This window comes from Neltuma alba, unplaced genomic scaffold (assembly GCF_004799145.2).
Source record: "Neltuma alba isolate B1F8T4 unplaced genomic scaffold, ASM479914v2 tig00012836_pilon, whole genome shotgun sequence".
Taxonomy (NCBI): domain Eukaryota; kingdom Viridiplantae; phylum Streptophyta; class Magnoliopsida; order Fabales; family Fabaceae; genus Neltuma; species Neltuma alba.
The window spans coordinates 108,934-221,387 of record NW_021637225.1 but is presented as its reverse complement, the minus strand read 5'-3'; the positions used below and the strand labels follow the sequence as shown (position 1 = coordinate 221,387).

At 36.4% G+C, this 112,454-nt stretch overlaps 17 protein-coding genes and 1 non-coding gene across 25 annotated transcripts; 7 read left to right on the top strand and 11 right to left on the bottom strand.

Moving 5' to 3' along the window:
• Positions 1-472: 472 nt before the first annotated feature.
• TRNAE-UUC (transfer RNA glutamic acid (anticodon UUC)) lies at positions 473-544 on the bottom strand. Its single transcript has one exon. It is a non-coding gene; the product is annotated as a tRNA-Glu (tRNA).
• A 2,340-nt stretch (positions 545-2,884) lies between these two features.
• Positions 2,885-3,382, bottom strand: LOC114731493 (protein FD-like). Its single transcript, XM_028918675.1, has one exon. The coding sequence runs from the start codon at positions 3,380-3,382 to the stop codon at positions 2,885-2,887; it is 498 nt and encodes a 165-aa protein (XP_028774508.1).
• Positions 3,383-8,796: 5,414 nt separating this feature from the next.
• LOC114731492 (la-related protein 1B-like) lies at positions 8,797-10,618 on the bottom strand. Its single transcript, XM_028918674.1, has 6 exons — positions 10,436-10,618; positions 9,796-10,264; positions 9,580-9,715; positions 9,406-9,496; positions 9,003-9,074; positions 8,797-8,907 (listed from the first exon to the last, which is right to left on the bottom strand). The coding sequence occupies exons 1-6, from the start codon at positions 10,616-10,618 to the stop codon at positions 8,797-8,799; spliced, it is 1,062 nt and encodes a 353-aa protein (XP_028774507.1).
• A 2,552-nt stretch (positions 10,619-13,170) lies between these two features.
• On the bottom strand, positions 13,171-14,989 carry LOC114731543 (peroxidase 64). Its single transcript, XM_028918745.1, has 4 exons — positions 14,529-14,989; positions 14,259-14,447; positions 13,809-13,971; positions 13,171-13,722 (listed from the first exon to the last, which is right to left on the bottom strand). Exons 1-4 carry the CDS (start codon positions 14,730-14,732, stop codon positions 13,328-13,330), a joined length of 951 nt encoding a protein of 316 aa, XP_028774578.1. The 5' UTR covers positions 14,733-14,989; the 3' UTR covers positions 13,171-13,327.
• A 2,483-nt stretch (positions 14,990-17,472) lies between these two features.
• LOC114731539 (pre-rRNA-processing protein ESF1) lies at positions 17,473-21,969 on the top strand. Its single transcript, XM_028918738.1, has 7 exons — positions 17,473-18,183; positions 18,570-18,641; positions 18,938-19,161; positions 19,828-19,990; positions 20,120-20,248; positions 20,358-21,064; positions 21,362-21,969. The coding sequence occupies exons 1-7, from the start codon at positions 17,599-17,601 to the stop codon at positions 21,660-21,662; spliced, it is 2,181 nt and encodes a 726-aa protein (XP_028774571.1). The 5' UTR covers positions 17,473-17,598; the 3' UTR covers positions 21,663-21,969.
• A 98-nt stretch (positions 21,970-22,067) lies between these two features.
• LOC114731540 (aspartyl protease family protein 1) lies at positions 22,068-26,303 on the bottom strand. Its single transcript, XM_028918739.1, has 10 exons — positions 25,791-26,303; positions 25,085-25,220; positions 24,104-24,339; positions 23,658-23,882; positions 23,388-23,523; positions 23,231-23,304; positions 23,051-23,150; positions 22,907-22,967; positions 22,535-22,606; positions 22,068-22,422 (listed from the first exon to the last, which is right to left on the bottom strand). The coding sequence occupies exons 1-10, from the start codon at positions 26,087-26,089 to the stop codon at positions 22,259-22,261; spliced, it is 1,503 nt and encodes a 500-aa protein (XP_028774572.1). The 5' UTR covers positions 26,090-26,303; the 3' UTR covers positions 22,068-22,258.
• Positions 26,304-32,743: 6,440 nt separating this feature from the next.
• On the bottom strand, positions 32,744-35,545 carry LOC114731538 (CSC1-like protein At4g35870). The gene has a single exon (XM_028918737.1). The coding sequence runs from the start codon at positions 35,358-35,360 to the stop codon at positions 32,949-32,951; it is 2,412 nt and encodes an 803-aa protein (XP_028774570.1). The 5' UTR covers positions 35,361-35,545; the 3' UTR covers positions 32,744-32,948.
• A 5,973-nt stretch (positions 35,546-41,518) lies between these two features.
• LOC114731541 (probable protein phosphatase 2C 60) lies at positions 41,519-46,241 on the top strand. 5 transcript variants are annotated; one of them, XM_028918742.1, is made up of 5 exons: positions 41,519-41,774; positions 42,232-42,663; positions 42,745-43,112; positions 45,023-45,259; positions 45,720-46,241. In XM_028918742.1, exons 2-5 carry the CDS (start codon positions 42,345-42,347, stop codon positions 45,981-45,983), a joined length of 1,188 nt encoding a protein of 395 aa, XP_028774575.1. In that variant the 5' UTR covers positions 41,519-41,774; positions 42,232-42,344; the 3' UTR covers positions 45,984-46,241. The 5 variants fall into 5 exon arrangements, with proteins under 5 accessions (XP_028774575.1, XP_028774576.1, XP_028774573.1 ...); XM_028918743.1 differs by having other exon boundaries at positions 41,519-41,857; XM_028918740.1 differs by having other exon boundaries at positions 41,519-41,869.
• Positions 46,242-49,635: 3,394 nt separating this feature from the next.
• On the top strand, positions 49,636-51,458 carry LOC114731490 (uncharacterized). The gene is made up of 3 exons (XM_028918673.1): positions 49,636-50,392; positions 50,648-50,871; positions 51,348-51,458. Exons 1-3 carry the CDS (start codon positions 49,636-49,638, stop codon positions 51,456-51,458), a joined length of 1,092 nt encoding a protein of 363 aa, XP_028774506.1.
• A 26-nt stretch (positions 51,459-51,484) lies between these two features.
• On the top strand, positions 51,485-52,474 carry LOC114731479 (nitrate regulatory gene2 protein-like). Its single transcript, XM_028918660.1, has 2 exons — positions 51,485-51,570; positions 51,651-52,474. The coding sequence occupies exon 2, from the start codon at positions 51,655-51,657 to the stop codon at positions 52,441-52,443; it is 789 nt and encodes a 262-aa protein (XP_028774493.1). The 5' UTR covers positions 51,485-51,570; positions 51,651-51,654; the 3' UTR covers positions 52,444-52,474.
• A 573-nt stretch (positions 52,475-53,047) lies between these two features.
• Positions 53,048-55,260, bottom strand: LOC114731489 (probable serine/threonine-protein kinase PBL9). Its single transcript, XM_028918672.1, has 8 exons — positions 55,083-55,260; positions 54,753-55,014; positions 54,612-54,688; positions 54,514-54,529; positions 54,422-54,486; positions 54,196-54,258; positions 53,774-54,096; positions 53,048-53,626 (listed from the first exon to the last, which is right to left on the bottom strand). Exons 1-8 carry the CDS (start codon positions 55,258-55,260, stop codon positions 53,048-53,050), a joined length of 1,563 nt encoding a protein of 520 aa, XP_028774505.1.
• A 3,186-nt stretch (positions 55,261-58,446) lies between these two features.
• On the bottom strand, positions 58,447-60,424 carry LOC114731556 (NEP1-interacting protein 1-like). The gene is made up of 5 exons (XM_028918763.1): positions 59,982-60,424; positions 59,369-59,547; positions 59,165-59,248; positions 58,904-59,071; positions 58,447-58,727 (listed from the first exon to the last, which is right to left on the bottom strand). Exons 1-5 carry the CDS (start codon positions 60,133-60,135, stop codon positions 58,605-58,607), a joined length of 708 nt encoding a protein of 235 aa, XP_028774596.1. The 5' UTR covers positions 60,136-60,424; the 3' UTR covers positions 58,447-58,604.
• An 8,240-nt stretch (positions 60,425-68,664) lies between these two features.
• LOC114731519 (aconitate hydratase 1-like) lies at positions 68,665-75,165 on the top strand. Its single transcript, XM_028918710.1, is given in 21 exon segments — positions 68,665-68,764; positions 68,877-68,981; positions 69,216-69,376; positions 69,469-69,561; positions 69,651-69,836; positions 69,978-70,095; positions 70,098-70,138; positions 70,294-70,438; positions 70,561-70,703; positions 70,769-70,825; positions 70,921-71,000; positions 71,092-71,167; positions 71,990-72,175; positions 72,499-72,566; positions 72,653-72,771; positions 72,854-72,975; positions 73,047-73,145; positions 73,230-73,709; positions 74,245-74,343; positions 74,433-74,675; positions 74,801-75,165. Coding segments are annotated over 21 exon segments (2,700 nt in total). The 5' UTR covers positions 68,665-68,760; the 3' UTR covers positions 74,876-75,165.
• Positions 75,166-76,423: 1,258 nt separating this feature from the next.
• Positions 76,424-80,116, bottom strand: LOC114731513 (probable prolyl 4-hydroxylase 10). Of its 2 annotated transcripts, none has more exons than XM_028918702.1 (8): positions 79,886-80,116; positions 79,710-79,794; positions 78,727-78,824; positions 78,489-78,586; positions 77,933-78,062; positions 77,639-77,826; positions 77,448-77,537; positions 76,424-76,921 (listed from the first exon to the last, which is right to left on the bottom strand). In XM_028918702.1, the coding sequence occupies exons 1-7, from the start codon at positions 80,080-80,082 to the stop codon at positions 77,464-77,466; spliced, it is 870 nt and encodes a 289-aa protein (XP_028774535.1). In that variant the 5' UTR covers positions 80,083-80,116; the 3' UTR covers positions 76,424-76,921; positions 77,448-77,463. The 2 variants fall into 2 exon arrangements, with proteins under 2 accessions (XP_028774535.1, XP_028774536.1); XM_028918703.1 differs by having other exon boundaries at positions 79,710-79,791; positions 79,886-80,115.
• Positions 80,117-80,151: 35 nt separating this feature from the next.
• Positions 80,152-110,295, top strand: LOC114731510 (phospholipase D delta). Of its 3 annotated transcripts, none has more exons than XM_028918697.1 (11): positions 80,152-80,156; positions 98,144-98,605; positions 98,723-98,839; positions 99,038-99,232; positions 99,486-99,791; positions 99,914-99,982; positions 100,168-100,315; positions 106,045-106,193; positions 106,344-106,496; positions 107,515-107,715; positions 109,582-110,295. In XM_028918697.1, the coding sequence occupies exons 2-11, from the start codon at positions 98,177-98,179 to the stop codon at positions 109,882-109,884; spliced, it is 2,070 nt and encodes a 689-aa protein (XP_028774530.1). In that variant the 5' UTR covers positions 80,152-80,156; positions 98,144-98,176; the 3' UTR covers positions 109,885-110,295. The 3 variants fall into 3 exon arrangements, with proteins under 3 accessions (XP_028774530.1, XP_028774528.1, XP_028774529.1); XM_028918695.1 differs by lacking the exon at positions 80,152-80,156 and adding an exon at positions 97,476-97,564 and having other exon boundaries at positions 97,654-98,605; XM_028918696.1 differs by lacking the exon at positions 80,152-80,156 and adding an exon at positions 97,482-97,550 and having other exon boundaries at positions 97,654-98,605.
• Positions 82,150-83,566, bottom strand: LOC114731515 (uncharacterized). Its single transcript, XM_028918706.1, has 3 exons — positions 83,098-83,566; positions 82,782-82,903; positions 82,150-82,449 (listed from the first exon to the last, which is right to left on the bottom strand). Exons 1-3 carry the CDS (start codon positions 83,347-83,349, stop codon positions 82,305-82,307), a joined length of 519 nt encoding a protein of 172 aa, XP_028774539.1. The 5' UTR covers positions 83,350-83,566; the 3' UTR covers positions 82,150-82,304.
• On the bottom strand, positions 86,294-86,985 carry LOC114731516 (uncharacterized). The gene has a single exon (XM_028918707.1). It carries the CDS (start codon positions 86,847-86,849, stop codon positions 86,469-86,471), a length of 381 nt encoding a protein of 126 aa, XP_028774540.1. The 5' UTR covers positions 86,850-86,985; the 3' UTR covers positions 86,294-86,468.
• On the top strand, positions 90,365-93,652 carry LOC114731488 (uncharacterized protein At1g76070-like). The gene is made up of 3 exons (XM_028918671.1): positions 90,365-90,462; positions 90,618-91,184; positions 93,619-93,652. Exons 1-3 carry the CDS (start codon positions 90,365-90,367, stop codon positions 93,650-93,652), a joined length of 699 nt encoding a protein of 232 aa, XP_028774504.1.
• Positions 110,296-112,454: the final 2,159 nt, after the last annotated feature.

The window sequence follows — 112,454 nt, the reverse complement described above, 5'->3', positions numbered from 1 at the left end:
ATTAATGATACATATTCTACTTGGGATCTCTATCATTCATTCATAAGACCGTTTCGGTCGTACGGCGTGCCTAGCGAAAGGTAATGGAATCAAAACTCGAAAGCCATATAAGATTGAAACTTGAAAGAGCATAGGATCAGAACATAAAAACAAGTTGATATAAGGTTTTTGTTAGTAGATGATATGTAAATATTTTTGTAAGTATTCTCTAACTTTAAGACATGTTCTGACTCTTGTGAATTCTGGTGAACCTACTCACCTAAACTTTTGTTTATGGAAAAAAAATTGAAATAGAAAATACCAGAAAAATGATATGAGCAAATATTAAATTAAATATTGAAAACGGCATTATATCCGCCTCTAAAGAAACAGATTATCATCCAAATAGACCATGATCCCTTCTAGTGAAGGCCCAAAAAAAATAGTCCCTTTCAGTTTTACAAATTACAATGGACCGGAGAAAACATCAAGCTTCCGTTGCCGGGAATCGAACCCGGGTCTCCTGGGTGAAAGCCAGATATCCTAACCGCTGGACGACAACGGACCGTGTTGTTTTTCTGCATCAAATTTTTTATGTTTAGTGAAATTTTTCTCCGCACCCTCGTGCACCTAACATTTTTGCATATGAACTAATAAACCGTCCGCACTATTTCGTTCATTAGTAGTATGCCTAGAATATTAGTTGACTCACTGCATTTGATGCGGGTATTAATCTTTAACTCAACGCGGAAACCCCTTTTTGACATAAATTTAACTTAACATCCGCTTCTTAATTCTTCTTTCATCCTCCCCCCTCCAATTACTTTTTTTTTTTTTGGGCCAACCCTTCCAATTGCTTCCGAAACTACGAAACAACATACACGAGTACAGAGCTGCATTTTGCGTCAATTATTCAGCTAAGGGAACATATGATCTGAGGACCAGTAAGCACGAGTTTAGAGAGATGAAGAAGTCGATGACCACTGTGCCGGTAGTGCTTAGTGTTCGAGCTGGAAGAAGAGGGAACATTTGGAGGGACTGAACGCCGGTGCTTGTTGGGTATTGAAGCTTTAATCCAAAGGGGGGCCATTGTACTCCATTTCCTTCTTCGGCCGCGCACCTGAATGACTAATGAGAGAGAACAACATTGTGTGGCCTCTTTTTCGAACCCAACGAATTTGTCAGTAGATACTGAACATTCTTTTCATAGTACTGTAATTTTTAATTTTAAATTTATTAAATTTAAATTTAACTTCTTCTTATTTAAATAATTTTAAAATCCTACCTATTTTAATAATTTTACAGATTAAATTTACTTATACAATCATAATCCAAACAACTTCTGTTTTTATCTAAAATTTTTTAAAATCCAATTCAAACATAACTCATATTACTCGATCAAATTTTTAGTTGCTTTTAACATTTTCAGAAGACAAATTGAAAATGAGCACCAATTAAAAAAATAGGCACTAATTCTTCTGTCATCCTCCTTTTCTCTTTTGGCCCAACCTGTCCTATTGCTTTGGAAACTACGAAACAACATACACGAGTAAATAACTGCATTTTGCGTTAATTATTCAGCATTAACACTACTCATAACTTTCTCGGCCACAACTTCCTTGTTTTCCAACTATAAACAAAAAACCGTTGGTAGGTTTTGCCTGTGACTTGTTGCTCTCGTATTGAATTGAACAGCTTATGACAAATCACTCACTCTAGGTAGTTTGACCTAACAATCCAGAAGCCACAGACTTTTCTCGTACATGAATTGTTTAATCGAGTTCCCTACTTCAAGGGCTATCGTCAATATCATGACCTCGTCAGATCTCAATAGACGTTCTCCAAAGCGAACCCCATAAATTCCTGGCACTCTTATTAGCTGATCGCATTAACACAGTTACACGAGAACAGAGGATCCTGCCAGTGCGAGCTTACATTTATAACTGTCTATGTCCCCTAAAGAAACGCAGACAACCCAGCTTGGGACGTGAAGCCACTCGGTGTCCCCTCACATAATATAAATCACAACAAATTTGTAGCTGGTCAATAGCATCCCCTCACCACAAGAAATGAGTAAAGAGGTAAGGAATTGCTAATAGCAATGGCAACCAAATGAACATATCGTATATTTTAGTTTAAACCTATCTGGTTAGAGGCTGTGCGTTCATTAAACCAATGATATAAACTACTTTAGCATACCCAACACTTGCATCATCCCACGCCTTTTGCCCGAAGCAAAGTGAAAAACCAACATGTAAAAGAAGGATAACGTCAAATCCAGGAGAATAATACCATATAAAGACCCATCAAACTAGGTTCCTTTTAGGGAACGCAAGAGCAGCCTCTTTTAACAAACCTGCGCGATCTTTACGCAAATCATACTTGCTCAGGCAACAAATTGATGCTGACAAAAGGCACAACTAAGAATCAAACCGAAAAAAAGAAATACAAGACATTCAAATTATATCTGAAACCCTAACATGGATCGTAGGCATTTACTTCAAAGGGTAAGTTTAAGAAGCAATGAAAAGGAGATGCCACTATTATAATACTCGTCAAAATGGAGCAGTAAATGTCCGAAACAGAGGGTTCTTCCTTTTCTCCAAGGTCGACGCTTTGGACCACTGCAAATAATAATAATAAGGGCAGCAATTATACATCACGTAACATTGATGATGAAAGCTGTCACGCAACAAGGGAAAGGCTTGGTTGGAAAAAGCAAAACATATAAAGTCCAACCTGTTCCTGCTGTTTTCTGAGTCTCTCATTTTCTTTGGTCAAGTACTCGACCTTCTGCTCCAACTCATTCGTGTAAGCCTGAAGGGGAAACCACACACCTTTAGACAAGACAGAGACATGGATTTTGAAAACGAATACATTTGCAAGTTACATAAGAGTGAAGGAATCAAAAGGCAGTCTTTTCCTGCTTCCTAGCTCGGGATCTAGCAGCGGATTCCCGATTCTTAATCATACGCTTGTGTCGCTCACTCCCCGAGCTATCGCTGTGATTATTAACATTATAAATAGGAGGGTTATTGGGATCATGAATATCAGACTCAGGAAACTGCCTCTTGTATCGAAAGGAGGGCGAAGCAGAAGCGCAAGGGAAAGAGGAAAAGGGATGATTAGGAGTTAAAGACGGGAGGCTCGCGGGGTGGGAGTTGGTGGGTTTAGGAAGGGTGTCAACGAAGGGGAAGCGAGGGCCGACGGAGCCGAGGCTGAGGGCGGTGACGAGAGGAGAGGCGGGAGAGAGAGAGGAGGAGGAGATGTCTTGGGAAGAGGGAGAATCATAGGGAGATCGAGCCAGAAAGTCTTGAAAGATGACGCTGCGGTAATCGGCGTTGGAGGCTCCATGGGGATCGTTCAGGGTTGACAGATTGATATCTTTCCACACCTCTTCCATGCTTTCGGTTTGCTAGCAGACGAGGAGAGACGCAGGACTAGGAAACAAAGAAGCAGACGACGACGAAGAAGAAGAAGGAGAAGTAATTATGGTGGAGTATCCAGAGGAGGTTGATAGGCTTTTAACTTTTCAAACAAACATGGCATGACCGTGGCCCAGAGGTAACAGTCAGTAAGTGTGTCCAAGTACTGATAGATTGCACGAGCGAGCACAGAGATAGGGGGGTAGAGGTCTCATACAGTGGAGAAGCGGGAGAATAAGGAGTTGGCTTTGCTTGATATTTGCACCATTCTCTGGGCGAATGGTCATGTCGGACGTCCCCGGATGGAGCGCCCCAACACTCCGTCTAATCTTACTTCCTTTTTTGAAAAAATAACTCGACATTTGAAAAATCTGAATATATGACATGACATAAAGAGTAAGTCCCTCCTTTTTTGTTTTTTTTTTTGGGTTTCTCAGCTCATTTAATCAATCAAAACTCGCAATAAGGGATGAGTGATACTGATGAGTGTTTCATGGCCAGGAGTTTAGCTTTTAGGCCTCAGTAATGCATGATGGTTGCGGCATTTTAGTTACCACTGTGAAGGCGGCACATGAATGCTTAACAAACCACAGTCATTCGAATTTACTCCGCACATGATATGCTCGCCAAGAAATCAATTTAACGTGCGAGAAAACGCATGCAGATTGGTAATTTAAGTAGCACGCGTATTATTGCCATGGTTGGATGGTGCGAAAAAATGTATTATTTGGGGCTAATTGTAGATTTGCAAATGTATGGAGTGTTTAGATGAAAACCAAACCATGATTTAAAAGTGTTTTTACAGTATATGAGGTAAATATATAGAAGAGTTTGTCTCATTTTACAGAGAAGTACTTTTGGGTGTTTCCAAATACCCCGTAGTAACTGTTCCTTGGGTATGTGTCCGGCAAAGCGTGGTCAAGGTGAAGGGAAGAGACATACCGCCAATCTTAATGAGATGACATGGAATGTGGCGTTTGAGAATGTTCGCATTGTGGATCGGGCGTGCGTTGGACCTTTTTGCTCAATTTCTTCCACATGCTTTGGCTCGCATTTTTAGCACGTATTGCTAAATGCGTCACTATTCTTCCTTTTAAACTACTACTTTCAGTCCTAAATATAAGAGTCAGTTAATTAATTTGAGGAGATTAAAAAAATAAGCTTAGTTAGTTATTTGTCCTAAATAGATGTTATTTTTTCTAAAATATCCTTACTAATCAAGTGTATTAACTAGAACTATCATTATTAAAATGACTACTTTAAAAAAATTATACAAATATAAAAGATAAAGTGAATTGAAATCTTATATTTAGAATCAAAATAAAAATCAAATAGGATCTTATATTAAAGATGGAAAGTACTCTTCCGGTCCTTAATATAGGACCCAATTCTTGAGTTGATTTTGGTCCTAAATATAAGACCTATTTCTCATATTTATCAATTTTCTCTAAATTACCCCTATGAATACTCCCTCAACCATAATCAAGTAGAAGAGGGAGATGGGGTATTAAGAAAGATGATTATGGTGTTTTAGGAAAAATGTGTCACTTTTATTATAATTAACTAACTTACCTAACTTTTTTAATCTAATCAAATTAGTTAAATGAGTCTTATATTAAGAAGGAGTAGTATTAAATTAAAAGGAAAGAGAAATCCACTTGTGAGGTCACGGGCAGAGCTAGCTCGCAGCTCCATCAACGCTGAGAAGTAAAAAGCTGTTTTAAATTGAGGAAAGCATCCTTGATTTGACTATTCGGCACAAAAAAGAAACTAGCCTGTACTCCCATTTCCCCCTGCCGACACGTTTGAGAATTTATGATTAACAGAAGCCTCACTTCCAACTTGACGCCTGCTAATGCTCATACTCTCTTCTCTGCGTTACCCTCCGCTCTCCCTCTGACCAAACCAGATATTTCAATCCCATAAAGCAGGTGCGGGTCCATATATTATAGTACATATTTTTCACAGCTTTTTTTTTATTGATATGCCACTATAAACAGTCAATAAAAATATCATTGAAAAAAATATTGTAAATCCATATAGGCACCTAGCGAAATTAGCACCGAGTTTTTTTTTTTTTTGACCAAGAAGAAATTAGCACCGAGTTTAGTGGCATCAATATCCTTACGAGTGTATTAAATGTCTTCAAACTTAGGGCTTTATAGTTTATTTTAGTAAGTACGAAACTTAGGGGGGGATGTTATAAATTTCTATAATTCATATAATTAGAATTACATCTTAATTGATATTCTTTTTAACATGTGTAATTAATAGAAATATTCTAAACAGAAACTTATAAAAATAGGCTGAGATTTTATATTTAAATTGAAAATAAATATCTTTTTTAGCTCTTATATTTTTTTATGATAAGAGATAATATTATATGGTTACTATCATTTAATTTGTATGAAGAGCAAATGAAATATTTGGAGGCTATGAACTTGGTGTGTTGTTTCGTTTGTTGACTTCATAGACTGGGAGGGTCACATGAGGGCTAGTGAGTGCCTAACGGGGATGGATATCATAGATACAATACTTATCTGGGGAGGAAGGCTTGTGGGTAGCGATATAAAAGCGGGGAAGGCTAAGCTCAGGATGCAGATGGCTGGCCTTGAATGCCAAAGGGAACTCCTACTCCTGCCACTCGCGCGGAATGTAGCCCCTCAAAAAGGGCGAATTCCCAGTTGCGATTTGGGATGCACCCCTGTCGGATCTGAATTGAAGATCTTGCGGAGTTGATTACCGCTTTTTGGCCATCGGCCACGCTTGCATGAAATAGCACGTGACATCGCACAACACTGCTGCGCACGTAAGCACGTACGTGTCGCTATTGCAGTGGCATCCTCATAATCATGACCATGCTCCGTCCCTCCTGTCAATGTTGTTTCCAAGCGATCAGACCCAGTTTCTTTAGCATGAGAAGATGTCAAGGCTGGTTGCGCTCCTTATGGAGAGGGAGGGCCCTCGCTGCAACTTGTGGCAAGCGCGCACAGCTCTCCATATTTACTTGTTTCCGTTCCAACTTCCAACACTGCTCCTCACCTGTCAACGCCCCAATCTCACTGTTATAAATTCCTTTATTCCCTTATTCCTTGTCTTTCCAATTTCCATGCTCAATATAGCAGCGACAGGATAGGTAAAAACACCTTATATATACATATATGAACGGAGGATGTAATGTTTTTCCCCTCCAGATTCGTTACTTTCTTTTTCTTTTTTTTCCTTTGGGATACAGAGGAAAAGAAAACGTAAGGCTGTTTGGTTGAATGTAAAAGTACTTCCACACAAATTAAGTTCTTCCCATATACTTATTTCTACAATTTATTTTGTATAGTGCAAAATTATTTTAAAATTAAGATTTGATTTTTTATCTAAACAGTGCCTAAATCAGTCCCGGAATAATCGGGCAAGTGACCATTACTTCCTTCATTCCTTTAGAAACTTTATAGTTACTTCCAATGTGCGTTGAAAGGACGAGTTCATAGGCTTAGGTTTTGTTTGAACCCGCTGCAGACGCGTGGATCTGACAAAGCCATACTGAAAAGAAGGGAGAGAAAGGATTCGACGACAGCAGGTGGCACAGCGAAGAAGGCATGGTCGGCGTCAGAAACAGAGAGTGAACCTTGTTGTTCCCTTGCGGATGTTGAAGGGCAACGTGGCATTGCCCGCTGGTCTTATCACTTCATTCTCAGATTCCCACAAGCCCTCGCATCACGCCCTTGCAATACTGTCACTTGTTAATTATACTATTAAAATGCTCGTCCTGACACATTCATAGTACGCACATAAATGCCTAACCTAGGACTCCCCGCTTCCCCCGCCGGACGGCCCTTGCCTCGCTATGTCCTCGTAACAACACTTGGCCAAATCACCTTCCCTGCTGCTTCATTCCGCGACCTCTAAGCAATTTTCACCGAGGGAAAATGGCAATTAGATGCTACTCAAAAGAATTAAATATAAAAAAATCTTTTGAAATTATAAAATTATTTTAAAGTTTTAAAAAAAAATTTGTATTAAATTTTATTTGTTTATTTACTAAATTACCTCTTTTTTTTAAGTTTATATTGACAAGACAACTGAAAGAGTAGTGGTTGACAACTCAGGATGTAAAGATTGACAACTATCGCGGTTGGTTTGATAACTTATAATGTGATATGCTGAGAAAATGTGTTGTCAAACCAGTCATGATAGTTGTCAATCCTTGTACCCTGAGTTGTCAACCATTACTCTTTCAATTGTCAATACAAAGCTTAAAAAAGAAGAAGGGTAATTTAATAATTTAACAAATAAAATTTATTACAAAAAGATCCTCTAGGACTTCAGAATAATTTTATAATTTCAAAGGACATTTTTATATTTAATTCCCTTAAGTGGGACCAAACTGCAATTCTCCCTTTCACTAATCCATGACTAATTGACCAGCCTATGTATATTATCGGCCTCCTATCCAATTCTCCTGAGCACGCGCATGTGGTCACCCCCCCCCCCCCAACTTTTTTATACAAAGAGATCATGCTCGCAGCACCACACAACAATGCCGACCCCTCGTTTCATCAACGCTCCTTTTTTTTTTTGACCGGACAACGCTCCTTAATAGTTGTGAAATTTATCCAAATAATATAAATCTAAACCACGGCAACAAGGAATAAGAATAAATATCTCTGAACATAAACAGCAGGTTCAGCCCATCTTTCTTTACTGCTGCTAAGGTGGGGGAAGGCTAACTCTCGTTCCAAATGGGGGCAACGGGATAAACAGGGTAAACAATAATAAAATTCCCTACGTACAAAAATTCAGACCGAGACAGCAAGACTATTGAAAGCATGCAATCATGAAGCAAAATACATGTTTTACGGGGGGAAAAAAAAAGAAGAAGCAAAATATACTTCAGGGAGCTTTATTACCCCCCCCAGCATGACAGCTGGACATTAAAAAGATCAATTTAATGACAATCCTGTCTCATAGCATTACAAATGAACATAAGTTCCAATTATTCATCGAGACAATCAGAGTTTTAGCTGCCAATCAGAAAAAGCAAAGGCATTTAAGTCTCATGGGACAAGATTCGTTCGTTTAGATGTCCTGTGAGACTTAAATGCCCTTACCTTTATTGATTTGCAGCTAAGACTCTTGCCATCTGAATAACAACCTACTTTTCACAGCATCTAATCCTGAAACCTAATCGTTCTTCGTCTATTTTTTTTTTTTTGAAAAAATTTCCCCACGTAGTACTAATGAACAAACACACGAAAAGAATGTAAGCAATCATTTCTTCTAGCAGCCTATGACTCAGGTGACCGTGAGCCTTCCTCGCCCGACTTCACTCATGTGTGAAGAAGCTCATCATTGTTGATTTTCACCGATAAAAAAACAGGAGGGGCATGTTCTGCAGCTAGTTTTGACTTGGCTCATTGAAGATTCCAGAACTTGGAACATCAGGAAGTTGATATGAACGAGGGATAATCCATCTTTGCCAATCATCCCGTCGCCTTACTTTGTCACCCTACAAGTTTGAGAGGAAAAAATAATTTGCTATTAAAATAAGACAGCTAATTATTAAGACATAAAAATAACACAAGTAAAGCACAGAAAAAATACCAGAATTTCGACAACAGTTGAAGTTTGAAGAACTTCTGATATAATCTGAATATTGTCGGTCAGTTCTTTGATCTGCAAAGAAAGAAAGTCACAAAAATATGCAAAATATTTACGAATAGACATAAAGCAATTGATGGGATATGAAAAGATATTTAGATTTTGAAGATTTATTTAGATTTCTCAGTATTTCATTATTTTGTTATCAGAGGATTAATTGTTGTTATTATTATTTTCAGTTTTCTCTCTGCTTGTTTCCTTTTCTCTGTTTTTTATTTTTTCTTCTATGCTTTTTCTAATCTCTTTCCATCATATTCCCTTATATATAGGTTTTTACTTTTGAATAGAAGAAAAAAACTGAAAGAATAATACAGTCTACACAACAAAACGTAAGCAGAAAATTTACCTTGCGGAAATTTGCTATTAATCTCACTGGAACCCAACCTTGTTCATCCATTTGTCTACGCAAGTACATATCTTTAATTAGGTTATCAAAGCTGCAATAGACAGGCACAATTGGTTAAAATAGGAAGACTAGGACAAATAATTGAGCAGAAGGCATCTAAATCTAATGTAATACCTAAAATAGTACTCGACTTGTCTGACAATCTTAACGCTCAATTCAGGATCCGGAGCTGAAACATTCCCATAAGGTGGCATATAAGGAGCAAGACTAGGAGGTAGAGCAGCATAATATGGAAAATTGGGACCAAATCCTGAAAATGTGTAGCATCATCAGCGCATAAATGTATAGCCATCATGCAAAATACATTTTGATATTTAGGAAACCACATACCGGGAGGGGGCTTGTGCGTGCCGCCATAAGTTGGTGGCACGAAAGGGGGAAAATACTGAGAAAATGGATAAGGCGACAGCGGCGGGCGGTGCAGAGCCCTTGTAAACCTGAGAAAACCTCCGGGTGGCATATGCATGTTCCCACCACTGTTAGTCCTATGAACGTTCCAATCTCGATGCCGCCGGTTTTGTCCACGCCTACCCGAATAACCGTATTGACTAGGACCATCTCCACGATGATGAAGATGCTGTGTGAGGACGTTAACATCATGAGACTGTGATCCATATCCACCGCTTTGTGTATTGTGGTTTGAAGAGGATTTTCGGAACCCCGTTGCATCCGTCGGACCTTCAAGTTCAGACTGTTGCTGGTGGCTGCCGGTAAAAGTCTCATGTGAAGCGTGATCACTCACTTGGCTACTTGTCATCGGAGTATTTGTTTTGGCATCATCAGGCGAGCTTCCACGACCCTATTATTAAAAATAACATGAAAAATGTTTGAAATAAGTATAAAAAATGTTTCGGAGGCAATGAACTTACTCACTGACAGTATTGATAATGGGAGAGAGAATAATCACTGAAATTAATCCCCATACTTCCATAACATAATCTTAAGAGGCATGCCAAGGGAAAAAGCAAACCTGAATATGGATTGAAGATAATCCATCGGCCAAATCATCGGATGAATCCGGAGACAATTTCGCAGTAGAAGCATCAGACTCTGCAGCTAAAATTTCAGCCAATTCGGATTTTGCACCATCCAGAGAGCTCCTATGATCATGAAACGAAGAGCGAACAGAATGAATGAGAGCGACAACATCCATGATGTACTAACGAAAAGAACGGCTAAAAGAGAGCAACGCAGAAGACAGATTCTTGAGTTCTCGGTCTCCCTATGATACGTTGCATTTGGGCCGAAAACAATGGTGTGTGTTAAATTTAAACTATTATTTGTATATTTTTCTTTAGCCAAGATATGATGAGATTATGTTATATTTTAATCAACGGGTAGTGATAAGATATATATAGCTTCAAGATTATTTTGATTTCATGTTTGTTTAATTGTAGAAAATTACATGCATTTTATAAACTTATTAATATATATTAAAAAAGCAAATTATGACACTCAATAAATAGATAAATGAGATCTCATTTGTATGACTAATAGATGTTATAACTTTTTATAAATTTTAAATTAACAAATTGATATGATTATAATATTATTATATTATTATAAATTCAATTAATCTGAGGCTTTAATTTTGTGCTTCTTATTTAATTTCGTTTGACACATAAGTGGTCCAAAAATAATTTGTTTCCCTTTTGTTTAAATATAAAGAGACTAGCTCTTGATTTTTTTTTCCTGTTATATCCCAAGTATAACTAACAAGGTTTCTCAAATGAGAAGAAACAGAAAATGATTCAAATATTTGCAAATAAATATCATAAAAAAGTTGAAGTTGATAAAATATTATTGAGTGATTATAATTTTGATTTTAGTGCCCAGAAATAATTTGTTTGCCTTTTGTTTAAATATAACGAGATTAACTCTTTATTTTCTTTTGTTATATCAGATGTATAATTAACAAGATTTCCCAAATGAGAAGAAACAAAAAATGATTTAAATATTTACAAATAAATATCATAAAAAGGTTGAAGTTGATAAAGTATTATTAATTCGTCGGGTAAAGTGATTATAATTTTGATTTTTAGTGGCCAAATTAGGATTTTTATTTTGCCAAACGTGCTCAAGTATTTCTTTTAGATCAATTAGGCTGGTATTTAATATAAAGTACAATATCTAGAATTTAAAAATAAATGTTAGAGATCTTTACTTTTTTTCGGTCAAAAGATATCATTACCTTTTGCGAATCGTAAATTCTGCAAATTTAAAATAATTAACTTTAACTTTTAAAAATTGCATTTGATGTACTGTTTATGTTATAGAATATATCTTTAAAAATATATATATTCCAAATAATTTCTAATTTCCAATTTCATGTATAGCAAACTAGCAATTTCATCCACAAGCAAAATAATAAATAAATAGATAAATATTAACCAATAACATGAGTAAAATGGCGTCTTCACACCCCATAGTAGTTGAGTTATATTTTTACAGTAGATTGTCGGGCTCACGTGATGCATGAAATTTAATATGATTACTATAATGATGATGTAGATTTCTAAGTAGATTTTATCTCGTAGGTAAGATATACTATAAAATATATTTCGAATCCTTCGATATTTAGGATAGATTTCAGAATCAAATTGGATTTTTATTTTTTATTTTTTTTTGATTGAATGTGCTTGTCTCAGTGGATTCCTTTTTTTAAAAAAAAAATTGAACATATTTAATTTGGAAAAAATATTAAGATACAAAATCATGAGTTTGCAGTTAGAATTAATTTTGAGAGTTCACAAAAGTTTCTAATTTAAATTTTTTCCGTTAGGATTCTTCAGTGCTCCTTATGTCAAGAAATTATTTCCACTAAAAATGAGGAATACAAATTTTCAATGGGACATGTTTAGTAAAAATAGAATCCTATTTGATAATATATGATGACAAATATTATCGACTTGCGTTATAAATTACTGGAGCACTAGTTGGAAATTATACAAGTTACAAATAAGAGGGTGTTAGTTACAAATAATTATTTTGGAACTTAATTGTGCTTAAATCAGTCCTCTTCTTTTTTGATTACATGCTTACATCAGTCTTTCAACGCCTAGATGTCATTCCTCGCTGAATCTTTAGTTTTTCTCACTTGGCATCAAAATCTTGATCATGACTTCCTAACTCTTACTCATCGAGTTCAGTTTTTCCCTCACATCTAAAGTGTTTGATTAATTCTTTCCGAATCAAACTGTTCATATTGCGATATGGAAACCTAGCATTTTAATTGACTTATTAGTTACTTTTTGGATTCTTAATATAGGACATAATTTGAGAATTAATATTGGTCATCTGTGCAAAACATGTTTCACATATTTATCAATCTTTTCTCAATTTAACCTTATTGATATTCTCTCAATAATAATCAAGTAGGTGAGAGAAGAAGAGAATTAAATATGATTAGAGTGTTTTAGAAAAATAAATAAATCATATTAACTAATTTAACTAATATTTTTAGTTTACCCAAATTAGTTAATCAGGTTTTACATATCACTTTATTGTGAACATTTTTAAGTGACTCATGTTTAAACATTTTCATGCGGCTGATACCAGTTTTCAATATTTTCATAGTGAATGGCACGTGTTGAATAATCAATTATGTATCAACAGGACGGCCTATAGTTGAACATAGAGAACATGTCACGAAGCTGGGTCGGTACCAGTTGAATTGGAATGGGAAACATCTTATGATCATTTTCCAAGTTCACTTTACAAGACACGCTTGAATATGATTGCTTTGAGATAAACATACAATTTTGAGGGAACAGAGAGTTATTTTGAAGCCATTTCTCAATCATGTACTTTTACTTTTGCGGGAAGTCGTAGTTTTTCTTGGTATCAAACAAAACAGGAATTCCTAATTGACCGCCCTGCAGTCCCTCCGGACCTCTTGCCCACCATTTAAGCTGCTCATTTTGATCATGGACTTCACAAAAGCCCTGTAAAATGCTCCTTCGGAGGCAGCAAACTTAGAAACCAGATTCTTGGTCTCTGGTGTTGTAAGCAGAGCTTGATCAGAAGAGAAGAGGACCTTCCCTTGGAGTATCAATTTGTAATAAGTATTATCAAAAGTAGTTGCCGAAGTGTCCATAGTGCTACCCGCATTCTTTGGCGTATTCTTGACCGGACAAATTGATTTTAGTTTTGCTGCAAATGACGGATTCAACGATGGGTCCACGTCATGTTTGGCATCAAAATTTTGGATTCTGTTCCTGAAGGATGAGCAGTGGGAGAAACCCAGAGTGTGTCCTCCTATACATGTATCAAAAGACAGTATTACTCTAAACTGTTTGCAAGAAACCTATTGGAAAGCAGTTTGGGTTCTCTGCTTTGCTTACCTGAGAGAGCTACCAAGTCTTCCAAAGATAGACCTCTTTGAGCGAAGTTCTTCTGCAGTTGTGATATGTTGAAAGTTTGTGCTGGCAGTTGAAAGCTTTCACTGGCCTTGGATACTCTTCCATCCTTTCTTCCTTTGGGAACATCCCAATATGGACCTCCGGACTGCAATTTAAAAATAGCTCTCATATTCTTTGATACTGTCAAAGGTTGCATACTCAAAATAAATCTTGAGGTCTCACGTTGTTTTTATACTTTCTACTAAGGATTTGTAGTTTGAGCCCAATCATAAATGAAGATATCAGCATCTCAATGATGAAATGAGTTACTTGAGTATCCATGTAACATGAACTGTGGTTCTCCATGTTAGTGCTTAAGGACATAATGGTCCCATGGAATTAGTATAACTTATTGGGGGGAAAAAAACTGAGCTCTGCATTTTCTTTACTTACCAGAAAAACTGCATCCCTGGCTGCTAGAGCTAGGATATCAGCACAAGAGACTACGCCGGGGCATGAATCTTCTACTTCCCTCTTTGCATTATCAATGACATAGAACGCATGCAAAGAAATGTTTGGTGGTCCATCTTTTTCTGCTTTGTGCTTCACTTTTGAGTTTAGTAGCACTGAGGCATCACATCCCTTCAGAAAAGAGACAACAGATCAGTTCAAATGATAAAAGGTACAAGAAGGGAAAGAAGGAGAGGTTGTTTGAATCATCACCCTAACGAAGCAATCGTGAAAGTGCATTCTCAGAAGTGCCGCAGGAGCAGTGTTGTCACTGGCAGTGGCCTTCTTCACAGCCTGAGCAACTATTGACTCCAAATGAGGGCAAGTTTTCTCATAGTAGTTTGAACTCAGAGAATTCCCTACTGAAACTAGCGAGAAGATGAGGATAAAGCTCAAGAAAGGAACCATAACAGCCATGCTTGTTACTAATTTTACCAATTTTGCTGTGGGAATCAAAGGTGCACGTACCGGCTTTTAAAGGGGAAAAGAGATATTGGTTGGTTCTTGGCTCTGGGACTTACTGCAGCGTACCTTGTGGCCCCAAATGTTCAATTTGTTAAGCTAGATTGTCAATTGAGGTGTACCCCTATCATTTGAGCCTTGTCATTCCAAAAGACGACAGACTTTTTCATTAAGATAATATTTGAAGCCTGGAGCAGTTTGGGGTGGTTGGTGCGGCCTGCGCCTCCCAATAACAACGTTAATCAATCGAATATTTGGGTTAAAGTACATCTAGAGAATAATTAAAAAGTCTTGTAAAGTGCTAATGGACTTTTCAATTTATAGAATATTTGTGTCGGACTTGTGGCGTTTATAAATGTGTATATAAAGCATAAGACATAATAGCAGCGAGGAGATAGTGGTAGTTTGAGAATTAATTAAGAAATCGCGATGTTTGTAGTGTGATTTATGAAACAAGGAATGATGGCAGAGTAATTGACAGGAGAGGCGAAGTAGAAAGTTCGAGTGGGAAGTGTGGTAGGCCAAGGTCGGATGTGAAATAATTAGAGTATGGAGCCAACCATCGATGATATGCTATTGCTGTAAGCCACGGAAGAGCTGTTGAATAGTCATTCCCCCTCAATTATGACAAGGAATCCCAAATGTCTTGCATCGAAGGTGGTTGAGGTTGGGCCGTCTCATCGCTGGTATTTTTGTCGCCTATAATTGAAAATCCAAAACTTCCATTTCATGTCCTTAACTCAGCTTTGTTTGCTTGTGATCTTTTATAACAAATTAACAATTTCGGAGCTTTCATGTTGACGTGGACTGCCCATTGACTCGCACGTAATCGCTTTCACCCCAATAAAATATAGGATGAAATATAATTAAAAGGTCAGGAACCTCTCCTATATTATCTTTGGACCATATTATGACACTCGTCCAAGTGTATTACCATATTACCTCTGGAATCTTTGGAACACGTTTGTTTCTTTTTTCTTTTTTTAAAATTTTTTTGGCATTGGAACTAGCTGGGAAGGCTGACTTGACAAACATGCAAGTTGCAAGACAATGGGTTCAGTGAATATGGATATTTGAAGATCTTCCGGGAATCAGGAGATGCCAATGAAACTCAGACGGTGGGAGAACTGTAAAGAATTTACAGTTTTCCCCCCAAATGTGGCGAGAAAATGGCAAAGCAAGGGTTGAACGATCACTCAATCGTGATACTAGCTTGTTATGGTTTTGGAAATCATTGAGCTCAATCTGATTTTTTTTTTCTTTTTTTAAACGTTACTTGATCTCCATGAACACAATCGAGCTCAGCAGAGAATTAAAAACGGAAGAATAAGCGTTTTCTTGATGAAAAGATTAAAGCAATCATCGATCGGAAATTATCGTGCTGGATTTTAATTCAATATAGGTCGCTGATGATCCAAAACTTCCGATGATTAAGAGCAACTGAAGTTGGTTTCTCATTTTGTCTTGGCCTGTGGTCGATTGTTAATTTCGGTTTTCAATCATATGTCCACAACATTCCGCCGTCCTTCCCTCAGGCTTCAACTGCATTAAAAAAGAAGAAGAAAGATTCATATCAAAGAGCGTTTTCAAGGCTGCAATAACGACTCCAACTCGGCTAACTATCGTTGCTGAGTTCTTTGATTTCACATCCTTCTATATTTCAACTTGGGAAGATGACTATACGTTTGCTAATTTTAGCTGTATTGTGGATTATAGCATCACCTTGTGTATTTTAATCTTTTCACTAGTAATTGATCTTATCTGGGGGGAAAAAAAGAAAGAACCGAGATCGTAAACAAAGACCTGCTCATAATGATGGGTTGGATTTCATAACAAAACGCTTTTCTTTTCTTCTCTTATTGCAGTCTTCCCTCCTGCCGAAAAGCCATGCTTTTTTTTTTATTTTTATCCCCAACAAGCTGAGTTTAAAGTTCTTTTAAAAAAAAAAAACTGAGTTTAGAATTGAAGTAACTAATCCCTCAACCTTTACCATATAAAAAATGATTCGTAATTAACAGTCCATAAGCTCTATAAAAAATATTAAATGGATGTTTGGATTAAAATTATAACTGCTATTAATTTAAGATTATAACTACTTATTCATTTGATGTAACTATTCTAATATCCAGAGGTAAACTCTCCCTTTAATTATGCTTATCAATATATGCTTGAACAAAACTACTGTCCAACCTTTTTCCCCACTTAAACACTACAATGATATTAAATATGAGCATTTCTGTATGAGAATTTTAAGTCTCAATTCACTATTTTACGCCACTGGTTGGGAAAGGAAAAAAAAATAAAAATGCAAACGGGTAAATGGAATATCCAAATTATTTCTTGGGACCCCATTTCAGAGCCTGCCAAGTTAGGTTTTGATCTTGACAAGGTGGTTACTGTTTTTGATAGGCCTCCGCGCATGGTCCAGAAGCTAGTGTACTTAGACTTTGTGGGAACCTCTTTCCCACACTCCGTGAAATGACAATTTTCTTGGGCTGAGGCCCCCTATTCTCACCAAAAAAAGCTGCAGGGTTGGCTGTCCCATTGGCCCAAAAGAAGAGGCCTGGCTGCGGCCTGTATGCAGGGATATGTTTCGATACAGGCCACCAATATGTTCTGGGCTTTTGAACCGGCTGACCATTCTATACTTCTTTTTGTATTTCCCCTTTTCCCCCAGCCGAGGAGAAATCTCTGCGAACGACGATGCTTCCGCCCCGCCAAAAAAGTAACAACCTGGGCTGGCGAAAACCCTAACATTTTGAAAGCCGCTGACCTTTCCTCTGTCCCTGCTTGAGAGTGCACATGCCAGTGTCTAACCAGAATGGGATCCGAAAAGCGCTTCTTGGAGAAGCTGAATAAGAAGAAGAAGAAGAGTAAGAAGAAGAGTGATGGTAGTTCGAATTCAGTTCCCTCACCTGGGGTGCCAGAAAATCGTGGTGGAGGAAAAAACATCCTCGGCGGCAAGGTCGTATCCGACCCTCGGTTTTCATCTCTGCACACCGACCCTCGGTTCCGGGAGCCTCCGAAGCGCAAAACAAAGGTGGCGATCGACTCGCGATTTGATCGCATTTTCACTGATAAGAGCTTTTTACCGTCTTCTGCTCCGGTGGACAAGAGAGGGAAGGTCAGGCAGACAAATTTGCGGCAGGGTTCTCTTCGCCATTATTATAAAATGGATGAAGAAGGAAAACGAGAAGATGAAGAGGATGTAGAGGAGGGAAGCGACGAAGACGACAAAGGGGACGAAAGAGGACAGAGGTTGGTTGAATCCGATGGGGGAACACCGGTGGAAGAGTCACTTTCCGAAGACGAGGACAATGCCTATGAATTGGCATCCTCTACGGATACAGATGGAGATGAAAGTGCTGATGAGGAACTTTACAATGGAGAATTGTCTGAGATGCAGGTATGTCTTTTGTGCTTAATTTTGGAACTCTGAACTCTTTGTGTAAACAATTGGAAGAAATTCAAGAAGGTTGCAAGCTGTGCCACTTACGTGCGTACTCGATCATCAGGGAGAAGCATTGTAGGTGTGAGTTCTTCAAAGAATTCGGGTTTAGCTCCTCTAAACCTCGTTACCCTATATTTGCAAGAGGAGAAAGGGATGAGATTTTAATGGGACCACTTTCTCTTTGCTTTATGGGAACTTTACGATCAACAATTGAGATTGTTTCCTCAGAATTCTTTGTTGTTCTCGGCTAAACTCTGCAACTTTTGGTTTCTCAGCTTCTTCTTCTTTTTTGTTTTTTAATATTTTCTGACATTATCTTTACGGGATCATTCTTTGGACAGGAGGAGGTGCCAGAAATTGACAAAGAAACTCATAGGCTTGCTGTTGTTAATATGGACTGGAGATATGTGAAGGTATGCTATTAACACTTGTATATGTAATTAATTTTATTGAAATGTCCATTCATTTATCTCGTATGACACACGGAAAATTTAACTCTTGGAATGAGCTCCTCTTGCACAAATCCTTGAGTGTTAGGAATGGGAAAGCAAGATCTAACCTAAGTGCGGTAGAATTTCTGTTACCTCCCGGGGTGTTGTAAATTGAAGAAGAATTATGGGCTTTTTAAACTGATTATTTTATGGTTTATATTTTTATTCTAGGTACCTTTCCTTTATTATTGGTCTGAGGTACTTGTTTCATACTTCAGGCTGTCGACTTGTATGTGTTATTGAGTTCATTTGTTCCGCCAAATGGACAAATAAAATCTGTAGCTGTCTACCCATCTGAATTTGGCCTTCAACGCATGAAAGAAGAGGAAGTTCATGGTCCTATTGGCCTCTTCGAAGATGAAGCCACTCAAAATGACCAAGATAGCAGCGACAGTGAAATTGAAAATGAGAAATTGCGTGCGTACGAGAAAAGCAGGATGAGGTGACCATCGTCTAAAGTTAAAATTACTTGTGTTTAGAAATCTTGACTTGATTGGCGTTAGTCATAATGGATATATGGAAATTGAAAATTATTTTTACTTTCATTGAGTAAACCTGCTGACTAGTAAAATTTAGCCAGTTTTATTTAAGGTTCTTAGTCCCCCCCCCCCCCCCGAGGTGGTGGGTACTTCAAGGATTCAGTCTTTATTCATATTTGTACGTTCTAAGATGTTACACATTAATTTTTTTTAATCCTTTACACGAAGGTGGGAGATGATGTATATAACTTAAATAATCTTGTAGCTATGCAGCTGCCTTGTGCCAGTTCTCTTTTATTACTATGTAGCATGGAGTCCAGTGTTGCAAATATTATATTTCATAACTACCTCACGATTATCTGATGGTGATTAAGGCTAAACGACCAACTCGAGGGTTATTCATATTTTGTCTCTTTGGAGAGTGTAGGTTGGTGTCAAGCATTTTATTGATGGCACTTGGATGATGCATCTCTCATTGATAACTTAGAAAATCAATTTACCTTTTCAAAGTTCCCGTTTAGTGCTTATTGTAGTTATGCAATGGGGATGTTTATCATGTCTGCAGCTCCCCACATCACTCTGCTTTCCTCTCTTGTTGATGCATCTTGGTTCTTTCCCTGGCTTTCTAGGTACTATTATGCTGTGGTGGAATGTGACTCAAGTACGACGGCGGACCACATTTACAAAGAATGTGATGGGCTGGAGTTTTTACAATCTTCAAATGCACTCGATTTAAGGTTTATTCCTGATTCCATGGAAATCAAAAACCCACCTCGTGATGTTGCTACTGAGGTATCTGTCTTTGTTTCCATTTTGCTTTTTAGGATACCCATTGCATTTGATGAATAAAGTGGGCTATTCAAAACCGTATTCTTTGCTGCACAAACTTAGTTAAAGATTTTGAGCGCTGTCTTTTCTTAGGCTCCGGCAAACTATGAGGGTAAAGATTTCTACACACGAGCACTCCAGCACAGTAAAGTGCATCTTTCTTGGGATGAGGATGAACCTCTTCGTGCAAAGACCTTGAGACGGAAATTCAATGATGACCAGGTCAGTGTGCTTCGTGTGTAGGGATATTGTATTGGTCTTTCTGTGGTGTTCTTTCTGTTGAATTTGGCTGCTTCTTCTCATCAATTTTCTTTCCTGCACCCTTTGATAGCTAGCTGAGTTGGAATTGACAGAATTCTTGGCATCTGATGTGAGTGAAAGCGATGACGATGATGAGGAGACGGAGGATAACAATGAGACAGAGAATCATTCTGATAAAAAGACAAGGAAACTAGAAAAATATCGTGCTTTACTGGAGTCTGGTGATGGTTCAGATGGAGATGGTGAAGAAGATGGTCAAGATATGGAGGTAACCTTCAATACTGGTTTGGAAGACCTTAGTAAACATATACTGGAAAAGAAAGATAAAAAATCAGAATCAGTTTGGGAAGCATACCTGAGGAAAAGACGTGAGAAAAAGAGGGCTAGAAAAAGTAAATCAAAGCATTCATCATCTGATGATGATATTAGTGACACTGATCAAGATGCAACTGAGCAACCTGATGATTTCTTCATGGGGGAGCCTCCCATCAAGAAGAGAAAGGAGGAAAAAGGTAAAAAAGAACAGAAGCACCAGGTCGTAGATGGGGCAGATAAAGCAACCAAAGAAGAGCTTGAGTTATTACTTGCTGATGACCAAGGGGCAAATAATGGTCTCAGGGGATATAATTTAAAGCTTAAGAAGGCCAAGGGCAAAAGGGCTAAGGAAACTGTGGATGAGGCAAAAATACCCAGTTCTGACCTTGATGATCCACGTTTTGCAGCTCTTCTCACTTCACGGGATTATGCATTGGATCCCACTGACCCACAATTTAAAAGGTATCTCCTGTGCAATATCTCTTTACGTTCTTATAGAAGAATTGTCGCTTTTGGTTTAAATAGAATGGCAGAAGTTCTAGGGTCTTAATAGGGTGAAAAATAGAATGTTCTATGCGGAAGATCACATGTGAACGGTCTTGTTTAGCTGGTGGTATTTAACTGATGACCGACTTTTATATGAGTTTTTTCTTTTATTAATTGATAAGGTTGGCTGATCTTGATCTTCTTAATTGGACTTCCCTGTTTCCAAGTTCAACTGAATTCTTTCATGCTAACAAACTATTTTGGCCTTTACAGGAGTGCAGCTTATGCCCGGCAGAGAGCTCATAAACTTCAGAAGGGAGATATTGACATTTTGGCGGAAGAGGAGCAGTTGAAACTTTGTAAAGGAATTGAGTTCTCATCTAATGATGCTGGCGTAAAGAAGGGGGAGGAAGAAGGATCGGATGTTCTGGAGCCAAAGAAGGAGAAACATGATTTATCATCATTGGTCAAATCGATTAAGATGAAGTCAAAGCAAGTACAGTTACCCTCATATGATAAGACAAAGAGAGATGGCAAATTACAATCTGGAGGTATGAAGAAAAGGAAGCACTAGAATTCCTATCACTGGTTCAATGAACTGATGCGAATGATCCATATTTAACATGGAAACGCGTGTTGAACATGGAGTGTCCTTTTGTCAAGGGTGTACTTGAGAATGTCACCGGTTCGTAAGGCACGTCTCACATGATTTTGAATCCACATTTTATGATGCAAACAGTTACATAGGCATTTCATCAGCCCATTTAAATTGTTTCATATAGATTCATTGAGGTTATGAAATATGCATCCGCTTTTAATGTTCTCGTGAATTCTGATAATCAATTTATAGGGACATATTCTTTGTCTCTGGGGTTCCGTTATATTGTTTTTCCTTTCCATATCACCATGCTGCAATCTGCTAACAATTTGAGGATTTGAACTGGCGATAAGAAGGGGCCGAAAAAGGGGGAAAACCAGCAAAACCTAAAATGTGTAAATTCTATTATATATCAACACACTGTATACATTATGTACAAACACATTATTCTAATAAGATCTAAAGAATCGGAAGCAACAACGCTTCTCCTGTGCTCGACCAAACTAGAAGCCTATAATGCTCTCGAAATTTCAAATAAAGCGAATGCCTTTAAATAATACAAAATTGATTAACTAAACAATGGCTAAGAGTGGAAACAGAACCGCCATAAATGTGAAAGTAGAAGGGTTCCGAATGGGTGGGCTATTTGATGTGTCTTCAGGATTTGCAGCAAGAGCAGGTGTGTGAGCTTTGTTAGTAGGTGAGTCGTTGGAGTTGGAAGGTACGTCATCGTAACCTGAGGAGAATCATCTCATTGCAGTTAGCACTTAGCAATTATCAACATAGATGATTAACTTGTGATTAAAAAATTGCAAAGCTTGGACCCATGACAGGTAAATCATACTCACAATTGGATTCTTTCCAACCAAGAATCATGTTGTCACGATCAAAGGCTATGCTGTAACCGGTCATGAAGTTCTCTGCATGAAGAGTTAGATATGATGAGTGTCGCAGGTGGAAAATCATTACTCTTATACTTGGGATTGGAGGAGTAGAAAACATGAATTTTCCAAGTGCTAACGCTTACGAAATAACTCCACAGAAGCTAGATAAATTGTTTATTGTGAAGCGTTGGTGCACGATTTGTGTGATGACCACAACAAATCATGCAGAACATGTATCGCGCGGTATGATAAAATTGTATGTGAAACTTCATGATCACATGCTTTTATCAAGTGACTGTTTTTATGGGAAAAAGGGTAGATCAATGAGACACTCACGCCCAATTATATTGACGTCATCACTTTTCACGATCCCGAGGCAATATCCAGCTGGACCATCCTGGAGAGGGGACATCACAAGAATTAGGGGACTGGGAAGAGGTATCAGATATCAGAATGTATTAGTTGGACCATTGTCCTCACCCCATCGTAAAGCATTAGCAGTGGATTAGTGACATAGTAATTGTCCCCACCCTTCATGGTAAGATTCAACACAGGGACTTCGAAATTGGTCTGATTTGAACTGCAGAAAATGCAAGTCAGTCTGGTTATTTGAAAAGACAAGGCTAAGGAAGCCGTGGTTTCGCCACAGAAATTCCAAACCTTAATTCATAGCAGTATTCAAAGGGGAGATCTTCGCCTGATGAGTGTCGGTTTTCTTTAATCAGAGAATCGAACTGCAAAACAAGAGCAACTGAGTTACTCAGGACATGAATAATGGAACTAATGAAGCCATTTTCAATAGCTACAAGTTACTTACACTCGTAGTAATTTGTGTATAAGCTGGGTCGTTTAGGTATGTAAATGAGGTACCAGAGTCAAAGATTGCGTAGAACTCAAGATCAGTAGTATTTCCTCCAACAATGATTTGAGTGATGCTGATGTTGTAGGTTGGTCTGTCAAAAGATGTTTCCAGGGAAATGTGCATAATTTGTGCGAAAGCTATACACGGGAATTTCTACTTTCGTAACTGTTGATGTAAGTATTAATTTTTTAGATCGTAAGTAAACAACGGGCAACGGCCACTTACTGTGATGATCTGATGTTGAATGGTGTTTTTCCTTGGTCTGAGCTGCCATTATCTCCAAACCTGATTCTTCCGACACCATCAGCTCCAAAACACATGGAAAACGAATTCGAAGTGAGCCCTTCTCTAGCTAACATGCTAGGGACTGAGATACTATGCATACCGAGTCCAAGTAGACCATTTGGAGCTGCACCGCTCAGGAATGAACCAGTCTGAATTTGACCGCATCTGCATGGGTGTTAGATTACATCCAGGTTAATAATAACTAATGATATCTATGAAAGAGAATCAGACAACCATAATAATGAAATGTTTTCCAAATATTGACATTGAAAACTTCACTATTTTAATCATTAGCCAGCTAAAGGTTTCATGCACATAGACTCTGTTATGAGCATCAACCTTCCCCGAGGAAAAGCTTTTAGCAAAAAGCTTGCAATGTTATTTACCCCAAAGTAATACGCGCGTCATGTTCTTTTTTCTGATTATCATCTGTAATTAAGTGCAAAACATCCTCTACCAGAACCCCAGAAGATGAAGTTCCGTTTGAAAGATATTGAATCTGATATGGACAACCACTGTCAGATGAAGGGCACCGTCTTTGTTGTTCACAGAAGGTGCTGTTGCATAGCACCTTCTTGCTCGTGGATGATGCATCAGGACCATAGATATTAAGTTTAATATCCTGTCAAATAGAAGTATGAGGAAAATAATTACCACCGAATGGGAACTTTCCCATAAATGTTTAAGACTTATCATGAACATAAACTTGGCAAAATGACCACAATCAAAGCGATAGACACATAACCTCCAGTAAGTAAGTAATCTGCTAAAAACAGAACTTCATATATGGTCTTTTCGTGGCAAAGCAAACTAAAATCTATTATTAAGGTGACAAACGTTAGTCAGACTAACATGTAGCTTGAAGCTGCTAGAGCAAAGATGGGTATGTTCTTTTGCCTAATACTTCTCCAGTGTACCAATAACTTATAAGTTGTGTTTGAATTAAACAACGCACTGCATAGGAGAGGCTGGATGCTTCATTTTGCCTAGGATATTACAAGAATCTTTCCATTGAAATGAAATTTCATAGATGAAAATTTGCCAGGGTGTTTGGTTTGGGCAAATTCCCCTTCTAAAAAATAGTCGAGACAAAACTCTTCTTACATACATAATACGTATATCGTAAAATTACTTTTAAAATTATAGTTTAGTTTTCACCCAAACAACCCAATGTAATCCAAAACTTCAATTTAATAGTTGGTTAGCGACTTGCAGGATATATTTCTGCTTCTCCCTTCTCCCTTTCCCAACAAATAACCGTTAATTAAGAATATGCAACTTCTGCAAAGGAAGGAAAAAACCGAAGAAAACCTCAAAGTAATTGAAAATGAAAGCAAGAGATGACAAAATTGATAACCGCGGCGTACCTGACCATTTTCTGACGGCAGCGACTTCACACAGCTGGTACAATTGCATGGTAACCAGAATAAATCACTACCCGTATCCAATGCCACAAGAAAGGATAAAGCTGGTGTCCCAACGGAAACATTGGCATAATATAGACTGAAATCCAAAATAGAGGCAAATCATCAGTAACAACAGTTTTACTCAACAAGGGTCCTGGTAACAGAATCCGCCGCGCTTTGTGTTCAAACTATTTTAGTTTCAGCAATAATTTCTATACAGTTATTCTAAATGTAAATATGTCTTACATATGGGCATTCTGAAAGAAGCATGGACATTGTGACATTTGATAAAATACGAAATAATCATGTATAATCAATCTGAGAAACACTGAGGTGCTGCAGAGACAGACACGTCCCTACTCAAGTGTCGTTGCATGGGAGCAGGGTATCAATGCTTCTTCCTTGGCCAATAGAAGGGTTGTCATTTTTTTCCCCGGCCAAACAGGGTATCAATGTTAACTCAAAAGAAGAATGCGTAAATCTATCAAACTGAAAAATATCTTTCGACCCACAGAATACTATAGGCCAATTGAGTTACTCGCGGATATTATCTGAATTCCAAGCTCAACTCAGAATGCAGATGGCCAGATATTATCTAATCCGAAAGGAAAATCAAAAATCGTGAAAGTGAAGGAATAAAATTTAGTAGTGGTTGAAGAAGTCATACTATCCAAAGGAGCTAAGCCGATAAGTTTCATTGCCGCCGTCAAACGTTAGAACCGTCCGATCGCCATCGGCTAGTCCACGGCCTCGGAATATACGGTCTCGGTGAGACATAGCAACATAGTATTCCCGACTTCCCTTCTCCGGCAGGTCTTGAACACCCAGAATTCCCTTAATAGGCTCAGAGTACCTGTGGTGGACATCGAACCCGAATGTCCGGAAACCATAACATCTCTGAGAAGCTAAACTCATCACCAAGAACAGCAATCTATAAAGCGAACTACGACTGAAAGACCAAGCCATGAGTTTAAGCTGTACGGAGAACTATTGCGGAGAAAGAAACTAGCTGAATTTTCCCGGAATTCTCTGCTCAGCTGTGTGACACGACGGCTAGTGTCAGGATGCGTATGCCGGGCACCGCAAAAATATGGAAGGCCTCGGTCGGTGACGCAAGCGTGAAGCTTACAGAGAGAGAAAGGGAGGAAGATGGATTGGACGCTGTTTAATCCAGCCTTCTGGCCAGGAGTCCAAGTTTTCGACGACGAATACATGGACGTAAGGTGGGTCCCAAGTTTAAATATTATACGATTTCCCCCTGATTAGTAAACTCATGGCTCGTTGAGCTATGATTGATTGAGAAGTTTTATGTTTGCTCCTGTATAATTCTATCTGGGAGCCTCTTACTCTCGTAAACAAATTAATTTTGAGATAATTTTAAAAAACTGATTTGTAATTTTAAACTAAACATACTAATTTTAATTATAAACAAAAATATGCTTATACTATAAATTTTATAAAGTTAAGACCCTCTTCGCTTAACTTTTGCTACACTGTACCTTTAGTGAAAACATTATTTTAATTTTTATGTGTGAAAAGGAGCACTTTGTGCGGGAAGGCCAACTTTGAATAATTCATCATCCAAGACGAAAAGAAACATGACCATTGTATTTTACAAATTAGTCACTAAGATTCTAGAATGCAAAGACCTACCTAACACATTCTTTAAACTCCCGTAATGAGTATATTTGGGATTTAACTTGAATTTCCATGAATATGAATTTTGGATGTTGCATGACAGCATAGGGTTTGAAAAATTCAGTCTTCATAAACCAGTAATACAATTCGATACTTAGTTTACGTTTTAAATTAATAATATTTTATTTTTATGTATTAATTTAAGGGAGAATTGTAATAGAATCCTAAAAAATAAACATAATTACTATAAAATTTTAATGATAATCGAACAATTTGTAATAACAAGTTATATAGTAAAAAATAATAAGTCCTCACTCATCAATTGTCATTAGGACTTTTTGTTAGTTATTTATTTTTTTTCATGAGACTCGATTGCAATTCTTCCTTAATTTAATTCATCACAATAGCTGTGAATTTTATCACCAGAAATTTTAAGCGAAACGTTACTCGTATTGGAATTATTCAATTAGTAATTCAATATAAAACATCAAAAATATAAAGCCCGTACTATCATAAATTACGAATAGTATCAATAATTTTAAATTTATGTAAATATAAGATATATGATACTTAGTTTCAATTTCAAATAATAAGGTTAATAAGGATAGTAGAAAATTATAATTTTTCAATATTAAATATAATTAAAAAATTAATTAAGTTAATTATTTATTATAATATAAATATATATCATTTTTTTAATTAAAAAAGTGTTTTTTTCCTCGGAAAAAAAGGGGGGTGGGTTATGTATGAATGCAAAATAAAGTGAAAAAGGAGGCGTTCCGGTGGTTACGGGTGGGGTAAGGAAATTGACGCCATCATCTGCTGATGTGGGGGGCAACAGAAGAAACCACCTGTCGAGATCTGTGAACTGCCCCGTCTGAGGTCGCCGTCACCACAAAGCGATGTCGTTTTCCTTTCATTTCTAAGGAAAGAGCACACGCGGTTAAGCTACATCTAAATTAAAAATAGCGGCGGAGTTTTGTGGTTGCGTCTTACTCACCCCTGCCACGTGGCTCCTCATCTGTCACTTGCGCCTCTGGCCGGCTAACATTTCTTGTTTTGTGAACGCTTTGCCCTCCTCAGCATCGTCATTTAATTTAATTTAGTGCCTTGTCGGTCAACCATGTCGTCCTTCGTTTCTTCTTTCAATCAAGTTTTAACAAAACATTCTGCGGTATTATTATATTATTAAATAATTTTGAGGAACTCAACATATTAAACGTACGCGTGGCTGAATTTGATGGAAGAAGGTGCCGAGTTAGAAAGCATAATGACAGAGTTGCCATGACTTCTAGTTTCGATTTCCAACCCCGAAAAGTCAGGGGTTTGAAGGGTGGGGTTGCGTGGTTAGGCCATCAAGAGGAAGTTTCCGGGAGAGGGACGTTGGTTGGTTCTTACTCTGTTTTCCTTTTCAACCCCCAAATGTGAAAAACATAAATGAAAGGAGAGGAGAAGAACCAAAAGAGGCAAGCCCCACCCACTTGCTTCCCAATCCAGCGTATCAAAACCATTCTCATCATCCATTTGGTCGTACTCTTGAGCTATTTGACCCGTCAGCGTGCAAGCTTTTTCTCCCTCTCGGTTAAATTTTCCTTTGACATTTGATATCCCAACGTTGGACGTTTGCGAGGGTCAGTTTGCTCCCCAGTTTTTGCTTCTAGAAGGCCGTCACGTTTTGACTCGTTGCGCTGTGCTGAATGATTCAGATCTTGGAATCCGCCATCAAAGCCTTCACCACACGGGGCTTTAATTAGCCTCACCTAATTAACACCTAACTCACTCACTCGTCACATTCTGCATCAACTAAACAACAAACTGTTACAGCGTCATCATCCCTGGCAACTCCCCTATTTTTTGATTCACGATTGAGACAGCGTTTGTCAACATTATAATATCTTACGGTTCTTTTCCTAATATATATAAAGAACACGCCTTCTTTAATTTAATACTCCCTCCGTTCCTTATTATAAGAGACAAATAACCAAATCACGTTAATCAAAAAAATAGTTAAAATTAGTTGGGGACAATTAATGTGTAAAAAGTATAATTTTTTTTTAACAATGCCCCCATTAATAAAGAGAGAGAGTATGAGAGAGAATTATTAAATTATTAAAAGAAAAAGAAGTGGGAGGAGGAGAGAGTATGAGTTGGAGACAAAATAAATAGGGATAAAATAGGAAATCAATACAAAAAAATAGAGACAACTTTTAAATGTCTTTTATATATAGGAACATACTATAAGGATCAAATGTCTCTTATAATAAGGAACGGAGGGAGTATATAATTATCATGACAAAGCAAATGGTTGGGTTGGATCATGTTTAACACGGAACTGAGTTTTCTAGGAAATATTACATGTTATCTCGTTTAACAAAATGAAGTCCATTGTAAAATTCTCTCATTCAACGCTAAAAGGAGGCATCTATGAATTGTGTGTCAATGAATTAAAAAGTTCTGGGGGTCTTCAAGGGTCGAACTCAAGAAACTGTTCTGGCTCCATCATCCCAAGCATGGTTCAATACAAGCAAAAGGGTCCATAGTGATAGTTCAGCCGTGAGAGGATTTGCAGATCCAAGATTACGCATGAAACCCCACACAAATCTGCCTTCATTATCTCTAATGACCCCACCGCATATCCTACAATGTAATTAAACAAAGAAGGAATTGAACTCGTAACAACCCCCCAACAAAGAAAAAGAAAAAAGATGGAATGAATTGAACTCCATCTACATTTAGATTCACCCAACCCAAATTCTGGTTGCAAACCATTAATATATTGTAGTCATTATGCTCTTTTCGCAAGTCGTTTCCGTGCTTTGAAGTGCCACTCTTGTCTGCAAGGGTATTATTCAGACTTCTCGATCTTACCCTCATAAACTCTTTCATTTCTTCTTCCCCGCATTAGCTAGCATATGACACACACACACACACACACACACACACATATTAAAGAAACTCAATTTTCCAATTTTCATCTGAGTAAGACATACAATGGTGAACAACTTCAAACGTATTATAGCTTGGAAACTCCTTTCATAAGCCTTCTCTAAATCATTCATAGCAGCCATGGATCATTTCTTCAGAAACGATAACATTTTGTATCTTGTGCCTTCCCGGGACAAACTGCATGGATACGATCAGCTTACGCAGATCCTGTGCCATGGATCATCTTACGCTGAAATGTCTTCATTCTATTCGCATTTATCTTCATAACGGCCTTATATATGTCATTGAGTATACAAGTAGACTCGTACGTCTGAAATCCTCGGGAGATTCAGGGTGTTTTTTCTTGGAAATAAGGACAATCTCAGTGTTCTCGATCTCTCTGATCCTCCATGGCGACTTTGAAAATGCACTTTAAGAATTCCACAACAGAACAACCAATATAAGTCCATCAGGACCAGGATATTTCAATGCTCCCGTTCCAAAAGTGGCTTCCTCGATCTCGACGTCCTCCAAATAGTGACCGGCTGATATTAACCTTCTGTGCCCAAATCAGATCATCTTGTAGTGTAGTTTCTTCCCGTCTCTCCCCAAAACTTTCTTTGCAAGTCTTCTAGATTACCAGAATTCTTTTCGATTTGCCAGTGCTATTGATCCCATCAAGCCTCTGATTAAGCTTCTCTTCCTTCTGTCAGCTCTTTGTTCCACTATTTAATGCCGCTTCAATGAACGTAGCCACAGTAGCTACATGACCCCTCGGTGGACCCATTCCATATTTTCTTCACAAACTCTTCAAAATTAACCCGCAACAAATCGAAACAGACGTACCACCTTCCCACCTGCCTTTTGATCTAAAGCAAGCTGAACTGGCAGTGATCACAGCATTTGATTTGGCTTTACTTTTGTTTTGATTAAAAACCAATGCTAGAGGCACTTTATGTATTAAAAACCAAAAATAACTTAAGAAAAAATATTTATATGTATAACGACCTTTAATTCTGCGATTCTCATTCTTTTCCAGCGTCTGCTGAGTCACTGATAAGAATTGACTTGAGAAAGGCAAAACTGGCATACAACGAAGACTATTGCATGTATTTATACAGTATAAGCATCTCGCAATATATTACGAAATAACGGAAACATGCTCTGTATCAATTATATGTCTTCAACATATAATCCTCAAAAAGTTGATCAGTTTTCGCTGCTTAATGAATTGTTGGCTTTGGAAGACCTGATTTCCCGTTTGTGAGAACCACATTGGAGAGGCTAAATTAATCACGAGATAAATGGTGAAACAAGTTTCACCTAATGAAGAAACGCCAGGTCACGAACCATTGGGTCTCCTGTTCGGCCTGGGGGCGAGCCTGAGTAACAAGGTGAGCATCCACTACATGCTGCTTCCTTCCCATCTAAGTTCTGCAATCATAAACATACCCATTAATTAACCAGAAACCATTGAGAATGAAGTTATCTTTTCCATTGTCTTCTTCAATGTAAGTTTTTGTTTAACCACTAATCTGAACTCTTGTAGAGCCCACACCTTTCTGGGAATCATAGGAAGAACTCCACTTCTGACTGTGGCAGGCAAAAAGAATGACAAATCAGAAGCTGCATAAAAGGCAATGTTGATGATTATACTCACCTGATCCAACTTTGTTTCTTTCTGAACTGGAATGTACAAAGTCGCTCTTTACTGTATGTTTAGGCATATTTATATCATTGCCTTTCTTCTTAATATCGACGTCACAAGTGGAAGGAGCAAGTGATCTTGTGACTTTCAGTTCAATTTATTTTCATCTTTCATTGCAATGGTTCTAGTGAGGAGTAGTGGATATATTGAAAGATCGGCACATGTTTAAAAGGGAATTCCATGAGAGACAAGATTGATGATCAACAGGGCCATAGGACATTGGATTTTCTGCCATGTATAAGCAGGAAAGAGAGCTTTTGCGTGAGCGAGGGTGAATTTGGGAATGGTATTTAACCAGATGGCGTTGTTGATCTCCTTCATTTCTCTTGCGCCTTTAATTCATCCTGGCCCCTGTGAATTCCTACGTTTCATCATCCTTGAAACCTTTCTTTCACTTATACCAGTATTAAAAGGGTTTCGTTTTTCTATTTCCTTATGTTTTAATCATAAGCCTGTGGTTTTGATATATGAATGATTCATAGTCCTGTGCTTTAAAGGTTTTGGGACACTGGAAAACTCGATTACGAGCAAGCGCACAAGTTCGATGTCTTTCTTTCATACAACTTGCAGTTGATCCCACAACCTCGTTTTGCATTCTGTTTCGTTCTCTAATCCTTCTTTAAGGTGTAGAGAACTGATTGGATTAAGATAAAACAGAGCAATTAGTATTTAAACTCTATTTCTTTTGCTGCCTCTATGGTTGTTCCATGCCTTTTTATTTAAAAAGAGAAATTGCTGTTGATGTGCGCGCGCTCTCAGTGCGTACAACTTCTTATTTATAAGATGATAATAAAGCTGTTGACTTTTAGTTTGAAATTTATTTCTTTTTAAATTTGAGATGGCATAACATATTTTTAAAACCCATTGGCAGACTCGGCGCACAAATCCGTTTGAGTTAAACCTCCTCAATTCAAGTCATATGCACGTTCAGACGCACGGTAACACTTCAAAACTTGCACCAGTTTTGAACTTAAGTACTTGTTTAGATTGGCTTATTTAAGTGCTTACACTAAGCTTAACTGTGCCTACTACCAACTTGGCTTGAGAGTAATATTGGACTAGACAGAGCAGAATTAAAGGGCTCAATTTAACAAGAAGCCTAGAGGCTAACACAAATATTGAATGGTCCAATTCTTAATTCCTAAATATTAAGATTCAACAAACTGACCAAGCAAACGATTTCTTGAGAATTCAAGGATACAGCAAGGAGGATCCATTTGCCACCCAAATTGCAGCAGGAAATGCTACTCGGACAGTTGCAGCAGATCGAAATCTAAAAGTCCCATACAAGGATCCACTATCAGAAGATATGCAGCATGAAGAGCTTCTTCTTCTTCTTCTTCTTCTTCTTTTTTTTTTTTGCGCCGGGAAGGGGAGGTGGGGGAATTGACTGTCATGAACATGTTTACAATAAAATATGAAAAGGAGCTATTTCCATTTTTTTTTTTGGCGGGGGGGGCTCACCCTTGAAACCTCCACTCCCAAACCCCCTTGAAATATAAAAGGGAAAAAACTAAGCTCTGCACAAGTGGAATAGACCTATTAAAGCTTGAGTTACCCATGGTAGCAATCCCAATCAAATCTTGGTTGCGAAAACACTTCATAATCAACGGGCCCCTCCACGATGTTGTCAATTGTTTGAATGGACTCCAAGAGAGTTGGGGGAAAACTTTCATTACCAGAAGGCAATATTTTATACAAGACTAAAAGTCCAAGTGTGAATATGGCTTGCAGCTTGGTAGAGTCACCTTGGACAGAAAAGAATAGAAGCATCGCTAGTAGGAATAAGTCAACGCAGAAACGCATGATGCACAGGACAGTATCCATTAACCTTCCATCGTTGCCAGCAGGAAAACCACGAACTCGATATACGAACAAGAAGTTGTACTTGTCAACCACATATCTATACCCAAAATAAATTGCACCAACAGGGACCACAATTGGAGCAAAAGAACAGTATATCAGAGTAAGTGCAAATATTGTCAAATTAAATGCATAGTACTGTGCAAAATCAAATTGCTGCTTCGGTGCAGGTGAGCTTCCAGTCATTGGATAGACAAGAAGATCTTGTCCCTCCAGATTATCCCCATTCAGTGTGGGGGTGTCATAAGTAGTTTGTGACATCAGAGGTCTCTGAAGATTATCAATTTCCTGATGCTCTAATGGGTATTCTTCACTTTGATCAGGAACTAACTGAAGCATGTCATTCTTCTGGAAGGTTTTAATTTTCCTTTTGATCCAAGGGATAGGAGCCAAAAGATCAAAAGATATACCCAAGAAAGTGCTTGTGATCAGAAATGCAAGAGACGAAAGGCATGACCTTGACAGAAATGATGCACTCATATATTGCTCAATCCTCTTGCAATCTTCTCCATCCAAATAGCACCGACCCATCTTTAGGATCGTACTCTCCAAGGATGATTCTACGAGACCCCTCAAGAGAATAAGATTAACAAGGAAGAAGCAAACCATCTTCACAAGTGAAGCTCTTTGTTCCCCAGATACAGTAAGATGGCGTTCAAATTTGGAGAAATAAGAAAGAAACGATGGGATTACTATATACATGCTTACAAATATGATGACATTGGGCAGGAATTGAAAAACAATGCTTGCAAGCCAGCTAGAGCTTTGTACCCAAGCCAACCACAGTTGAGCATTATTCATAGCTTCAGCGTTGATGATCCTCCCAGCACTCTTAACAGCACTGATCACAGCAAGGGGAGAACTGAAAAATAAGAGCATCAATAATAAGCAAGTATTCACAAATACTCTCCGCAGTTTCAGTGAGAGCTTCGATGTTCCCATGTTATTCCAGTAAATGTCAGTTGCCAATGGAGCGCGCTCAACTTTCCACTGGTTCCTTTGAAGACGTAATTCAATGAGAGAAAAGAACTTCCCAATTCGCCTCCTCTTTTCATTTTGAAAATCCTGGACTGCTTTATTAGCAGTATACACATCCTTAAACATAACAAAGGCAACTCCAGCACTGCGTGCATGTCCTTCTTTATAGGCAGCTAATTCAGTCTCCAATTCAGCCCTTAATTCTTGCAATTTTCTTAACCTCTCTTCATCAGTGTAGCCAAATCTAGCAAGAATGCCCGAAAATATGTCCCGTAACCGTTTCCAAGAGTAAACCACCCAACTCCCTAAACCCCAAGAAGTACCCTGAGCATTTCCATCAACTTCAATATCATCTGGCAAAAGGCGAGAGTCCATTCTTGCCACCAACCATGAAATTTCATCCCTTACTCTCAACAGCTCGGCTGCCAAATCATCCAAAGCACGCAAATCCATAGGCACAATTAGCTTATAAACCTTCCCTGGATACCTATATTGAAAGTACTCCCGCAATGCAACTCTATCATCTCCTAAATTTTTTGGTAGACCCTGCACCATTACAGTGAATATGGCAGTGGAATTCGCAGTAGGGTCACTTGGATTACCATATCCATCCCTAAATCTAGTAATCCTTAACCTCTCTTCGATAGAGGAAATACCAAAATGAACCAAAACAACAACCACCACCGCAAAAAGAAAATGTACCCAAAGTAGAACCGAACCTTTCTCGATGTGATTAATAGTAGTCTTCGAGAATTGGTCATCCAACACAGCAGTCCCGGCATAAATATTAAGCGGAAGAATTAGCAGTACAGCCAAGCCCGCAATGGACAAAAGAACTGCGCAACTCCCACCTTCGATCAAAAGAAACTGGGCAGCATCAGCCCCGCAATGGCGAGCAATTTCACGACCTGTAGCGTGCCAAACGGCAAGAAGCTTGTTGACAAGAGCAGCAGGTCCCGGCATTCGGTGGTGGTCACTGCGTAGCTTCACAAAGATGAAAATCAGTAGGCAGCAGAAAGCCCCAATCGCCGATATGTTCAGTAAGTACTGTATGTTGCCGTACCACGCGCCATCCAGGTCCCCATCGTCGCCAGAGGATGGCGGCAGAGGCAGGGGCCCCTCCATACAGAATACCGATGGAATGACAGCGAACGGCAGAGACAGGACGATGCACTTGAAAAAAAACTAGGGTTTATACTAGCAAAATCTAAACTTCAAGAATATAAGGCGAATTGACTCCAGTCCAAATTGAATTCTGTTCTTAGAGCACACGATTTCGGCTTTTGCAGGAACAATCGTAAAGTTATGGCTTCTTCAACGATGAGAATTCGTCGAGGAGAGACGAGGCAGGGGAAGACGACTGAGGACATAGATGGAATTCTCGCAGACGACCCAGGTCATAGAAGGAATCTAGAAATTACTTTCAGGATGAGAATTTACCCCCACAGGCTTGATCCCCGTTTCCCCCTACAATTAACCCCCCCCAAAAAAAACGCCTTTTCCCAACATTAATTCTTTTTATTTGGCAAAAAAAATATTTTCTTAAACTACTACCTCCGGTCCTAATTATAAGAGTCAGTTGACTAATTTGAGGAGATTAAAGAAGCAATTTGAGTTAGTTATTTGTCCTAAATAGGTGTTGTCTTTCCCAAAATATCATTACTAATCAAGTGTATTAACTAGAACTATCATCATTAGAAGGACTACCTTGGAAAAAAATACATAAATATGAGAGACAAAATAGATTGGGGTCTTATATTTAGGAACAAAATAAAAGTCAAATAAGGTTTTATATTAAGGACCGGAGGTAGTACTAGTTATTTTGAACAATTTTAAAGAAAAATTTAGACAATAACCTTTTAAAAATTTAATTAAGGATCATCAATTTTTATTGGAAATTTCATCTTTAATATTTTAAGTAATTTTTTTTTATATTTTTAATATTTTCAATATTATCTCTCAAATTTTCTGCACTTCCCTTTAATTATTTTCAATAAAAATATTAAAAATAATTATTGGAAATTTGTCTGGCCATTAAGTATTGAAAATATCTAAACTAAATGCTGAAGGCATCAATATTCTAAAAATATTAAAGATGAGCATTAAAATGAAAAGGCATGAGTATTAAAAAAAAAAAAGTAAACCAATAACGCTAATAAACACGGGAGATTTAATTTCAACTGATAATTTTACTTTTTAAACTAATTTTCAAATTTTAGGATCTTTAATTATAATTAGTGTTTTAAAGAATTTTTAAATGTGATTTGCAAGGTTGCCAAACTCGTAAATTTAAACAAAATCGTGATAATGATGTAAACTCGAATCGTAAACTTGAATCGTAAACTCGTAAGAGTTTACTTTTATTAATAAACTGGTATTAAAAATATATAATCAAATAATTAATATATAAAAAATAAAAACAATTTCATTTAAATATATGTTAAATTTAAATAATTAGAATTATATCAATTAATGTTCATAATTTATCATATTTAACAAAAAAATTTCTATAAAATTCATATATAAAGTCACTAAATATAATCAAATTTGAAAATTTAGCACGAGTTTAAGAGCGAGTTAATACAATTTTGTAAGCTAAAAACGTGAAAACGGTAAACTCGGTAAATAAACTTGTAAGTTTAACCGAATTTATAATTATTATGAGTTTAAAAACGAGTCGACACGATTTTATCAGTTGAAAATGTAAAAACGTTAAACTCGGAGAATCAACTCGCGAGTTTGACAATAGTGGTAGTTTCTCTTTCTTGTGATATACTACCTCTAATTCTAATTATAGATTTTTATTATATATTACAAATAAAATCTTATAATTAGAATCTTTACTGATAATCATGACTCGGTAGGCGCGTGGTACTTGGCAGCTGCGCATCCGGCCCCGTGACACTGAGCACAATATTTGACAACCCCAATATTCTATACTTCTACTATAGCATGCAAGAAACAGTAACATATTAACCAAGAGGATGGGGTGAAAAGGTTTAATCACATAGAATTATTGCTTTAATGTATTTTTTACTGACTGAAAACATTTAATTAGTCTACATTCTTGGCAGTGCTCAAATCTAAATACTCACATGAAAAAAAAAATTCAGCTAATTTTAATCGAATTAACCATTAAAATAAACAGTCACATTAACAAAAATTATACTCGCACGCACATAGTTAGGCACCACTCACAATAGCTTTTTTTTTTTTTAATTGCCGAACGCGTGAACCGCTATTTCCCATTAAAAAAGATAATTAATCTAGTGAATAATTTACACTTGCAATTGTTTTATAATCGTATTTTTTTTTTACCTTGATTGTTTTATAATCGTGAATAGCTAGCAAAGAATAGCATTTATAACGTGACACCTGTATGGATGATTTGGGTACGTTACTATTAAAAGATTTGACTGATATGATTATGGGTGTTCGTAAGTATGGTGTAAACTGTAGAGAATGCAAATCTTGCCATTAGCGAATCGGTAGGCAGCTTTTAACTAATTGGCACGTTCCAATTTCATTTGACGGCTTATCGTGGTTTTATGTATATGTAAGTAGAAGTAGCCGCTTCAGGAAAAAGGTAGAAGTAGCCGCAGCCTGCATGCACTGGGAACACATGCCTGTCCATCAAACCAATAAATAATAAATTAGCCCGCTCTTGGTGTTGGGACAGCAATACGCAATAGACAGAACAACAGATCAGATCAGATCAAAACCCAATTTGAAGGCTGATTTTGTTTTTAAAGGTTTGTACCCATTGTGAGTGAGTTCAACAGCATGAACTACACTCCCTTACTAAAAAAGAAAAAGGGTTTGATTTCCCATTACAGCATTTGGGGAGGTATCATGGTGTTTATGAAGGTTTGCTCTGCTCAACACTGACATCACTTAAAAAGAGTTATTTAAGTGTCCTGCTTTTAATTTGGATTGAGCTTGAACCCTTATCTAAAATTTTTGTAGCCAAAAAAAAAAAATTGGGTTTTTAAGTTTGTAATTGAGTCTAGTTCAGCAGTAACTGGAGATCACATTGAGTTGATCCAAGTAGTTAGGGGCTTTAATTTTCTTTTTTTTGAGATTTTTTTAGGAGAACTAAGATTTCAAGCCGAGAAATGTAATTAGAACAATAAAAAATAGGAGTACATTCCATGCTCACCAAAATGATGAGCATGGGGTGCTCATCTTAATTTATACCATTTAGATTAATTTTAGATAGTCTATATCGAACTTAAATAATTTATATATCTTAATTAATGTTGATTTTAATGGATGCAAAAATTAAAATAAAGATAATCTTATAACTAACACTTCCTTTGAAAAAAATTTAAATCTTGAACCTTTCGTAATAGATTTTTAATGGTTTAGATTACATTACACCAATAAACACACAGTGCTCAATGAGAAGCCATAAAAAATAGGTATAATCACATAAAAATCATCCCAAAACATTAAAACTTAATTACAAATCCGCAAGAATCCTCCAACAATATTAAATAATAATACAAAACAACATTCAAAATTACAATTTTTTCTTTTAAAAATCACTTGGACCAGGCTAGTCCAAGTGGTCTGACCACTTGGTCTAGAATCTAATCTGACTTGACCAACTAGTCTAATTCAGTCTAGTCTGATTTTAACATATTATTTATTTGCATTAGACTGAATAATCTTGAGTTGGAATGTTGAATCAAACCATTAGATTTTTACACATCCCTTATTTGGGGATTGTTTCTCCAATTTAATTTTGTTTTATCATTGACCACCAAATGATTATTGCTCTCGTTAATACAATAAATTGGAGGACTGCACTTGGCCCCAAGTATAAGATTTCAGCCTATATTATCTATTATATTTATTATTTTTAGATTAACTTATCTAATCTATAAATTAATATATAATCTAATGTTATGTATATGATTATTTAGGGAGATCATATCATATGTGCTATAGTTAATTAATTATTCTAATCTATAAATTAATAGACAATCTAATGTTATATAGATATGATTATTTAGGGAGATCATATCATATTTACTATAATTAATTAATTTTTTAATTAATTTAAATTAGTTAACTAATTCCAGTATTAAAAATCAAAAGAGGTAATACTTATCAAACAATATGTTTATTAGCAGAGTGAATTATCTGCATGGAGTTCTGAGAAGGCCCCGTGCAAGGCAACAGTGATCTGTTAAACGTTAGGCAACGATCAGCAAAATCATAAACATTACTACTCCTCTGATCCTTAATATAGGATTCAATTAGTGAGTTGGTTTTGATCTTAAATATAAGACCCATTTCTCATATTTATCAATTATCTCTAAATTACCCCTATGGATACTCTTTCAACCATAATCAAATAGAAGAGAAAGATAGGGTATTAAGAAATATAATTATGGTATTTTAGGAAAAATGTGTCATATTTCTTGTAATTAACTAACTTACCTAATTTCCTTAATTTAATCAAATTAGTTAAATGGATCTTATATTAAGGACCGGAGGAGTATTATTTTTTTAATATCTGAGCAGTGGATTCTTTTGTTTGTCATGTAAGTTTTGCTATCGGAACTTAACTAGTACTCTTCCGGTCTTAAATATAATATTCTTATACACATTAGTATAAGTGTTTTACATTTAAAACTAGAGGAGTATTTTAACTTAGTTTAGCCTCATTCTCCTAATTTTCATGGATTTGAGCAGATCCACTCATCTCACTTGTTTCAAGTAACTCTAGCTATGCGTTATGGACATTTTATCTGTAATTGGTTTCCGGAAAAAAAAAAAAAAAACACAAAGCGGACCAGGAAGTGGCCAAGAGGTGAACGAAGGAGTGACCAATAATATATTTTATGCATGAAACATGACGTAAATTCAGTCTGTGACATATTAAAAGTGTATTTTCTTAAAATTTTGTACTGATATATAAATACATAGATTTGGTGGTGCTCTCAGAGTTGCAATTTTCCCCGCTTAGATAAATTGGGAAAAAATTTCATTAATAATTTTATTGGTGAGCATAAGTTATTAATTTATCAGATCATTTTCACAATAAAATTTTTAGAGGGGACTTTTTCCTAATTTTTCCTATTTATTGTGAAATTCATATTTTAATGTTATATTGATTTTAATGATATTAATAATATAACTAATCTATCAATGCACATCAATACACACACATTACTGCATGTATCTTTATATAATAAAATCTCCAATAACTCTTAGTTTTGGTGGGGAAAATTTTCAAAATGAAATGCATACCAGATGCACATAAAAAAAAATCTTTTTTTGGCCAACAATAAAAAAAAGATCATACAAGCCGAACGAGTAATATAAATTACTTTTCATGTTATGTGCAATACATATAATTCATATAAGTTATTATACATCTAATGCTAATAATACTATATATGAAAAATTGGGATGAATTCCTTATCGAGAAATTAACTGGTAAATAATCTTTGAGAGTTTTGTACAACTCATTTTCCTTCTTGCGCAGTCCATCTTTCCTTGTGTGTAATTTTTTTTTTAATGTGACTAAATTTTTCCTGTGTACAATCTATCTTTTACTATGTGTAATTCATCTTTTCTGTGTTCAAGTTAGTCCTAATGCTTTATGCAAATTATTTTTTTTATGCAACTTAATTTTTGTTATATGTAACTCGTTTTTTTATACTCCTTCGATCTTTAATTTAGGACTTATCTAAAAAGTTGGTGTTAGTCTTCTATGCAAAATCTATTTCATTTATTTTATTTTTTTTCAAATTAATCATATTGGTATTCCTTTAACAATAAGTAAGTAGAAGGAGAAGAAAAAGTTAAAGTGTTTTAGAAAAAACATATCACGTTAAACTAATTTAACTAATATATTTAATCTACTCAAATTAATTAATTAAGTTTTGGATAGAACAAGTATAATTTATTATTCCAAGGACAATTTAATAATTGATTCTAATTTTTCTTATTATATATGTGTGTAAAATCCTATTACTTGTGAATGATCAACTTAACAATGTGACTTAAGCTAATCTTTTTGTGAAGAAGGAACCATATTCGGGTTGAAATTGATGCCGAGTGTTGATTTCATGGACAAGCCAGTAAAAATTAGTACAACTCAAAAATAAAATTAAAATTTAACTTGCCTGAATAAAAATCCATGATCACCGTGCCACTTTTCGCTGCGTTTCTGAAGCAGTTTAAGTTGCTATTTCCTTGGTTACAGGGGTGGGGCCTATGGTGGCCAAAATGCATTGCTGGCTTTCGGCCATCGCTTTATAGGAAGGGCCTTGTCTGCTGAGAAAGACCCCAGAGATAAAGGAGAAGAGTTTCAGTTCTATCACCCTGATTGACAGCTCTTTGCTCAGTCATCCCTATCTCTCTTCGTCTTCTACCTTCCATGCTACCCACATCATAACGCGAACAATATCGGTTACAGAAAAGAGGAGTGGGATAAAAGTGGGGAAGCGGCCAATATACAACCCTTTCGCCCCTGCAGATTGATTTGATGGATCTATAGATCTAACCCTTTTCCATCCACATGTATTGTTCTGTTTCGTTTAGATCCCCATCGCTTTCAACTGAATGTTTCTGCAGCTGACCAGAACTGATCGAATACCCTAATTGTATTGTCATTTGTAGGTTATGTTTCTGTTTTATTTTTTCCAATTTGTTTTTCCACCCTGTGTGGCAAGTTATTGAATTCACATATTCCGGTGAATTATAGGTATTTACACTTTACTGGGGGCATTACTAAATTTGCCATCTGGGTGCCCTTTAGACCGGCCAATCGCCTTGCTCTGTTGTTTTAGCTATCTTTAAGCTAGTATAAGGCTCGTGATTCTGAGGTTTAGAACTGAAGAACGAGCTTTAAACACCGGCCCTCACTTCCTTTTATCAGTGAATCTACGACGGATGAAACTTGAAGCCAGATTTCTCGTTTGTTTATGTTATTTGGGTTATTAGTTTATGCTTACTCAAATTCTCCCTTGTTTTCCAGATAGTGGCTTTGTGAGTCTGCAGGGGAGGAGGCCCCTGGTGCTTTATACTGTAGCGGTATTGCATCCGTTTTGGATGTGAAGGATTCTGGGGCGGTCTTGGGTGAAATGAGGGATGTTATCAAAGATGAAGGACTTTCTGAGCGCCTGTTGGCGACCATCCTCGGACCAATATGTCCACAAAGGTTCAGATGTGTCTGGTCGGCAGGAGGGATTACTTTGGTACAAAGACGCTGGCCAGCACTTAGCTGGTGAATTTTCGATGGCTGTTGTACAAGCCAACAATTTGCTTGAGGATCAGAGCCAAATAGAGACTGGTCCCCTTAGCTTGCTTGAGACTGGCCCCCATGGGACCTTTATTGGAGTATATGACGGTCACGGTGGACCTGAGACATCACGTTACATTTGTGATAATCTCTTCCAACACCTGAAACGTATGCGATAAAACTCTGATGCTCTTATGGAACTGAATTTTCGTTCCCGTCTAATTATACGATTGATGCGTGCATATTCAGGTTTCACTTCTGAGCAGCAGTCCATGTCAGTGGATGTAATACAAAAAGCATACCAAGCAACGGAAGAGGGTTTTGTATCCCTTGTTAGCAAGCGTTGGCCTATAAATCCCCAAATTGCTGTTGTGGGATCATGCTGTTTGGTTGGTGTAATTTGTAGTGGTACCCTCTACATTGCTAACCTGGGCGATTCCCGTGCTGTGCTTGGGAGGGCTGTCAGAGCGACTGGAGAGGTTCTGGCAATCCAACTATCTTCAGAGCATAACGTGAGCATTGAATCTGTGAGACAAGAGATGCATTCTTTGCATCCAGATGACTCGCAAATCGTGGTTTTAAAGCACAACGTATGGCGCGTGAAGGGTCTGATACAGGTAAGTTCTATGTGTGAATCTTGATGATTGATATTTTATATTAACAAGGAAAGGGAATTCTCAATTTTCCCCCAATCTATTCCATCTTTTTGTCTAGTCGCTATTGTCCAATTTAGTTTGTATATGATATATCCTCCCTCTCATGTAATCTTATGTGATTTTGATGGCTTTTCATCTGATCCCAGTTGTTCATGTTATCTATAGATTGGCATGTTTGGTTCACAATTGTGCATTTATTTAGGTCTCATCATGGGCAGTGATTGTTGACTCGAGTTTTTATTTCTCTCGTAAGAATGGGAAATTTTGAGGGCATTTGTCATTAGGTTGGCAAATATATTTATAATATGTGGTTTTTAACTGTGTTATGAGATTTGGAAGTGACTTTGGTATGCTCAAGATTTACACAGAGTATCTCTTGTATCATCTTTATCATATACTACGTTTTCTTTTATGTTTTTCTTTTGTTGACGAGAGTGGAGGCAGAAGCAGTGCCTGTCGTATAATTATAGCTGTGTATGTCGTCGAAGCCAACTTCTGATAGTTTAGATGCTAGTACATGATATACTTCTGTACGTGTCAACCTTTTTCCTGTCCACTCAAAGTAGGCTGTTTACTTTGAACCTCCTGGATCATCTACAACTGCCAAAGATTTTTTGCCACTGCACTTAACTTTATCCTTCTGATTGTGGATGACATGATGTGAACACTGGAAGCTACCCTTTTTAAGATTTGGGGGAACTTAATTGAATGCATTATTCATGCAAAATATTAAATGGATAATTCTTGGGACTGAAAATTAGGAGTCACTTATCTAAGATCTAACTTCCAATAAAAAATCATGGTCTTGGAGCGGGTATAAGTAAAAAATTGGCAGGTCAACATATGGGAACATCTTTCGCCCTTAAGAATATAGTGAAGCTATGGACTGGCAGAGTTGCTGGATGCTTGCTGATCGGACCCATTTTTGTGGCATGAGGCATCCAGTTTTTCCCATCTGCAGCTTCTAGAAAGATGTCAATTGAATGAATATCTTTAGAATCAATGTTCAACTTTTGAATCTCTGGATTGAAATGGGCGTTATGAGATCATTGACACTTTTTCTGGATCAGAAGGAATAATGTGGTATAAGGTATTATGGCTGGCTTAGCCTAAGCAATATTTGAAATGGTGTAAGTGAATATCAGCTAGAATATAGTTGGAGATCAGCGAAAATTAGAGATATTGTTCCAGGGAATATTTGGGTTAAGATATTGTAAATTCGGGATTTTTATTGGTCAAGGGAGTAACTCGGGTCTTCACTTAGTACAAAATTTGGAATTCTAAGGAAATGAGGAATTCAAGGCAAAATTGATTGATGTCCTATTAAAGATTCTATTTGATGGGAAAGATTTGGAGATGTAGTCATTTGTGTCAAATTGGGGATCCAATTTATTAGAGGAGGGATTTCCATTTTCAATGTCTAGGAAATTAGGGATGTCATTGGGAACACAGGAATTCAGGTACAAAAATAAGAATTCCACTTTGAGGGAAAATTTAGGGTATGTTGTGTTGTGGGCATCCGGTTTGGTATTCCAATTGGCTCAAGGAAAGGATTTCAATTTTCATTGCATAGAAAATTCAGGATTTAGCGAGGAAATCACCTATTTAGGGCAAATTCTAAAGGATTTTGTCAAAGAATTAATGACTTGATACAGTAGGATACCAATGTACTAATAACTTAAAACTTTTGACCACTTTATTGTTAACATTTAATTCTTAAGGCACCAAAGTGGAACTGAGCCAAATCTATGGTGCCAAATTAAATTTTATTTTACCTTGAAACATAATGATAGGAGCCTTTGTATGCTAAGTTTTGTCTTAATGGTATGGCTTTCCTCCCCTTTCTTGATCATGAAAATCTTGTATTTCAGGTTTCTCGATCAATTGGTGATGTATATCTCAAAAGGGCAGAATTTAACAAGGAACCTTTGTATGCTAAGTTTCGTCTTCGTGAACCTTTTAGCAGACCAATTTTGAGCTCTGAGCCATCTATTTCTGTCCATGAACTTCAACAGCATGATCAGTTCCTCATATTCGCTTCTGATGGTTTGTGGGAACACCTTAGCAATCAGGATGCTGTTAACATAGTTCAAAATCACCCTCGCAGTGTAAGATATTAATCTAATAAACTGAATGGTTGTCTCCATTTTGTTTAGTGTTTAATAGTTAACACGGATTTGTCAAATTCTGGAGAATGATATCATATTTAGAACCATTTAACTTTTTTGTAACTTGTCTACTCTCCCATTCCTTTTGAAGTTGTTTCATTAATAATTTATTTATGATTTATTTATGCATTCTGTTCAGATTTGAAACCAGAGTCTTGCATATTTTTTTGAAAAAATTCCATCATGTCATGCTGATGAGTTTTCCTCATAAAAGTTCTACAGAATACATATTTATAGCCTTGGAAAGTAAGCTGAACAAAAGCTAGACTTAGAATGAAATGTCTTGAATGTTCAATTTCCATTAACATTAATAATCTAAGTGGAATTAAACACTATAAAGTAGAGACATAGCATCAGACAGTGAGGTGAGATAATGTCTTGCACACTTTATTTTTTTAAGCAGGGAAGTGCTCGGAGACTGGTCAAAGCTGCCTTGCATGAAGCAGCCAAAAAAAGAGAGATGAGATACTCAGATTTGAAGAAAATTGACCGTGGTGTCCGCCGCCATTTCCATGATGACATTACAGTAGTAGTTGTATTCCTCGACTCCAATCTTGTGAGCAGAGATGGGCCGGTGAGAGGTCCTTCTTTATCAGTGAGGGGTGGAGGTGTTAACCTACGCGCTAAAACACTGGCTCCCTGCGCAACTCCTTTGGAAACTTAGTTCTGGCTGATTAAACCAGCCCTATGCACTGTTGATACTTTTGTATTTAGTGTTGTACTCTTAACACAGACTGAGCTTTGGGGATCTGTCATCTTGTATATCAAATCCAAAAGATAATTTTTTAATCAATTCAATAGATATCAAGAACATCAGTTTTTTCTTCCCTTTCTGTTTTGGATTGTGCTATATAACCAGCAACTTGGTGTATCTCACTAGCGTGAGTAATATCAAGAAGATAGTACCGATTTAGTCCCTGGAGAATTATTTTCAAGGGGATATCTTCTCTGCCATCGTTTCTTATTTCAGATAGGGTTGTTGATGTTGGGGGTGGTGTTACCTTGGGGCTGCTGTTGAGTGTTGAAGTTTAATGCTCCTTTGCGGAGGATCACTTGTGCTGGTGGGCATCCCGGGGGCGGTTTTGCTCCGACCCCCGCATGCTCAACTTGAAAGAAAGGGCTGTAGCGCTGTTCAAGGGAGAATGATGCAAAAGACCTTTTGATGAGATTTCATAGTTGGAGTAAAAAAATTCACATTATAAGGTGAGGATATTTTATTTCACGGGCCAACCAAGAAGCCAGTATTTAATTAATATATACTTATATGATACTATCCCTCGTCGTACTTGTCTTACAAACGGGGTTTTATAATTAGAATCAAAAGCAGTATTATTTTTAGGGCATTTTTAGTATATTTTACATGGATTTTGTACTAACCATGTCTTGAAATATAGCTTCTTTTTAACTCACTCTATATTAAAAAACAATTTACATTAGAACAATTAGGCTAAAAAATTAATGATACAACTTCAAAAAGTATCATTTTTCACAGCTGTGTAATCTAGAATTCTACATTGCTTTTATATATTATTAAGAAGCTAATTTAAAGCTTTAAATGGAATTAACATGCTGAAATTTTAAATCGTCTCCATGATAATATGAAGCTAATTTACTAAATGATCTTCATAATTTTTTCAAGGGAAAAACAAGACTGGGCCCTCGATCGGAAAAAAGATGTAAATGGCTCAAAATGAGCGCGTCTGGGCATGCGGCATCTAGCTTTGCGCAGGTTTAATCGGGAGCAAGTATGGACCTATTTGAATTTGCCTGTGGGCTGCGTGGATTAACCCAAACTTTTCCTCATGAACATGTCTCCACACATAGGCCTCGTGCATTGTCGTTTCAGAGCCTCGTGAATTCTCGCTCCTTTTTAGATTGCGTTAGCAAAGTCACTTTATCTCTTATTTCATCCTGTTGCATGTTTTAGTTGTTTATAAAGAATTCTACTAGCGGTTCGATGAATTTTTTTCTTAAAGATGCCCCATACAACTTAATTATCGCAAGAATTTTCCCAACAACACGTGCTTTTAGATGTCGAGGCCTCTACTGCAGATTGACAAAGAGACAATAATTATGGGAAAAATCTAAATTTAAATTAGGGTTTATACTTTTTAATAAATCTCTAATTAGGACATGAGTCCTAATTTAATATTTTTAAATGTTATTAAATAACCAGAATGCCTCTCTTTAATTAAAATAAAAAATTGATTATTTTACTCCCCAAAATCATCTCTCACCTTTTATGATTATTTTTAGGACCAAAAAACACAAAAAAAAAACTTTTTAATGCTTGTATATATAATTAAAATCTTAAAAAATATTTTAATAAAACATTTTAAATTTTAACATAAATGACCTTAAAATAAATATTTTTTATTTTATGTTTGTAAATATTCATTTTACTATATTAAAATATTTTAATTACAAAAATATTTAATATTATGTTCTTAAAATGTACGTAGGTTTTATTTATTGAAGCAAATATTGAATTCCAACCCAAAAACGTAATTTGCAACCACTTAGTATAAAATATTTCTTGTAATTCAGATATTTCAAAATCTTAAAAATAAATATTTACAACCTAAAAATATAAAATATTTATTTAAAGGGTATTTTTGTTGTAATTTAAAATTTTTGACTAAAATATTTTAAAAATTTTTAGTTATATACACAAATTTTAAACATTATAAAATTATTTATGTGTTTTTTAGTCCTGGAAAATAATCATAAGAGAAAAGAGGAACCATTTGGGAGGGATAAAACAATCAATTTTTCTTTTTAATTAAAGAGGGGTATTATGGTTATTTAACAACATTCATAAATTCCTAATAAAACCTCATGACCTAATTAAAATTTGTTAAAAGTGCATGTCTCAATTAAGATTAAGGTATTTTAGTTGAATTTAACTGGAATTCTCGCATAATTATATGCGTTGTTTTAGCCCAAAGTCTTCTTATTTAGCTTTATAATGAATTGTTGGATTTTTCATCTAATTTGAAAAATACTCCTCCGACCCTTAATATAAGACCATTTAACTAATTTGATTAGATTAAGGAAGTTAGGTAAGTTGGTTAATTATAAGAAAAGTAACACATTTTTTCTAAAACACCATAATTATTTTTCTTAATACCCTCTCTCTCTTTTACTTGATTATGGTTGAGAGAGTATCTATAGGGATAATTTAGATAAAATTGATAAATATGAAAAATGTGTCTTATATTTATGACCAAAACCAACTCAATAATTGAGTCCTATATTAAGGACCAAAGAGTATTACACCAATTGAAAATTTAAATTTTAATTGTTTCTTAAAATATTTTTAAAGGAGAATTGTCCTTTAACCTCGGCAGAATTATTCAATTAGCTATCAACATTTGTTAAACATCAGTATAGGGTGACAACATTAATTTTAAGACTTTCAAAAGAAAATTGCACTAATTAATACTCCTCCTATTTTTAACCTAAGACATATTTAGCTAATTTAATTAGATTAAAAAAGTTAAGTAAGTTAGTTAATTATAATAAATATGATTTTTTTAAACAGTATAATCATCTTTTTTAATATCATTACTCTCACTCCTACTTAATTATAGTTAAAAAAGTATCTATATAAATAATCTAAAAAAATTAATAAATATAAAAAATAAGTAGTACATTTAAAATTAAAATCAATAATCATATTAAGTACCGAAGGACTAGTTAAGTATTTTTTTTTGGACTCAAAGGACTAGTTAAGTATACTAATTACCCCCGAGGTTAAAATTTTAAGATAGATTTACTTGGCCGTCGTACCGTTACCGGTAGCAAAGATGCTCTTTTACTTACTTATTTCATAAATTTCATAAATGCCTTGTTCCAGCAAGTCATCATACTTCTAGTCTTTTTGCGCTCTGTTCTTTTTGACCATTGTCAGTTGTAATAATATATTAAAAAAAAAAAAACCGACTGTTTGGTTTGTGATCGTTCTGTTGAACAACGCATTGGGCAGAAGAACCGGCGATAAATTCCGTAGATTATAATTACTCAGTTATCAATGACAATGCGGCATTTTCCTCCATTTCCTCTCGATCTTTATGCTTCGGTGGGCATCCTCTTTTTGTTTTGTTCTGCTCTTTCGTTAAACGAGGGAGCCAAGTGCGTGACTTTAGTCCGGCTAGTGGGTTGCACATTAAGCTCCTAAAATAAGATTACTGGTCACTGCACTCCCCGGAGCTCGTTTGGAATCTTAGGGGTGCTTTGTCCGGTTTTGCGAGGGCGTCCTCACGCTTTCTCTACGCCGCATTCCCTGCTTTGAACCGAATTGCTGGTTGGAGAGAATGGGTTGTGCGACCTCAAAGAAGCTGAGCGAAGAAGACGACGTTGTGTCCTTCTGCAGAGAAAGGAAATGCCTCATCAAGTTGGCCCTAGAGCGTAGGTTTGCATTCGCAGAGGCATACTCGAAGTATAATCAATCTCTCTATTCCGTCGCATTGGCCTTAAGGTTGTTTGTAGCTAGACATTCATCGCCGCCTTCTCCATTTCTCATCACCTATCCTTCCACTTTCACCTCTGAAACTGCAGCTCTCATTGACAACCCCGTTTTTCTTCAGCATAAACCATCTGAACCCCACCAAGGAGGAACTCCAGAAGGCAAAGAATCTAAAGACCAAAAAAATTTCGAGGAAGAAGATGAAGAGTTCAGTGACGAAGAGGAACCCTTGTGTGAGCATTTTTATGGTGATGTGAGTGCACCCTTGCCATCCTCAAGGAGAAGTTATCAGTGGGATTTTTTCAATCTGTTTGATGTGGGAGGGTTAACTCAGAACACATATGAAGATAGTGTAAGAGTGGGATGTGGAACAAGAGTTGTGGATGAGATTAAGGCGCCTAGAAGCAGGGATGATTCCAAATTGGAAGCATGTGGGAGCGAAGATTTGAGGCGGATTAATGGAGAAAAAGACGGGAGGCAACTGTTGGAAGCATTGAAGGATGTAGAGGACCATTTTATCAAGGCTTACAACTCCGGTAAGACTGTCTCAAGGATGCTTGAGGCTAATAGAGTCCCTTTGCTATCTGGCCTGGACGATATCAAAGGTGAGTTATATCTTTTCTTGCTATTATCGTAGGCGTTCTGCGTTTGCATGATTGGGCCGATTGAATGGCCATGAAAATTTATGTGTAGTAAAATTTTCCTTATATAATTGTTTACTTATTTTTAAAAAACCCCACTCTTGTTTGATCACGCAGTAATAAGTTTGACCATCGTTGCACATATCTTTTGCTCTTTACTTGCATGTTTATTGCCAAGATGAAAAGTTTATCAAAATATTCGTTTCGTACTTGATGCAGAGAGCTCGAAGAAACTGATTCGATCAATAACATGGAACCGATCCAATTCATTGCATTCTTCCTCCAGTAAGAGTCTGCTGATTTCAGGTTCGCAAGTTTCTTCCTCATGGACGGAACTTAGTATTGATTCGTATGATGAATGTGGGGGAATGGGGTCAGGTAGCCACTCATCCACGATAGAAAGGTTATATGCTTGGGAGAAGAAACTCTATGAGGAGGTTAAGGTATGTAGAATATGTAAAGATTGGAATTGGACTTCTCAATTTTTTCTTTTCAAAATCCTCTCTTCTCTAGTAATTGTGCACGAATGACAAGCAGTAGCCGCAAATTATAAAAGCACAGCCTTGGCTGTCTGATGTCTCCGTGTAGATATTATGTTCATAGCATTAGTTAGTCAACAGTGTTCTGTAGAAATACATCGATATACTGGTCATGCTCCCGTATATTTGTAGGCCAAAAGGATTTGATCCATATTCCACTTAAAGAAAGCTGAATGGTATTTTGAAAATGAATTAAACCATATGTTTGATCATAGTAGAATGTAAATATAAACAGCGAGTGTAAGAGGCATCTGTACTAGCAATGGCAGCAAGTGTGGTAGCCATTTAACTTCCGTTTGAATAAAATATAAATTCTGCTTCTTAAAGGAAAATAACTTATATTAAGTATTGAAGTTTGATCCTCTTCTTCCCATGTTCAGGCTGGAAAGGAAATCCGAGAAATATTTGAGAGGAAATGCTCTCGATTTAGAAATAAAAAACTCGAAAAGGTAGCCTCAATCATGAGGATAAAGCTACTGCTGAAGTATTAGAATTACATGCCAGGCTACTGGTTTCAGTTCAAACTGCTGAATCGATTTCAAGGAGAATCCTAAAACTGAAAAATGAAGAATTGTTGCCACAACTTGTCGAGCTGTTAAATGGGTAAGTCTCGAATTTCTACAAAAAAAATCTTGAGTCCTAAATTTTCACCTGTCATGACCCCATATCTTTCACCTATGCAGCCTTATGAGACACTGGAAGATGATGTTGGAATCACATGAAACCCAATACCAAATATTGAATCAAGTGAGGTTATTTAACTGTCCTGCTTATGGAAAATTTTGCAATGGCTCACATCGCTTAGCCACAATTGAGCTCGAGGCAGAACTGCAAACCTGGCGTACTTGCTTTGCCGCCATTGTTTCTGCAGAGAAGGCATATATTGAGGCTCTTCATGGATGGCTATCTAAGTTCACAATCAGTGAAGTTGATGAAATCTACTCTTGGGGAATATACTCAACTCCGCCATATAAGATAAATAGGCTACCAATACTTGTAATCCTTCATGACTGGTTGGCTTGGCTGGAGAAAACGCCTGAAAAGAAAGTTACCTATGCAATCAAAAGCTTTGGCAAAGAGGTGCAGTCTCTCTGGGTTCAACAAGGGAAGGAGCTGAGACAGAAGAGGAGAGTTGATGAACTTGCCAAGGAAGTTGATAGAAGGGGCATTGCTCTTCAGAGGGAGGAATGCAAAATTCTTGGACCAGAGCAATCTGTGCAGGGTTCAGAGGTAAATATGCGTACTCCGGTTCAATATTTGTTAAAACAGAGAGAGCTTTTGGAGATACATAGGAAGAAGCTAGATGCCGGGAAGGCAAAGCACCGAGCTAGTATGCTAGAGACACAGCATATTACTTTAAAGGCTTTTCAGAGCGAGTTCTGTAGTGTTTTATCGTCATTAGCTGAGTTTTCAAAGGCTTCTATTAAAGTGTATGCAAGCCTTGTGACTTACAGCGAAAATGCGAAGACGCTTTAAGAAGAAAATGGTAGTTAATTAACTCTGTGACAAAAGATGTGCAGTCGAAGCTTCAGCTGAAGCCACCAGTTTTGCTAGACTTCAGACTTTTTAGCACTTCTGTATGCTTCAGTATGCTCAAAATGGAGATACTTTATGGAGTGCAAACTTTAGATAAAGCAAAGGTTCTCTTACGGCGTAGGAGTTACAAGTCGAGCAAAGTTCCCTGCCAGCAATCAAGCACGTATATTTTAATGAATTGATAGTAATTTTCGCCCATTATCAAAATTACGTTATCACGTAAGGAGTTGAAATTATGATGCTTTTTTAAACGTCAGACCAACCAAGGATTATCAAAATAGAGAGACGTACAATTATGATTTGAAACAAACGTGCAAAATTTAAGGTTCATTAATTTTGAGATAGTTGTTTGTAAAGTGCCTCCAGTCCGGGTCAATTTATTTTCCTGCTTTCGCAACTTATTTTGTTGTCTTTTTTTTAAAAAAAAAATTGTGTATGTAATTGTGATTGATATACAATTAAATGATAGCACAACGAATGATCATTGTTATTAAAAGGTATTTGGATAAAAACCAAACTATAGTTTTAAAAATATTTTTACAGTTTACGAAGTAAATATATAGAGGAGTTCGTCTCGTTTTGCAAAAAAATCCTTCTTAGAAACACTTTTAAGGGTTGCCAAAGACCCAGGCACAAAATTCATTGAAGCTACTGCCTTTTGTGTAGCCTTATCTTCTTGAATTCTCCTCAAAGTATTGACATCAGTGTTAATGCTAATACTATTATTTTCTAGGCATCTTAAGTTTGTGCTTTGAAAGGATAAACTATCCATATCAATATGAAACTTTCGAAATTCAGCACCATTTATGCTCACAGAACTCTTTGAATAGTCATCGTTTTCTATAGATTTGAAAGCCCCTGACTCTGCTGATTCTTGAGATGTGCTACTTGATTTTCTGAAATTCTTTGAAGATAGTTTGCCAGCCAAGTGATCAGCTCCATAAAGAGCTTCTTCTAGATCTCGATACACTTGAGTCATTGTAGACCGATATTTTGGTACTTGAGCCCCACATCTGAGAGCAAGCTGACCCATCTTCAACATAACCTTCATATTGCAAGGCTCACATAGCAAATTGACATCTATAATTTCTTCAATATTACCCTTCTCTAAGCTAGGCCTTGCCTGCATCAACCATATTTATTATATTGGTATAGATCTAAGGAAAAGGGCCACCATCATAGATGTGAAAATCCGAAACCCCTTTAATCAAAACATATAGCGAAAAAGAATGAAATTATATATGATTAAATAAAGATTTGCACGACTTACCCAATCAATAATGTGAGAAATATTTTGATCTTTTTTGGTATCAACGGCCGGTCTAGCAGAAATAAGCTGGAGAAGCATGACACCGAAACTATAAACGTCACTGAAAGTGGTCAAATGAAAGGTTGAACAATAAGTGGGATCAAGGTATCCTGGGGTTCCTTTGATCTGGCTGCTAACATAAGATTGATCACTAGTTGGTCCTGATTTTGTCAACCCAAAATCTGAAACTTTAGCCTCAAACCCTTCGCCTAGTAAGATGTTGCTCGGTTTGATGTCACGATGAATTATATTTGGTGTCACCCCTTCATGCAAATAAGCTATACCTGTAAAATATCCCGAATTTCTACATCAGGAAATTTCTTGCTAATTAACAGTGAATTTTTTTTGGATGAAAAAGAAAGAAATAAATAAAATGAATGTACCTTTAGCTGCTCCTGTTGCTACGTTTACTCTTTGCCTCCAAGTTAAGCTCTTCCCTCTATTTCCTATGATTCCAAAATGTCATATTCGAAATGGTATTGAAGCTTTTCTCAGCAAGTATTCATGTTTTCATCCTCGTCTCTTTCCTTACACTTGAATTATAAATGGACTTTACGTAGAGACAAATATAATACTGATTCATCGAATTGATCAAACTGACGTACTTACCCATCATGCATTCGAGCAGAGAACCATTAGGCACATACTCATAAACCAGCATTTGGACCCATCTCCTGCTTTTGGAAATACGACCACATTACCATGACAAGCTCTGCTCTGTAAAGATCATTTACTGGCAAATTCCATAAAGTATACTGTATATACTCTGTTATCACTTTTCAATTAACAAAAAAATTACCAGGTTCTTCACAATATCCCACCAAACTAACAAGATTCCTGTGCTTTACTTTCGAAATGAGGCTCACTTCTGCTACAAGGAAAAAGACAAGCATGAAATATTAGTACTGGTTTAATTTAGGTGGAGTTGTGGATATATCATTATCGAATTCGAATCTGACCTTTTCTGAACTCTTCCTTGGCTAGGAATGATTCACCGTGAGCTCTTTTAATGGCCAACGTTCCTTCTGATTCGAAGGTTCCTTTATACACCGTTCCAAGCGCACCAGAACCCAGCAAGCAATCTGAGCTAAAATTGTTTGTAGCCTTCGCTAGTGCCTCCAAATCAAAACACCTTAACGATATATTATCATATTTCAAACTCTTATCATCTATTGCACCTGCAACATTCAGTGCCTTCAATTCTATACTTGGATCTGAAAATTTCTGCTTCCAAATTCCGTTCATTGTGCCTTTAGCTCACCTTTCGAACCCCTTTTGCATTTAAGTAGTCTCTTGAAGAGGCAGTACAACAATGAAACTACCATTACCGTTAAAATGCCTGAAACAAGCCATACCAACACAGTTTGGAAGCAACTGCTTTTGGGATGGAATGGCTTTGCCATTTCCTGCGATGGAGCAGCCAATAAACAGCGGTGCTGATCACCCATTGCAATCTAATTACGGCAGCATACGCTGTCCTCTGCTGCTTATGTTTCTATGATCAGTTACATTTTTGAATTGTAAATCCATTGTGTCCCGGAAAGGCAAGTCTTGGCTTACTTGGTCTTGTCTTCGGACGGCATATAAGCCAAACTGCCAAAGATCTCTACCACCTGGTAGTGAGAGCATCGAACTAATTAATCAGTAATGTATTCTCTACGAAGCATGAATAGAGTTGCCAGTAGAGGATATTTTATTTCCAGCCTTCTGGATAAGCAGTTAAGCATCGCCCCGGTTATGATATTTAATGCAATTGACCCAGTAAGCTTTTTTTCTCTTCTTCGTTAAGTACATCGAGCTCATCTGTCCAGTGAACGTCTTAACATGGCAATCTGATCATGCCCTCTAGGCTTTAGTGTTTGTTTTGGCCTACAACTTGACAGCAACATGCCAATGATTTTTCAATTATTTCTTTTAATGACCCATATGATTTATCAATATGCAGCTCAGAAAATAAAGACACCAATATGTTAGGGGCATCATTTGCCTGGTTAGCCCAGGGATTGCTGCGTAGACAAATTTCTGAGTAATTTAAGACTCTGAGTCTTTTAAGTTGTGAGCATCTGGGAATCTTGACCTTTGGTGCCTGCATTTATTTCTGTATACATCTTGTCTATTTCTAGCGGGCAATATTAATATAACCTTTGGCCATGAGTGAGGAAATTTCTCAGATTTTGGACATTAGCATTTACAGTCCCTTACCAAGTGAATATCATTTTGGTTTAAACGGCACCGATCAGTGGGGTATCGGTCAGTTTGATGGAACTTAATAGAACGTGCCGGCTCCACCATTATTTCTGTTTCTTTAACATGCATGTCCAATTAATATAATAATTGAACTTGAGCAGAGAAAGAAACTAAAGGCTCCTCAAAAAGCCAAAGGACCACCAAAGTATATTTGCTTTGAAATTTTCAATTTGATTTATTCAACCCCCAGATTTGGACTTGTTCCTTCAAATCTATGCTATCTGCTCTAATGCCAGGAAAAATGTGTGAAAGGAGTATTAACAAGACAGCTAAGGAGGTCCGTGGACTTCCATTTGAGTCAGGATAGGTAAGTTTCTCATTAAATGCTCATGAGTCCTAAAATTTAAACCACAGGTAACTGTTGGGTTTAGCTTCAGCGCTCACATGTGAACATAATCACATGAACATGACCACTTTTGGCGAAAAGTAAGTGGCCACTAAAAAATGAAGAATAAGACCTATAGAAGGAAAATCAGAACATTTGTATGGAATCTATGAAATTACAATATACTCATAAATATCAACCTGGATTGTGATTTTATGAGCCCATGGCTTCGTGCAGAGTAATGGATCAAAACAACGTATTTTCATGAGTGCTATTCCAGCATAAAATGTTCACAGATTTCGCCGGGTTATTGTGGCTCGCGGCTGAGAATCTCACAGCTTTGGATTTTGACATGCTCAACCCACCGTACTTGCGAATATGAAAAAGGCGGCAGGTTTCACTTTGATTAATCAAAAGAATAATAACTTTTTTAAAGAAATTTTTTTTTTAAGAAAATAAGTATTAGATGAATTGAAAAAAATCATATTTTTAATGAGTCGTGAATGTGCTAAGAAAACTTGTTTCATGTGACTACGTATTCCACTATGCTGCTATATAAACCCATAGACAAGGGGCGAAAGAGATGGGCTTATGTGAATTTTAAAAAGGCCCATTAGTTGAGGGGTTATGAAGGAGGTGTAAATGTGGCAGACTGACTGCAAATGCTGCGTGCTGCCCTCCCCCACTACCACATTATCTCGTGTCAGAAAGATAGGTGGGAGCAATATAAGCAAGGGACTAAAAACATCTTAAACATTAAATGAATAGGATGTTTGATAGAAAATCAAATTATAATTTTAAAAATAATTTTATGATATACAAAATAAATATATAGAAAAAGTTTTATCTCAATTTTACGTTTAACGGTAGTTTTTGTGAAGAAATCAAAAAAGAGATAATATACCATCAGTTGGGGCTGGGCTGTGGACAAGGACTGCTTTTAATTCCATTCGGGGGAAGTTTAAATGCCAATTTACGTTCCCTCAAGTACGTATCTTTAATATGGCAGGTGAAGTTCAGGCCAAAAAAAAAACATATGGCAGGTGAAGAGATAGATCACGCCATCAGTCACTCCGCCCGTCCCGATATTTACAGTTTCGCTCCGCCTAAGTACGTGTCCCCTCCGAATTTCTTATCATCAACTTCAGATTTCATCATGTGCCTGCATTAGTATCAACCTCGCTTTTATTAATCTTGAACGAAACGAATTCAACGTTAACTCCACGTTTATTTGAGACCGGGATCGGTTCTGGTCACAACTTTTTATTACGGAATAAATCTAAACTTTTAAGGTCGCAGAACGAGTATTGCCCCTAGCCCATTCCCGGCTTTTCAGCATTTGAAGGGGGCAAATGAGCCGTCAAAGATATTTGACTAAACCAAGGAGCATCTGATGATGGAATTTTCCTGCCTTTTATGGTTTTCGTCCCGGGCGGGTATAAGCACCAGCGGCTGTCTTTAATGGATTTGACTGGGAAATCAAAATTATTGAGACCGTTGTCTGAATGTCAGAGACACTTGCTGATTCTCCGGATTCCATTTTCTCTAGACTTTATCTCCCATTTCTTTCCTTATCTGCATCATCACACGGCCGTTCGACTTGCACACGTTCCCGTTTTTACAATTAGAATGAATGAATCGTTTCGCAGAATCAAATCAAATTTTGAAGAAGGAAACCAAACTTGGACGAGGGATGGCTTCATTTTACAATTTTACCTAGTATTCAACCATATGTGATTACCAACCCCTTAAAACAGGTATCATCGACCACGTGAACATCACCTCGTTTCTGATATTTGTATCAGACCGGGACAGATCACAAGGACTTGTTACCGCAGGAAGACATCCAATCAGAACCGTGAATAGGAGAGTGAGTGGATCTTTTGAGTGAATTTCATATAACTCTTTCTCATCTTTATCCCTCTCATTAATTGAGTCTAGAAGATGTATCCGTACACGATATTGACAGAAGCAAAAAAGATAAGAACTTCATTCGTTTATTGAGAAATCCTATAGTAAAATAACACCTATGTAAAGTCATCAGTGAAGGAGGCCAGCGAAGAGAAGGAGCCAAAACTATTTAATATATCAAAATTTTCTTTACACTAATTTAGTACAATGATACGCTCATGGGATGCTCCCTGGAACCCAATACAAGTCCTAGAAGTGAAAGACTGTATAAACAATAAAAGAACTTTTTTGTACTATGGACATACAAAATTACAGATCCCTTCTGCATAACGGACATGAACCGTGCCTGAAGAGCCACTTATCGATGCATGGTAGGTGGAACATGTGATGGCAATGAGGCAAACTTCTAACCGTCTCTCCAGGCTGAAAGTCCTGAACATGTACAAATTCCCAATGTCAATTCCCAAAATGGATACTATTTTCTTTAGATACAGATATGCATATATTCACACTATATAGAAACCACCCCCTCCTGGTATTTTATGGATAAAAGGGCAACGTCATAGTAACCACAGGCATTAACCAATAAACACTGCAGCAATACAAACCTGGAGGCAGACTGAACAAGAAACTCTTTCACCCGAAGCATCAATAATATTATCATTTGTGATTGTGATCTTCGGGATCTTCTCAACACAATCCCCAGTTAAGCCCTTGCAACCACCAGTGTCAAAGATGTTTTGAACCTCCTCAAAGTTTGCTTCAACAGCACCCATCTGACATTTAAGAGCAGAGATATAATGAGCAATCTTCTCGATGAGAGTTCGTATCCAAATATATGTCTCATTAATTGGACAAAAAATGCTAACCTGACTTTGGACAGCACTTAACATGGCAGGGCCAATTCTCTCACGCACAAGTCTCCCACTCAATAGGCTAGCAATGACATCAATCTGCATAATTCAGAAAGTAATAATGACAATCAAATCTCAGGAGGCCGCTACTTTTTCAGCTGCATGTGTAAACTTAAAGCAGCGAAAGTTTTGAGGGTCATCTGCTTAGTAGTTACTCACCAGATATAAGAGGCACCCAATCCCAGATTCATCAGATTGCCAAAGAACAAGAGAAGATTCAAATACTTCAATGGAGAAAACAGCTCCGGAAATGGCACCAACTGCTGCTCCTCTAATGAAGCCACTCTCGGTCTCTTGGCCTATCAAAGCTCCTGTCATGGCACCCAATAACGTTCCCACTGCCGACAAACAAGCCATTATCGTATTAGCCTTTAACGAATTTCAACAGAGGCACATCTCGCAGCAAAAGCTAAACGTTGGGAATTGAACAGGGTGAACAAAGATTTTGAAAGTTTTTCTTTTTTGGTTGCTGTGAGAACAGATAAAAACAAAGATGAACATATGACATACAATCCGACAAACAAACGGCACACACAGAATTCATTTTTCACCGAAAGAAAAGTGCTTGTCTGTCTTCACTGAAAACACCAAAAATTATGCTCTGCGAATTCAACGATCGTTGGACATATCAACACACAATGACAAATTCGACGTAAATGTAAAAAGACCAAAAACAATTCTAGGGTGAACCCATCAAGCGCAAATGAACCTTAGCTTGAAATGTCAGAGGCAAGTAAGAATGTAATCGGAAGGGAGAGAGTGATCTACCAACCTAAGGCAAAGCAAAATGTCAAGATCGCAGAGAGGATGTTTCCAATTATAACAGAAACCGCGAGACTGCTTATGCGTCTAACCCTCTCAACGACGCTCCCGAAGGAGCCCAACGCGGAAGAAGGCAAAGGAAAAGGATTCGCCACAAAATCCATCAGGGTAGCCAAGAAATTTTAGGAATTGGGAACTCAGCTCTTCCAAGTTGCAGGAATCGAAAAAACAGAGTGGGTATGGTTCAGGGTAGGATCGATCTTGGAAGCAGGAGATTTGGGTTTAAGGATGAGTTATATATTATGAGTAATTATTATATAGAAAGGAAAGATGCGCTCCACAATGCTTAGTCCGTAAGAGTAGATCGAAAGAAACCACCATCAACCAACTCGCATTTAAAGCTTGTGCTGCTTAAGGTGAGCCTCTCTTTCTCTCTCCTCTCAGCGGGGACAAAAAATTGTTTTGGGATTCATTTTCTTCAAAAGAGAAAAAATCGCACAGTCTCTGGGTGTCCCTGTCACAGGCACGAGACACGGCGACGAAGAAGAGTAAGAAGTTTCTTTTGAAAAATAGGCGTGAGTCTCAGCCCCTCAGGTTTGTGCTTGAACAACCATCCACGAACTTTCATTTTTGATTTTTCCATCACTCGTCTCATTTTTCTGGTTGGCCAAACGGCGTCAAGTTAAGCCCCCTCTGAATAATATAAATACTAAAAAAAATCATGTCTCACATAAGAAGATTGAGATATGTAGTTGTATGCTTGTATTTTTACGACTATTATTAATTTTTTTTAATCTAAAGATACAAAAAATGTTTCGTATTTATAAATCATTTTTTATTCTGATTTTCTTTTTCTTCTATTCTGTTATGTGCTGCCATATGAGACTTGAGAAAAAGATCTTTTACACGACTGTTGCTTTCGAGAGATTTGGCCGCATATGTCATGCTAGCTGTACGATCTAGAGAATTCATGCGGGGCAAATTGAAGTCGGTGTAATATTCTTATTTATTATTTCTCTTATCTTAAATATAAAAACAAAGAAAGAGTACTTTTAAAAGTAGCCATATCTATTATTTGCGTTATTTTTGGGAATTCAAATGCTCCATCGTCCATATACTGAATGAGAGAGTAAATTGTTGTGCAGATTTAACTTTATTTGAAGAATATATCCAGAGTTGAGTCCAAAAAATGTTCTCATGTGCCCCCAAAAAAAAAATAAAACTGGGTCAATTTCTTTATCTTCTCCCACTCTTATTTATTTAAAAACCGGAGATCCATAACAACCCAAGCTAAGTTTATACAAGCAGAGGAAATTAGTGAGTTTTGAAAAAATAAATAAGGAGGGGGGAGGAGGAATAGTTTTACTCTACTTTCTCATACCTACTGATGACCAAGCCTCATTAATATGAATTTAAATTATATCATGGGCTGTCTACTCACTGGTATGAGAATATCAGAATATGTTTCGAAGCATAACATGATTAACTTAATCACATGTCACTAATTCTGGTAACTAAACAGGTAATTGGCTTTTCTTGCGACTGTAAAATTTCATTAACCCATGCATTCCCTGACCTGACCACTTCCCTGCGTAGTAGTGCAGGTCCGGCCTCCACTGACTTATCTAAACTATGTTAATCTTTTGATTTTATTTATAAATCTCGCATCTTGCCGGAGTAGATTTGAACCTGCCCCAAAATATTAGGTTCAGAGTGCAACATATCGGGTTTTGGTGCGTTTTAATTTTAATGTATTTGTCAATACTTGTCATGTTAAACCTCCTCAGGGAAAGCTTCAAAATGCGTTCACCTCACGCGGCTATCCATCTATGATCCATGTATGTGGATATGAGTGTCATAATGGAGGCGCCAAAATATCTTTTTTAGGGTTTCAAGCCTGGGTTGGTGGGCTGCGTTTAGACTTCCGGGCATCCCCATCCCCATCCACATCCCCAATACTATAATAACTATACATGTTCCCCACGCCGCACTAAAATATCTACCTGCTTCTGCGTTCCCCACACTAAATATCCCACCCTTTTTCAATATCACCTTTTTATTTCACTGCTCACTTTTCGCCCATGTTTTAGCCCTTGCCCACTTAAATTTCATGCTGTCTCTTTCGTCCGCTGTCCCTGCTTCAATGTTGATGGGGCAAAAATGTCCACAGGGCTCTAGTTTATATTCATGCAAATGCCATTTAGTATTTTTAAAAAAGTTAATCCCCTACAACATGGTAAATTAATGTTTGAATATCTGGTAGGAGAGATATCCAAATTAAATATTTGTCAGTGTCTCAAATAAGACTGCTTCCAGGAGAATACTCGTACTTGCTAAAACAAAAAAATATTCATGCTCTTCTCAATTCATAATTATATTCATTATTAGTCATAAGCATTCATCTGAATGAATGACGATTTAAAATTTTAAAATTCGTTTCTAGTTTAAGTATACATTACAGCAATTTACATCTACACCCCGCCCAAGCAGAATTTAAATTTGAAATCAATTGTTTGCGTTTCTTTCTGATTATCTAAGACTTGAAAAACAAAGAACAAATGGAAAGGAAACATCACTCGCGAAAAATAATGCCCATATATAACTCAGGTGCACACGCACGCACGCACACAACGTTTTTAATTAAAGACTTATAGTATTTGTTTTTTTTAAAGCTCTGTAGAGGAGAATACATTAAATCTGAACTGAAAAAAAAAGAAGCCAATTTAAATTATAATTGAATTTGTGACCATTGTTGTCATTTACCAAGCCGGCAATCAAAATCCAAGGGGCACTGTCTCGAAATGGAATCAAGTATCGATCAGAACAGAGGAGCAAGGAAGGTGTAAGGTCGATTTCTGTAAAAGCCAATGCCCCTTAGCTTAGGTAATGTGTTTTGAAGTAACACAGCTCCAGATTTTGCCATATCTTAATCTTAGATTAGAATTTGGCTATGATTTAGAAAACTTCAACAACGATTATCTTCTTTCTTCTACACCAAAATTAAACCTGATACATATACGTGTGTACGTAATACAATTATATGCTGATGTCTTAGTCCGAGAGAAAATTTTATTTTCGGACGCAAATGCTGAATTTGGATAACAATTACCCAAAAAAAATCAAAGAAGAATTAAAGTCTGGCGTCAGATAAATCCCAGCACTTTCTTCTGTATCCTAATTGGTGGTTAAGCTAAACGATTACCCAAAATATTTAATTAATTATTAGATTCTGTGCGTGATACTTTGTCAACTTAAAATGCATTAAATTTCTGGCATCTACATGCTGAGTTGAACATTTCGGATGATTGATTTATCCAGTTTCTTGAGCCTTCGTGAAACTTCAAGCTGACAAGTACCACCACACAAGTCTCCATTCTGATAAGCAAGTTTCAAGGGCAAGTTGCAGGGAGTTGTTTCGAGACAATTTTTTTTAATAGTCACGATTCACGACGTGATCTTTTAAAAAAATATTTTGATCTTAATTTGTTCCGAGGAGTAAAATTGTACAGTCGAGTCTTCGAATGGTCTGGAAGCGCCCGCTTAATACCAGGAAGTAACTTCGAAACACAACCCCCAAGTCACGCAGAGTTAAAATAAATACGAGCATATTTGGGTTCAAGAAGTGAGCATTCTCTCCTCATTTAGACGCACACCGTTTTATTTGCCCTGGACTCGGGTTTTCTACGCCAAAATCATTACAAACTATGAGCATGGGGGAAAATAGCTAATTAATTTTCTTATACATATTAGGCGTCTACATTCTGTGTCTAGAATACAAAAATAATAATGCTTATAAATTCTTGGGACGCGCGCATTTATGTGTGGAAGGCGAAGGTGACGGGCATGGGCATCATCGGAGAATGGAGTTGGTGTGGAGGTAGGGGAACGGAAAGCATGGCAATGTTGGGTGCGAAATCTTGGAGGGATCTATGCGCGCACCAATTTCCATTTTTATTATTGTTGTTAATTATTACTCCCTCCATCTTTTATAAGATACAAATAATTAAATTACACGGCTGACAAAAAATTAATTAAATTGCATAGATAAAAAATTGATTAAAATTAATTGAAAACAATTAATTATATAAAATTGCAACTTATTTTTTTATAGATGTCTTTATTAATAGAAAAGGTGAGTGAGGAAGAAATAAGTTCTGAAAAAATGAAACAGAATGAACTGAAAAAAATATGAATAGGAGAGAATGTAATTAAATTAGTATAAAAATGCATTAAATATTTAGTCATTTTTAAAATATAGTTTATGAAAAAAAAACCATTTACAAAAGTTGTAACTTTATAAAAAAAAAATAAAAATCATGAGATGTCCTTGGGTATATAGGTGTGTGGTCTATGTATGTGCTCGCCGGCACCGCTGCATGGAGGGTGCGGGTTAACGATGGGGGAGGGACACCCTATTCCTGTGGCTTTATTTGCACCTTGATTTTGTTTAATGGAAAGCATACATGTGATAGCATGAACAAGATCATGAGAGAAGGTTGGAAGTATATTTAATCGTTAATTTTATACAAAGCTTTAATTTGACTCATTGACTCTAAGAAAATACATATTGGTTTATTGACTCTAAATTATTAAGCTTACATAATGATTTTTCTTGTAACAATTATGATTATTTTAAAAATTAAGTTTAATATGTTAACATTTAATAATATTTTACCCAGTATTTAAGATTAATATTATTATTTTTTGTTAATAATTTTAAGATTAAATAATTAAAAAATATTTTTGAAAGTTAAAAAACTAAGTTAAAATCTTATATTTTTTTTTAGCTGAAAATTGAAGCCTTACATGAAGTTTATCCTATATATATTTGCCTTTCTCGCGTTGATTCGACTGTTTTGTGTTCCGCTCACGTAACCCCGGGGGGGGGGGGGTTCATCTGATCGACGTGAGTGTGGATTTCTACAACAAAAACAACGGCCGGCCATCCCCTAGCCGTGCTGATTAAGCACGGCTGCATCACTTTGAGCTCATCTATGGGCATGGAAACCCATTCTTCCTTCCTTCCTTCCGTTCTTTTTAATTTATGAAACAATTATAATTTTCGGCATATTTTATTTTAGTTTTAGAATTTTTTTTTCTGTACTTGACATTTTTTTTAATCTTTTTATAACGTTTATAATAAACTGCCTGATGCATGAACGGGTCTAAAGTCAACAGGTAAATTTATCTCCCAAACAACACCAGGGTCTTGAAGATAAATATATTATTCGGTCTTCATATTAATTTACACCTTAAGATGGATTGGAAACAACATATATTCTTTGAAATAAATTTTAAAAAACATACAAAGAAACTAAGAAAGAGGAATGCCGTGGTGTTGTTTGGAAAATAAATATACTATTCGGTCTACGCATTGGCACGACATGTATCACTAAGAAAAAAATCAGAAATTTGGGGAATGCCATGCCTCCTACTAAGCCCACCACGTCCAACTCCATCTGCCTTTCTTCTCTTGGTATAAAAAAGATCTTTTTAGCTTGTTTAGTACGAGGAAATGGAAGGGAAGGAAGAAGAGAAAAAAATCTTAAAAAGCTCGATCTAAAAAAATAAAGAAGTGGTGTTAAAATTTTTTTATTATTTTTAATTATTTTTTATCTTATAATTTTCTTCTATTAAAATTTTAAAACCCAACTCCTTCAATTTTTCATGTTCAGTTCATTAAAATTTTTTCTCTCCTTCCCTTTTCTTCATTTCTCTCATGTTAAATGGACCGTTAGAGGTTTCCTAGAATAAAGACTAAAAGCTTTCATCGCTACATGGGGGCAAGCCTATTGTGCGTGGCTCTTTTAGGATCCGCTTGATGCCAAAAAAAAAAAGAGAAGAGGAAAAAAATTTTTAATGAGCCTGGTTTAAAAAATAAAAAAGTAAGGTTAAAATGCCAAAAAAAAAAAAGAGAAGAGGAAAAAAATTTTTAATGAGCCTGGTTTAAAAAATAAAAAAAGTAAGGTTAAAAGCTTTTAATTAATTTATTATATTTTTTATCTTACATCTTTTCATTATTAAAATTTTAAAATACTATTTCTTTATTTTTTAATTGAACTCATTACAAATTTCTGCCCCTCCTCTCTTTCTTGTTTTTCTCATGCTAAACATGGGGCTAAAAAAAACCATCAGAGAAGAGATAGACCTTACCTAAGTCAAAGGCTATGCAAAAAAAAAAATTGTATGCGTAGAACTTAGGCGTAGTTTACACATACGAATCAAACACTATATTATAATCAATGCCATTGCAAATCATTCTACATTTGCTGCTGGCATACTGTATTGATCTCATGGCCTCTTTCATTTTTATCAAGATGCTGTGCATTTCAAATCTAAACCAACTGCATTGCATCTGAATGAATAATACGCTGCTACTTGTACAAGTCGGTAGTTGCGACAGATCAAGTTATAAAAACAAGGCGGGATGAGAAATCGTACATTCGTATTCTTGGTTTTAAAAAAGAAAAATGTACTGCTGTGATAAGCGACGACAGAATTATTATTCACAGTGCAGCTTCTCTGTCAATTAAATATATATTGACATATATCATTATTCTTATTAATTTAATTGTATTTTTCCTGCAAAAATTTAAATTGCATGGAAATAAAGCCCTGGTCATCAAATAGGTTCTCCGGGGATCTGTTCTCAATCTAATCCATAAAAACGTTTCTCTTGGCCAACAATTTAATCGATAAACTAAATAATATAATTTACCTCATTTTTCAGCTACTGAGCCATTTACCTAGTAATTGGTCAGTTGGCTCCCAAAAAAAGAAAAAAGACTATTAAAAGCGAACATTGCATGTATTCGAAATTCCTAGTGAGAACTATTTGAACTCATGTTTATTGGTGTGATTCTCTCGCACTTTTTCCTTGTTTTTCTCTGAGCATGCTTGACCACTTTTTTTTTTTTTAAAAGTATAACCATTCTCTTATTAAAAATAATCTTATTTAAGATATTATCGGCTATTAAATATTTGATCGCTTCTAGTTTTACGCACAGTATTCAAATGAAGATCCAAGCCCAGCAATGTTCTGGCAGATGAATATTCAAAAAGGGCGTGCGGGGGCCCGATTAGGGTTGTATGGGAATATAGGCCCACTCCTTCTTCTCTTTCCTCGTCTGAAAAGTGCTTCTCCTAGGCCCTCTCGTCTCTTGACATGTCAACCAGCTTTGCAATCATTCCCAATTCATGGTATTATTCAAAGTGATTTCAAACCATGACATTCTTTAAAAAATTTAGGGATAATTAATTCACAGCTCCTTATGTTTTAACTAATTTTGAATCAGGTCCTTATAGTTTTTTTTCCTTTTTATCAGGTCCTTATACTTTCACCTGTTTTTAATTAGGTCTTTGTATTTATTTTGCTTTTTATCAAGTCCTTATAAATTCACCTTATTTTAATTAAGTCCCTGAATTTTTTATTCTTTATTTTATGAATTCTAATAGTACTATTATATAAACATAAAATAGTATATATTATTTAATATTAGTTATAAACAATAATATTCTAAAGATATTGAATTATTATAATGATTTTAATTTTTTCAGCAAAAAAAGTAATTGTTCTATAAAAATTTTCCTGAATTAATTAATTCTATTACTTTTTTATTACATAATTATTAATTTAATTTAATTATTAATATTTTATATTTCAGTATTAATCTATTTAATTAAGCTTATATTTAATAATAAATAAAAATTAAAACTACATGGATCTAATTAAAAATTTAGTGAAATGATAAGGATTTAATTAAAAGAAAATAAATACAAGGACCTAATTAAAAAAAGGTAAAAGTATAAGGACCTGATGATAAAAAAGAAAAAAAATATAGGGATCTGATTCAAAATTCGTTGAAACTATAAGGACTTGCGGATTAATAACCCAAAAATTTATGTAATTTAAATATTCTTAATCAAGGATGTGAACTATCCCCATCATCAACATCGAATACCATAGTTCACTTTTTTATATAATTTTGCCGACATCCTAAAATTCTATAACTCTGGTACTTATTTTTTTAATTAGTGATTTAATACCTAAATTTGACTTGAAACAAAACAAATTTATAATTTCTCAACTCAGAACATGTCAATTCTTATAATTTTTTTTACACAAATATATTAACTTTATAAACCGAATTTTAAAGATTTCAATAATTGAAAGAAAATTTATGATCTGAAAGTTATATGTTTCCTTTTCCTACCTGTAGAGGAAATAGAACAGAGTAAAGTTTTTTAACGCGATTTTAAAAACTGATGATTAATAATGAAACTAAAATGAACTTCCAGTGTACCGCATGTGAAAGAAGAAATACATGTTTGTTAATACATTACATTTGGAGCTGCTGGCCAAAAAATACATTACACATTGGCCCAGAATTGAAGGGCTAAATTTGTTGCAGTTGAAAGGGGGGATGAATGGGCGCTGCCTTCATACATCGAACCATTTACGTTGACTTAACGTCGCCATGACATGGCCCCATGTCGGATCGCCATCTCCAACAGCCATGGCCCCATGTCGGATCGCCATCTCCAACAGCCAGCCATTGGATCGCATTGCACCGTTTCATTTTTTAATATAAACACAATAAATCTAAGGAACGTGGTGTCCACGGATCCTCCTTCCGCAAACGCCGTTTTCCACCATACACCCCCCCCTCTCTCTCTCTCTCTCGCATTATATCACCTACTACTGCATTTCATTTACTTTTTCTCCGTCTTTTTTCCTTTCACTGAAGCCGGCCGGTCACAGATCTTCTTCGTCGCAGCTAATCACTGCTATGGGTAATTTGTTCATCGCACTTCACATTCAATCTTTCTGCGAGATCATCGACAATATATAACTTTCAGCTGCTTTTCTGCTATTTTACACTCTGAGCTCTTTGATCAATTGCAGCATCTAGAAATCCTTTCGACAACATATTGAAAACTCTCGAGAAGTCCGGAGGCGGTCATTTTGGCAAGTACTATAGTTTGCCGGCTCTCAACGATCCTAGGATCGGTAAGCGATTTCTTTATGTCCTGACTTTATGGTTGCTCATGAAAATGTTGGAAGATGGATAGAAGAAACGGTTTCGTCTTACGTTGATTTTGTGCCTTTACTTGCTTGGATATAAATGTTGTCTTATTTGGGTTGAAATCTGGATTCAGCTTATTGGTTGTTTACTTGTTTGTATTTATGTGAATTCGTTGGAGTTTTTCCCCCTCCTTATTTGAATTTATGCTGGCATCGCAGATAGGCTTCCTTACTCGATTAGGATACTTCTGGAATCCGCGATTCGTAACTGCGATGAGTTTCAAGTTAAGAGAAATGATGTTGAAAAGATTATTGATTGGGAGAATACCTCTCCTAAACTGGTAGAAATTCCTTTCAAGCCTGCGAGAGTGCTTCTGCAGGTGAGGGGCTTGCAAACACAATCAATCTTTTTTCGTCAGTGTATCCGAAATATAATGCCTGGTATTATATGAGCTTTGGATATAATTTTCAGGATTTTACTGGGGTGCCTGCTGTTGTTGATCTCGCTTGCATGCGAGATGCAATGAACAAACTAGGTGGTGATTCTAATAAAATTAATCCCTTGGTGAGCCCCATGCTGATAAACATTTGTGAGTGTGGTTTATGTTTATTTATGGTTGTGTATGTGCAACTTTTGAATTTGCTTGTACGCAGGTTCCAGTAGATCTTGTCATAGATCACTCAGTTCAGGTTGATGTGGCAAGATCAGAAAATGCTGTGCAGGCAAACATGGAACTTGAATTCAAGAGGAATAAGGAAAGATTTGGTTTCCTCAAATGGGGTTCAAAGGCATTCAATAACATGCTTGTTGTTCCTCCTGGATCAGGGATAGTTCACCAGGTATTCGAATCACTCAAGAAGCTCAGATATTTGAAATGATCTTTATTTCATGTGCAAAGTTATTTTTGGTCAGTTATACATATGCGGTTTTAGATTTCCTCTTTCTCTTCTAAATCAAATTCTGCAATACAAAATTTGCAGGTTAATTTAGAATATCTTGGCAGAGTTGTGTTTAATACAGGTGGTATGCTTTACCCTGATAGTGTAGTTGGGACCGACTCACATACAACTATGATAGATGGCTTGGGTGTTGCTGGGTGGGAGTTGGGGGAATTGAAGCAGAAGCTGCGATGCTTGGCCAGGTAGATAGAAATTCATAGTTTGTTAAAGAACAGTAGAATTTCATTCCGGCAGTAGGTTCATTTTGGTTTGAACTGTGTTATTGTATGTTTAATTTCTTCTTTCAATGGTAAGTTCTTCTTACATATATCTAATTACCTCTTTCTTATGAATGCAGCCAATGAGCATGGTCCTGCCTGGTGTGGTTGGGTTTAAATTGTTAGGCAAACTAAGAGATGGTGTGACAGCCACTGACTTGGTATTGACAGTTACACAAATGCTAAGAAAGCATGGGGTTGTTGGCAAGTTCGTTGAGTTCTATGGTAAAGACTATTTGATGCAATCACGCAATAATATTCTTCTAGTTTTACATTTATTCTGTATTACTGCCTGCTTAGCATTTAGTAATACCTTCCGTGTTGGTCTTTTCACCTCACTTATGCAGGGGAAGGCATGAGTGAACTGTCTTTGGCAGATCGTGCCACCATTGCAAACATGTCTCCTGAGTATGGTGCAACAATGGGCTTCTTTCCTGTAGATCATGTCACTTTACATTACTTGAAACTGACTGGCAGAAGTGATGAGACTGTAAGTAAACACTCGCATCATAACATGCTATGTTGTATACATTTGCTTACATGTGTTTCTTGCAGGTTTCTATGATAGAGTCATATTTACGAGCTAATAAGATGTTTGTGGACTACAGTGAGGTATGCTAAGGATATATTAGTTTGATATCATTACTTGTGTATGCCGTATATATGTATAAAAAGGGTTTGACTGAAAAATTTGTGCTTATGCTCAGCCCCAGACTGAGAGAGTCTACTCGTCATATCTAGAGCTCAATCTTGAGAATGTGGAGCCCTGTGTATCAGGTCCAAAGAGGTAGTTTTCCGTCAGGCCTCCATATAAAAAGAATGAAGTATTATGTGTCCAGATTTTTCCAGGTGTGATTGTCATCACCAAATATTTGCAGGCCCCATGATCGAGTCACTTTGAAAGAAATGAAGGCAGATTGGCATGCCTGCCTTGACAATAAAGTTGGGTTTAAGGTATGAGCTTTCTGAAATATGGATAAGTTTTTATTTGTTCTCTGCCCCTCTTTATTTCTTTCTTTTGGGATATTACATAGATATTGTTTTGTAAAATTGCATGAACTATACTCTCAAAATCATTGTTATGAACAACCAAGATGGTGTATGATTAAGATTGAAGACAAGAAGTGTGATTTGTTGCCAAAGAAATAATGATGAACTCATCTGTGACTTGTTGGGGGTTGGGAATGGGACAGGTTTTGTGCCGGTGATAGTCGTGTGTTTAAAAATGTTGTTCAATTTGGGAAGCAACAGGGTAGCTGTTTTATTTTTATTCTGACTGAATATGAGGTAACTGGGGTTAGTTTCAGAATTTATGACTAGTTAATTCTTACAGCTATTCTTTATTTCCTGTATATAATCCTTAAATTTTCTATGAATAATTACCTGGGAATTTTAATCATAGCATCTTGCCTCTGTGTGAGTTTTTCTTTTCCATTTTTTTTTGGCACATGGTGGCATGGATGTCTAAACCTGTAGCTCCCACAATACAAGCTACCCAAGCTTATCACCACTGGATATCATGTAGTGGCTTCTCTTGGTCTCTTTTTTTGTATGCTCCTGCATCTGATTTAATTATTTACTTTTTCTGCCTGTGATGAAAAATGATGTCTCTGCATCTCTCTCTGTGCATATTAACTCATCCAAATTTCTCATTTTCTTTGAATGGTAATCTTGCCATGCTGCTATTCGTTATATTCTTATTGTGGTTCTATGGTTTAATCATCTGTATTACTAGTTGCCCATTGTTTGAGCTGTGTAGTATTGCACTGTTTGCAGGGTTTTGCTGTACCAAAGGAATCTCAGAATAAGGTTGCAGGCTTCAATTTCCACGGGGAAACAGCACAGCTTAGGCATGGAGATGTTGTTATTGCTGCGATCACCAGCTGTACAAATACCTCAAATCCCAGTGTAATGCTTGGAGCTGCACTGGTTGCAAAGAAAGCTTGCGAATTAGGATTGCAGGTTTGTTGTCTCTGAACTTTGTACGACATCAATATGCTTTAACATATATCAATATCTACGACATCAATATGCTTTAACATATTATTTGAAATATCCAACTAGCAGATTCGCCCCTTGAGATACTGTGAGGTCAACAAGCACCGTTACAACGTCACTTTTTTGTGCTTTCATGCAATACCTGATTAGGTTTTCTTTTGGGGATTATATAACCAAGCAGTTCGATACATATATAATAGATTAAATCTGTGATGATCACTTCACATTATTGTTTCCCTTTTTGACCAGTAATTGATTGCAGTACTTGTATGGTTGTGAAATTTTAGGTTAAACCGTGGATTAAGACCAGTCTTGCTCCGGGTTCTGGTGTTGTGACAAAGTATTTGCAAAAGAGGTATTATTAAGGATACAATGCGGTGTACAAACCTGCTGCACTGAGTCATACAGATTCAGATGACTTGTGTATCTTGATTCTTGCAGTGGCCTACAGAAGTATTTGAATCAGCTTGGGTTTCATATTGTTGGGTATGGATGTACCACCTGCATTGGTAATTCAGGGGATATTGATGAAGCTGTTGCATCTGCTATTACTGAAAATGGTATGAATTTTCTTCTTGGTGGGTCTTTGTCTGGTTGAGGAATCTTTGGGATGCCTAAGGCGTTGAATTTGCAATTTTCCAGATATAGTAGCTGCAGCTGTATTGTCTGGAAATAGAAATTTCGAGGGCCGAGTTCATCCATTAACAAGGGCTAATTACCTTGCTTCTCCCCCTCTTGTTGTTGCCTATGCCCTTGCTGGCACGGTACGTGGCTTGCAACTGAGAGCACACTGTAAAACTTGATCATGTTCTCTAATTTGAACATACTTCTGCAGGTGGACATTGACTTTGACACCGAACCCATTGGGTTGGGTAATGAGGGAAAGAAGATCTTCTTCAAGGATATTTGGCCTACCAGTGAAGAAATAGCAGATGTGAGGGTCATAATGGGTTTAACTATGACCTTACCATATAAACCAAATGATTGCATCGTTATTTATTTATTGTTTTGTTTTCAGGTTGTACAATCAAGTGTGCTTCCTGACATGTTTAGGGCTACATATGATGCAATCACCCAAGGAAATCCCATGTGGAATCAGTTATCTGTACCTTCTGGCACTCTCTATGCATGGGACCATTCCTCAACTTATATTCATGAACCTCCTTATTTTAAAGATATGAGCATGTCTCCCCCAGGTCCTCATGGAGTAAAGGATGCTTACTGTTTACTCAACTGTGGAGACAGCATTACAACTGACCACATCTCCCCTGCCGGGAGCATCCACAAGGATAGTCCCGCAGCCAGATACCTCATGGAACGTGGGGTTGATAGACGAGATTTCAACTCCTATGGAAGTCGTCGTGGCAATGATGAGGTGATGGCACGGGGCACTTTTGCTAATATTCGCCTTGTTAACAAATTATTGAATGGAGAAGTTGGCCCGAAAACTATTCATATTCCTTCTGGGGAGAAGCTATCCGTTTTTGATGCTGCAATGGTAATACTTCTGAACTCTTACACCATGTAGATTACCGGCCTCTGATCTCTAGTTCCAACGAGACCATCCCCATTAAGAATAATGATGTTATGGTATCACTGATGTCTGGTGGGTGAAATATATTTGGTAGGTAGAGAATACATAAATCATTAGAGTTGATGATTGGATTCATTGAAAGAATATATCTAGGCTTCACAGAGGATGATAACATCACAACAATAGGTGGTGGCAACGGTAAAATATGACTGCAAAATGGTTTGAAACAACTTTGACCAGTATCTGCAGTCATATAAGATTGTTGTAGTTGATTCAGGAGTTTGATACAGCTTCTTGTTTGTTATGTGATTGACCGATTGTCACTTGTCAGATTGAGCCCATTGTAATTGCTGAGTTGTCCACAGAAATCATATTTTACTGTCCGTTTAATCCAAGATATGTATCGTTGAATTGTTTCAAGTTTCTTTCCCTCACAAAATTTGAGTAAATTTATTGCTGCTATTTTTGTGACCTTTCAAAAAAAAAAATATATTGTCAGAAATACAAGAGCGAGGGGCATGAGACAATCGTTTTGGCTGGGACTGAGTATGGCAGCGGAAGTTCTCGTGATTGGGCTGCAAAGGGACCATTGTTATTGGTATATCCAGGATGCTATTCTGCTCTGACCAATTTCTCTGTTGTTTTGTTTCTTTCCCCGATGGTTCAATTAACTTTTGTCTTGCCCAGGGCGTGAAAGCTGTCATAGCGAAAAGCTTTGAGAGGATTCACCGAAGTAATTTGGTGGGAATGGGTGTCATTCCGCTATGCTTTAAGGCTGGGGAAGATGCCGAGACTCTGGGGTTGACTGGCCACGAACGTTACACCATTAATCTTCCTAGCAGAGTGGATGAAATACGACCTGGTCAAGACGTCACAGTCTTGACTGATAACGGGAAGTCATTTACATGTACCCTGAGATTTGATACAGAGGTAAAACTGATTTTTTCTTTTAAAAAAAAAAATTTAGGAAGGTTTCTCTATTATTCTTCTAATGGCTAAACCCCTGCTCCTTGACATTCCCCGCCTTCGTGCTGATGTATTGATTACTTTCGCAGGTTGAGCTGGCTTACTTTAACCATGGAGGCATCTTACAATATGTGATCAGGAACTTGATAAGTGCTAGACAATAAATGTGGCAAATCAAGTACGCAGGCCAATTCGCTATCATCTCATTCTAGTTTTGACAATGGGCTGAATATCCTGCACGATACCATGAATAGTGCCTGCAATATTGCATTGAAAACCAATGGAATTGTATCAAATAAGTGAAGGCATTGGATTTCTACGGTGAGTAGTTGTAATGCCTGTATCCTGTTACAGAAACGATATTCATGTCTCTTCCATCTGTCTTGAATGCCTATTTTTCCGAAGAAGACATCTTCCTCTTTTGGATTTTAGTTACTGGCAAGTATTTACTTGACTTGATCAAGAAAAAAAAAAAAAAGTAGGGGAAGTCACTATAAGAATTCAAGAAAAAAAATATGATTACCAAAAAAATTTTAGTGACAAGTGACTAGCTTGAAATTTATTATTATTTTCTGTATTGAAACTTGTCATTTTCTAGTTATATGATTTTTTTTTTCCGCCATTACATTCTTTCTCTGAGATTACACTGATTTTTCCTAAAAAAATATCACAGTCTTCACGTAGCTATGCGTATAGGATCATGTAAAACTTTTGTTACTAATAGCTCTTTTTTTCACCTTGTTTAGTAATAGCTGGGAAATTGTAACATTACTGGTACGAAGCATTATCATGATATCTGGCGCATAACATGAACCTCCTTAAATCCGTTTACAAGACAAACCCTGAGCCAATTGTTGAGGAGGGGTCATCATGAATTATTTCATTGTATTGGGAGCTAATTTCTTTCTCGTTTTTTTTTTTGTTTTGGGTGTGGTGATAAGCTAATTTCTTTCTTTCTTGTTTAATCTGAGCGCATTGTGTTTGGGAGCCGTTCGTGCACATTAATGCCGCAGAGCAATCTACTTTGTATTCCACATAATATTAGTGGGATAATAACATATTGACCAACTTTAAATAGTTTAAAAAATTAAAAGGTTAATATAATTTTTAGTTCTTAAAATTTGAATTTATTTTAGTTTTGGTTTCTCAAATTTAAAACTTAGTTTTAGCCCTTAAAATATAATCCATTTTAAAACGTTAATTCCTTTAGGTTTAATAGTATTAAAATCTGCTGAATTTTCATAAACGATATTAAAGTGGTAATCTAAACTTAATAGATAGCACCTAATTAAATATTACGTAGATAATTAAAAAAAATAAAGACCAAGTTCTCAAATCGTTGTTTAATGTTTTTCCCCCCTTTTTGCTATTCACTACTCTGTATTGGTTCACTACATTGTGTTGAAGTTATTCACTACGCTGTATTTTAAAATATCATACCCCTTATCTACATAACATTCATTTATGCATCATCTAGTAAGTCTATATAACTACTTAAACATCATATATTAATACTGTTAAATTTTTAATTTGAGGGGCCAAAATCAAAATAGGCCCAAATTTTAAAAGACAAAAATTATATTAACCCAAAATTGAATTAAAATTAGTTACTGCTTTTAAAATTTCAAAAATATTCTCAAGAAATTTATTAATTAAAGGTTATTTAATTAGAAGACTGTGTGGCTAATTAGGAAATATTAAAGCAAAGGGCATTTAGGGAAAAAAATTAATACTCTAGACAAATTAATACCTCAGACTAGGAAATTCATACCAATTACCAAGGACCAGAGAAGGAAGTCCTTTGTAATGAAGGCCTTGAGTTTTTATGGAAACAACGCACATCCATCCTAAACTTTGCCCCGGCAGTGCGGACACTGGAAACGAAACGAGTAAATGGGCAATGGAGAAGACGTTAGAAGTAGAATTTCTAGCAAGGATGCCTTTCGGGAAAAGCTCGCATTACTAGTTTCACCTAGTCGTTTCATACTTTTTCTTCAGCCTCCCTAACGGTTGAAATTATAAATCTGTGCATCAGTTATTAATCGTACAAGCAAAAGGGCTACGGGAAAAATGAGCAACGGTAAACATCGAGAAATAACAGAATGCCGCATCAATTCCTCAACATTTACCACAAGACCCGGCGCATACGCATAACTGCACGGGCGTCTAGCTCAACTTTTCGATCACTCAATCGGCACATTCATCAAATCCTGCGAAAAAATCAGTGAACGTGAGACGCGAATCGAAACAACTTGTATGCTACATTTGTTGAATATCAAAAGCTATGAACGATGTTTGTCAAATCAGGATTGCAAGTACGCTGTAAATACAGTTCTGGAAACCATGCAAAGTGTGGAGCAATAAATATTATCCGTTCCAATTCAAGCAATGATGATCGTAAATTAGAATTGAACATTTGGCCCAACAATTTGACCTGCCTCTTACGCATAACAATATTTGGGGCAAAATTTATCCACCCTAAGGCTCACTAAAACCGACCAGTTCCAGCACTTCATACACATGATAGAGCCAGAGAAATTATAATCATCCCTTATCACAAGAAAATTTCGCACCGAATGTAGTATACGCATTTCTTTTAAATTATACAAAACTGTTACTGACAATCTAGCAGCAAAGTCAACAAATAAACATAATATATTATCAAATGAATTCTGAAGTTTCTCAACTGTGAAATCATATTTTTTAACAGTTTTACGAGGAAGATGCCAAAATTACCTATAGGAATGTGTATTCAAATTTTGTGTTCACTGACACGCATCCACTTGGTGCATGACCATTTATTACCCTTAATCACGGGACAACCACCTGAAAAGCATCAATAAAACAAAGCATGTAAAATCATTTATCTATAGAAATAAATTTTCAAACAAATCAAAAAGCTCGATAACAAAAAGATGGTAGCTAACCATGCAAACTAGAGGGATCTAAAGTTGCATCAGGCTTCATGCTCCAGAAAAGTAGAGCGTCACCCATCTTGGGCTTAATTGAAAGTCCTTTTTTTCCACATTCAGAGAGATCATTCCACCATGGCACAGAGCTAAAGTTGCCCTTGGCAGCTGGGAACACTGTCTCACCCCCTTCTTCAACATCTGTGCTGTATCATTAAAATACAAAGAGGACACAGCATGATCACCTTTCCTCCCAGTCAGGATGAAATAGCGTCAAGAATTCTTACGGGGAGGGAATTTGATGCTACTTACAGATACATAAGTACTGTTGCTATACGCTGACCACCATTTTTAGTGTTAAACTCATCAAGAAAGTAGTCATAGTGCGGCTCATACTTTTGTCCGGCTTCATAGTGGAGAACCTGAAGTCCTTCGCCGTGCTCTGTATATTGTGAGACATTGCTTAGATAATAGTTGAGAAGTATATGATGCAATATGCTATTACTAGCTGAGAATCAAGGCAAAAAAGAACAGTTCAGTACTATTTTTATCACCGAAAAATCAACTTTAATATATCAGAGGAAAAAGTTGATATAAAAACTTCAACTAGACTGAACTGGCTTCTCAGAAATGAAGCGAAGCTACATCTAATGATGACACCTGTAGCTTAGATAATAACTTTGTAAGTGCAATTATTATTACTATGAATGAGCCATGACTTAATGATTATTACAACAATAACAATTGCATATAATTGTCAACGAGACACAATTTTTAGGTTAGGTACACTAGACCAGTTAGCGTCAACAAGGAATGCCATATTTTATCAACCAATAAAACATAAAATGGAGAGGCTCAAAATACTCACCTACAGGTATGAAAGTAAAATCAGCAATCCTTTTCTCGATATTCCTCACAATCTTATCACGTCCTCTGGGTAGAAAAGTTCCAGAACTTGTACGTACTCTGAATATTAAAGAACATGTAACATTGAGGTTTTCCAACCAAAAAGGGGCAACTATACGAGGGCAGTCAATAAAACAAAGGACATTGATTTCCAATATACAACTTTCAAACCAACGTATGTGTATATAGAAAAATCTGACCTGCTATCCTTACTCTTTCCAGTTTCGCTGTCAACAACTGTTGACTTCTGCATGCTAGGCTTGGCCAGATTAATTAGGTATTCACATTCCTCCTTTGTCTGCTCATAATAAAACCAACTTAAGTCACCTTCTAACTTTTCAAAAAAGAAAAAATGAAAAATAGTTTGGTGACAACACATTCCTAACGACAAAGATGGTGGTAGAGAGAGATTTTCATCAATAATAACTACAAATAATCAGAAGACTCTTACTTCAGAATCCGGATGAAAATTAGGTTGCCAAATTCTTTAAATCCATCCCTATGCATATTTTCATTCACCCAATCCTAGTTGCACTCAATTCTTATACAACAGTCAGTCACCCTATCAGGCGCACTCTTTCTATAGTTTTAAGCATGTTATATGATAAAGCAGTATTCCAAGCACGTGTTTTCATTCGTCATTTGCAACCTTCTACTTCTCTCTCATAGAGCTAAGCTGTATGTGAGTTGAACAGTTCTTTCATCGTTGGCCAATGTCATCCAATTTGAAGAAGTTCTATAAACCTGGTTATAGAATCAATACTGATTAATATCCATGGACCCTATGAAACTAGATTCCAGGCAGCACGAGCATAAGCTTGTTATTTTTCGTTTATTGTGTTTACAAAGTAATCTCTCAATTTGCAATTGATTTGAGAATTTGGATTTTCATGCTCCATCGATCTTCGAATGTAGATAGAGACTGAAGAATAGGAGGACTAGACGTAGACGCAATTCTTACTATCAAGTTCCTCGATTAAAATATGGAAGATGAATACATTTGAATTTAAAATATAACAAGTGTACAATCTGATTGGGACCACTCAACTACGCACAAATGACATATTATGCTGTCATCCTTTAAGAAGTAACTTGTCAAATGCTTATTTCCATGCAGAACTCATCCAAATGAGAAAGCAATTACAGAAATGAAAGATTAGAAGAGCAAGTCCACAAAACTCACCAAAAAATTATGATAAACAAAAGCTCTAGGCTCCCATGATATTAGTTCAACCCATTGCTCACTCCTCTCTTTGCCCTCTCTTCTGCTTAGGGGAAAAACAAAAATAGAAAAATTACCAAAACGAAAGGAAAAATCAGACGAATAATTAAAACAAAAACGAAACGAAAGCGACGTACTTATCAAGCGTGCTCCGAACAATGGAATTAAGATCGTTGGCCACGTGCGCATCACGACGGGAGCTACTGGGAAGAGAGAGGATCCCCAGGGATACAAGAAGGATGAGGAGGAAGGCGAACAGAAAAGTGAAGAAGAGGATGAGCGTGGAAGAAGAGGATTTGCGAGGAGTCAGGCGAGAGTGCCTGGGCTTTGCCATTGCGGAGATGGAATGATCGAATTCAGAATCCGATCTGAGGAAACAGAAAAACAGCGCAACAAGAGAAGTGGAAAGTTGGAATTGCAGGGCAAGATCTAAATGAAAGTTGTGAAGATGAACGACTAAACAAGTCAGGGAAGACTTTCGTTTCAGACAGGTAGGAGTAGGCGCGTTTTCTTTTCGCCGAGAAGTCTTCAACTCTCAAGCGCGCTAGGCAGCCAGCTTACATGTCGTCGCCTGATTTTTATTTATTCTTTTTTATTTTTTAAATTGCCAGCCTCTGTCCAATTCAGTTATCTTCCTCCCAGTTCGGTGCACATCTATTCAAGAATTTTAGAAGTTTTTTTTAATAATAAATTTGGTCTAAAAATGTAAAATTATAAAAATATTTTTTTTACTGTTAATAATGTTAATGGTTAACATTGCTACAATTTTAAACCTCTAGAGCAAATTAAGTCTAAAAAAACTTTTGAATATTCAACATTCCTGAGTGAAGATTTTCAAGACAAATTTGTATTGTAACCCTTCAAGAATAATTAAAAGATTATTTTTACTATAAATCATAATATCATATGTCTAGCACATGATAACAGATTTTGCATAGATTTTTTTTGCCCGAATATGAATTTTGCATAGATTAAAATAAGTATAAGAATAAAATAAAATAAAATTTCATTTTTAATATAAACAATTCAAATTCATGACAAGCACCCTATTTTTACTCTGAACTTATTTATGATATGCATAATTATTTCATTGGTAAATTATTAAAATAATCTTTTATTTAGTTTATTTGTATACTAAATAGTACAAATCTTGTCATCCTTGTTCACGAAAAAGTATTTATCTTTTTTCTCTTCCGGTCCTTAATATAAGACTAATTTAACTAATTGATTAGATTAAAAAAGTTGAGAAATGTGACACGTTTTTCTTAAAATACCATAATCATTTTTCTTAGCACTCCCTCTTCCTCTTCTATTTAATTATGGTTGAGGGAGTATCCATAGGGATAATTTAGAGAAAATTGATAAATATGAGAAATAGTTCTTATATTTAAAACCAAAACCAACTTAATAATTGGATTTTACATTAAGGATCGGAGAAGTATTTTTTATGAAATCCGTTTGAACTTTGAAGTTCCACTTCTATCCTTATCACCTAAACTGGGCTTAGGTGATGAAATTTTATTATCTATTCAACGCAAATTGTCTTATTCATCACAATAAACTAGAAAAAAAAATACAACCACTCACGTATTTGTTCGGACAAAATGTTGGGGGAAAAATATCAATAGAGATTTTATAAACATGGTCTCCTTAATCTCTTTCTAATTAATATATAAATATAAATATCAATCAATATATCAAGTCATATGTCACCACATGTCTATTATATAACACAATTTATGGTAAGTCAAGCTATTTACAATTTATAAATAATAAAATTTGTCGTGTAGACTTAAGCTAACACCAAGGTGAAAAATGGCAAGATAATAAACAATTGCAAATAAAGCGGTGGTTGAAGAGTGTCTTTAAGCCAAGGCATGTGACAAGATTCTTAAAATAGTTCATCGTCAAGCTTTTTTCTTTTTTTACCCTAATTTTTATAAACAGGATAGTTTTATGAAAATTCGATTAAAATAAACTGGCAGAGCAGGTTATTTTCGACAAGTATCGCGCAACTACGCCGACGTCATTTTGCTTCCTCATGAATATAAAAAGACTAGTGGGAGTATATGTCAACCTTCGCCTAATTAAAGAAAGATGACTGCCAATTCCATGAATCTGCACGCTACCTTGTTTTTTTTTTTTTTTTGGAATAGAGTATTCCGTGTCTATGAAGATCATGGAATCTATTCTCCCCAAAGAAAAATATATATTTGCTAAAAATTTAAGCGACAACTATGCTCTCGATCTTATCAACAGATGTGTAAAAGCAATTAATGACGTTGAACTTGAAAATTTCTGAGTTTCCGTTCCCATCTGATCATATTTGCACTAAACAATAGCTTCAATGTTAAATAATAATCTCAAGACAGGGCACAGGGACAGGGGAGAGGGCATAAGATGAAAAGAAAAAGGTCAACAAATCAATTTGACATTTCAATTTGTTGACATTTCAACACAGTGGGGGGTCTGTTACAATTTACAAATCAGTAGATAAACAGAAGACACAACCTGCAGTGACAAATAGCACAGGGGAAGTAGGATCCCCCACAAGGTTTAAAAGACACCAATGGAGGTGGGATACAGAGGCCTGGGCTTGTAAGACAGACAGTTGGGAATATAAGAAGAGGCTCGCTTCTTAGGAGGTTCCATAGAAGCTATGGCTGGTTGGTTCAAATACGCGTAATTGCTTTTTGTCCACCTGCACACCTCAAAGCATGCCCTGTTACCATTCTTCCCCAAAAATATAAATTGCTATAGGTTGAAGAAAGCATACGTCCCACACGGTCCCACCTTTATTCATCAACTAAAATCCAATCATATGCAAATTGAAGCATGGGGAATCTAAGGGACAAAAACAATTCTTTTTATTTTTATCCCCTCCCAACAGTGAACTCGAGCTAGTGTATAGTTTGGAAAGCAGGGGAGGTTTTATGCTTCCATGAATTGAAAAAATGCAGAGTTGCTCTGGGATCACACATGGCAACGGATAATATTTTACTAAAAAGTCATGAAAGAGTGGGCTTTACTAACCAGTCCTTTATTCCCACGCGCACTTCCTTGTCCATGGAATCATTTTTGCTTTTCTTCTCAAGACCATCGTCCTCAGCTCTCTCGTTCTCCAACGACTCTTGGAAGCTCAGGTAGTCTTGCTCCTGTATTCCAATTTTCATCGAACAGACTTAGTCCCACCACACATAGATAGGGATGTGGAAGAGGAAGAATCATGGATAGAATAAAATGATCAGTTCAACTAAACATCATGAAAATTATCACATACTAAGTAGTGGAAAGAACAACAGAGAAGGGAAAAAAATAAAAAAGAAAAAGATGGAGGGGGTGATGGAACCGTCAGATTGCGTGCTCGGAGTTTAGCGGCCGCTTTAATAGCTGCAAGGAGGTGGTCTTCTTCCTCGATCCGCTTCTGCCTCCAGAACTTGGCAATCTCTCTCTTCGTAACGCTCTCTTCTGCTCTGGGCCTTCTTGAAAACACTGGGAATTTCGGAAGTGGCGGCGGAGGAGGAGGCGGTGGTCTTGGAACAACAACAACCTCCTTCGTCTTTGATTCAACACAGTCGCTTTCTTGCTTTCTTTGCTTCATTCTCTAACACCAACGACGCACGTTATACACTTCGTTGCAACTTTATATCAAGAAAGGATGGCATGTACGGGCATTAATTGCTTCAGAATCCACTCGACCTTGAGCTACCCATCCGACCTACCTTTCCTTCTCTCACTTCCCTCTCTTATACCCGATATTGGACTTAAACTTGACAATTGGAATCTCTAGGTCAACCACAGCATTGTGGCGCGTGAAGGGCAAAAACAACCCCCGAGGAAAAAGAAAAGAAAAGATAATTGACTGATTGTTGTTGCTGATTCTAAGAAAAGTGGCCACTGGTGGTGGATGAACTTCATGCCGCCCTTTTAATCGTGGACCTTCAATGACAAGCAACTTGTGATTAGGATAATGTTCATGCTTACATGGTACAATAATAATAATATATGTCATCTCATTCGTCCTTTCTGGCCCAGCCCTTCAATTTTTATTCAAGGAGTGCGCTATGGGTTTGTAGATGAAGGAAAAGTCATAATATTCCAACAATCAAAAGAGCTCCTCCTAGGCCTTCCCCGGAGGAAAAACCAGAGCCGCCCAATATTAAACAGATGATGATGATTGCGTCGCCTTTACGATTCATTGGAGAAGATTAGGTAGAGATGTTTATATATTCTGAGATGAATAGATTGTATGCACATCATACTCCAATAGGTATCATCTAGCCAATTTGCTGATTAAAAAACAAAATGAGGAAAACAAGAACGACAAGTTTGGGACTGGTCTGCAAGGCCAAAGTCCATATAAAGATACGCTTACCATCACCAATTCAGAATTAACATAATTTCTCTGAAATTTCCCGAAAATGAATTTCAAGTGCTTGTTAGATACTTTAGTTTTTAAAGAAAGTGGACCAGCCTTTACATGTAGCTATGTTTGGATTACATTTTAAAAGCACATTCCACTACCAATTTCTCAATCTCATAAAAGTTACCTCGACTTCAGTGTCAGATCTAAAAAAATTAAAATACATATCGATAACGGTACATCCACATAGGAGGAGGGTGGGGGAGGGGAGTTCACAAAAAAGACAGGTATTGTATGCTCTGTAATCTGTATATGTCCCTGACGCCAATCAGGGAGTCCAGGGCATTTATGATGCATTTGCAAGTGAAGAGAGCCCAGAGTGACATGAAAGTTGAAATCATCCCATGATATGATGATTGGTGAGAGCAAAATGCCATGGTATCTTGCAATCCTGCGCCTGCCGGTCAGTCAAGAATCAGAAAAGGATACCGGTCACTCTTTTTTATTTATTATTAAAAAAATTTCAACAAGCGTCTTAAAATAATTTACTCTAAGATAGTGAGCGCTATTAAAAAACCATTTAAGACGGTGGGTGCGCAGAAAAATAGTTTTGATTTTTGAATACGAAATGCCACTGACCGAGTAGGGCGTTGATGCTAGTTATTCGTTCCAAAAATATGGACATTATTTGATGCATTACTATATCCAAGAACAAAAACGTTAGAAATGACATTGTTTTGCCAAATTGACATTAATGACAACCCGAAAAAATGGAGGATCCCCTACTTTGGAAAAGGGCAGGGTTCCCTCCAGCGCCAAATGCAGTAGCATGCCCAGACACTGACGCGTGTAACGCGTTCCTGGGACGAACGGGCAAGCTGAGCTTCAGTGAATCGTCCACTGCCTCAAATCCTGCCGCGCCCAAACCCTCAACTTGCTCACCAGTCGCCAGAGAGGACCACACGAGCCATCCTTTTTTTGTGATCGCGTCTGTGAAACTCGGTCGACATAACTTTATGTGCAGAGAAGGCTTCTTACTCTGCATGATTCTGATTCCATCTATAACTTGAAACACTCTTCTTATTCTAGACTGGTGGATTTACATTGATTTAGTTTTTTGTTCTAATTTTTGCCAGGAGATTTATATAGCACTTTCCTCTACTCGGAAAAGAAAACAGAGAAGGAGGTGCCCCCATTCCGGGGTGGGCGAAACCTGTATGCCCTATGAAGTCTTGTTTGCCGGGGCGGGCATTGCAAAACCACGCCTCACAGTCTCACACACCAACACAAAAACTTGGTGGTTCCGTACTATAAAATTTAAATAATACTACGATTTATATAAATCGTATATTATATATGTAGATATATAAATTCTTCTGACAAAGGAAACCGGTTCATTCTGCAGAGAAGTATCACTTGTGGAAATTTAACATTCGGAACATGAAATGAAGGTTGAGTCCTGAATCTTCATACAGAAAGATTTCTCTTAGAATAATGCGTCTGAACTTGCGGCAATTTCTCAAAGAAAAACAGTTCAGCTCGGTAATCCACACCTCGTATTAACCATCTGAAGGCCGTATCCAGAACAGGTGGATATACCTACCTGATGGAACCTGCTCTTTAAAATTCCCATCTTCGAAGTAATGTGAAATGGTTCTCTGCCTAAGATTTTTTTTGGGGGGGAGGGGGGATAATAAACAAACAAATTCTGGTTTTCTTTAAAGCTGTGATTGCGATTCCCATTTCCAAAGAGAATACTGTCAGCCCCCATACTCGTGAATAATCAATCCGTTTCTTCCTCTATGTCTCAACCAACAGTTTCCTTCGGGGCATAATCTTTCAACCAACAGTCAAGAGAAGCAAAATAATCGAGGATGAAATCATGACATAACCAATATAAATATAAGCTCCTCAAACTTCTCTGCTTCAGTTCGTAAAGTTTCTAGGTGCATCAGACAGATTCCAAAATGAATTCTTGAAATCGTCATAAATTGTTCATTAAAGGAGGATGCGATCATTCAGAAAGTGAAGCCAGGAATCCTCGGCGTACAAGTCACAAAATTTACGAGGCTAATTCTTGATAGCCAGCTGTCCGAAACATAACAACTAAAATTAGAAGCAGCAGAAATCAGTAAGAATTTTTTTTTTGTTGGTCTAAATAACATCATTAAGAAAACAGAAATCAGCAAGAATTAAGAACATATTTATTCGGAGGAAAACAGCAAACCATCACCCATATGACTCAAGATGCAAGAACAACTGAAAATTTGTACAATGGAAATGCAAAACTGCCCCACACATATAGGCTGATAGAAAGTTGAAATCATATTATCCAAAACGGGAAACCCGTCTTCGTCTCAAGTTTGAGATGTAATTCGAAGGGCTTTGGTCTTGAAACGATATCTGGGGGCTCTGGGAATCACCTGGCTGGGTCCCATGTGAAATTGGCCGGGACTATCGGTAAGAGGAGGGCCATCGTCATAGACATAACCAACTAAACAGCCACAGCTATTGCACTTGATCTTGGTCCTCTTCCTCTGGATTCCCCAATAATTAACAGTCTCGAAGAAGGGTCTGATCTTGTCCTCCTTCTCGAATCTGAACTTGGTGGTGTCGACCATGGCAAAGGAGGTCGTGCCCTTGTTTCCGGCCTCAAAGTAGAAATCGGGCGGAAATAGGTGAGCAGAGTTGAGATTCAGGTTGGATCCGCATTCCGTACAACTGTAGACGGAAGCCATCGACGAGATTTTTCCGGAAGCGGGGAACAAAAACACAAAAAAGGGAAATAGGCTTTACGTGGAAGTCTAGTGATTAATCGGCCCAATAGAAAAATAACGTCGGGTCGTCCTAAGCCAGACTTGTCAAAACCGCGTCGTTGCGGACCTTTGCCTATGCTTCTGCCGCAGCGAAGGCAGATGTTGTCAAAGATCTTCTAGAAATTACGATCACGTCTGGCATTAAATTCAGGCCCAAACAAATTTCTGTGAAAAAATAAAAATTTGAGTTAAGAGCTATATTAAAAAAAAAAAAAAAAAGGATTGTGCATCGTTGTCATGGGACTGGCCGATGAATCTCATCAATTCTTTTTTTTTTTTTTTGACCGGAATCATCAATTCTTTTTTGCAATATTGAATTCTATGCTTTGGTATTCTAATTAATTTCTGTGTATAATTTATGCCGCAATGACTGGGTGCTGGAAGACCCGTTAGTTGGTCGATCTATCAACCTTGCGTTTGTTAGGATCTAATTCAACAACACGCGACCTCATGCGCTCATTGAAAAATAGAAAGGAAAACAAAAGTTCAATTCAAACCGATACATGCTTGCGTGTTCAGTTGATGTTAGCTTGACGTGGCATATTGACTCCCCTGGCACATACCTCAGAAATACTACTTCCGGGCCTAATTATAAGAGCCAGTTGACTAATTTGAGGAAATTAAAAAAAAAGCTAAATTAGTTATTTGTAATAAATAGGTATTGTCTTTTTAAAATATCCTTACTAATCAAATATATTGACTAAAACTATAATTATTAGAAGGACTATTTTAGAAAAATTAAGTAAATATCAGAGATAAAATGGATTGGGATCTTATATTTAGGACCAATATAAAAGTCAAATGAGATCTTATATTAAGGACCGAAGTAGTAAGATAGAAAAGGTCCCCCAGACGGCAACGAGAAGGGGATATAAATTAAGTGCATTCGATGATTTTTAGGTTGTGATTGGGAGTCATAATGGACAGCATATGACTCTATAATCATGTACAGTAGCACTCTGTCTGTAATTAGGAAAATTAATTATGATATACTTTCAATACTCCCTCCGTTCCTTATTATAAGACGAATAACCGAATTACGTTGATCAAAAAAAACAGTTAAATTAGTTAAGAACAATTAATGTGTAAAAAGTATAATTTTTTTTTCCAAAAATCCCTCATAATGAGAGAAAGCATGAGAGAGAACAATAGTAAATTCTTAAAAGAAAGAGAAGTGAGAAGGAGAGAGAATTAGTTTGGAGACAATAAATATGGGTAAAATAGAAAATCAATATAAAAAAGAGAGACAACTTTTAAGTGTCTTTTATATTAGGAACATGCTATAAGCATCAAATGTCTCTTATAATAAGGAACGGAGGGAGTACTTAATATAAAATTAGTTAATTAATTTGATAATAAGAGTTAGTTGACTAATAATGCATAATACTATTTCCGATTTTTAATACTCCCTCCGTTCCTTTTATAAGATACAATTAACTAAATCACATTATTCAAAAAATTAGTTAAAATTAGTTAGGTGCAATAAATATGTAAATGGTGTAACATTTTTGCCAACAATACCCTCATTTATGTGAAAAAAAAATAATGGGTGGGAGAGAGAACGAATGGGAATTAAATACAATTATATGAGTAATATGAGTAATTAAATAGGGGTAAAATAGGAAATCAACACACAAAATTTGAGACAACCTATAAGTGTCTCTTATAATAAGGAACATGATATACTTTGCAATTGTCTCTTATAATAAGGAACAGAGGGAGTATAAGATTTAGTTGACTAATTTAAGTATATTAAGAAAGTTAGCTATTTGTAATAAATAGGTGTTGTTTTTTTCATAATACCCTTACTCATCATATATATTAGCAAGAACTATTATTTAATAAAATATTTAACATGTGCAATTTATATAAGAATTATTTTGAAAAAAAATAGATAAACACAAAAAAACAAAATAAATTGAGATTTTATATTTAAAATCAAATTAAACGTCAAACTAATTATTATATTAAAGAATCAAAATAATATTAGTTAGAATTATTATTTGATATAATATTTAAAATGTATAACTGTCATGAGCATTACTTAAAAACCAATGAATAGATATGAAAGGATGATTGTGTGCATGCATGTCGGTGCTCTCTCGGTCTCGTTATCTCTCCGGTCCTTTGGCGTGGTTCTCTTTTCCCCTCCGCTAGCGGCTTCCGCCGCAAGTCGTCTTTGATTTTTTCCCCCCAAAAATCTGACGGGAATTTTTAAATTGAGGGCATGATGGTCTTTTAAATCTTAAAACTTTGTTTTTTTTTTTCCAAATAAAACTTTGACCTCGCTATTTGTCGAGATTTAATTGATTTATTTCAAGTATGTCAATTAAATATTAAAATGAAAATTATATATTTCCATTCTCTTGCCCGTTTTTATTCGCATTTTTCTCTTTCCCATCTCATCTTCATGGCAAGGAAGCTCGTAGTCACCCCTCTTTTTGGTTGCGTTAACACCACCAAGAAATTAGCAGCACAACCAGAAATTCAAACCATTAATTGGTCTTTTCTTAGATGCATTTACTCACAGCTGCGAATTTCATGGTTCCAGTCCACATTATTGCCGTGCTTAGCTTTTATATATCTAGATATTAATTTCATCAGCACGTCGCAGTGTCCGATCTAGTATCAGCGCACTCAAAGAGGGGCAGTCTAATCTTGCCACGTGCCCTCAAATTCATGAGATTTTAGACTTCGAATTTCAGACGGAACCAACGGATGGCAGGTCGTATTGTGCTCTTATATATGAAGTAAATATTTGATCCCGACAAAATTAGAAAACACTTCCTTTATTCCATCCATAATATGAGAAATACAATCCTCTAGCAGGAAATTTTGTCCAAATTATAAAAAGTTGACAAAGTAATTAATAACAATGTTTTAATTTTATATTATGTTATAACTATGTGGGAGAGAGAGTTTTAAATATAGAAGAGAGAATATATAATTTTTTAATCACATTCTTTAATACTCTCCTCCACTCCTTAATATAAGATTAATTTTGAGTTGGTTTTGGTCTTAAATATAAGACTCATTTCTCATATTTATCAATTTTCTCTAAATTACCCCTGTGAATACTCCTTCAACCATAATCTAGTAGAAGAAGGAGAGGGGATATTAAGGAAGATGATTATAGTGTTTTAGGAAAAATGTGTCACTTTTCTTATAATTAACTAACTTACCTAACTTCTTTAAACTAATCAAATTAGTTAAATGGGTCTTATATTAAGAACCGGAAGAGCAAATTAAAGATAAAATAGGTAATTTTTTCATTTAAAACATATTTAATAACTTGGCAAACTTTTTTTTAATCTGTAAAAAAAATTAATTAACATCTTATATTACTTCGATCCCAATTATAAGACTTTTTTTTTTACCAGCACGTAAGACCTTATTTATAATATTATAAATTAGAGTGAATATTTATAAGGACAAAAATGCCGTCACCTCACAAAAATGCCGTCACCTCAATAACCGCTGTAGTAGGTCCCATCCCCGTGGACATCCGAGCTCCAAATATTAATTTATTGTGCCGGCAAGGGGTGCGCACCACTCCCCACCCCATGATCAATGTCAACCATATTCTTGTTTAATCGCTCCCTATTCCTTTTCTTAAGATATTAATACGTAATTATCTTGGTACTTCTTGCTTCTCCAAAGTTAAAAGACTCCATGTATATTGTTTTGTAGGGTAGCGCGTGGACCATTAATTCCAACGCCAAACAAATCAATTAATTGCTTCCATTTCAATGGAAAGCTTGCTGAGCTGAAGAGCAAGTTCTTGAAGTTTCTGCCACGACAACCAGTGGCTTCAATTCAGAAACCAAATCTGAGTCCCAGCCGGAGTGTCGCCGGAAACCGGAGCCCAAGCCGCAACGTCTCCATAGTTCCAAAAGAAGCTCGAAGAAAGCTCAGAAGCTCGAGCTTCAGTGCACGAGAGCCGTCATCGCCCAAGGTCTCGTGCATGGGTGAGGTTGAGCAGCTCGTGAAGAAGAAGAAGAAGAAGAGAAAGGCTCGAAAGCATCAGAGTACTGAAAAAGCTGTTAAGAAGGAGAAGACGTTGCTTTGGATTTTCAAGGGAAGTGGTGATCACCAGTGTGAGACCAGTGAAAGGAAAAGTGGGAAAGCTCTTGATTTGGAGTTGGCAGAGAAAGACAAGGCCCAGAACGTCCCTTCGCTGGGTACGATGAAGAAATTTGCGAGCGGTAGAGGAGCCTTATCTGATTTTGACATTAAACTTTCACAACTGTCAGCCGGGTGACTTTGATTTCTTCTTGCAGGCACATGTGTGTCCTGTAATTAACGTTCATGTTGAATCACTTTTGGATTCAATAACTCTTCGGATATTGTAGGATGCGTGGTTTAATTTTCTTCACAGAAATATGTACAGATTATGGATAAGAGTATATTATATCTTTAATATAAAAGTTAGTTAGATATTTAATTTGGTTTTAAATATAAAATTTTAATTTACCTTGTCTTCAATACTATTTATTTGTTTTGCCTTAAACTAATTTCTATGATGGTAGCACGTGTTATTGAGTTACTATTAAGGCACAATTCAAATTATACATAATTAATAAAGACATTTTAGGAAATACAATATTTGTTTATTATAAATAAATAATATAATTAATTTTCTTAATATTATAAATTAATTATTTAATTTTTACATTAAAAAGAAGAGCTTGTACAAATCCATCACATTAGCAGTCTTTTAGTCCTACTTGCATATGGTAGAGAAACTGTATATATATATATATATATATATATATTCTTTTAGTTTTATTTATAAGTTACTTTCATGTGTTTTATATATATTAAGAAAAATTTTAAACTTCATTGACTTTTATTTAAAATTTAACTTTTGAACTTTATTTGTATTTAATATATATTATACCTCATAAAAAAAAGTCAACATAGTAATAATAAATGGTAAAATTATATACATTCATATGAAAAATTTCTCTCCGTCTTGTAAATAAAATCAAAAACTTTTTTGTCTCTCTGCCTAGTACCAGATGAGTGTGTGTGTGTATCATTTTCTCTTATTAATTTAATTTGTCTGAAAAGAGCATGTTATAACTTGATTAAAATGCAAGCTCTCTAGCTATCTGGCCAATAAGCCTCTACCCGCACGCGCACACAGCCGTGCGTTTGAATGCTTTCTATCGCGTTTAGTAATGTGGGAAAAAATGTACCTTTTCTAATACTTGTTACTTCTAATAAAAGTATTTTAATGGTAAAAAAAAGTAAAAGTATACTAAATTTGTTATCTAAACACAACATTAATTAATGACTCAAAAAGTTATAAATTCAAATGCCGCTATTAATGTAAAAATTTTGTCAGTGTAATATGCTTTTGTAAGTGTTCTTTAAAGCTAGCACATGCTCTAATAGTGATGGGTTTGTGAAAGCTAACTCACCCAATTTTTGTTTTATTTAAAAAAATGAACAAGAATATATACTAGTATGCGGATAGGCCTGTTTTGCACGCATTTCTCGCCTGAGCTATATATTATTTGCCCCAGCAATAATTGCCTGCGCTATATTATTAAAGAAAAATTAATTTATAAATCCTTATAGTTGTATCAGGTTTTGAATAAGGTTTTTATAAGTTTTTTTTTCTTTTTATACACTTGTTATTGTTTACCTAGTTTTAATGTCAATCCTTTTATTATAACGCTATTAATTTCTATGTGATGTGGATTTGACCATCTCCTCCTTCGCTTCTCTTCAGAGCCAGCACTTTCATCTCTCTCTCCACTGTTATCTTCCTTACCTTTTTTTTTTTGTCTGCATAAGCTTTGCTCTATGTTTCAGATTTATCATTTCTTTCTCCAGCTATAAACAAACCCTCCTCCTTCTCCTCTATTCTTACTAAAAGACAGGCCTTTTTATTATGCAAAAAGCGAAAGCTGTCAAACATCAGGGGAAAAAAAGTGCCACCTGTCTTTGCGGATTACATATTTACATTCTTCAGCTCTCTCTCTCTCACTCTCATGGATGCACCCGTGAATAATGTCAAATCTGCGTTATGTTTGCAGTTTTGCTCTACTTGTTATGCAAAATCCGACTACAATGATGTGCCATATAAGGGATTACGACCTAGGTGTTCTTTTATAACATCTTCGATGACCAACAGACCCAAATTCAATTCAAGTGCCTGTATTGCAATTCATGGATAAAGTTTGTTGGTGGTCTTAGACTCTATGTTTTCAGGATAGTCAAAAACTAACTTTTTTCCTATTGCACTCTGCATTTCCCCAAAACGTCTTCTTCAAAACAAGTTTCTATGATTCAAGGCGCAATCGATTCTCTCAGCAAGAATGGAGGAGAAGGGGGAGGGTCTTTTTACAGCGGGAGAAGGAAATGATAGAGTGAAGCTTATGCAAAAAAAAAAAGAAAAAAAAAGAAAAGAAAAGAACGATGATAGTGAGGGGAGAGAGAGATGGAAGTTATGACTCTGAAACTGAGCAGAGGACGGGAGAGAGAAGCGAGAGAAGAGATGGCAAAACCTACATCAACTAGAAATTGACAGCGTTATAATAGAAGGATTGACATTGAAATTAGGCAAATAATAAGGAGTACATAAAAGAAAAAAAAATTCCAAAGACCTAATTCAAAACCTGATAAATTATAAAGACTTACAAATTAATTTTTTTTATTATTAATTTGCAAATCTTTCCAGGGATCTCAACTGGGTGGTTGTGAGCTGGCCGTAGAGGGGGGCGAGGCAAGCAAAATTTGGAAAATACATTGCTGGGTTTAAGTTGTGTTCAACAATGGAAGTATTTTTTCAAGTATTAATATTTTGTGATGTATTTGATATTCTCAAATATTTTTTTAGTACATCCAGTATTTTTTTAAATGCGTCTATCATTATAAAATATTTTTTTGTGTGTATCCAGAATCAAGACAAGAAAAATATTTCAGGGTGTTAATTACATCTAAAAAATATTTCATGATATTGAATACATCACAAAATATTTTAAAATATTAGATATAACAAAAAGATATTTTAAGATGATGAATGCATCTTAACTTTACATTCTTTCGCCCTTCCCGTATTTGGAGAATACGTTTCTTTGCCCCTACTTCTTGTAAGGGCCTGCAATACAACACTAAGGCTCAAATCATCACTCTTCAGTGAGAATTCGCAAAAAAATATCTGCAGATTATACAAGAAGAAATAATTACACAAAGCCTTTTATTTTTGAAATATTAATATTTTTATTATAAATTTATATGAAAAAAGGACAGTCCATGCGGGATGAAAGAACCTGACGTAATGGATATAGACAACTTAACCTTGGTTTTTTCCACTACATAGTATTATCTTTGTTTCTTAATATAAGACCTAATTAGTTTAATTTTAAAAAATTAAAAAATTATATTATATATTATATGATCTTTCTAAAATATTTATGTATATCATTAGATTATCTATCAATCTATAAGCTAAAAAAGTTAGTTTGAAGAAAAATAAATAATTATAATATTTTTAAAATAATTTATTTAACCTTTTTAATCTCCATAAATTAGACACATGAATCTTATATTAAGAATTGAATGCAGTAATAAAATTTTTGTATCAATAATAAGATTTACAGTACCGTTAAATAAATGACAAATATAATAAAATAAAAACATAAAGTTAAAAGGTGGATAAAATTCATGATAAAAACCTTACGGAGTCATCATTTATTATCATGGGTTGTGAGAGATTTAATATTTCGTAATTGAAATGAATAACTTATTGGTTCATGAAATAAAAGGCAAGAAAAATTATTCTTAACATCCCATCCTTACAAGAACTTAAACTTCCACGTCACCAGCAAAAAACAAAACATATATTAACCCTCATTTTTAATAGGAAAAAATCTTCGAAAAGAAATTTCAAAATTACTAAATTTTAAATCAGAATTGTTTTTTACATTTTTATAGATTTTTTACTACAATTTATTAACAAATAACAACACATTTTTTTTAAAAAATTCTGATTTAGAATTTAATAATTTTCAAGCTTACTTTGTAAGTTTTTTTTTTTTATTAATATAAGATTTAACTTATAGTTTAATAAACTGGAAACTAAATCTTATATTAAGAGTTAAGGATAAGGGGTAGCATTTGAAACGTTGATTCTACCCAATTTGAAGCGGGTAAGAAACAGAGAAATCTACCTGTAATCAGAAGTATAAGAACCCATTTAGCAAAAAAGATATATTTTGATGGGAGATGGGGGAAGGGAAGAGAAAATTTCTAGCCGCAGAAATGTAGGCAAAATAATGGAAGGCACAATAAGAATTAGAGAAAATAAAATTAAAGTTAAAAAAAAAAAATCAAGTATGAAATGCCAAGTCTACTATTATCTATTAACAAAGCATTCCTTCCGTCTTCTTCCTTATTCATCACCACCGCTCAACATTCAAGAGAAGCAGGGATAAGCTGCATTTATTAGTAAAATTCTCAGAAATAAAAAAATTCCAATATACGATTAGGGTAAAGAGGAAAATGAGAAAGAAATAGAGGGGAGAAATAGATCGCAGATGAGATGGATAGATAGATCAGATAAGAGAAGGGTAAGGGAGATGATCAGAGGAGTGAGGGTTGTTGGAGAGTGGGTGACAGGAGAATGACGCTCCAACCAGAGACGTGGGGCGAACAAGGAGGGTGAGAGTTCAGAGGAGATGGTGGACATTTTCGACTTTTGAGGCCTTTTTCCTTCCAACGCTGGAGCAACTTTTCCTTCGCGGTTAGTGGAGGGAGAGCGTCTTCCCTTGTACATGGGAAGCATGGTTCGACCTACCAGACATGCACACCGATAGAAAATATGCTACTCCTCTGGTCCTAAATGTAAGACCCTTATACACACTAGTATAAGAGTCTTACATTCAGAGTCGGAGGAGTATTTCAATTTCCACTTTCGAAGGCAGATTTTCTGGCTACCCCACGGGCCATGTAAGTTGTGCAGTACAGTCCCCGATGGGGAAAAGTTTTTCTTTGCCCACCTCTATAATCATCGAGGAGTGGTTAACATAGTACAGGAATAACAGTGGCTGGTCTCTGGGTTTGGGTGAGTTTGGTTGTGACCTCTCGTAAAGTTAATATACATTAACTTAACAAATAAAGAGATGAAAAAGTGAAGAATAACGAGTGAATGAGATAAATCATGAGAGTGTACGGTGACAATCTAATTAGGGAGAGAAACTGGAAATATGGATTGGCTTCACCTTTGCAATTATATATATATATATCACCGTTTTTGTTTTGTTTTGCTGGCTTCAGTATCTAAAAGGGAAAATCCTCAAAAAATGATGGTTGAATTTTAAAATTTCAAATCAGTATTGGTTACTATACTCATAAAAAAAAATAACTACATTCAAAAAGCAAATGACAATATATTTTTATAATAATTTATTATTTGGAATTTTGAAATTCAACAATCAATTTTTTGGGATTTTCCCTATCTAAAACTTAAAAAGAAGATAGTGTTTGGATGGAATCAAAATTATTATTTTAAAAATATTTTTACGACATACAAAATAAATATATAAAAGAGTTTGTCTTATTTTACAAAAAAAAATACTTCTAAAAAATATTTTTGGATGTTTCTAAATACTCCCAAATGGAAAGCAAACCTCGTATAGTTGGCCCAGGGCGTGTGTCGGGGTATGGCGCGGAAAAAGAAAAACAAAGAAAAGAAACTGAGGTGGATTGGATACGATTCGGTAATATAGATGTGGGGAGCATAGGACGCGAACAAAATGGTTGGGATCGCTAGGAATCCCTTCCAACCTTCAACTCCCCCACACGTGTTTCCTTTTACTGTGGCCCTTCCACCCAATAAAGTTCATTTTCACATTTCGCCTGGCTCAGCCCTCAAAGGATCGCATATTCTCAGTTGCTCGCCGCTGCAAACTCCCACGGCAAATCAAGTCATTTATGCTGTTTTAAGAAATACGGTTAAGGTTAAATAATAATCAGAGGCGAGTGTTCAGTATAGATAGAGAAAAGCAATCAATGCAACTAATTTAGAAATCATTGAAAACTTTCGTTGTTTTAATTACACTTTTATTACTTCACACAGGGGCCCCATAATGCTTATGCTTACTAGCACTCAATGGGGGATACGATGAGAGCATATTTACTTCTTTTTTTTTTTTGGGCCCGAGATGAGAGCATATTTACTTGGAATCTCTTCTAATTCGTCATTTCTGCTTTTGTTCTAATGTTTTTGCTCTCATGGGCAAAGCATCCCATCCAAAAACAGACAAAAAAAATTTGAAAACGGGTAGCTTCTCCTCTTCTTATCCATTTTCCCTTGCGGCTCCACGTCGCATCTGTCTGAATCTGTATCCGCTGGATATTTTTTGGGGTGAAACGTCTTTTCTCCCCCTTTTCTTCCAAGTTATTATTATGAGCAATTTATTAATCATTAATTCACGTACAAAGCCCCAAGCAACATTGCCAAAGTTCAATATAATTGAAAAATAACAAACAAATCCAGGGATCGCCTCTGTGGCGCCACTCACAGCCAGCGAGACAGAAGCTCAGTGCAACAAGGAAGCCTCTGGCCAACCCCACGACGGCGACGTCTTTTTCATCCTGACTTAGCTTCAAGCAAGCAACCTTTAGTCATATACTTTGCTTTCGCCTCTTTATTTCCCTTCTCCATTTTCATTACATTCTGAGTACTAAAGAATACTCTTGGCTCGGAATACAGTTCTTGGGACGCAATGGCTGACGACGTTTCCGGCGAGAGGATCTATCTTCACGGAGATTTGGACTTGGACATTATCGAGGCCCGAATGTTGCCCAATATGGACGCTGTGTCTGAGCACTTCCGCCGTTGCGTCACTGGATGCGATACTATCAAATTCCGTTCATCCGATCCCGCTGCTGCAGCGGGCGACCGAGGCCACCGCAAAACTCACCAACATAAAAAAATCATTACCAGCGACCCTTATGTCACGGTTACTGTCCCACAGGCCACTGTTGCCCGTACACGTGTCATAAAGAATTCCCAAAACCCTTGCTGGAACGAGCACTTCAACATCCCCCTGGCACACCCCGTCATAGATTTGGAATTCCGCGTGAAAGATGACGACATTTTTGGTGCGCAACTCGTGGGAACTGTTAAAATTCCGGCGCAGGGGATTGCCTCCGGTGAACGTATTACTGGGTGGTTTCCAATTCTTGGATCCTCCGGTAAGCCACCCAAAAGCGAAACTGCGCTTTATATTGAAATGAAGTTCACGCCAGTTGAGAAGAACCCGCTGTATCTTCGCGGCATCGCGAACGATCCCGAGCACAAGGGTGTGAGACACGCGTATTTTCCGTTGCGGAAAGCTAGCTCCGTGAGACTGTACCAAGATGCCCATGTTCCTGAAGGGATGCTACCTAAGATTGAGCTAGAGGGAGGGAAGGTTTATAAGCATGAAAAATGTTGGGAAGATATTTGTTATGCTATATCTGAGGCTCATCATATGGTATATATCGTGGGCTGGTCAATCTACCACAAGGTGAAACTGATTAGGGAGCCCTCCAGACCATTGCCACGAGGTGGAGATTTAACTCTTGGTGAATTGCTCCGATACAAGTCTGAAGAAGGGGTTCGTGTTCTGTTACTGGTTTGGGATGATAAAACTTCCCACGATAAGTTGTTCTTCAAATCGGTGAGACTGGGAGCCATTTTAACGTTTGAGCGCCTTTGTTTATTTAGGGTAATCATCAACTTGTTTCTTTTATTTGCTGGTTGAAATTTGAGAAATTGTGCTTTTGTTTTGGGGCAGGCCGGAGTGATGCAGACACATGATGAAGAAACCAAAAAGTTCTTTAAACATTCTTCCGTTATGTGTGTGTTAGCACCTCGTTATGCTAGCAGCAAGTTGAGCATTATAAAGCAACGGGTAAGTAGTAGTTTCTGTATTCAGTGATTCAAATAGTAGTTTTTTAGAATTGATACATCTCTTGTAGATTGTCATCTGATTCTTTATGAGCTAATTTTCAGCACAGTCAGAGGCTCTATATTTGGTCTGATCTTTGAAAACTTTAGTCTTTTAAGAAAATAAGTCAGTGTAATTGTTTGCGTGGTGTTTCAAGTGCAGGTTGTTGGAACTGTCTTCACCCATCACCAAAAATGTGTTATTGTGGACACACAGGCCTCCGGTAATGATAGGAAAATAACTGCTTTTTTAGGAGGGCTTGATTTATGTGATGGCCGCTATGACACACCTGAGCATAGACTTTTTCGTGGTCTTGATACTGTATTTAAGGGGGATTTTCACAACCCTACATTTCCTGTAAGCTCTCAGCCCATATGGACATATTAGTTTATTAAGCCATATGGACGTACTAGTAATTTATTGAGAACCCCATTAAAATGAACCCCATTAAAATTGCATGAAAATGTTGTTTCAGTTTTAGATTCTTCATTATCCTATATTTTCCCCACCAAAGTATGTTGAAGCTTCCTATTAAGATTTTTCTTTTTTTCCTCTTAAAATGATATTTCATCTGATTTTTCGTGACTAACTTGCATATTGTTTGTGATAGGCTGGAAAGAGGGCTCCGAGGCAACCATGGCATGATTTGCACTGCAGAATTGATGGCCCTGCTGCATATGATGTTCTCATTAATTTTGAGCAGCGTTGGAGAACGGCAACTAAGTGGAAAGAGTTTGCAATGCTTGTCAAAAAGGCTTCTCACTGGCATGAGGATGCTTTAATAAAAGTAGATCGTATATCGTGGATATTAAGTCCTTCCGTGCATCCCTCAAAGGATGGTAGCACCGTCGTACCTGGAGATGACCCTACAGTGTGGGTTTCCAGCGAGGATGATCCTGAAAACTGGCATGTTCAGGTTGGCCAATTCAAGTTTGGTGTTTTATATTTCTGGCATGCAATTGTATTTTGTTTTTTTGGATATCTTTCATTCCATGTCATTGTTTTTTTAACCTTATTGGGCTGTATATGACCTTCCAGATCTTCCGTTCCATTGAGTCAGGGTCCCTGAAAGGGTTTCCAAAAAATGTTCATGCTGCCCAGTCCCAGGTTTTTTTAACCTTCTTTTTTCCTTTTCAATTCATCTTATCCTTTGTGTTCGGTGAACTCTATGCTGACACAAACTAACTTTAAACTGCCTGTTGCAATCAAGAACCATCAATTACTGTCAACAGTTTATATACTCCATCATTTGGTCATATTTCACAGTTTTTAATGGTATTTTTTGAATGCAGAATCTTACCTGCGCTAAAAATTTGGTAATAGATAAAAGTATTCAAACAGCATACATCCAGGCAATCAGATCTGCTCAACATTTTATTTACATAGAAAACCAATATTTTATTGGATCATCGTATGCATGGCCATCTTATAAAGATGCAGGTCAGTCTCTAAGTTTTATAAAATGCTTCTTAAGGTTTATATTTTGGTGAGTGGTTTATTTTCTCTGGCAAAAAGGGACATGATATGACATGTGAGCACATTGAACCTTGTGAAAATTAGTATTGTATCTGCAAATGCAACCTGGCTTTTGCATAACTTATGATAGATGCTGAACCTGATTATACTTCTGATGAATCACGATTAGAAGTTGCTTTGAAATCTATGCCTTGTTCAGCCTGTTCTCTCTCTCTCTCTCTCTCTCTCAATTACAATGATTGTGCATCTTATACGAGCAACTAATGTACATTTGAGCATTGTTAGGCCTAAATAAGGGGTAAATCTCCTGAAGTGGCTTCTATCTATAAGATTTGAACCCTGAAGGCCTCAACTTTATTTAAGGGTTCTTGAGTCTCCTTGATTCGACCCAACCACCATTTGTTCTACGAAGGGTTTTGTTAGCGCCGAACTCTAATGGGCTTTGGGCCCAAAACCCTAGACTTAACCCTAGGTTTAGACCTAGTTAACCTAGTTATCTAGTCTGCCGCAATTAGAGAGCTTATTTAGGGATTTAGTATATTTTGAATTTTGATTTCTGATTCTCCTACTATTTCGGCTAGGATCTCTCTAGATTCTTCTCTCTCTACCCTCTCATGTATTCAGGTTTTTCCTATTTATTCCGCTGTACCATTCTGATGAGATTAATAAGAATTATTATTCACAAACCCACATGGTATCAGAGCCATGGTCATTTTCGGCTCAATACAAGAAGCTGATGAAATGCAGCAGTCAATGACTAATCCTCTAGGGTTAGCAGCAACCTCGGCGCCCTCAGCAACTAAACCTGCGACAGAAGCAAGCCCTGTGTCTATTACTATTCATAGACTCAATGGACAAAACTACATCCAGTGGGCTGCAAGTGTACGCTTGTTTATAATGGGAAAGGGCAAATTTGGCTATCTCACGGGTTCCATAAAGAAACCAGAAGTAACAGACCAGAAATATGCAGCATGGGAAGTCGAAAACTCCATGGTTCAGGCATGGCTAATCAATTCAATGACTATAGAAATTAGTTGTCATTTTTCCTTCTTCCAAACGGCTCAGGAGGTGTGGGAAGCAGCAAAAGATATGTTCACTTCCCTCAAAAACCAATCCGCAATTCTGGAACTTGAAAGTTTTCTTCACAATTTTAAGAAGGGTAATCTTTCTGTAACCCAGTATTACACTAACTTGTTTGTTAAGTGGCAACAGCTTGACATGTATGACACCTATGAGTGGAAGTGTTCAGGGGATGCTGCCCTATATGAAAAAATAAAAGAAGAAAAGAGGATTTTTAAGTTCCTCTTAGGTCTGGATGCAGCATTCGAGGATGTAAGAGGCAGAATTATGAGTCTAGAAAATCTGCCCCCCTTGAGAGAAGTATTCTTCATGGTAAGGAGTGAAGAATCCAGAAAGAAACTCACCATAAATGAAGGCATAAACCTGGCAGAATCTCAACCTAATGCTCTCTTCTCACGTGACACCTCCAAAGAGGAGGACAAACCTAAATCAGGAAGGTGGTGTGATCATTGCAAAAAGAAAGGCCATACACGAGAGGTATGCTGGAAACTACACGGTAAACCTAAAAAAGGAGGGAAGTAGGAGAACAAAGGTTACATTGGAACTGTTGAAAGTACTCTTGAACCAGCAACTGAATTGAATAGAGAGGAAGTTGAACTACTCAAGAGAATACTGGAGAAACACAAATTTAAAGGGAAGTCTATATCATCAGGATACATTGCTCACACAGGTAAAACAATCCTAGCCTTAAAAACTGATGTGCATCGTCAGGACTTATGGATTGTAGATTCAGGAGCAACAGACCACATGACTGGTAATGCAGCCTTGTCGACTGATATAAGACCTTGTACATTGAATATTCACATCAGTGTGGCTGATGGGAAAATTGTCAAAGTAATAGGTTTTGGGACATCATACATAAATGAAAAATTGATCCTGTATAATGTTTTCTATGCTCCTGATTTAAATTGTAGTCTCCTCTCTGTTCGAACTATAACTGAAAGCCAGAAATGTAATGTGTATTTTTCTGCTACTGTTTGTGTTTTTCAGGATCTGGAGTGGAAGGAGACGATTGGCACAGCTAAGATCGTAGAAGGTCTCTATTGCTTGGAAACCACCAAACAGAAGAACTATGCTCTATCCAGCACAAAGATCATTTCTGCTTTCACTAGTGTTCTGTCTAATAAAGACCTATTGTTGTAGCATTATAGGTTAGGCCATCCCAATTTCAATTATATGTTCAAACTTTTTCCTCAATTCAATAAAAGCTCCTTTCATTTGACTTGTGAAATTTGTCAATTAGCCAAACACACAAGAGCATCCTATAAAAGTAATCCTCACAAGCTATCTCAACCCTTTAACTTGATCCATAGTGATATTTGGGGGCCAGCTCGTATAACTTCCATGACAAATGCCAAGTGGTTTGTAACCTTCATAGATGATCATACAAGGGTTACCTGGGTATACCTTATGAAAGAAAAATCAGATCTTGCATCTACATTCATTTCATTTCACAAAATGGTGTCCACACAATTTCAAACCTAGATCCGAACCCTGAGGAGTGATAATGGGAGGGAATATGTGAGTAACACATTACAATCTTACCTGAAAGACCATGGGATTCTTCATCAAACTAGTTGTGTCAATACCCCACAGCAAAACGGTACCGCAAAACGCAAAAATAGACACCTACTTGACATTACTCGTGCCATTATGCTAACCCACCATGTCCCAAATCATTTTTGGGGAGAGGCAGTACTTACTGCTACCCACCTTATCAATAGAGTACCATCCAAAATCCTGGATTTCCAAACTCCCATGAGCCTACTCAGTAATTTATATCCACATGCCAACCTCACCTCCCATATTCAACCAAAAGTCTTTGGGTGTGTATCCTATGTTCATATGTCTACCGAGAGCAAGTTTGAACCTAGAGCTATAAAATGTATCTTCCTTGGTTACTCCACCTCTCAAAAGGGATACAAGTGCTATTCTCCTACGCTTAGGAAATTTTTTGTTAACCTAGATGTAACCTTTGATGAACACCAATCCTACTACCCGAAATCTCCCATTCAGGGGGAGAACAGGAGTGAATGGGAGCTTTTAGACACTGCAAACCAACCTGTTTCAACCCACTACCAAACAGACAGCCCAGAAACCACCTCACACAGCCCAGAAGCCACCTCACAAAGTCCAGAAACCACCTCACACAGCCCAGAAACCGTCTCACACGACCCTGAAACTGTACCAGAAATTGAACCTGACAACATACCTACCCCTATTACAGAACGTACCCTGGAAACCAGAATAGACAGCCCTGAAACTGGTCATAACAGAGAAATTAGTGAGGAAGAAGAAGAAGAAGACGACGAAGAGGATAGAGATGTGCAATCACCAAGTAATAGAGATCCTTCTAGCTCACAGCAAAGCCAGGAGTCCACCCAAACTCCAGAATCTGATGACACAGGATGGCCAATTGCTTTGAGAAAGGGGGTAAGGCAATGTACTCTACATCCTATAGGTCGTTATGTCTCTTATGACCATTTATCTACTGATATGAAAGGTTTTGTGACTAAAATTGATGAGGAGAAAATTCCATCAACATTTGAAGAGGCATACAGTGATCCAAGATGGCGAGAGGCTATTAAGGAGGAGTTAGAAGCTCTATTGAAGAATCAAACATGGACTGTAGAAAAGTTACCCACAAGAAAAAAGGCTGTTGGGTGCAAATGGGTGTTTACTATCAAGTATAATTCTGATGGTACTGTGAACAAATTCAAAGTCCGGCTTGTAGCAAAGGGCTACTCACAATCACAAACACAAGGTATTGACTACCAAGAAACATTTGTCCCAGTAGCAAAACTAAATACAATAAGGATTTTATTATCCTTAGCTGCAAATCTCGAATGGCCTCTATACCAATTAGATGTGAAGAATGCCTTCCTAAATGGAGACCTTGAGGAGGAGGTATACATGAAAATTCCAGAAGGAGTTGTAGAATTTGGGAGTAAAAATCTGGCATGTAAACTACACAAATCCTTATATGGGTTGAAGCAGTCTCCTAGGGCCTGGTTTGAGCGATTTACTAAGGTGGTAAAAGACTCGGGCTACACTCATTGTCAGGCAGATCATACACTTTTTGTGAAGCACTCAGGAAGCAAAGTGTCTATTCTAATTGTGTATGTAGACGACATAGTGGTGACAGGAGATGATTTGGAGGAAATCAAACAACTCAAGAAAGCATTGGCAACTGCATTTGAAGTAAAAGATCTTGGCAATCTTAGATATTTTCTGGGAATGGAGGTTGCTCGGTCAAAAGAGGGGATTTCTGTATCTCAGAGAAAATATACTCTTGACTTGCTTAAAGAAACTGGAATGCTTGGAGCAAAACCATCCTCTACTCCTATGGATTCATCAGCCAACCTAGAGTACAAGAAGGATGGAGTACCTGTAGATGCTGAAAGGTACAAAAGGCTAGTTGGGAAACTAATTTATCTATCTCATACTAGACCTGATATAAGCTATGCTGTAGGAGTGGTTAGTCAATTTGCATCAAAACCACAAGAACAGCATATGGAAGCAATATACACCATACTGAGATACTTGAAGTTGACACCAGGAAGGGGAATTTTCTTCACAAAAGGAGCAGCAAGAGATATTGTAGTTTATACAGATGCAAACCATGGAAGAGATCTAGTTGATAGAAGATCCACAGGAGGCTACTTTACATTTGTTTGGGGTAACTTAGTGACATGGAGAAGCAAGAAGCAGACTGTTGTATCAAGAAGTAGTGCTGAAGCAGAACTAAGGGCCCTAGCAAATGGAGTGTGTGAAGGAATATGGCTAACTCGAGTTTTAACAGAATTGAAGATTACTACAGACTCACCTATGAAGTTATGGTGTGATAGCAAATCAGCTTTGCAAATGGTCCACAACCCAGTCCATCACGATAGAACCAAACGTGTGGACATTGACCGACACTTCATAAAGGAAAAGGTTGAAGCAAAGATAATTGATTTGAGTTTTATAAGATCAAAGTTACAAGTGGCCGATGTTCTCACTAAACCACTTGATCGAGGTCAGTTTGAGTTCTTCAGAAGCAAGCTGGGCATGAAGGATATCTACTCACCAGCTTGAGGGGGAGTGTTAGCGCCGAACTCTAATGGGCTTTGGGCCCAAAACCCTAGACTTAACCCTAGGTTTAGACCTAGTTAACCTAGTTATCTAGTCTGCCGCAATTAGAGAGCTTATTTAGGGATTTAGTATATTTTGAATTTTGATTTCTGATTCTCCTACTATTTCGGCTAGGATCTCTCTAGATTCTTCTCTCTCTACCCTCTCATGTATTCAGGTTTTTCCTATTTATTCCGCTGTACCATTCTGATGAGATTAATAAGAATTATTATTCACAAACCCACAGGTTTTTTCGTTGGCATGGAGTGCAAATTTGGTCCAACTCTAACTGAAAAATAATAAGAGTCGAATTATTAACTTAACTTGTTGATTGACTTGTTGCTTAAGTTCTCATTATATATCACTTTTTTAGTGCCTCGATCGCTAGATTATTTTGTGAAAAATAAATAATAAAGAAAAGTTAAACAACAAAGTCCTGAATTATAATTTCTTTTGTTTTATCCTGGATATTTTAATGTTACATGAGAATCTGTGCACAGGAGCTGATAATCTTATCCCAATGGAATTGGCGCTGAAAATTGCTAATAAAATCAGAGCTAAGGAAAGATTTGCCGTGTATATTGTTTTACCAATGTGGCCAGAAGGTGATCCTAATTCCGCAACTGTGCAAGAAATTCTGTTTTGGCAGGTAATATGACTGTGGGATGTAAAATTTAGAAACTTTTTTATTGATGGAACCCACTTTCCGCAGTGCATGAAACTGAAGTCACTTGCTTCAGACTTAGAAAAAGTAGCCAAATTAAGCGGTTAGGTCTTGTCTTTGCTGTATCTTTTATAGGGCCAGACATTGCAGGCGATGTATAAGGTTGTGGCTGAAGAATTGAAATCAATGCAATTTACTGACTTGCATCCACAAGATTACCTCAACTTCTATTGCCTTGGTAATCGGGAGGAATTTCATGAAGATGCCTTGAACTCAAATGGTGTTGCTGTAAGTATATATTAAAGAAACTGTTCATCTTGTTCTTGCCTTAGGCTAAGTATACAGTGGTTTTTTACTCCTTCAGATGCAGTTCATTAACACATTAAAAATTGTGCGTGGTCACTTGGAGTAAGAAGTTATATTTTATGTATTTCTGTATTTTGGTCATCTAGTGGCAGCATGCTCTAAGTTACATCCTTCTCTTGTCAATTTAATGATAATGACCTAGTGTTTAGCATTGGCAAATTTACAAGCTGAAATGAGCTCAGATATCTCTACTTTATTTTATCTCCTTTCTTGCACCCTGGGCTTTAGAAAAAATAGTAAACAATGATACTTAGTACTAACAGTGGTTGAATCAAGTGAAAGTATTTCAATTTTCCTTAAGAAAGGTTGATGGCTCAAATTTTTTGAATAGGAAAAATCACATGGGAAGAGTTACTTTCATTTGAGTTTAACAGTATTGGAATTTATTTGGTAATACTAGATATCAGATAGTTGTGTAAAAGTTAGTTTATATAGTTTTTCTCAATAAAAGGCTGCTATCTTTGCTTTCTTTTTATGGAACGCCAGTTTTCAGTAGGCTTGGCTACAAGAATACATCCTGTGGCTAACTAGCAATATATATATAGATATAGATAAATAATAAGAAGAAGAAACAAAAGAAAAGAAACGAAATTGTTACCGAAATCCATCTATTTTCAACTGTAAACCGTCCTAATTATGGAAAGGAAGATGTGTAGTTGATATGATATTCTCTATTTTTATAGTGCAAGCCTTTGCCTTTCTCCATAAATAGAAATAAATAAGAAGTCCTCCTGTTGGAGTGAACATCATGAAAAATTATATTTACAATGCATTAGGTCGTGCTTTATTTCAATGAAAGTTCTGTGCTTTTCTGGTCAAAAAAATGAAAGAAAAGAAAGGTTTGTGCAAAGCTGTGTGCATGTCTTGGTTATTTCCATATAAACTTGGTGACAGTCATCAAGAATTCATTTATGATTTATGTCCTGGTAATTCTTGTCAGGTCACCGATTCACATAAGTATGGTCGATTTATGATTTATGTGCATGCTAAGGGGATGATCATTGACGATGAGTATGTGATAGTGGGATCTGCTAATATAAACCAAAGATCTATGGCTGGTACAAAAGATACAGAGATAGCAATGGGCGCATACCAACCTCACCACACTTGGTCTGCAAGGAAAAGACATCCCTCTGGACAGGTTTTCATCTTTGCTACGGCTTTTTTTCTTCTTGCAGAATATCATCTGATATGAGAATTTTTGTTTATTCAGTTATATTTCATTGTCATATGGATTTATACGAAAATAGTCTTCATTAACCGATATACTTATCATCCTCACATCTTGAACACTTGTAAATATACGGAAAGTGGTTAGGCAAACAACAGCCAAGTACCCAAGTAACTTTCTAACTAAATTCTCTTCTCATCTATTATTCATATTGATACTCATCCCTGAAAACCCTTGCCCTCAAGGGTGACCATCACTAAAACAAAACATAGATTACATTCATTGAAATTCATAAAAGTGGTCCGCAAGTAGCATCTTCACCAACTTCCCTCTATACTAAAACTGCTTAGCAAGTTCAGAGAAGTCCAATACATAACCTGTTGATTTTGATTCTTGTATTTGAAAATTTCTACCCTACCCATGGAAAAGAATGACGAGTCATTATTAAATTCTGTGTCTTTCTTCTTTCCTTTGGACCCCTTACAAACTCCCTGAATGGTCATTTTACTTTGTCACTTCTGCTCCTTATACTTCTAATTTCTTCAATGGCCGCCCAAACTTCTTAATCCTTTGGGAGTCCAAGAAACCATGGCTGCTGTCATTATGTATTAAAATTTGGATGACCACCTCTATAGGGATCTGTACCCTTATTGTTGTGGTACCATTTGCCTCTTGTATGCTTTGGAACGGAAACCTTGGAATTGGTTCTGATTCTATCTCCTTCTTACCTTCTTTATTTTCTTCCGTTGCTGGATATTGATCTGCTTCCAATCCACCATTGTTACTTGCTTGGCCTTTTTCTTTTTTTCTAATTACTGTCAAGAATTCCATTGATAAATTCTGCTTTTCTTGGTTGTTAAATTTCTAACTATTGGGTTCTTGTTAAATTCTGCTTTTCTTGCTTCTTGTGCATCTCATCCTTCCAAGAACCAATTCTTGATTCTATGTCCCTGGAGCTTCGCAATTCTCAGCATCCAATAATGTTCTTGATCTGAATAATCTCACATTTTTATATATTCCTTAAATCCAGCCGTAAAATGATCAATCAATTGATCTTCAGGCAACCTTAGTTTGCAGGAAAGGTAATATAAAGCTTTTTGATATTCTTTAACACTCCCATTTTTTGTCTCTGCTGCATTAATTCTTCCATTGAATCTTTTTGTGCTGATTCAAACTTCCTTTTGCTTGCTGGTGTATACATTTCCTCCTTTGTGATCCAACTAGACATTCTCACAGCTGAATTTGGAACCTCTGTGGGAAAAATAGGCAAATAAGAACCTTCATCATATGTTGCTATTTTTCTCCTTTGTAATATAACTCTTGTCTATCTTTTCACTTGATTCCATTGATCTCATCCTTTTTTGTCGTTTGTATCGAGGGCTCTTTCACCTATTCTTGGATGTCCCTCACCCTTTTCCCATTGTTGATAGTCTGTGTTCCATTAGGTCTACCAAGTGCTTTTGCATTGTAGGAGACAATTCCTCTAATATATTTACTTTGTATAGTGCAAAGTCACTTCTCTATAGCTAATCTAAACGGGGACTTCATATACTACTCACATCATATTGACGCGGAGAGCAGCACACTGGTGAATGGGAGATCACATTCATCTCTTACCAAATTATTATATTCTCCCTATTTTTAACAATATTTGCTCACACCATTGGCATTATTGGTGGATGCATTTTTTTAGGTACCCTCTCTTATCTTTTTATGTCTGTAGACAAAGGTGTCTTGATACCACAATGGTGAACTTAGCATCTTCTTTGCCTTACCGCCTGATATTCCATGTATTGCATAAGATGGTTGAATGTGATGATGTTTCTGTGCCTACAGATTTATGGTTACAGAATGTCACTGTGGAGTGAGCATCTTGGGCTTGAGGTCATAGACACATGTTTCAAGGAACCAGAGAGTTTGGAGTGTGTGAAGAAAGTGAATGAAATTGCTAACGAAAACTGGAGCAAGTTCACTTCTGAGAACTTCTCACAGCTGCAGGGGCATTTGCTTAAGTATCCTGTACAGGTAGATGCTGATGGGAATGTAAGCTCCCTACCCGGACATGAGAATTTCCTGGACGTTGGCGGTAGAGTACTGGGGGCCCATTCCCAGACAATTCCGGATATCCTAACAACGTAATCTCTTGAGTTCGTTTTTATTAAAATCTGCTTCTTCTTGGCCAACGTTTATGAGAGGTCTGGTTAAGGTTGTGACAAGTGGAGTTCCCTCAGACTGACGGAGGAAGGAAAAAGAAATTAGAATAATGTGTTTATTTTTCGGAACTCTCTGATTGGCCAAGTGACGTGTAAATTTTGAAGATGAAGAGATGCCGATTGTTACCAGAGGCCGCAACAGTATTCTCTGTTTATATCCTACAAAGGAAAAATGATCTCCCTTGCATGAAGGCTCTGAATTTATCAATTTATCATTTGTTGATGAAATTAAATTCGTTTCCATCCGTCTCTTGTAGAATTATTTGAATTCTTTGGACGAGACTCCGGCCGAAGGTAAAACCAAGCACATTTAATATTATACTACCTTTCATCTTAATTATAAGATTTTATTTGTCACACTACTTCTAATTCTAGTTATAAAACCTTGTTTGTAAATTATAAATAAGATCTTATAATTACTACCGGAGGTAGTATTAGAGGAACTGACTCCATTCACTCAAATACCTCTGTTATTTTAGTATGCCCATTTTAAAGTTGATATCTTTCTCGAAGTTCAAGCTCAATTAACGTATTGCAGCCTCTCTGCGTTAACGAGGGTCCAGCGGAACAGGCATGACGAGAATGTAAATGTGAAGGGTGTTGCCTGGAAGCCAATTTCTCAGCATTTTTCATTTTATTTTTTTTAAGATTGATTAATCTTTTGGTGCTTATAGTTTTCGACACATTTGTAACTCAATCCCTATAGTTTGACTAAATGCAATATGGTTCTTATAATTTTGATTCAATTACAACTCAGTTTTTGAAATTTGACTCATTGTAATTCGGTTTGTATATTTTTAACCATTTTGTAATTTAGTCCCATTTTTATTAGATATATAATTTCAGTTTTAAAATACATGAGCACTAAATTATAATTTAGTCCCTTTTTTTTAAATTAGATATGTAATTTCATTGTTAAAAAATACAAGGACTAAATTATAAAACACGTAAAGCTATAGGAATCGAGTTGCAGCAAGTCAAATTTCAATAAATGAGTTATAACCAAATTAAAGCTATAAAAATTAAGTTGGATCGCGTCACAGTATAGGGATTGAGTTACAAATGTGTTAAAACTATAGGAACCAAAAGATTTTTTTTTTTCTTTTTTTTTATCTCCTTTTAGTTTGCATCTAGCACTTATTTTTCACTAACACTCAGCATTTTAAATTATTTGATGCATGGTATTTTTTTTAGCATCCGATATTCCATAATAGTTCTGTGTGTAATTTTGTCTTTAAGGTATTTTTTTTTCAATATCAACAAGTCCCCTAAATTTAAGATATTGAGTGATATTGAAAAAAAAATATTTTAGAGCGTTAAATGCATTATAATAAAACTAGCTATGACCAATTATCTTTTAAAAAAATTTATCAATTTATATTAATGATCAAATAATGGTACTATCACGAATAATAACCATCTAAATTATTATAGTTCATATAGGTATTTACTACTTAGATAGTGTTTGAATTGACTTTTAGAAGTAATTTTATGAATTTTTAAATATGTATACAAGATAATGTTTTTTTATTTATGTAAAAAATATTTTTTAAGTGTTTTTGAATGTTCCCAAACACTCCCCAAGCTTATAACTTGCCAATATAGTGGCAAACTTTTTTTTAGGAGGTGTTTGGTTTCTCCTAAATGTATTTTTTAAAAATATTTTTATATAAATCGAAATAAAACCTTTCTCACATATTTATTTTGTATATGGTAAAATTATTTTTAAAATTATGAATTGGTTTTCATCCAAATATCTTTTTAAACCAATGAGTTCATAGCATTTATTTTTTTTATGTTGACAATTAGTTCTAATTGATGGGCATGATAACATGTAACAACATTGCTAATTGATTGTTGATCGGAATTAATATGCTACCAATAAATAAATGTTACTCCTCCGGTCCTTATTATAAGACCTCATTTGACTTTTTATTTGGTCCTAATTATAAGACCCCAATCCATTTTGTCTCTTATATTTATGTAATTTTTTTCAAGATAATCCTTCTAATAATTATAGTTTTAACCAATATACTTAATTAGCAAGGATATTTTAGGAATGACAACACTTATTTATTATAAATAACCAACTTAACTTACTTTCTTAATCCCTCAAATAAGTCAATTGGGTCTTATAATTAGGACAGGAGGAGTATTTAGTATTCCTGGCGAAATAATAGAGGTAAAAATGCTTTTTGCTCCTTTGAATCCGAGACTGATGGATATGTCTAATAGGGCTAAGCCTATCAAACCAATCGAACGATTTCTAATATTTTTTGCATTAAAGAATAAATATAAAATCGCTTAATTTCAAGTCATTTCCTATACTTCTAAAATTTTCAACTTTTATGTAAAGAAGAGCGCCTTGGTCAAATACTTTGTTTTTTTATTGCCAAATGCCAATGAAGGACTAGAGTCCTCAATTAATTAAGTTTCAAGGTCAAGGACCAAAAAAAAAAAAGGTTAAATACTACTCCTCCGATTCTTAATATAAGA

Bases quoted from the DNA above. Each gene is read 5' to 3' on its own strand.
- LOC114731493 (XM_028918675.1), bottom strand. From the start codon at position 3,382: ATGGAAGAGGTGTGGAAAGATATCAATCTGTCAACCCTGAACGATCCC.
- LOC114731492 (XM_028918674.1), bottom strand. From the start codon at position 10,618: ATGGATGTTGTCGCTCTCATTCATTCTGTTCGCTCTTCGTTTCATGAT. The intron at 10,265-10,435 runs GTTTGCTTTTTC...TTTTAATAATAG, and splicing joins TATCTTCAATCCATATTCAG to GGTCGTGGAAGCTCGCCTGA. The intron at 9,075-9,405 runs GTAAATTTTCTG...CTTTCTTTGCAG, and splicing joins TAATAGCAAATTTCCGCAAG to ATCAAAGAACTGACCGACAA.
- LOC114731543 (XM_028918745.1), bottom strand. From the start codon at position 14,732: ATGGCTGTTATGGTTCCTTTCTTGAGCTTTATCCTCATCTTCTCGCTA. The intron at 14,448-14,528 runs GTGATGATTCAA...TCTTTTCTGAAG, and splicing joins TTCACGATTGCTTCGTTAGG to GGATGTGATGCCTCAGTGCT. The intron at 13,723-13,808 runs GTAAGCAAAGCA...ATACATGTATAG, and splicing joins AGACTTGGTAGCTCTCTCAG to GAGGACACACTCTGGGTTTC.
- LOC114731539 (XM_028918738.1), top strand. From the start codon at position 17,599: ATGGGATCCGAAAAGCGCTTCTTGGAGAAGCTGAATAAGAAGAAGAAG. The intron at 18,642-18,937 runs GTATGCTATTAA...TTCATACTTCAG, and splicing joins TGGACTGGAGATATGTGAAG to GCTGTCGACTTGTATGTGTT. The intron at 19,162-19,827 runs GTGACCATCGTC...CTGGCTTTCTAG, and splicing joins TACGAGAAAAGCAGGATGAG to GTACTATTATGCTGTGGTGG.
- LOC114731540 (XM_028918739.1), bottom strand. From the start codon at position 26,089: ATGGCTTGGTCTTTCAGTCGTAGTTCGCTTTATAGATTGCTGTTCTTG. The intron at 22,607-22,906 runs GTGAGTGTCTCA...CTCTTCATGCAG, and splicing joins TGACGTCAATATAATTGGGC to AGAACTTCATGACCGGTTAC. The intron at 22,423-22,534 runs GTGAGTATGATT...GATTCTCCTCAG, and splicing joins TGGTTGGAAAGAATCCAATT to GTTACGATGACGTACCTTCC.
- LOC114731538 (XM_028918737.1), bottom strand. From the start codon at position 35,360: ATGGAGGGGCCCCTGCCTCTGCCGCCATCCTCTGGCGACGATGGGGAC.
- LOC114731541 (XM_028918742.1), top strand. From the start codon at position 42,345: ATGTTATCAAAGATGAAGGACTTTCTGAGCGCCTGTTGGCGACCATCC. The intron at 43,113-45,022 runs GTAAGTTCTATG...CTTGTATTTCAG, and splicing joins GCGTGAAGGGTCTGATACAG to GTTTCTCGATCAATTGGTGA. The intron at 45,260-45,719 runs GTAAGATATTAA...TATTTTTTTAAG, and splicing joins TTCAAAATCACCCTCGCAGT to CAGGGAAGTGCTCGGAGACT.
- LOC114731490 (XM_028918673.1), top strand. From the start codon at position 49,636: ATGGGTTGTGCGACCTCAAAGAAGCTGAGCGAAGAAGACGACGTTGTG. The intron at 50,393-50,647 runs GTGAGTTATATC...TACTTGATGCAG, and splicing joins TGGCCTGGACGATATCAAAG to AGAGCTCGAAGAAACTGATT. The intron at 50,872-51,347 runs GTATGTAGAATA...TCCCATGTTCAG, and splicing joins AACTCTATGAGGAGGTTAAG to GCTGGAAAGGAAATCCGAGA.
- LOC114731479 (XM_028918660.1), top strand. From the start codon at position 51,655: ATGAGACACTGGAAGATGATGTTGGAATCACATGAAACCCAATACCAA.
- LOC114731489 (XM_028918672.1), bottom strand. From the start codon at position 55,260: ATGGGTGATCAGCACCGCTGTTTATTGGCTGCTCCATCGCAGGAAATG. The intron at 54,689-54,752 runs ATGATATATCCA...TGTCTTTTTCCT, and splicing joins GGTCAGATTCGAATTCGATA to TGTAGCAGAAGTGAGCCTCA. The intron at 54,097-54,195 runs GTACATTCATTT...GATATTTTACAG, and splicing joins AGCAACAGGAGCAGCTAAAG to GTATAGCTTATTTGCATGAA.
- LOC114731556 (XM_028918763.1), bottom strand. From the start codon at position 60,135: ATGGATTTTGTGGCGAATCCTTTTCCTTTGCCTTCTTCCGCGTTGGGC. The intron at 59,072-59,164 runs GTTAGCATTTTT...CTTAAATGTCAG, and splicing joins TAAGTGCTGTCCAAAGTCAG to ATGGGTGCTGTTGAAGCAAA. The intron at 58,728-58,903 runs GTTTGTATTGCT...GTACATGTTCAG, and splicing joins CTTGTTCAGTCTGCCTCCAG to GACTTTCAGCCTGGAGAGAC.
- LOC114731513 (XM_028918702.1), bottom strand. From the start codon at position 80,082: ATGGCAAAGCCCAGGCACTCTCGCCTGACTCCTCGCAAATCCTCTTCT. The intron at 78,587-78,726 runs GTCAGATTTTTC...TTTAATATTCAG, and splicing joins GGAAAGAGTAAGGATAGCAG to AGTACGTACAAGTTCTGGAA. The intron at 77,538-77,638 runs GTTAGCTACCAT...GATGCTTTTCAG, and splicing joins AGATCCCTCTAGTTTGCATG to GTGGTTGTCCCGTGATTAAG.
- LOC114731515 (XM_028918706.1), bottom strand. From the start codon at position 83,349: ATGAAGCAAAGAAAGCAAGAAAGCGACTGTGTTGAATCAAAGACGAAG. The intron at 82,904-83,097 runs GTTCCATCACCC...ATTGGAATACAG, and splicing joins TCCGAGCACGCAATCTGACG to GAGCAAGACTACCTGAGCTT. The intron at 82,450-82,781 runs GTTAGTAAAGCC...TGAGGTGTGCAG, and splicing joins CGCGTGGGAATAAAGGACTG to GTGGACAAAAAGCAATTACG.
- LOC114731516 (XM_028918707.1), bottom strand. From the start codon at position 86,849: ATGGCTTCCGTCTACAGTTGTACGGAATGCGGATCCAACCTGAATCTC.
- LOC114731488 (XM_028918671.1), top strand. From the start codon at position 90,365: ATGCCGTCACCTCACAAAAATGCCGTCACCTCAATAACCGCTGTAGTA. The intron at 90,463-90,617 runs GCAAGGGGTGCG...ATTGTTTTGTAG, and splicing joins AATATTAATTTATTGTGCCG to GGTAGCGCGTGGACCATTAA. The intron at 91,185-93,618 runs GTGACTTTGATT...AAATCTTTCCAG, and splicing joins CTTTCACAACTGTCAGCCGG to GGATCTCAACTGGGTGGTTG.
- LOC114731510 (XM_028918695.1), top strand. From the start codon at position 97,667: ATGGCTGACGACGTTTCCGGCGAGAGGATCTATCTTCACGGAGATTTG. The intron at 99,792-99,913 runs GTTGGCCAATTC...ATGACCTTCCAG, and splicing joins CTGAAAACTGGCATGTTCAG to ATCTTCCGTTCCATTGAGTC. The intron at 106,194-106,343 runs GTAATATGACTG...TATCTTTTATAG, and splicing joins AAGAAATTCTGTTTTGGCAG to GGCCAGACATTGCAGGCGAT.